At 47.1% G+C, this 132,165-nt stretch overlaps 4 protein-coding genes across 8 annotated transcripts; 3 read left to right on the top strand and 1 right to left on the bottom strand.

Moving 5' to 3' along the window:
• Window positions 1–13,600: 13,600 nt before the first annotated feature.
• On the top strand, window positions 13,601–25,750 carry TNFRSF6B (TNF receptor superfamily member 6b). Of its 2 annotated transcripts, none has more exons than XM_066625874.1 (5): window positions 13,601–13,756; window positions 18,935–19,100; window positions 21,391–21,769; window positions 24,183–24,389; window positions 25,330–25,750. In XM_066625874.1, exons 2-5 carry the CDS (start codon window positions 19,062–19,064, stop codon window positions 25,611–25,613), a joined length of 909 nt encoding a protein of 302 aa, XP_066481971.1. In that variant the 5' UTR covers window positions 13,601–13,756; window positions 18,935–19,061; the 3' UTR covers window positions 25,614–25,750. The 2 variants fall into 2 exon arrangements, with proteins under 2 accessions (XP_066481971.1, XP_066481972.1); XM_066625875.1 differs by lacking the exon at window positions 13,601–13,756 and adding an exon at window positions 13,927–14,000.
• Window positions 25,751–43,632: 17,882 nt separating this feature from the next.
• On the bottom strand, window positions 43,633–78,375 carry ARFRP1 (ADP ribosylation factor related protein 1). 2 transcript variants are annotated; one of them, XM_066625045.1, is made up of 8 exons: window positions 78,266–78,375; window positions 73,518–73,617; window positions 72,622–72,709; window positions 72,006–72,088; window positions 70,675–70,756; window positions 69,655–69,725; window positions 56,794–56,894; window positions 54,998–55,931 (listed from the first exon to the last, which is right to left on the bottom strand). In XM_066625045.1, the coding sequence occupies exons 2-8, from the start codon at window positions 73,608–73,610 to the stop codon at window positions 55,844–55,846; spliced, it is 606 nt and encodes a 201-aa protein (XP_066481142.1). In that variant the 5' UTR covers window positions 73,611–73,617; window positions 78,266–78,375; the 3' UTR covers window positions 54,998–55,843. The 2 variants fall into 2 exon arrangements, with proteins under 2 accessions (XP_066481143.1, XP_066481142.1); XM_066625046.1 differs by lacking the exons at window positions 54,998–55,931; window positions 56,794–56,894 and adding an exon at window positions 43,633–43,699.
• A 115-nt stretch (window positions 78,376–78,490) lies between these two features.
• ZGPAT (zinc finger CCCH-type and G-patch domain containing) lies at window positions 78,491–91,324 on the top strand. 3 transcript variants are annotated; one of them, XM_066624018.1, is made up of 9 exons: window positions 78,507–78,560; window positions 79,843–79,896; window positions 80,669–80,846; window positions 81,972–82,733; window positions 84,005–84,138; window positions 85,533–85,691; window positions 87,136–87,267; window positions 88,248–88,665; window positions 89,880–91,324. In XM_066624018.1, the coding sequence occupies exons 4-9, from the start codon at window positions 82,111–82,113 to the stop codon at window positions 90,016–90,018; spliced, it is 1,605 nt and encodes a 534-aa protein (XP_066480115.1). In that variant the 5' UTR covers window positions 78,507–78,560; window positions 79,843–79,896; window positions 80,669–80,846; window positions 81,972–82,110; the 3' UTR covers window positions 90,019–91,324. The 3 variants fall into 3 exon arrangements, with proteins under 3 accessions (XP_066480114.1, XP_066480115.1, XP_066480116.1); XM_066624019.1 differs by lacking the exon at window positions 78,507–78,560 and adding an exon at window positions 78,880–78,895; XM_066624017.1 differs by lacking the exon at window positions 79,843–79,896 and having other exon boundaries at window positions 78,491–78,560.
• An 18,681-nt stretch (window positions 91,325–110,005) lies between these two features.
• Window positions 110,006–119,148, top strand: LIME1 (Lck interacting transmembrane adaptor 1). Its single transcript, XM_066624735.1, has 6 exons — window positions 110,006–110,062; window positions 113,023–113,174; window positions 114,629–114,680; window positions 115,828–115,915; window positions 116,181–116,593; window positions 118,712–119,148. The coding sequence occupies exons 1-6, from the start codon at window positions 110,006–110,008 to the stop codon at window positions 119,120–119,122; spliced, it is 1,173 nt and encodes a 390-aa protein (XP_066480832.1). The 3' UTR covers window positions 119,123–119,148.
• The last annotated feature ends 13,017 nt before the right edge of the window (window positions 119,149–132,165 follow it).

The raw sequence follows: 132,165 nt of genomic DNA, 5'->3' as shown, positions 1-132,165 counted from the left end.
AGACCCTTTTGACATCCGAAGCGGAGTGAAGCAGGGCTGTGTTCTTGCACCAACCTTGTTTGGGATTTTCTTCGCTGTCCTGCTGAAGCAGGCCTTTGGAACTGCAACAGAAGGCATCTATCTCCAGACCAGATCAGACGGAAAGCTCTTCAACCTCTCCAGACTGAGAGCAAAATCCAAAGTCCAGCTGAAATGTCTGCGTGACTTCCTCTTTGCCGACGATGCAGCTGTCACTACCCACTCTGCCAAAGATCTCCAGCAGCTCATGGATCGTTTTAGCAAGGCCTGCCAAGATTTTGGACTGACAATCAGCCTGAAGAAAACACAGGTCATGGTTCAGGATGTGGACTCACCTCCCTGCATTACAATCTCTGAGCATGAACTGGAGGTTGTCCATGACTTTGTGTACCTTGGCTCAACGATCTCCGACACTCATTCTCTCGATACCGAGCTAAACAAGCGCATCGGTAAAGCAGCTACCACGTTTTCCAGACTCACAAAGAGAGTCTGGTCCAACAAGAAGCTGACGGAACATACCAAGATCCAGGTCTACAGAGCTTGCGTCCTGAGTACACTTCTGTACTGCAGCGAGTCATGGACTCTTCGCTCACAACAGGAGAGGAAACTGAGCGCTTTCCACATGCGCTGCCTCCGACGCATCCTCGGCATCACCTGGCAGGACAAAGTTCCAAACAACACAGTCCTGGAACGTGCTGGAATCCCTAGCATGTATTCACTGCTGAAACAGAGACGCCTGCGTTGGCTCGGTCATGTCGTGAGAATGGATGATGGCCGGATCCCAAAGGATCTCCTCTATGGAGAACTCGTGCAAGGAAAGCGCCCTACAGGCAGACCACAGCTGCGATACAAGGACATCTGCAAGAGGGATCTGAAGGCCTTAGGGATGGACCTCAACAAGTGGGAAACCCTGGCCTCTGAGCGGCCCGCTTGGAGGCAGGCTGTGCAGCATGGCCTTTCCCAGTTTGAAGAGACACTTTGCCAACAGTCTGAGGCTAAGAGGCAAAGAAGGAAGGCCCATAGCCAGGGAGACAGACCAGGGACAGACTGCACTTGCTCCTGGTGTGGAAGGGATTGTCACTCCCGGATTGGCCTTTTCAGCCACACTAGACGCTGTGCCAGAACCACCTTTCAGAGCGCGATACCATAGTCTTTCGAGACTGAAGGTTGCCAATACATACACGCTCACTTCTACAGACAGAAGCAGGGCAAAACATTGTCCATAGAGGGACTCTATTATTATTAGTATCCCATCCAAAAAGAGATTCCACTTCAAACTTCTCCTCAAGTACACTTCACAACATAATCCTGAAGCTCAAAAGCATCACTGCTGATGAACCATTTCAGCTTGCATAGATGGGTTGGGTCAAATGCTGTTTGTCTGGAGAAACAACAGGGTCTTCACAGTAGTACTAGCCAATTCATTCCCTTTAAAAATTTGTTTCCCTTAATCAAGAGATCTAGAAACTTGCACAGCTCAAGAATGTTGGGCACAGCCTTGGGCAGCAACTGTCTCATTTCAGCTCCAGGTCATTTCAGGTCCATCTTGATGGACCAAGGGCCAGGTTCTGGTAGAGACAGCTTCTTATATCATCTATAAGCCTGCAGCCACCAGTGAGATGAAGCCCTGGAGAGGCCCCCTATTGGTAACCTTCAGTCTCGAAAGACTCTGGTATCGCGCTCTGAATGGTGGTTCTGGCACAGCGTCTAGTGTGGCTGAAAAGGCCAATCCGGGAGTGACAATCCCTTCCACACTGGGAGGAATTGCAGTCTGTCCCTGGTCTGTCTCCCTGGCTATGGGCCTTCCTTCTTTAAATAACTCATCTCTTCTTCCCCCAGTCAGAGCTAGGGAGAGCTCAGCAACATGCTCCCAAAGGCAATTAGCCACTTCCCCTGGTGCTTTAGAGAGCCAGTCCCTTTGAGCAGGCTCCCAGCATTTTGCACAGCTTTCTTCAAACAGAACAGAGGAAACTCTGCCTGCTGCCTCCCCAGTGATTGCTGTTGCAGGCACCCTGCCTGTTTTTCACTGGAAGCCAGCCATGATTGCAGCAAATCACCTGCTAACTGCTTCCCTGTGTATTGTGAGTGCGTGCCGCTGAACTCACTGGCTCAGCTGGAGGAAAAAAAGATCAGTGTGGAAAGGCAAGGTATTTTGTCTTTTCTTGGGTCCCTGGGCTTTTTTTTTCTACTGGGTTGGGTGAGGATCTGCCTCCCCTGACTGCATGTCCCTGCCACCCATAGTCTGAAGTGGTACCAGTGATAGCTAGTGGTAGCTAGAGGGTGTGCAAAGCACTAAGTTTTGCAAGGAGCCTCACCACAGTTTGCAAGCAGTCTCTCCACCTCCCCTTTGGAGCCATTTTCCGTGGTGGGAGCAAAATGGAGGTGTACACTCCCATTGCCCAGAATGGCTGGGGGGGAGGGGCCACTTGCATGCTGCGGTGAGGCTCCCTACAAAACTTAATGCAGGGAGCATAACACAATGCAACGAATTAGTCCACAAAAGCTGTGCTACAATAAAACCACCCCAAGACTCTTTGTTCAGTGGCCTAGCTAGCTAGAGGGGGTGCAAAGAACTAAGTTTTGCAGGGAGCTTCACCGTGGTGTGCAAGGGGCCCTTCCCCTTCGGAGTACGCCTCCGTTTTGCTCCCACTGCCCAAAATGGCTCTGAACAAGATGGGGAAGGGCTGCTTGCATGCTATAGTGAGGCTTCCTGCAAAACCTAGTGCTTTGCACCCCCTCTAGCTACGCCACTGAGTAGCACAACTCAGACACAACTAGACAGATGAAGGGACTGTATTCCCAATATCCTATTGGAATCCTTGGATATCACTGACTCGAGCGTGGGAGAAAATAATGGAGCTGCAATGCTATAATGGAGCTGCAATGGAGCCTGGAGGGGGCACTAATCTGCCTCAACACTCACCCCCATAACTGCTGATTCCAGCAAGGAGGGGGCAGTTGTATCTGATGTCAAAGTGTACAGCTTTCTTCCTGGTCATCAGCGATTTCCATCGACAGCTATGGGATAAAAGTCGGATACATTTTTGAAGAGTCTGTTGGACCCATTGCTCCCCACCTTGACTCCCTGTCATGCTGGGCTTCCAATGTACCTGCCCACTGCAGCAGTGTGATGTGGCTGGCTTTTCCGTGTGTGACCTTTTGCCTCCCTGACCCAGGGCACCATGCAAGAGCCTTAAGCTATAGGACACTTTGATTCCCATCATGAAGGCAAAGATCAGTGGCTGAAGAAAAAGAGAGTGATGTTGTATTCCTAGCTGAAGTTGGAGCCCAGGGCACCACAGTTCAATATTATCCACAGATATCTTGACTTGTAAAAGTGAGACATGATGATTCTACAAGTTTTCAGGGGCCAATGTGAGGCAGAATTTTGGTCAGGACTACAGCAATGAGGCCAGAACAGTCTGAACAGGCCTGACTTGGCACCAACAATACAAGACGCAACAAGATGCGACAGACCTGTGACTTCTATCTCCAGCCATTTCCGTTTTTCATCTTAAACAATGTTTATTCAAACTAAGCAGTGGCTTTCAGGGCTGAAATTCCCTTATTTGCTCTGCTGTTTTCAGTATGTTTGTATTTGTTGTTGTCTTAATTATTTTTAACCTGTATGCTACTTTGGAAATTTGTAAAACTAATGACTGAGTTAGAAAGTCAGGATATAAATACTGTAAATGAATAAATTAAATAAAAGCAACCGGGAAGGGGGGGAAACACGACACATTACATTTGGCAATGGTAACTGGGGAGGGGTTAGCCCTGTCGCCTCATGCTGTTTATCAACCTCAAGCCCCACTCACCCCCCTACCCCAACAATATAATTTGCCCTGCTGGGGAAATAAACTTGTGTGTTTTCCTTAATGGGGTAATACTGGCTGGGGGGGGGGGCAGTTTAGAATGGGAAAGTGACCCAGGTAGAGGGGTCAGGAACTCCCCTCCAGTGTTGCTGCCAGGATTTAATTCAACTAGAAATAGCAGCTCCAGTCCCAAATCCCCCATGTCTGTGAACCTTGGCCTTGGGGTGTTCTCCAGATCTCTGGCCAACAGGGTTGTGCGATGGGTGGGGAGGCAGGTGAGGCAGAGCCTCCCCACCAGAGTCCTTCGAAAAGCACTGCCACCATGTGAGGCACCCAAGCACCCACAACCCAGGCGCTCACATGTTGTGGGTGCTTGGACATAGTCTATAATGTATATGCACACAGCCTTATTGCATTCACTCTGGAGGGATGCTGTACAATACAGTTAAAAACCAAAAAACAGTTCAGGGCTGAGCCAGCAGAGGGGCCCCAAAGCTTATGCAAAGCTATACAGATCCAATTGAATTGGCCGAAGAGGCAAGCTTTGTTTCCAGCAAGCCATATAATCTGTCTCCTACTACTGGTTGAGAAACGGTGAGCTAGAGCAGGGGTCTCTAAACTTTTCAGCCGAAGGGTCACATCAAATTATCTGGCTCAGTGTCGGGGGCTGGAAAAAAAATTAAATATAAAATTTAAATCAATACATTAGAGATGGAACTTGAATGAATGAATGGGCTCAAATATCGAGGATTTCTCCAAGCACCAAGAAATAAGGCAAACACTTAAATGTCCCCCCATTCCCCCCACCCCACAAGTACAACTCTGGTTGTGTTTGGTCAACTGGGCCAAAGGGGATCACAGACAGGCCTCAGGTCACATAGAGGCTCACCGCAGGCCGCAACTGGCTCCCGTGCCAGGGTTTGGAGACCCTCTGAGCAAGAGGAATATGCATGCATTCTACTAATTTGCATAGTCATGCAGCATTCTGATTTAGTTGAAATGCTGGCCTTTAGTTTAGATCTGATGCAGTTCTCTTTGTACACGAAGTAATCATGGGAAAATGTCTAGGAGGTGCTTTGTGAAGCATTTGTGTGAGGTTTTAATAGGAAATGGTCATAAACAGGGTCTGGGACAGTTCTGCTTTGTAGTAGCAAAGGAAGCAGGATTTTCCCAGCTGCTCTGTCAAGTTGAACCTCTACAGTCATCCTTGGGTCTTTTGCATTGCCCGTACTCAAAATCACACAGTGGAAAGCCCTCATTTAACAACTGTGATTAAGAGAATCCAGGAAGTCTTCCTTAATTCTTGTTGACCACATCGCTCTTAACTGGAAGAAGGGGAGAAATCTTTGGCAAGTTTTGCTAAAAATATGTAATAATGTCAATGAGTGGCATTCAAAAGTAGCAAAGGAGACTGTGCCTTTGACTTGGGCAACTACCTTCATTCTTGGATGATGCAATAGGCCCCATAGCTTCAGTGCTAGAGCGCACATTTCTCGTATTTCTGGTTAAAAGGGACAGGCAGCCAGGTTGCAGAAGATCCTTCACGGGTCCTTGGACAGTTCTGTGTAAGGCAGCTTCAGCCATGTCATTTCTCATTGTAACATCCGAAGACTACAAAGAGACCTTTGCAGCCCCATGAGTGAGATCAGCAGCGCACAAGAAAGTGAGAGATGAACCCCAGACATTGCTCTGGAGTTCTTGCTAAGTTCAATGAATTTCTGGTACAGGTGAACATCACTTAGCAATGTTCCAATCAGAGATGGACTGTTTATACGATGGTCTGTCGCTGATCCCTGTTTCCAAAACAGGAGGCTTCACCAGGTTTCAGAATGCCTTATGGAAACCAGATGTAACATTTATTTTGGCCAAATTGGCGGGCGGCCTCTGCAGGGCTCCAAAAAGTCTCTGGAGGCAAGGGAAGCACAGCTCCTCTTAACTGCAGAAGCTTTAAGAAGGTGATGTCGTTTAACGAGTGTGTCATTTAATGGGGACTGGGGAACACATCCCTGTTGTTAAGTGACGCTCACCGGTATAGTGTCAAAGGCTTCAAAATCAAATGTGAAGTCTATTTCAATAGATATGCATTGGTCAATATAACTTAAAAATATACTGAATGTATAAAATTATAACCTTGAAATGACAACACAGGAAAGTCAAATGTAATATAAGACTGATTTACAAACTTTACAGAGAAATGCTATTTAAAATCCCTTCCCTTCCCTTCCCTTCTGCTTTTGTTGCTTTCTAGTTTGCAAGAAACTCTGCCAGGGCAGAGACCGGTCCTTTTGTTCTTTGTGAAGCACCGACTTAGTGAATGGTCTTATTTAATGATGATGCTATATAATATGGCCAGTGCTTTAATTTATAACCTAACTCAAAATCTTTCTCTTTTCTCTTAGCCGCCTTGAGTGCCCGGGGGGGGGGGGGGTATACATTCTATAAATAAATAAACATTTTCTTTCAGATGATTTTTTTAGCCATTCTGTAACTACCTTGTCATAATTTTTCCAGGCTACACAATCAAAGCTTGCCATTTTTGCACAGAGGCAGAATTAAGGTTGTTGCAGTTGCTCCTTTCCCTGGCTTCCTTCTCTGAACAATCAAACTGCATACCTTTCATGAAACCATCTCCCTCCCCCCCTTCTCCAGTATACTCTGTTAGACGTCAGAAGTCCTGCGTCAAGGCTACTTGCCACTGCAAGTATGACAGATGATTGCTGGGGGCTGGGCCTTTTCAGTCCTGTGCTAGAAGCCTGCCCAGTCCCATCCCTGAGCATACTTAAAGTCCAGTCCTAAACTGTGCTGGCACATGGCCTGCGCTGTATCCAGAGCAGGTTAGGAGGAGGCTCGAGGTCTCCGTGTGGTAAGGGCATATTTTCCCCCTTATTCTGAGTAATGCCCCAGCCTGCCCTATGGGATTACTCAGATCTCCACCAGCTATATAACTACCTGCAATAAATGCCTGCTGGGCTAGGAGAGATGCTAGGATACTGTGGAGGTACAATATCTGGTGTGCCGCTGTGAGATACAGGAAGCTGGACTAGATGGGCCTATGGCCTGATCCAGTGGGGCTGTTCTTATGTTCTTAACTACAATTCCCAGGAGGCCTTGCAGGTCTTCTTGTTATCTGGTGTGCTCCCTGGGGCATTTGGTGGGCCGCTGTGAGATACAGGAAGCTGGACGATGGACCATGGCCTGATCCAGTGGGGCTATTCTTATGTTCTTAAACTACAATTCCCAGGAGGCCTTGCAGGTCTTCTTGTTATCTGGTGTGCTCCCTGGGGCATTTGGTGGGCCGCTGTGAGATACAGGAAGCTGGACGATGGACCATGGCCTGATCCAGTGGGGCTATTCTTATGTTCTTAAACTACAATTCCCAGGAGGCCTTGCAGGTCTTCTTGTTATCTGGTGTGCTCCCTGGGGCATTTGGTGGGCCGCTGTGAGATACAGGAAGCTGGACTAGATGGGCCTATGGCCTAATCCAGTGGGGCTGTTCTTATGTTCTTAAGCTGCACTATCATTGTCTCGCCCATCCCATCCACAAATGGAGGTTTTTCTCCAGATGCCCCTATAATGTGGGGCCTCCCTGGTGAGATATTCTCCTTTGTAGATATGGGGGGGGGGGATGAGCAACTGAGCACAACTTATTTTGGCACTCCTTTGAGCTCCATAGATGTCAGAAAAACACACACTGACAAGGCAAGGAAAGGTCAACCCCTCCCTGAAGATGGAGGAGCCCACAGAGGATGTTTGTAGAGGGCCCCCTTTGAAACTTGGTCCCTTGGTTGGCAACCTTCAGTCTCGAAAGACTATGGTATAAGCCTACAGCACCCAGTAGTCCCAGGCAGTCTTCTATCCAAGTACTAACCAGGCCTGACCCTGCTTAGTAAGAGGCAAATTCATATTAAGAGCAACTTACTTTAGATGTTTGGACTCAAAATCTTGCATGTTAATCGTTGGCGGCAGTAGATTTAGTGAAACACAATTGTCTTCCCTGTTGATTCCTAACTTGGGGTTGGGGGAAAGACATGGGAAATTTCCCCTTCTGCTCCCCAGCCTCGGCTTCCTTGTGCGTACATGTTCAAATTACTTCCCTCTCAGGAATATAGTTGAATGCACCCTGTATTATCAAACTGACAAAATACCATGCGTGACATTTGGGGCTTTTCCCTAAAATACCTTTTAATTTTTTAAGCATTTGTAATATTCAAAATAACTAGGCCTCCAGGCTTCAAAACCCATAGGTTATTCCTTTAAAGTTTTATTTGGTTAAGATTTGCCAGCTGAAATTGGTTGGTCAGTCTGCCACCAAACTGAGGACTCATCATGTTGTAGACCCAGTTTCTGTGTTTGTCTCACTCTGTTTTGGTTTGGGTATTTCAACTACAGAACTATAGAACTTCAGAACTTGAACTATAACTTCAGAAAAACCAATGATTTTTTGCTTGCTTGGCAATAGAGGGTCATGGGCAAGAAGAGTTAAGTTCTGAATGGAAATGGGCATCTGCATATAGAGATGTATCCAGCCAACTTGTGGGACCCAGAGGAGCATCTTAATGTAGAAGGAGCACAGAGTTTACTTCCATGCATGGTTCTAGCTTGCTGATTCATGGTAAGTGGCCACAAAAAGGCACTTGTGATGTCATATGTTTATATAACACTGACATAGGGGCTGGGGAGTAGGAGTATCTTCCATGTTTCTCCCAACCCAACTTATGGAATCAATACACTCTGTGTTGGAATCAACACACTCAAGTTCCTCTTAGTGACAGACTTTTCCCCCACGAAGCAGAAGTGTTGGTTTGGGGCATTTCTAAATAGTTCACAAGACTGTCCCAAGACATGATGGCATCAAATGGCCTCTTTGCTTACGAGAATGGGAACACACCCATTGGAAAATAATTGGAAAATAATTTATATATAATCTCCCACTTTGCTTTAAGGAATTCACAGTGGCTAACAATGAAGACTCTCAAAAGCATGAATAATGCTGTGCACAAGAGAAATAAGAAAAGTGTGATTAATCACAGCAAATATGTACCCCTTGCCAAGGGCAGTGTACCCCACAGCAGCACAGAAAAAACAGCAGCAGCTGGTGGCCAACCCCCCTCGAAAGGCCTCCCAGAAGAGCCGTGTCTTAGCCAGCTGATGAAGAGCAAAATCCTATCTTGACCCAGGGCCTAGGAGAGGGGGGTAAAGGGGGTAATTTGTACCAGGACCCAGGGTCAGAAAGGGGGCCCGGGAGCCAAAGGAGGGGGCCCAGAAAGCTCCTGGGTCTTGACATTTTCCTGTCTCACCTGAACTCACTGCCAGTGCATAATGCTGGGGCACAACCATGTGCATGCAGTGTTAACTGCTGCTGCAAGCCATGCACACCAGGCCCAGGAAAGCATCCATGACCTTCCTGAACACAGTGTCAGATCTGGGAGGAAACTGGCCTGCCACAGTAGCTCTTTGGCTTGTGGATCCCATAACCATGAAGGAGTGTATAGAAGCTCAAGGACCCAGCTGTGGGGCTGCAGCTGCAGCGGAAGCTCATTTTGATCCATTCTAGTGTGAGCCTAAATACAACCATGCTAATTTTCTGCAATTTCTATATTTCAGAAATTTTAGAGAGACTAAGGAGTGTGTTTTCCATATTACTTTATCTAGCTGCCAATGCCGAATGGTTGGGTAGACCTGGGCTCTGCATCAAGACGCCTAGTAGACCTGAGCTCCAAAGGCTATTGTGGCTGTCAGCACCCTCCCCCACCCTATTTTGTCCCCCATTCTGCCTGCCCCTATTGCCCCCCTTCCCCTTTGGGAAGGGGCCCAGAAGAAACTTTGTACCCCCTGCTAAAATTCCTCTCATCGGCCCTGTCTTGACCTAGTGCTGGTGGGACAGTTTGCAGCTTTACAAAGAATAAGCTCCTGGCCGATGGCAGTAGTAAATTTCATGCCAAGCTGTGCAGGGGCAGGGAGAGGGTGGTGGGAGGGTGTTTTGGAGGTGGGGGTGTGTTTCTGGGCATGGGAGGGCAGAACAGGGTGTGGATTGGGTCCAGGAGGGGGCAGGATCGGTGGATCCACACCAGGAGCACACCAGGGAGCACACCAGAGAAAAAGAGACCTCATTCTGGTGCCGTCCCTTGCATCTGGCATTCTGACATAACCCATTTCTAAAATCAGGTTGCCCATTCACATCATGGCTTGTAACCCGTAATGGATTTTTCCTCCAGAAACTTGTCCAATCCCCTTTTAAAGGCATCCAGGCCATATGCTGTCACCACATCCTGCGGCAAGGAGTTCCACAGACCAACCACACGCTGAGTAAAGAAATATTTTCTTTTGTCTGTCTTAACCCTCCCAACACTCAGTTTGAGCGGATGTCCCCTGGTTCTGGTGTTATGTGAGAGTGTAAAGAGCATCCCTCTATCCACTTTATCCTTCCCCTGCAAAATTTTGTGTATCTCAATCATGTCCCCTCTCAGGCGTCTCTTTTCTAGGCTGAAGAGACCCAATCGCGGTATTCTTTCCTCATAAGGAAGGTGCCCCAGCCCCGTAATCATCTTAGTCGCTCTCTTTTGCACCTTTTCCATTTCCACTATGTCTTTTTTGAGATGTGGCAACCAGAACTGGACACAATACTCCAGGTGTGGCCTTACCATTGTTTTGTACAACGGCATTATAATATGAGCCATTTTGTTCTCTATAACTTTTCTAATGATCCCAAGCATAGAATTGGCCTTCTTCACTGCCGCCGCACACTGGGTTGACACTTTCATCGACCTGTCCACCACCACCCCAAGATCTCTCTCCTGATCTGTCACAGACAGCTCAGAACCCATTAGCCTATATGTGAAGTTTTGATTTTTTGCTCCAATGTGCATGATTATACACTTACTGACATTGAAACGCATCTGCCATTTTGCTGCCTATTCTGCCAGTTTGGAGAGATCCTTCTGGAGCTCCTCACAATCACTTCTGGTCTTCACCACTTGGAAAAGTTTGGTGTTGTCTGCAAACTTTGCCACCTCACTGCTCACCCGTCTTTCTCCACTGAGAGTTGTTTCATCACTGCTGAAGGGCACGAGTCTCTGGCCAGCTGCCCACACCCCTGGAGCCAGCTCTACCTCTTACATGAAAGGAGGCATTTTCATGGTGCAGTCATGCACAAGGGCTGCAGCACATGCCTACTTAGAAGTAAGTCCCCTGGTGTTCAGTGGGGCTTACTACCAAAAAACGTGTGTCTAGGACTGCAGCCCTGGTCATCTCTAAACCCAGATGATATCCTAAGTTATTTATTTACACATACTTGGAAGTAAGTTTTTGACTCAGGTATTTTAATCCTGTTTTAATGCTCATAGCATTACTCAGAAACATCTTACATCTACTCAGAAAAGGGCTCACAATCTAAAAAGATGCAAAAGAATACCAGCAGACTGCCACTAGAACAGACACTGCCAGTTACTCTCCCCCTGCTAAAAAAAGAGGAACACCCACTTGAAAAAGTGCCTCTTACCCAATTAGCAGGGGTTAATAAATAAATAAATAAATATAGGGTGATAAATGTTGGAGGCCCACCTCACCCCAGCACTGTCTGTTCTAGTGGCTGTCTGCTGGTATTCATTTGCAAATTTTTAGATTGTGAGCCCTTTTGGGACAGGGAGCCATTTAGATATTTGATTGCCATGGTGCCAGAAGATTGGAGGATAGCAAATGTCACGCCTATTTTTAAAAAGGGAAAGAGGGGGGACCCGGGAAACTATAGGCCGGTCAGCCTAACATCCATACTGGGTAAGATGGTGGAATGCCTCATCAAAGATAGGATGTCAAAACACATAGACGAACAGGCCTTGCTGAGGGAGAGTCAGCATGGCTTCTGTAAGGGTAAGTCTTGCCTCACGAACCTTATAGAATTCTTTGAAAAGGTCAACAGGCATGTGGATGCGGGAGAACCCATGGACATTATATATCTGGACTTTCAGAAGGCATTTGACACGATCCCTCACCAAAGGCTACTGAAAAAACTCCACAGTCAGGGAATTAGAGGACAGGTCCTCTCGTGGATTGAGAACTGGTTGGAAGCCAGGAAGAAGAGAGTGGGTGTCAATGGGCAATTTTCACAATGGAGAGACGTGAAAAGCGGTGTGCCCCAAGGATCTGTCCTGGGACCAGTGCTTTTCAACCTCTTCATAAATGACCTAGAGACAGGGTTGAGCAGTGAAGTGGCTAAGTTTACAGACGACACCAAACTTTTCCGAGTGGTAAAGACCAGAAGTGATTGTGAGGAGCTCCAGAAGGATCTCTCCAGACTGGCAGAATGGGCAGCAAAATGGCAGATGTGCTTCAACGTCAGTAAGTGTAAAGTCATGCACATTGGGGCAAAAAATCAAAACTTTAGATATAGGCTGATGGGTTCTGAGCTGTCTGTGACAGATCAGGAGAGAGATCTTGGGGTGGTGGTGGACAGGTCGATGAAAGTGTCGACCCAATGTGCGGCAGCAGTGAAGAAGGCCAATTCTATGCTTGGGATCATTAGGAAGGGTATTGAGAACAAAATGGCTAGTATTATAATGCCATTGTACAAATCTATGGTAAGGCCACACCTGGAGTATTGTGTCCAGTTTGGGTCGCTGCATCTCAAAAAAGACATAGTGGAAATGGAAACGTGCAAAAGAGAGCAACTAAGATGATTACGGGGCTGGGGCACCTTCCTTATGAGGAAAGACTACCGCGTTTGGGCCTCTTCAGCCTAGAAAAGAGACGCCTGAGAGGGGACATGATTGAGACATACAAAATTATGCAGGGGATGGACAGAGTGGATAGGGAGATGCTCTTTGCACTCTCACATAATACCAGAACCAGGGGACATCAACTAAAATTGAGTGTTGGGCGGGTTAGGACAGACAAAATAAAATATTTCTTTACTCAGCGTGTGGTCGGTCTGTGGAACTCCTTGCCACAGGATGTGGTGCTGGCGTCTGGCCTGGACACCTTTAAGGGCGGATTGGACAAGTTTCTGGAGGAAAAATCCATTATGGGGTATAAGCCATGATGTGTATGCGCAACCTCCTGATTTTAGAAGTGGGTTATGTCAGAATGCCAGATGCAAGGGAGGGCACCAGGATGAGGTCTCTTGCTATCTGGTGTGCTCCCTGGGGCATTTGGTGGGCCGCTGTGAGATACAGGAAGCTGGACTAGATGGGCCTATGGCCTGATCCAGTGGGGCTGTTCTTATGATTTTTCTCTGTAAACCGCTTTGTGAACTTTTAGTTGAAAAGTGGTATATAAATACTGTTAATAATAATAATATTATGACATGCAAATAAGTAAAAATATTACTTCTTTCCATATTATTTTTTAAGCCTTATAAAGCTAAATGGGTCCCCACAGAGTGTTTTTTTACAAAGTGGGTCCCGGTGTGAAAAGGTTTGGGAACCACGAGTGCACGGGGTTGCAGATTTGCAGCGCAATCCTAGGTACATCCAGTCCAGGGGTGTGCGGTGGGTGGGGAGGCAGGTGAGGCAGAGCCTCCCCACCGGAGTCCTCCGAAAAGCGCCGCCGCTGTGGGAGACCCGCAAGCCTCGCGGGAAAGCCTGCGAAAGCGCACAGGTCGTGAGTGCTGCGTGTCTCCCACAGCAGCGGCGCTTTTCCGGTGGGGAGGCTCCGCCTCACCTGCGTCCCCACCCACCCCGCGCCCCCGATCCCCTGGGGCTGACTCCCAGGCAAGCGTGCCTCGGGCTGCAGCCTCAGGATGCTCCGAGCAGCACCTCGCCCGAAGGCCTGTCCCCGGCGGGGATGTGCCTGAAAAGCCGTGTCCTCCCCACGCGCGCCGCGAGCGTCCGAGGGAAGGTCCCCACCCCCGCACTGGGCGGGGCGCTCCCGCATTACAAAAAAGCCCGCTCCGCCAGGCGGCCGCAGCGGCGGCGAGGACGGCGGACGAGGTGAGCGGGGCGGGGAGAGGAGCCGCCAATCGGAGCGCGCCGCCCCGGGCAGGGCAAGGCCTCTCCCCTCCAGCCTGCCCGGGGCGCCGGGACCAGCCAGGGCAGTCCGACTCCTGCCAGCCCCCCTGAGGCTCCGGCGGGGCTTTTCCCCTGGTGGGCGCTGACTGCAGGGACGCGGGAGTGCTGGGAGGGGAGGCAGTGCCTCCGGGCCTCAGTCCTCCGGAAAGCGCCGCCGCCACGACAGGTGCTCAAAGCGTTGCAGTGGCTGGGCAGGCAGCGCCTTTGGAACACTGCCACCCTGCGGAGTGCTCAAGCACTCACAACCCACGTGCATTGCAGTGGCTGCGGAGGCAGGGCAGGCAGTGCCTCTGAGTCCTTTGGAAAGCACTGCCACCCTGCGGAGTGCTCAAGCACTCACAACCCACGTGCGTTGCGGTGGCTGGGGAGGCAGGGCAGGCAGTGAGTCCTTTGGAAAGCGCTGCCACCCTGGGGAGTGCTCAAGCACTCACAACCCACGTGCGTTGCAGTGGCTGGGGAGGCAGGGCAGGCAGTGAGTCCTTTGGAAAGCACTGCCACCCTGCGGAGTGCTCAAGCACTCACAACCCATGCGCGTTGCAGTGGCTGGGGAGGCAGGGCAGGCAGTGCCTCTGAGTCCTTTGGAAAGCACTGCCACCCTGCGGAGTGCTCAAGCACTCACAACCCACGTGCGTTGCGGTGGCTGGGGAGGCAGGGCAGGCAGTGAGTCCTTTGGAAAGCGCTGCCACCCTGTGGAGTGCTCAAGCACTCACAACCCATGCGCGTTGCAGTGGCTGGGGAGGCAGGGCAGGCAGTGCCTCTGAGTCCTTTGGAAAGCACTGCCACCCTGGGGAGTGCTCAAGCACTCACAACCCACGTGCGTTGCGGTGGCTGGGGAGGCAGGGCAGGCAGTGAGTCCTTTGGAAAGCGCTGCCTCCCTGGGGAGTGCTCAAGCACTCACAACCCACGTGCGTTGCAGTGGCTGGGGAGGCAGGGCAGGCAGTGAGTCCTTTGGAAAGCACTGCCACCCTGCGGAGTGCTCAAGCACTCACAACCCATGCGCGTTGCAGTGGCTGGGGAGGCAGGGCAGGCAGTGCCTCTGAGTCCTTTGGAAAGCACTGCCACCCTGCGGAGTGCTCAAGCACTCACAACCCACGTGCGTTGCGGTGGCTGGGGAGGCAGGGCAGGCAGTGAGTCCTTTGGAAAGCGCTGCCACCCTGTGGAGTGCTCAAGCACTCACAACCCATGCGCGTTGCAGTGGCTGGGGAGGCAGGGCAGGCAGTGCCTCTGAGTCCTTTGGAAAGCACTGCCACCCTGCGGAGTGCTCAAGCACTCACAACCCACGTGCGTTGCGGTGGCTGGGGAGGCAGGGCAGGCAGTGAGTCCTTTGGAAAGCGCTGCCTCCCTGGGGAGTGCTCAAGCACTCACAACCCACGTGCGTTGCAGTGGCTGGGGAGGCAGGGCAGGCAGTGAGTCCTTTGGAAAGCGCTGCCTCCCTGGGGAGTGCTCAAGCACTCACAACCCACGTGTGTTGCGGTGGCTGGGGAGGCAGGGCAGGCAGTGAGTCCTTTGGAAAGCGCTGCCTCCCTGGGGAGTGCTCAAGCACTCACAACCCACGTGCGTTGCAGTGGCTGGGGAGGCAGGGCAGGCAGTGAGTCCTTTGGAAAGCGCTGCCTCCCTGGGGAGTGCTCAAGCACTCACAACCCACGTGCGTTGCGGTGGCTGGGGAGGCAGGGCAGGCAGTGAGTCCTTTGGAAAGCGCTGCCTCCCTGGGGAGTGCTCAAGCACTCACAACCCACGTGCGTTGCGGTGGCTGGGGAGGCAGGGCAGGCAGTGAGTCCTTTGGAAAGCACTGCCACCCTGCGGAGTGCTCAAGCACTCACAACCCATGCGTGTTGCAGTGGCTGGGGAGGCAGGGCAGGCAGTGAGTCCTTTGGAAAGCACTGCCACCCTGCGGAGTGCTCAAGCACTCACAACCCATGCGTGTTGCAGTGGCTGGGGAGGCAGGGCAGTGCCTCTGAGTCCTTTGGAAAGCACTGCCACCCTGCGGAGTGCTCAAGCACTCACAACCCACGTGCGTTGCGGTGGCTGGGGAGGCAGGGCAGGCAGTGAGTCCTTTGGAAAGCGCTGCCACCCTGGGGAGTGCTCAAGCACTCACAACCCACGTGCGTTGCAGTGGCTGGGGAGGCAGGGCAGGCAGTGAGTCCTTTGGAAAGCGCTGCCACCCTGGGGAGTGCTCAAGCACTCACAACCCACGTGCGTTGCAGTGGTTGGGGAAGCAGGGCAGGCAGTGCCTCTGAGTCCTTTGAAAAGCACTGCCACCCTGGGAAGTGCTCAAGCACTCACAACCCACCTGCTTTGCGGTGGGTGTGGAGGTAGGGGTGGCAGTGTCTCTCCACTGGAGTCCTTCAAAAAGCACCGCCCGCCATGAGGTCCTCACCTAGGAAGCAGGGACATGCAGTGGGTGGGGAGGCAGGTGAGGCAGTGCCTCCCCACTGGAGTCCTTTGAAAAGCACTGTCACCACAGGAGGTGCTCAAGCACTCACAACCACAACCCACATACTTTGCAGTGGGTGGGGAGGCAGGGGAGCAGAGCCTCCTTACTGGAGTCCTTCAGAAAGCGCCTCTGCCGTGTGAGGTGTGCAAGCACTCACACCCCACACGCTGTGTGCATGGGTTGCATGTGCTTGCATACCTCCCGCTGTGGCGGCACTTTTTAAAGGACTCCGGCAGGAGGCACTTCATGTCCCTGCCTCCCAGGTGAGAGGAGGATGAGCAAGGATCTGTGCCTGCCGGGTAGACTCTCAGTGCATTTCAGAGGGGAGCTCATGGCTGGAGTCAAGGATTGTGAGAGGCAGTGCTTCCCAGATTGTGGGTTAGGACCCATCAGTGGGTCACATGCTGATTTTTGGCGGGTTGCGAAAAGTCTCTGAATTTTTTTTTTTTAAACAACTTTGCAAGCACCCTTGCCTGGTTTGCAGAAAACTGCCACAACAGGCAATCTGGATGGCGAGACGGCTCTCATGGCCAGAATGCTCACCTGTGGTATGAGGTCATTTTCATACCTCCAAATTAAAATGTTACATTTTCCAAGTTTTTCTAGTAATTGACATGCCAGAGATCCTATGTGAAGCCCGTTTCAGCCTTTTGTCTGGCCTGGAAGTCCCTGTCTGCAAATCTTGCTCTCCAAGTCAGACTTCTCTGGGTATCGTGGAATGACTAAAAAGGTTTGGTGGAACAGGAACTCAATTTCTAGGAAGAGTCTACACACATACTATATGTGTGTATATATGTCTCTAGCAGCATTGGGAGCATAGGGTCCTGATTATTGATATTAATTATTATTAATAGATACTTCTTTCTATATCTCTTTTTTGTCTAGTAAAGTTAAATGGGTTGTGATGGATTGTCATTTTAAAAAGTGGATCGTAGTGCTAAAAAGCTTGGGAAACACTGACCTAGGAGATGCTTAAAGAGACATTTTCCTCCATGGATTTGACAGATTCTCTTCTAAAATTATCTAAGACGGGGACTTGCGGCGGGTGGGGAGGCAGGTGAGGCAGCGCCTCCCCACTGGAGTCCTTTGAAAAGTGTCGTCACCATGTGAGGTGTGCAAGCACACACAACTCATGCACTCAGTGCACACCTCACACAGAGGTGGTGCTTTCTGAAGGACTCCAGTGGGGAGGCTGTGCCTCACCTGTCTCTCCACCCAGTGCACGTCCATGATCTAAGAGGCTATTACCACATCTTTCGGGAGGGGAATTCAGAGATTAATGATAGATTGTGGGATGGAGGGCTTCCTTTTGCCCCTCCCGAATTATGTTAAAATGTTGACAACAACAAAGGCTTGTTGATTGTTCCCATCCCAAGTGGACAGAATTTGGAGTGTAGGGACTAGTGTACTGACCAATGGAAGCAGGCACTAGGATGACTTAGGGAAAACACTAGAGATGTTTATTTCACTTAAGTGAAGAAGTAAGAATTTAGGGAAGAAACCTAGAGACCGTGCCCACAACAGGCCCCCCTCCCTCATCATTCTGCACTGTCCCCCCATCTGCCTGGAAGAATAATCACACTTTCTACCCAAGTTGCACTTTTGAGAAATTGCTGCTTTTCAGTCATGGAGAGAAAGCACCAGCTGGTTTCTTAATAACCAGCAAGTAGTTACTGCGAAGTCACCCACCAGTGCCCACCTCCTGCTTGGAAGTCCCAAGTCTGTTCTCGGACATTCAGCAGACAGACAACTGCCTTGGCTATAGAGTCAGCACAAACCCTGGTTTTTCCAGTCCTCCTTGTAATAGGTTTACCAGCTGACTATAGTATTGTTGCGGGGGGGGGGGGAGAGAAAGGAATTTGAATTCTCAGTTTGAGTGGTTGAAAATTGGCAGCAAAAGACCAAAAGAGCTGCAGCCCAACAGAAGGAGCCTCTGGTGAGTTTGTGCTGTAAGCCCATGGCAACTTGTAGCTTTTTGGGGGGTGCTAGATCCATAAACAGGTAAGCTCCTGCTGGGTGACGCTGGGGCTGGGGGAAGGTGGGGAGGGGTTGTAATGGGGTGGGGGAGGGCAGAGATGGGGCAGATCAGGCCCAGGAGGTGGTGGGACTGGTGTTGCTGAAGCAGGCCAAATCCTATCACTCTTCCCTGGCATGAAAGCCTGACATGAGCCTTCTCAGACTTGCACGGACCATTTGGCAGACACAAAGCTTTACCACAGCATGCAAGCGGCCCCTCCCCTTCGGAGCCATTTTGGCAGAGGGGAAGCAAAACAGAGGTGAATGCAGGGAGGCAGGGGGCCTATTGCCTCCATTTTGCTCCCCTGCCAGAATGGCTCCAAAAGGGAGGGGGAGGGGCAGCTTGCACAGTGCATTCAGGCGCCTGAAAAAGCTTAGTGCTTTGCACCCCCTCTAGCTATGCCACTGTTTCCTCTTGCTGATGATGATGCCTGTGAATTTAATGGTGCATGACAGTATGCTGGACTGAAACCTTGTTTATGGGCTTTTAATTTTTTTTAATGCACAAAGGCTTTTAGTAAGCAAACAAATTTTTATAGAAGCAGAAAAATTCACAGCAATGTATGTGCTGCACATGCTTTCAGCACATTATTGAGATGTAATTCATCAATAGAAATAATCTTCTACTCTTTCTTATTTTCATGTCTCAGAACTGCACCATCAGTGGACACAGACTTTGCAGCCCCCAAAAGAGAAAAGAGTTAAAGCTGACTTCACACAGCTAAGTCCCTCCCTGAATTCCTGAGGATCTAATAAGAATCTTAAACCCTCAGTACTATGCCATCTGACCGGGCTAAATCCAGGAATCTGTCAAAGGTAATGCTCTTGGCCAGCTGTTGATGTCCTTGAGGCTCTGTGGCCTCAACCAACTACCTCTCCTCCCCCCCCTTTTGCTTAACGTCCAGCCTGAAGAAGGTGTTTTGAAGAACTCAGATGCTCACAACTTTGTGACATTATAGTTAGCCCCATAGGAAGGGCCCCACTGGATCAGACCAAATGCCCATCTAGTCCAGCTTCTTGTAGCTTACAGTGGCCCACCAGATGCCTCAGGGAGCACACAAGACCACTAGAGACCTGCATCCTGATGCCCTCCCTCGCATCTGGCATTCTGAGGTGGCCTCCTTCTGAAACCAGGAGGTTCGCATACACTGTGATGGACTTTTCTTCTATAAATCTGTCCAATCCCCTCTTAAAGACATCCAGGCCAGGTGCCATCACCACAGCCTGTGGCAAGGGGTTCCACAGATTAATTACACACTGGGTAGAGTTCTGAATTTCCATGGCATTGCCCTATTGTGGCTCAAAAAAATATTTTTTGTGGATGGCCTCACATGACTACCTGCAACTGCTTTAGTAGATTTGTGAATGTGAAGAGACTGGATAGAAGTTCTTCTCTCTCCCTCACCATACTAGAGTTCATGTCGTGAAGGGCTACAGATCTATCAATGGCTCTTTGCTGCGACAAGTAGGGCTTTCATCTTGTGGAGCCTGACCTCATCCTGATGCCATGTGACAGGATGGTGATCTTTATGTCTTTCTCAGTATTTCTAAAATTAGATGAAAAGCAGCTAATCAGATCAAGCTAATGAATCAAATAAATAAAATCTGTATTCAGTCAATAGTTGCAGGAGTTGGTATTCACTGCTCTGGTGGTGCAAGAAAAGTAGGCAGGCTTGTCTACAGTATTGATGCCAGGCCCGCCACAGCCTGAGGTAGCACAACTTCCAAACATTTTTTGTTTGTTTACCTTATACTCTAATTTTTGGCCCTCGAGAGATTTATGTTTAACAGCAAACATAAGAATATTTAATCTCCCGCAGGATCTAGTTGTAGCATGTAGAGCAGGCACCACAGCCACAACAAGAGGGAAAACAGCCTCCGGTGCACTTAACATCTGGGATGTAGATCAGCATACAATTTACATCAGACACATTCTTTGTCCCTGTGCAGTTGGTTTTCTCAAGTTAAATAGCAACTGTGGGGACCCTTACCAGGATCAGGGTATTTAACTTTTTCCCCTCACACTGTGGTTCCACTGAAACCCCCCCCTCAAAAAGCTGCTGTTAGCTCTGGGAGGGGAACTTCTTTCCAACGCCAAGCATTTGAAGGAGAAACTAGCGTGTAAGTATGGACACTCACAGTACTTAAAGGTTCCCCCAAAAGGAGAAATGAGGATAGTGATTCACCGGGGCAGGTATCAGAAAATAGGGGCTCTCTCTGGAAATTGGGGACTGTTGGGAGTATAGGTGTCCCCCCAATGGCATAGCTAGAAGGGGTGCAGATAACCAGTGGCGTAGCTGGAGGGGGCAGAGCGCTCAGGCTGGCAGTGGGGCGGGCAAGCATCCCCTCCCTTTGGAGCCATTCCCAGTGGGGGGGAGCAAAATGGAGCTGAATGGCTCCATTTTGCTCCCCCTGCCGGGAATGGATCCGAAGGGAGGGGCCGCTTGCCTGCCCCGCTGCCAGCCTGAGCACTCCGCCCCCTCTAGCTATGCCACTGCAAAGCACTAAGTTTTGCAAGCACCTGAATGCGCTGTGCATGCGGCCCCTCCCCTTTGGAGCCATTCCAGGTGGGGGGAGCAAAACGGAAGTGGAACTCCTAGCTCTGAAGGGGAGGGTTTGGGACCCCTTGCACGGCACATTTAGGCGCCTGCAAAACTTAGTGCTTTACACCCTCTCTAGCTATGCCACTGATCCCCCCATATCTGCAGGGGATATGTTCCCAACCCTCCCCTGTGTTTACCAAAACTGCGGATCCAAGGGAACCCTATATTACTGCGGCACCAAGCACTCGTGTCTCTTTGCAGCCTGTTATAGAATGCCAGAGCATGCAGGCAGGAAGCGTCCTGCTTTCTATTAGCATTCTGGCTGTCTCCTTGCTCTAGGGTTCAGGCTGACAGCTTCCTGAGTTCCTCTTCTAGTGTCCTATAGCAGGCTGCAAAGAGACAGGAGTGACTGGTGCCACAGTAAAGGAAGACAAGTAAGTACTGGGTGCGTGTGGAGGATTGTGCATATGGGGGAATGCCTCTATATGGCTCGATTCCTGAGAGTCCCTGAAGAACAGAGAAGGCACCGAAGGGCTAACTTGCATTCTTTCCTCGCCTTTCAGTGGCTGGCTTCTAGCATCCTGCTCTTCCTGAACATCCCCAGTTCCATCTCTCAGCCGACCTATGAATGGCGAGATGTCCAGACAAACGAGAAACTCATATGCCAACAGTGCCCACCAGGGACTTCTGTAGCACAACACTGCACCAAGGATAGCCCGACTCTTTGCCAGGCATGCCCCAGCCTCTACTATACACAGTACTGGAATTACCTGGAGAGCTGTCTGTACTGCAACGTCTTCTGCGACCGCCTGGAGGTTGAGGTGCAACAGTGCAATGGCACACATAATCGTGCATGCCAGTGCAAGCCAGGCTATTACTCTGACTCAGATTTCTGCCTACGACACTCCAAGTGCCCCGTGGGGACTGGAGTTGTTCAACAAGGTACGTATGACACATGAAACACTGGAATTCCGTTCTTGGGCTAACCTACACTCCAATGGTTCCTAATTATCAGGGGCAGGCCCTATTCTTTGGTGCATGTCCCTGCTAAAGTGACTATCCTGGTGTTTTTCTTAGTTAGTGTGAATTCCTTTTTTTCCCCAGAGTTCAGCTCCTCCCCTCAAGTCTCTAGAAGTGAAAACAAAGTAGTGGTGTAGCTAGAGGGGGTGCAAAGCACTAAGTTTTGCAGGGAGCCTCAGAGTAGCATGCAAGGGGCCCCTCCCCTTTGGAGCCATTCCAGGTGGGGGGGGGAGCAAAACAGAGGTATGCGCCAAAGGAGAGGGGCCCTGCAAAACTTAGTCTTTGCACCCCCTCTAGCTACGCCACTAAAACATCATCTCAGGATATTTATTGAAATGTTTTATTGTAGCACAACTTTTGTGGACTCCAGTCCACTCATTAGGTGCATTGTGCTATCCTCTGCTGGCAGGGGTGTGTGTGTAGTATGCCCATACTGTTCATGGGTACAGAGAAACAGAATTGCAAACAGAGAGGTCAGATGGCCATGAGATGTAATTGTCACTAGAATGTTTGCAGAGGGTGACAATCTCAAGATTCAAGGTTTTGAGATTTGACTATCCTCAGCCTGTCCTGGCAGGTGGAAATCTTATCCTGCTGGTTTCTGAATCCATTTTCTGTGTCAGATTTGTGTCCAGTTAGGCTTCTGTGCTGAGATTGATTTGTTTGCTAGTCAATGGAGACAGCAAGAGGACACTGTTGGTAGGTGAGAGCATGTATCGCGTTGGAGGATGAGCAGGTCAACAGAGCCTCTGCATCATAAGAAAAGCCTTCCAGTTCCAGGCCCTGGGGAGGGGGGGGTTGCACAAGCAGAAGAGAAAGGCAGACTTCTCTCTTGCCTTTGCTTCCCTGCAGCTGGTATTCAGAGGTAGATTGCTGCTGAATCTGGAGTGAGTGCATAGCCATCATGGCGGACATGGTAGCCATTTGTAGATATCTTCCATGAATCAGTGATATGGGGTAAAGTGAATGGCTCGTGAGGCACTTGCTGTGGTGACCAACTTTCCAGGCCTGATGCAGCAGCAACGCAAGCCCAAGGTAAGGGAACAAACATTGCCTTACCTTGAGAAGGCCTCAGGGACTGCCCCCCATCACAGGTTGCGGCAAACATCCCCTTAGCACAGCTTCATCAGCTCTGGAAAGTCTGATAGGATTGGACCCAGAATCTCAGCCCCTTTCTATAATTATCTTAATTATCACTAGGGTGGAATTTACTTTCTTCACTGCTGCCACACACTGGATCAACGTTTCCATTGAACTATATGCCATGACCCCAAGATCTGCATTGCCAGTGATAGAGTCAGAGTATTTGTGAAGTTGGGATTTATTTTATTTTTGCTCCAAGGTGCCTCACTTTACACTTGACATTGAACTGCATTTGCCATTTGGCTCCCCATTTGCCCAGTTAGGAGAGGCCTTTTGGAGCTCTCTGAATCCATTCCAGGTTTTTACCACCTGAAGAGTTTGGTGTTATCTGCAGACTTGGCCACCTTGCTGTTTACCCCCAACCTCAAATCATTTATGAACAAGTTAAAGAGCATCAGTCCCATAGCAGATCCTTGACAGATCCTACTTCCTATGGGGCTATTATTCGCATTCTCTGCTTCCTATAACCAGCCACCACTCCATCAAGGACCTGTACTCGGCAGCAGTGCTGGAAATGAGCAGTCTCAAGAGTTTACTTGTGGTGAGAGAACTATTTATTTACAGTGCCAGCTGGATTGCTTCTGTCCACAGGCCTGTTGACATCCATACTTACCAGTAGCATTGTTGATATTCTCTAATTTATCTGTCAACGGACAGCAGTTTGCTCAGGAAGCCAGTATTGTCCAGGCCTGCGAACAGATGAATGTACTCATGGCATCAGGTCTGACAATTGAATCCATGTATCTAGACACCCCTATTGCGCTCACCCCAATGTCCAAAATAGCAGGGCGTCCTGGGCTTCCTGGTTTGTGAATTTGGGGTATAGAGAGGCTCCTGAGATGAGCCTTGGGTGCGTGTGTGTATCAGTTCAAATGTGTGTCTCTGTAGCAAATTCCTTAATAATCTTGGATAGTCTCTTCTGGTATTCCTCGGTGGTGGCAACCTGTTGAATATGATGTTGGAAAGCTGCTTCCTGAATGTAGTCTCCCCCCCCCTTCATGATAGCCCCTCTTTTGTCAGCCTCTAACTGTGACCTCTAAGTAGCTTCTGGTAGAATCATCTTCTGCACAGCTGAGATTATCTGCTTGCTAAGCAATGCTCATCACTGATGAGCTCAGCCTCTGCATGGCTCCAGAGTGGATGTGAGAGCACTCACTTGCAGATGTTCTTTCCCCGTGGTTGTGTCTTGCAGGCAACCTGCATGAGGACACCCAGTGTGCACCGTGCGTTCCAGGGACCTTCTCCAGTAATAGCTCGCATCCATGCCAGCCACATCGCAACTGTCCTAAGGAAGGCTTAGAGGTCAACGTTCCTGGAAACCAGTACCATGACACCCTCTGCACTTCTTGCAACACCAACAGGACCAACACCATTGAGGAGACGACGGCAGAGCTGGCAGGTGCAGAGCTGCGTCCAGTCATGCTGGGACGCAAACATCCTGCATGTTCCACCCCACATCTTGAACTACCTGCCTGGCACTCATGCTTGCAGGCTTTGTTGCTGTCTTGGGTTCAGCATGTCCCAAACTGAACTGCTTGTCTTTCCTCCAGTTCCTCCTCTCTCTCCTTATCCATGGACAACGTTGCCATCTTTGCCTGTATGTTTGGCTCAGCTGTATGTTTGGCTCTTCTCTCTCTGTCTCCCTCCTTTATTCCCCATACGTTGCCAGACCCTGTTGCAGCCCCTCCTTTCCACTCCCTTCACAAAAACTCTCTAGTTCATGCCCTGCTTATCTCAGCTACTACTGTTGCCTTCTTGCTAGTCTACAATTGGCTCATCTTCGTCTCCTCACTTCCATCCAGCATTCCTGGGAGAAGTGTTCCTCTTAGCCCTCTCCCTGACATGCTGGTTTTCTGTGTGGAGAGAATTTTTCTCTGGGGAGGAGCATGCAAACATGTGAGCCTCTGTTTGCAATGCTAGAACACAGGTATAGTTTTACCAGTTCAGTGGTAACTAGACCCAAAACTGCAACTGGTTTAAATGTGGTGCAAGCAAAAGCTTTCCTGGGGAGCTGCAGAGAGTTGCCAGAGGCAGCACAAGCCTCCCCAAGCTCTCCCTTGGCATGCACCCCATTTCTTGTAATGCTATTGTATGTTGGGGACCAATGGGCAGCCACTTGTATCTGAGCCAGATTTTGCGGGAAAGGGGGTACAAGGCAGCTCAGGGAGGCAGTGGAAGTTCCTGGAGTCAGTGCTTAAAACTAGTTCTTGGTTGATGAGGCTCTCCTCCAGGATCACTGATTTGTATGGCTAATGGGCAGGTTGTACATCAGCCATGAGGAGCCGTGGTGCATCTTGAGCATACTAGGTTTTGATTGTTTCCTATCCTGTATTCTCCAGGAAACCGGGACTGCCAAGAGGCGATGATCGACTTTGTGCCTTACCAAGTCAGGTCACAGAACAAGCTGTTACACATGATGCGGGTCTTTGGAATGGATTGCTCCCTGCATCCCAAGAAGTGTGCACCAGTACTCCAGGTGGAGCTTCACACCTACCTCATCCAGCTCAAGAACACTCTTGGAGCAGAGCAGGTGGTCCAGAAGCTCTTGAGTATGCTCCGGAACAAGAGGCTCACACATGTACTACATGAATTCCAGAAGCGGTTTCATCTCTCAAGGTTATAAGAGTAAATGGATGGCCTGTTAACTATTCAAATGGTTAATTTATAGCCCACCTTCCTGCATACAATGTCTTCGGCAACATAGAGCAAATACTGTATTTTTATAGCTTTTATACAATAAAATGACATTGAGTACAATTACCAGCAGACTGAAATTGTTTTAAAGAGGCGACATTTCTAAAGTGCTGCAGTGAGGTCAGGCATAACTCTGGTTTAATTTGTACACTTTTTGCTTTCATAATTCTGATTATGCTAATCATGAGCTGTCAAAGACTTAAAAAAAAATCCCTCTCCCCCCCCCCCATCACAGCTTTTCTTTGAAGTCATAAAGGGCAAGCAGCTCATTGATTTTTGTTCAAACAGCTGGGCATCTCAGGAAGTTAAATGCTAACTTAACCCACACTGTTTTTTTCTGGGCTTCTATGAAATGGGGGAATGTGCACCACTACTTTCGAGTCCATAGAAAGCTACCTTCTACTGAGTCAACAAAGATAAACATAGTGCACATGGAGAAATGATAAGTGTATGTTTCTTGGTCCTAGTACTTGAATCCAGTGTACCTAGCTTTCATGGTGGTTGCGTGTGAAAAGTATTTGGTGCATCCGAGGAAATTAGAAAAAGGAAAGGTTGTAGGGAAGGATTTTAGGGGTCCCTGATCTGCCAAACCCCAGCTACTAACTAAAGATGGGGAGAGAAGGGGAGAAAAGGGTGGGGAGAAGGGAAAGAGTTCCAGGTGCAAGATAGTTACCTGTCCTGTAGAGCAGTTGGAGGGGTGGGGGAGAGTCCTGTGAAGAGGACCCTCTGACACAACACAGATGTGTTGGTCCTTGGAGAGAGAGAGAGTGTAGCATTTTGGTGCTACTTGGGAAGCAGCTTGAGATGCTGCTTGGTGTGGCAGAGAAGCCATGGCAAGAATTAGACAACAGAGACAGGTTTCAGAGAGGTTGAAAGTGCTGGAAACAGGAGCAAGAATGAAATCAAGGGAGAAGTGAAGTCTCCCAGCTCCTGACCCAGCTTTTTATTAAGTCTCAAAACACATGATATAAGGTTACGTAGTAGGGAAATTTCCACAAGGATGCTACCTTGCTTCATACTAGCTACCTACTAGCTAGTTCTAGCTTAACCACAAACACATTCCTAGATATGACTTCTTCACAACATCTTCAAGGCTAGCTCTTTCTATAACTTTCTGCTGCTCACAGGCACAGAGTTCAATGACCCAACATATTTTCAAGGTTGGTTGAGTGTGCTCAACTGCGCAGGCGTGCCTGACTGTCCTTGATGCCAAATATGCTAAGACACCTTAGTGCCTGTGCATGTAAATACTACAAGAGAGAGCGTGTGAGAGGAAGCCCTCACTGAAAAGGGGTTCTGACAGTGCTGAGCTGGATGGTAACTTCTTTACTATCACCCAGTAGGGTGCTTGGAGTGTGTAAAACATTGAAAGAATCAGGATGTCCCTTATCAGCAAAATTCAAATGGAGTCTATGGCTGGTTTCCTAGCTGGGGCAACTTAAACAATACAATGAATCAGCAACCCAAGAAGGCAGTTCAAGTTTGCATACAGGACTTAAACAGTGATTGGATTAGGAGACGCTTTTGCATACAGTTCTTAAACAGTGATTGGGTTAAAACAATACAATGAATACAGTAATGTAGGAGACACTTAAACAATGATTTAAGATACCAACTTCCTCCCATAATGTGTGACCATAGGGAGGTGGTGGTTGTGTAACCATGAGCTTGTGACTTGACCATACATACATATTGGCAACCTTCAGTCTCGAAAGACTATGGTATTGCGCTCTGAAAGGTGGTTCTGGCACAGTGTCTAGTGTGGCTGAAAAGGCCAATCCGGGAGTGACAATCCCTTCCACACCGGGAGCAAGTGCAGTCTGTCCCTGGTCTGTCTCCCTGGCTATGGGCCTTCCTTCTTTGCCTCTTAGCCTCAGACTGTTGGCAAAGCGTCTCTTCAAACTGGGAAAGGCCATGCTGCACAGCCTGCCTCCAAGCGGGCCGCTCAGAGGCCAGGGTTTCCCACTTGTTGAGGTCCATCGCTAAGGCCTTCAGATCCCTCTTGCAGATGTCCTTGTATCGCAGCTGTGGTCTACCTGTAGGGCGCTTTCCTTGCACGAGTTCTCCATAGAGGAGATCCTTTGGGATCCGGCCATCATCCATTCTCACGACATGACCAAGCCAACGCAGGCGTCTCTGTTTCAGCAGTGAATACATGCTAGGGATTCCAGCACGTTCCAGGACTGTGTTGTTTGGAACTTTGTCCTGCCAGGTGATGCCGAGGATGCGTCGGAGGCAGCGCATGTGGAAAGCGCTCAGTTTCCTCTCCTGTTGTGAGCGAAGAGTCCATGACTCGCTGCAGTACAGAAGTGTATTCAGGACGCAAGCTCTGTAGACCTGGATCTTGGTATGTTCCGTCAGCTTCTTGTTGGACCAGACTCTCTTTGTGAGTCTGGAAAACGTGGTAGCTGCTTTACCAATGCGCTTGTTTAGCTCGGTATCGAGAGAAAGAGTGTCGGAGATCGTTGAGCCAAGGTACACAAAGTCATGGACAACCTCCAGTTCATGCTCAGAGATTGTAATGCAGGGAGGTGAGTCCACATCCTGAACCATGACCTGTGTTTTCTTCAGGCTGATTGTCAGTCCAAAATCTTGGCAGGCCTTGCTAAAACGATCCATGAGCTGCTGGAGATCTTTGGCAGAGTGGGTAGTGACAGCTGCATCGTCGGCAAAGAGGAAGTCACGCAGACATTTCAGCTGGACTTTGGATTTTGCTCTCAGTCTGGAGAGCTTGAAGAGCTTTCCGTCTGATCTGGTCCGGAGATAGATGCCTTCTGTTGCAGTTCCAAAGGCCTGCTTCAGCAGGACAGCGAAGAAAATCCCAAACAAGGTTGGTGCAAGAACACAGCCCTGCTTCAGTCCAGAAGCAGGGCTCTGGCTTGACCAGAGTTTTGGAAATGTGACCTGTGTGAGAAGTTTGGCCTGCGTGATATTTTAGTCCATAGTAACATAACCAGATATAGAGAGAAAATCACAACTAAAAGGAAAAAGGGGATTTTCACATAACACAGGTGGATCCTGACAGTGATCTGGTTTGAACAGGAGTTGTTAAATTGAACTGGGCACTGGGTAGGGCTGAAAACCTTACTGGTTTTGGAGGGGGGGTATTGCAGGCAGGCTACAGAGAAAATTCACTTGGTGGAACAGGGTTGGTTTCTGCTTATTTAATTATTTGTTTTAATTTAATTTTTTACTTATTTATTTTAATTTGCCTGATGTCACTTCCACCAGGACATCATTTCTGGTGGGTCTTGAACAGCTTGTCATTCTAAAAAGTGGGTCCCAGTGCTAAAAGTTTGAGAACTGCTGCAATAAGGTGCTAGTAAGTTGACACTCTGGGCAGGTGGGGGTGACAGCACTAGTGACCAAAACTACTAAAATCACAGGTTGGAGGAATAATACCATCATGTTATATATCAATCAATGCGTAATTTCATGCAAAATGTGTTCTATCTTTGTTCTATCAAAAGGTACAGCCCAAAAACCAGTGGGGGCAGAGTGATGGTACATCACCACACCCACCACCTGGGGTGTTGCTCCACCTACTGCATGGGGGGGGTGACGCACTGGCATCCCGCACCGGGTGACGCAAACCCTAGTGACGCCACTTGTTCATACACACACAACTAGACCCAGAGAGACAGCAGTTTCAAGGTAGTTTCACAAGGAGAAGGGGACATGTGATAGCAGAAAAGGAAGGGGGCAGGAAAGGCGAGGGAAGGAGGGAGATCTCCCAGGTGGACTAGGAGTGAAGAAGCAGGGGTTGTGGAGGAGAAGGGTGGAAGAATGGTGGATGGAGAGAGAAAAGTCAGGAAAGCACTGAAGGCCTGAGCCATGGCGCAAGCCTGTGGCTTCTGTCTGCATTCCAGCACTGCAGGCAAGGTGTGAGCTGTAACACCTTCACTCTGTTTTTGTTTTTCCCACTGCCTAATTGCTTTTAACTGACATCCCAAGAGAAGGCGGGGATCTCCCTTGGTTTGGTTTGGAGTTCTTGACTGGTTAAGGAGAGCCATGTATTGGAGGCTTGGAGCTAAGCTCTAGGCCTCCTCCTTAAAGGATAAAGATTGACAGAGTCCCAGACCCCAAAACATGCAACACTCACATCACACAAAGGAGGAAGGGCTGGAAGCACTAAACACAATGCTAGTTTGACCGCCTGCGAGACCCCGAAGATGGGGGTGGGCCTGGTGATCAGGGCACCAAAACTAAGGTTACCTTAATTAAGGTTAATACTAACCTTAATACTAAGGTTAGTATTATAATGTCGTTGTACAAATCTATGGTAAGGCCACACCCGGAGTATTGTGTCCAGTTCTGGTCGCCACATCTCAAAAAAGACATAGTGGAAATGGAAAAGGTGCAAAAGAGAGCGACTAAGATGATTACGGGGCTGGGGCACCTTCCTTATGAGGAAAGGCTACGGCGTTTGGGCCTCTTCAGCCTAGAAAAGACGCCTGAGGGGGGACATGATTGAGACATACAAAATTATGCAGGGGAAGGATAAAGTGGATAGAGAGATGCTCTTTACACTCTCACATAATACCAGAACCAGGGGACAGCCACTCAAATTGAGTGTTGGGAGAGTTAGGACAGACAAAATATTTCTTTACACAGCATGTGGTTGGTCTGTGGAACTCCTTGCCACAGGATATGGTGACGGCATCTGTCCTGGATGCCTTTAAAAGGGGATTGGACAAGTTTCTGGAGGAAAAATCCATTATGAGGTACAAGCCATGATGTGTATGTGCAACCTCCTGATTCTAGAATCGGGCTATGTCAGAATGCCAGATGCAAGGGAGGGCACCAGGATGAGGTCTCTTGTTATCTGGTGTTTTCCCTGGGGCATTTGGTGGGCCGCTGTGAGATACAGGAAGCTGGACTAGATGGGCCTATGGCCTGATCCAGTGGGGCTGTTCTTATGTACCTGTCTATATCTTGGGATTATCACTCCCGGATTGGCCTTTTCAGCCACACTAGACGCTGTGCCAGAACCACCTTTCGGAGCGCGATACCATAGTCTTTCGAGACTGAAGGTTGCCAATACATTATTTCTATTTCTGCTGAGGTGTGCATGGTTGTAAAGATGAGGTGGAGGGATAGACTGCCAAGGCACAGCAGCCTCCTGGTACAAAATGGAGGAGGAAGAATTGATCAGCAAACCCAGGGAGGCAAACTGAAGCTGTGGAAGAAAGTCAGTGGCACCAAGTTGGCTGTCCTGGGAAAGGTTTCTTGACGGGAAGCTCAGCACAGACTCGAGTGGCAGTTTGTGGTAACTATGAAAGGAAGGGTGCAGAAGAAGAGAGAAAGGCTGGGCCCAAAGAAGAGGATGGCCCAAAGCCTGGCCTGGGTACCAGCTTGACACAACAGTTCTTGGGTAGCAGAGGAGAAGGGGGGTGTTTGATGCAGAACTAGCAGGTCTGCAAGAGCAGCCTAGGGGACAGGATGCAAGAAGGGAGAATGCGAGGGATTTGTGACCCAGTTTTTTATAGCCAGCATTTCCAGAGGACAACGTTGACTATTGACTTCTTGCCCCAATGTGCATCACTAAACACTTACTGACAATTGAAGCACATCTGCAATTTTGCTGCCCAATCCCCAGTTTGGAGAGCTCCTTCCATAGCTCTTCACAACCTCTTCTGAACTTCACCACCCAGAAAAGTTGAGTTTTGGCCACAAACATGGCCACCTTGCTGCTTAGCTTCAACTCCGGGTTTTTAGTTCCAACTCCAGCTTGATTTACGAAATGATTCATCAGCCATCCAACCAGCAACCACACCCTCAACTGACTGGTGGGATAAAGGCAGAATAATAATAATAATAATAATTAATAAATAAACTTTATTTATATCCCGCCCTTCTCCCTAAAGGGACCCAGAACCGGTCAAGGTTCCCAGACTCACAGTAGAGGACCTTCTGATCAAGTCACCCCACCTAAGAATCCCATAGGATTCAATAGGGCAAGAAGTTTTAAAACCCTTACCTTTAGAACCTCATTTTGTTGGGTCCATTGTTCAGTTTGTTCTTCATCCTTTAGATCGGACTCCAGCATGAGTTAGGAAATGAGCCAATAGCCATCCAACCAGTATTTCACATGGGGAGCCTTCCTCCTGGGCTGGCCTCCAGTTAGATATTAACCTCCCCAGTGAACTTGCTCAGGTGTTTTTTTTCCCTGGGTTAACCCCACCCCCTTTGCACATCTGTTCCTGCTGCTCCACTCAAAGAGAGAGGAGGTGACTTCACCAGCTGACTCCCTTATGGCTTTGGTCCCCTGATCATAATGATGTCATTGCTGAGCAACATGGTACCCACTGAGGGTAAAGGACTCCAGCTGGTGTCCTTGTTAGGAGGTAGACTGTGGTTAGCTGGTGGTGAGATTGAAAAATGGGGAGGAAAACAGTTGGGGAAGGAAGGAGGAGATGGAAATGGAGGCAGTGTTGGAGAAAGAAAGACAAGCCATACGTGATACACTGGGGGAGGCAAGGATCAGATAGGGATGACAAAAGGGATGAGGGAAGAAAGCATTGAAGAGAGAAAGCCTGGAGAGGTGCTGGAAGGAATCAAGGGCTGGTTACCAAAAAAAACTGAAGGAATTCCCTGATGCAAATAGAATGGGCCATTTTAGAGCTTTATGTCACTTCTAAGCTTGGCGGTTTCTCCAGCAAAAATTAAGACCAAATCCATTGAGGGGAAAAAATCTGTTTTGAATATAAAATTCTTTTACAGAAGAATTAGCCTGACTAGAAAATATGAGAGGCTGTTAGACATGAAGGCAGAGCAGGTGACATATTGTGCCCTGTGGGAAAAGGGATTGGGACCCTCACAGCCCAACCCAACCCTCACAGCCCAACCCAACCCTCACTCAATTCCACCTATGGATGCAGCTGCACCACTGGACTGTGCACTGCATCCTGGGCAATATTGCCAATGTTGCTCTTTAAACATGCATGCACACACACACACACACACACACACACACACACACACACACACTCTTTGGCTCTTGGTCTTCCCAAACGTCACCCCAAGTGGTCTGTGTGTCCATCTGCCCACTAGCTGCACCTCAAGACCATGATCTTGTGTCCATGGGCTTGTGTCACGAGGTGCACTGATGCAAGCAGCAGTATCAGGCAGGATCCCCTTGGCACAGAGCAGCTGACCATACAAACACGGTTCCTACTTCTGGAATAATGTGGGTCAAGTGGAAGGAAGTGAGGCGCTATAGTTAGAAAACCTGCACCTGAATTGCAAGGGTCAAGCCAGCCTTAGGAGCTGTGGGACCCAATTGGAAACATTTTTTGCAGGGCCCCAGGATCACAGCTTGCAGCTTAATGATATTATGTGCATGTGTGTGTAAGAGTCTTAGGGTGCAATCCTAACCTGCGCTGGAGCAGGCAAGCGAGGAGGCTTGCGCTGCATCCAATGCGGGATTGCAGCGAGCAGCGGCTCAGCCACAGGCAAGAGGAAGCTCTTCCCCTTACCCGTGGGTAAGGGATGCACGCACCTATGGGTCTCCTCGGATCTGTGCCACCTCTGGAGGTGGCACAAGTCCAAGGAGAGTGGCGCAGCTTTAAGCCGCGCCACTCACCCCAGGGACAGGGGTTGGGATCCGGCATAACTGCCGGGTCCCAGCCCCGCTCCAGTTCCCCACGCACCCGCCCCCTTACTTAATTTAAGTAAGTAAATAAATAAAATGTTTGCCCCTTATTGGTTAGAGACACTGTGCTGGGATGAAGCGGGACTGTTATTCTCTCCCTGCTAAATATAAGAGGAGCACCACTTGTGAAAGTGCCTCTTTACAAGTTAGCAGGAGTAGCTGTACATGGAAATGACTCAACATCTTATTGGTTCCATGCTGTATCATGATAACATCTCATTGGTTCTCAGAACAATCAGTCTTATAGGTTGGTTTTGAGTTAAGAAAGTTCACTTTTTGTTCCTTAACAAAGGCAGTTGTGTTTTCGTTTGCTGGTTAATTGGCCATAACTTTTGACAGAAAACAGATATCCTAATGCGGTTTGTTTCATTGCACTCTGCATTAAATTACCTTTCCAATGATATATAACATGATGGTATTATTCATACATACCAAGATTTTCACAGTTTTGGCCACTAGGGTCAAGCTCAGCTTGTTGCCCCCCTAAAGCTTGTTGTCTGGTATGACTGCTACCCCCTGCACCCCCTTAGCTATGCCACTGACTGCAATTATGTTGTATATCAACTGTGGGCTCAGTAGAGTGGGGAAAATGTCAGTGAAAGTTGATTTGAAGGTGGGAGAATCACTCTCAAAACATTTCCTGTTTCCTTACAATGAGCTGTAGAAGTTTATTCCCCAGGCATAAATCCTTTGGGTGGTTTATCTGTTGTTTGCCAACAGCATTTGCAGAATCAGAAGGTGTCTTGCTGACTCATAACGGGCAAGACAAAGACTCACAACATATTTCTGCTGCATGTGCCACTGTCAGCTGCCAGAACTCATTGCCACTGGTCTTGGAACCATGCTGAAGGTCCGCTGACTCATAAGCATTTGCCTTCATGTAGATTAATGCACAGACTACATTAATCTGCTCAATCCAGTGTCAACAACTCCAATTCCCTGGGGGGCCATTTTTTACTTTCCATTAATTCAGAAGATCCATGTACATGTGGAAACATCATGCATGATCCCTTCCGTCTCTGTGTGCACTGGAATGAGTGAATAAGGTTTAATCTCGATGGTTCCCAAATGTTTTAGCACCAGGACCCACTTTTAAAATGGCGCTCTATCTGGACCCACCTAACTTCATGACACTAAAAAACCACACACAGTTTTACCTTACTGGCTGCTCAAGCCTCTGCTTTCATCCTTTTTACTATGTGGGGAGGGGGACTGCCTTCTGGAGCATTTATTGATCTCCATGTGTATTGGATTGGGACCATTCTGGTGGCCTTGCATTCCTCTTTGCCTGGCCTTTGACATGAGATGGGGCGAGTTTGCCTGCTTGTGAGTAAGCACACACATGCCGCTCCGTTTCACTTTCCGGAGGGCGCAGTACATTTTCCTTGTCAGCTGGGGGGGCGTGGACCTCCTTCTCAAGAGATTTTTGGGGCCTGCGTTCATCGGTTTGGGACCATTCTGGTGGAACTGCACTCCTCTCAGCCTGCCCTTCAATGGGAACTGAGGCATGGTTGCCTACCTGTGAGTAAATGCACATGTGCAGCTCATTTTCACTTTCCATAGGGCTGGATACATTTTCCTAGTCAGCTATGAGCTTGTCAGTTTCATGAGAACATTCAGTCTTGACCCACAGTTTGGGAAACACTGTTTTATCCACTTCACTGCAGTTCCCTCTGCACCCTCTTCCTCTTGCGTTGCTGCGGCACCTTCTTGTCCACCCAACAAGAAGGCCAGGTGGGTAAGAAAGAGAAAGAAACTGAGCCCCAGGGCTTCCTTCCTCTTCCCAGTGCTGGTGCCACCACCCATGGCCTAGGAGAGGGGGGTAAAGGGGGTAATTTGTACCTAGGCCCAGAGCAAAATGGGGGGCCCAGGAGCCAAAGGAACAACCTTCCCTTGCTCATCTGACTGCTCCCCTGAGCAGCTGGATGGGTGAGGAAGAGGCCATGACAGCCACAGAGCCACCCCCTCTCCTAAGGCTTTTTTTTTTTTTTAAATAAACTGAGCTTGGGTCACTTTTGGTTTAACTCAAATGTCAGTAGAAAAATCAGTTTTGATTATTTGTGAGAGATTTGCAAGGGAGAGTCACCAGATGTGGAATGCTTACTCACCTCTTCTCACCTGCAAATGACCCCCCAGCCCACACAGCAGTGTTACAAGAGAAAGAGCGGGTGGGTTTTCCCCACATTTCCTCTGGCTCCAGCTTGCCTGGGAGAGGCACAGCTGCCTTTGGCTTCTATATATGATTCATTAGGACCTGGGGGGTTATACTCTAGGGGGAAATTATTTTTGCCACTCCCCATGACTCGCAGAAGTTACAAAAGACAAGGAAAACGATCAACATTTGCTTGATTAAATCTGAAATAAATTAAATACCATCCCAGTGATGCAAATTATCAGGTCATTAATGCCCTTCGTGGAGATTAGGAGGGGTATAAATTTAGTAAATAAACAAAAATCAATGAATTCCTTCTAGAGCAGTGTTCTTCAACCTTGGTTTGGGTGCCCCAATGGGTCACAAAGCTTCAGTTGTGGGGTCGTGGCAACTTACAGGAATGAGAACGGTTGAAGACCACTGGACTAGAGCACCATCAGGCAAAGGGGGGGGCACCTGGTATACCTCTTCAGGTACCAGGAGATGGTACACCAGTCTTGCTCAGGTTCTTGGCAATTGTGCTGAAATTGCGTTCACTGGTGCCAGGCTTCATGCTGAGTTTTTCTGCTCTCTCTAATAAGAATATTTGGTTTCAGTGAATAGTGGTGGGAGGGCATAACAGAGGCAGAGAGTAGGCAGTGATGGTGTCAGGGAGTGGGCAGATAGGATCCCAGCAGTTTCTGGAGGAAAAATCCATTACAGGGTACAAGCCATGAAGTGCATGTGCAACCTCCTGATTTTAGAAATGGGTTGTGTCAGAATGCCAGATGCAAGGGAGGGCACCAGGATGCAGGTCTCTTGTTATCTGGTGTGCTCCCTGGGCCATTTGGTGGGCCGCTGTGAGATACAGGAAGCTGGATTAGATGGGCCTATGGCCTGATCCAGTGGGGCTGTTCTTAAACTACAATTCCCAGGAGGCCTTGCAAGTCTCTTGTTACCTGGTGTGCTCCCTGGGGCATTTGGTGGGCCGCTGTGAGATACAGGAAGCTGGACTAGATGGGCCTATGGCCTGATCCAGTGGGGCTGTTCTTATGTTCCTATGTTCTTATGTTCCCAGTTTCATTATTTATTTATTGGGCCATGGTACAAAAAAGTTGGAGAACACTGTACCAGAGCACCTACATTTTTGCCACCTACCTTTTTGTACCCCTGGCTGTGCCATTTTCAGAGCAACAACCTACCATAGTTGCTTCAGATGGGTGAAAAGCGATGCTAGATTTCCATGGGTGCTGGAGGCATTACTGGGACAACCTGTGCCAGTGTGACTTGTTCCATCTTGTTCATTCATTGGATTCATCAGGTGACTCACTTCCACTCTTGCGAAGTGGGAAAGCAAAGGCAGTGTGAGCTGGCAGATTCTGGGAGAGGCCAAGGGATTTGGGACGTGCTCTGGGCGAGACCGCAATGGACCACCTAGCAGCCACAGACAAGCTTAGGGGAGACATAAATCTGATGTGGCTTGCCGGAGCAGGTGCTACCTAACTCCAGCTAAACATTCAAATAAGGCAAATAAACCCTATAAGCCTCAAGTGATCACTCCTCCAACCTACATCCATACAGTGCTACATCCCTGGGCCGTCTCATGGCTCTGAAAAATGAGGCACAAGCACATAAAAATATGCTTATTATTTTTAGTAAGCACATTTCTGACTGCTCAGTTCCTGAGAAAACTCTTTACCCAGGGCGTTTGCTCTGGAACTTCAAATCATTTCGCACCAGTGAAAAGCAAACCATATGGAAAGCCTGTCCACACAATGCCTTCAAGATATTATCTGAGTCACTCATAAGACAAGCTTCATAGTTCAGCATCCAGGGTTGAAAAGCAGTTGACATTCTGAACAGGCCCACCCCTTGGAGATGCCCAATCCAGGCTAGAAATCCTTTGGTGAGAGGGCTTAAAGTACCCCAGAAAGGAACAGGAAATCCATGCAGATCCTTGAATCCAGATGATAGCATCACAGTTCACTACCTCTGGCTTCCAGTTGTGGGTGGGGGTAGAAGGGTGGGCAGTGGTGCAGCTAGAGGGGGTGCAAAGCATCAAGTTTTGCAGGGAATCTCACTGCAGGGTACAAGCAGCCTCTCCCCTCCCCTTCGGAGTCAGGCATTCGCCTCTGTTTTGCTGTCTCTGCTGGGAATGGCTCTGAAAGGGAGGGGCCACTTGCACGCTGCAGTGAGACTCCCTGCAAAACTTAGTGCTTTGCACCCCCCTCTAGCTACTCCACTGGGGGTGGCTAAGCAAAATGGGAAGGTTGTTGCCTTCATCTCTGTTTTCTGGAAACATCAGAAAGGCCATTTTTGGAAACAGGATGCTGGACTAGTAAAATAGTGATAAACAGAACGTCTCACTTTGTGACAATTAACAGCAATGAACATACGACAGAGCAAGACAATGTGCTGCCTGCCTGTGGAGGATAAAAACTTTTGTTTTTATCTCCCAGTGGAGGTCTTTTGTTTTAATGGGCCGTTTCGCACAAGAAACTGCATGAATGGTACTCGGTGACTGAACCTAAAGGCAGCCAAATCAAAGCAGGTGCGTTTCTCTGTCTTCTGTGCAAAGTGCCCACCTGCTTTTTCATAGAAGTTGCTGAGCCTGCCGGGGCATGTGCCGTGTGGTTTGGCAGCCAAAACTGCTGTTGAGGCTATCTTGGTTGACCTTTGCTTCATTTATTGCCCAAAGACCTTTTGTTGCTTCCCTTGCAAAGCACATCACTGAAATACTTGTGGCTCTAATTCAGCATGAAGGAGAGTCACAAGCTAATAAGTTTCCACTGAATTAAGTGGAATACTTAGGACCACTGAGTTCCCTGACCGATAGTAATACTTCACACAAGTAACACAAAGGTCCTGCTTGTGAGATCAGTCCACACCATTTCCCCAGTGGGCAGATCACATGATATAGGAGAAACCCTCGAGTCAGAGCCAAAGGCAGAGTTCAAGTGTCTAGGGGTTACTGGGCAGGAGGTCTGGTCTAGAGGGTAGAGCCTCCATTTGCCTGAAGATTAACATCCACAAGGTCGCCAGTTCGAGGCCACCCGCACCGTGCGACCTTGAAGCAGCTGGCAAGCTGCAGCTGAGCTGTTCCATCTGCTCGGAGCGTGGGAGGATGGAGGCCAGAATGTTAAACCAGATCGGAGTGTAACATCTTGAATGTGGTGGTTCTTGAAAGAGAGAACCTTCTTTCAATTTGTAAAAATCCCTGCGTGGATTTAATAAGCCTGCCTGTGTAAACCGCCTTGAATAAAGTCTTGAATAAAGACCAAGAAAGGCGGTATATAAATACTGTATATTATTATTTTTATTATTATATTACTTTCCTATTGTTACTCCATTCTGGTTTGAACCCCCCTTCCGCCCCCAACTGGGTGAAGGAATGGTAATGTGACCCTCATTCCATGTTGCTGGTGGCAGCAGTACCTAGTCTCATGTACAGAAGTAGCATGACTGTATGCACATGACCTACATGCCCATGTATGGCAGTGGTATGTTATACATGTGGTTTTGACATCATTTCAGGGTGGGGAGAAGCCCTGATCCATCAAGATGGATGTGGTCCTTCTCAGTGCTACCCTGGAGATAGCCATGGGGCAAACTACTACATTAGTTAACAATGAGGAACAACAGTGAAGTAGGCTTAATTAATTAATTAATTCCAAAAAGCCTTGCTGGATCAGGTCCAAAGGGGCCATCTAGTCCAGCACTCTGCTTCCCACAGTGGCCCATCAGCTACCTTGGAGAAACCCACAAGCAGAAGAGAAGGGCACACTTCTCTCCCCCCCCCCCAATTGCTCCTCAGGAATTGGTCTTTAAAAGCTGAACAAGGAAGTAGCACAGGGTCATCAGAAATGATTCCCATTGAGAGACCTGTCCTGTAATCCCAATTAAAGCTATCCAAGTGAGTGGCTGTCACCAGTGGCATTGCTAGAAGGGGTGCAAGGCACTAAGTTTTTCAGGGAGCATCATCCCAGCGTTTAAGGGGACATCCACTAAAATTGAGTGTTGGGAGAGTTAGGACAGACAAAAGAAAATATTTCTGTACTCAGCATGTGTTTGGTCTGTGGAACTCCTTGCCACAGGATGTGGTGACGGCAACTGGCCTGGACACCTTTAAAAGGGGATTGGACAAGTTTCTGGAGGAAAAATCCATTACGGGTTACAAGCCATGATGTGTATGTGCAACCTCCTGGTTTTAGAAATGGGTTATGTCAGAATGCCAGATGCAAGGGAGGGCACCAGGATGCAGGTCTCTTGTTATCTGGTGTGCTCCCTGGAGCATTTGGTGGGAGATACATTTCCTGTGAGATACAGGAAGTTAGACTAGATGGACCTATGGCCTGATCCAGTGGGGCTGTTCTTCCGCCTCCAGTTTGTTCCCCCCTGCCTGGAATGGCTCCAAAGGGGAGGGCGAGGGGCCACACATGCTGCAGTGAGGCTCCCTACAAAACTTAGTGCTTTGCACCCCCTCTAGCTACACCACTGGCCATCACCACATCTTGGGGCAACACATTCCACACACCAGTTATGTGTTGTGTGAAGCATCTTCTTTTGACCATCCTAAATCTCCTGCCAATTTCTGGACTTAGAGATACATTCATGGTCCATCAGTACTTTAGCCTCTAAAAAATAACTTTTAAAACATACAATTTAAGAGCCCATTGATGATGAGTCCATATGAGGAAGATGATGAGCCCATATGATGAGAAATGTGTCACTCATCACCACTGTACCACAGGTGCTCGTGAACATGTGTGTGACAGTTGTGTAATCGCATTCAACGAAGCACATGCTACACTACACAACTAGAGCTGGCACTGGGAATCATATTTTCCCTTCAACAAAGAATTCTGCTTTGAGCGCTGACCTCATCTGTCTGAAGTGCTGGAGCACTAATGCCATTTGATTCGCATCACAGCACTTCAGCACTTGCTGTAATAGCAGAAGTTGCATTCCTGGAATCTTCTTCCAAGAGACAATGATGAGCTGATGATGCCCTCTTTACACTCACAAAGCCAGATACCTCATTTCCAGCTCATAGGAAGATTTTTCTAGTACATGGGCAGGGTAGTTGGACAGAAAGGTCATATCTACTAATGGAATATCAGTGAGCAGCTGGCCTGAGCTTAGATGAAGCACCAGGTGAGGCAGGAAATGGCCATGGTTGAGTAGCTGACCCCAGGTTTCCCATCTTCTAATTAAATCAGATACTCCCCAAGCGCATTAAAAGGAGCCAGCTAGTTTGAAACTGCACTGTCCTGCAAGGTGGGCTATGGCCATCCCATCAGGTCACCACAAGAATATTGGCTAATTCTGAAGTATTGGAGGATCTGGATACAAACTGAAAAGGTAAGAAGCAAGAGAAGGCAGCAGGCCATGGGGAGTAGTGCCTAGTGCATTCACACACCCATTCCTGCTCTCTGGGTTCCCCTTTTTACTGGGTCAGTGGAATGGGAGGGACTGGTAGATTTATCTGCTACCACCATCCCAAAATAGCAGCAGGAAGGAGACCAGGAAGGGGGTGAACCTCGGGAAAAATCACTCCTCCCAGGAGAGTAAAAAAAGCCAGCAGTTCTTATTTAATATCAAATAATAGCAGTGCCAACAAATGATCAGACATTGAAACCCACTAAATTTTCTGTGAACACAGACTAGGCAGGCAAAGAGTAAAGATATGTTTACTAGAACCTCAAAGAAAAAAAAATTATATCAATGGGTGGTTGAGAATGGTACTAGTAGGCTGATGGGGAAAAATGCCTCACTCAGCCACATGGTCACAAAGTAAAAGCTTGACCAAAGTGGATGCAGTAACTAGCAATAGCCAGCAGAGGGAGTCAGGATACTACCCAGAGCAAAGCACACAAAACCCCAACAAACCAGATAACTTTGCAGATTGTCTTGGAGTGAGATTAGCAAACAAAAGAAAATTAACTCCCTAAGGCTGCAGTCCTAACCACACTTTCCTAAGAACATAAGAACAGCCCCACTGGATCAGGCCATAGGCCCGTCTAGTCCAGCTTCCTGTATCTCACAGCGGCCCACCAAATGCCCCAGGGAGCACACCAGATAACAAGAAGACTTGCAAGGCCTCCTGGGAATTGTAGTTTAAGAACATAAGAACAGCCCCACCAGATCAGGCCATAGGCCCATCTAGTCCAGCTTCCTGTATCTCACAGCGGCCCACCAAATGCCCCAGGGCATTCCTGAGAGTAAGCCCCACTGAACAAAACAGGACTTACTTCTGAGTAGACCTGGTTAGGCTTGTGCCCTAAATGTGTCCTTAGAAATGCAGTCCCTGTTGCTAGCTACTAACATTGATCCTAACAATCTCAACTGCTGCACTTAGCAGAGAGTAAGCTAGTGTGCCTTCCATGGACCAGCAGCGGATTCCAACAGCAGACCTGGCAAAACCCTCCCAAACATCTTAAGATACCTAGAGTTGTTGAAAACCAGTTGGATGAGTGGAACCCACCTGGTCACTCCATCTCAGTTGTTCAGCTATGCCCAGCACACACCTGAACTCAAGTCTCTGAGATCACAATGAGAAGCATCAGAAGAGATTGCTGTGAGGCCCTGCCAAGTCTACGGATGGTTGGTTGGATAAACTTCTCCCATTTGATGTCTTTTGGCGGGGGAGGATGGATGCTGTTTTAATCCCTTTCTCTTGCACACGCTAACTTTATTTTTCCTGGAAAGTTTTTCTGTCTCTCATCAGACAGTTGCAGATCCTTTATACGAGAAAACTCACAAATTCTCAGACGCAGACCCAGTGAGCGCCTGGCCACTATTAAAAGTGGTTTTGCGGAGATTATTAATGCTGAGGGAGGAATGCTCGTAAAACCGAGGGTAGATGTGGTTCTGATGCCATTGGCATTTCCCAGACAGGAAGTTGTGCCTATTTCAAAAGGCTACAATTTCAGGCTAATTATGACTTTGGACAAATGACTGAGGAGGATGTCCCGAAATGATACAATTTCATGATGCAACATTGTTCTAAGGGGAATTCTGGAAGAAAACATAAGGGGGTAAGGGTTGCCAATTAAAAGGAGCCGGGAGGAAGGGCAACAAGGTTTACCCTCCTACATCACAACCCATTCTGAAAATCACCCCAAATGACCCATCAATTTTGTGACCAGTGACTGAGGGCCCAATCCTATCCAATTTTCCAGTGCCGGTGTAGCTGTGCCAATGGGGTGTGCACTGCATCCTGTGGTGGGGCAGTAGTCACAGAGACCTCTTCAAGGTATGGGAACATTTGTTCCCTTACTTCGGGGCTGCATTGCAGCTGCACCGGTGCTTGAAAGTTGGATAGGATTGGGCCCTGAGCCTGCAGAATGAGGGGACAGCATTTTGCCCCATCCTAAAATAAGTAAATCATGATAAATCAGGGATGTTAAACTCATTTCAAACAGAATGCTGAAGTTAGCATTTGTGATGCCTGCTGAGGGCCAGAAGTGACATCATTAAGCAGGAAGTGACATCATTAAGCAGATGATGGCCAGAAATAAGCACTTTATGCTCACATAGAAACTCATGAGCTACAAATGGTAGAAGAGAAAATGTGCAAATTTTGTCCCTATTTTCAAGGTATGAGAGGGCCCAATTATCACACTGGGAGAGCCCAAATATAATGGGGGGAGAATAAATTGCTTCCAGCGGCCACATTCGGCCCATGGGCCTGATGTTTGACACCTCCGTGCTAAACTAATTCAAAACCATTCTAACAAGGTACTATCAAGTCATTACATACAATTGTGCTGTTGTTTTAATGTTAGTACAACAAAGCAGCAAAAGTCACCAACACAAGTAAAAATACCGACAGGTATCACCAGCAGTTGCAGGTAAGCAAAACTTCCCTGAATTTGGTGAGAATTCAGGAGCTCTGCCGGCTTGGATCCTGGCCAAACCCTTATACCATGGATGCCCTAGAGACACATGTACCCAAGTTTACATGTGAGCCCCCAACATGCATGCTAACTTTGGCTATTGGCAATAGGGCAGGCACAGTAAAGAAAGGGGATAGCGAGAGAATGGACACTTGGAAATCCTAAGCAAGAAAGTGTTTATTGAGGGGGATTGATTTAATTTGCCTTTTGATTCTAAAGTCCATTGGGTTTTCTTGGCAAGGATACTGGAGTGGGTTGCCATTTTCTTCAGCAGACAGAAGTGGCACGGCAGAGGATGAGATGGTTAGAGGATAAGAGGATTAGATGATTAGCTGTAAATGGGACAGCATAGGATGAGATGGTTAGATAGCGTCACAGAGGCAATGAATATGACTTTGGACACACTCCGGAAGTTAGTGGTAGACGGGGGGCCTGGTGTGCTGTGGTCCGTAGGATCATGAAGAGTCGGACACGACTTAACGACTGAACAACAACAACAAAATTTAATTTTCAAGAGCTGGGAAAATAGCAAAAGAACTTTAACAACTGATAACTATATATAGTAGTGTAGCTGGAGGGGGTGCAAAGCATTAGGTTTTGCAGGGAGCCTCACTACAGCATGCAAGCGGCCTCTCCCCTTTGGAGCCAGGCATTCGCCTCCATTTTGCTCCCTCCAACCGGAATGCTCTGAAGGGGAGGGGCCACTTGCACACCCTGGCCCTGCAAAACTTAGTGCTTTGCACCCCCGTCAAGCGACACCACCGACTATACACAGTCATGGGATTGGCGCCACATACAGGCAGTCCTTATAGTGGAAGAGTTAACTGGGCCAGCCAGTTGGATGACTAATGGGAAAAGAGAAATTGAGCCAGGGGAATTGTGAGCAAAACTGGGAGGGACCGGAGAGGGCAAGGAAAAGATATCAAAGTGCTTTGGAGCCATCAAGGTGCGCTACTTCAGGTTTTGCAGTTTAGGGGGCACAACAGTACATTTACCAAAGTTAACTTCTGGCCTGCACAACCAGGGCTGCTAATCCATGGGCTGACTCAGGTTGTAAGGGGGAAATCATTTCCGTCAGCCCACTTGCCTCCTGTGCTGTTCCTCCTTCTCCCATTCTCTGGATTAAAAAAGGAATGGAGGGGCAGAGCAAAAGAGGAAGGACAGTGCCCACACTCTTCTTCCACTCCATCTCCTTCTTCATTTTTCTATCCAGAGAGTGAGAAGAGCAGAGGCTGGCGTGTCACCAGGAAGGGGCATGTCACCATTTGTCACCCCGCCTTAGGTGCCGGGAGGTCTGCACACAGCAGTGGTAGCAAATGGCTCTCCAAGCCAGCTTTGGGGTCACACGCTGATCCAGTCCACCCAGGGTTGCTTTCAGACTGCCTGTGCAATGGGGATGTGTTGCTGGGTTTGCCAAGTCATTTCCCCATAGCCGGTTCCCGCCCTGCATTGTCCACTCCTCATCATGCTGAGCTTGTCTTTTGGACCTCAACCTTCTTTTCCACCTGTCCAATCAACATGGTCTGCGAATAGCTTTGATGGGAACTCCAGGTGGGGCACCACAGGGAAATTCCTGGCTCCCATAACCCATTCCTGGGATGTTAATCTGGCTTTGAAAGGAAAACAGAAAATGTCTATGAAATAAGGGGATTTCTGCCTGGCTTTTATCTGGACTCCTGTTTGTTTGGGAAGTCTCTTTCCTGTTCCTCCACAAACTTTGCTTTTCCTTTTGATTCTGCTGTTTCTGCCTGCAGGGATCTCAATGAGATAACAGCGTGACTTTCAGTTTCGTCAGCTGCTAAAGTTCCACGACTGCTCCTTCTAACAGCCTATTGCCACCTGCTCATGTGTGCTGTGTTTGGTAATACGGAAGTACAAGGATCCAAGGTCTTGATGACAACTGTTCTTTTCACCATCAGAACACGGCGCAAACTGAAACTCCATTGCTCAGCCGCTACAGACAAAAGCTATATGAGCAGAACAATGTTAAACTCCTCTGGTTCTCCATTTAAACTGCGGATTTAGGGGCTATATAATATCATGTCCACCTTCAAATAGTGCAGACAAGTCCACTGGTCATTCTGCTAAGTGGTGGCGTAGCTGGAGGGGGGCAGTTTTGCAGCCATACAGCTCCGTTTTGCACCCCCTGCCGGGAATGGCTTGGAAGGGATGGGCCGCTTGCCCGCCATGGGTGTACCGCCCCCTCTCAGCTACGCCACCACTACTAAGTAAATGCCCCAAAGTGATTGTGAGGTTGTTATAATTGATATATAATTAATTGATATATAAGTCCATGTATTATATGCCATGTGCTAAATAAAATAGATAAATAAAAGCATGAGGAGGGAAAATAAATCTGCTGTACCCTCAGTCATCTCAGTTTTGGTGTGTCGCTCATAGCATGATTTTAGTTTCCTTTTGGGATTGCTCAGTAGGTTTAAAGAAAAAAATTTCAATATACAAAGAAATATACTTCTCCATCGCTAGGGAGTCCCTGCCTTTTTTGGGGGTGACTATTTTTGCACCCAAACCGCTAGGTGTGGGACCATGAAAGTTCAATTTTAGAGGACATAAGAACAGCCCCACTGAATGGCTACATGCAAATGTTTTTAATTGACCTACATTCCAAGCCTCTGCATGTCTACTCAGAAGTCACAGTGTGTTCAGTGGGTCTTACTTATAGGAAACTGGGGATAAAATTGCGTCCTAAGCCAGGTTTGGCTGAAACATCAAACTCTCAAAGGTGAAAAAGGAACTTCCAGGAAGAGGGAGTGAGCTCTACTGAAAGGATGAGAATGTTCTGTTCTGGGCATTTACGGGACTGTAAACTTAATAAAACAGACGCTGCCCTTCCTTTAATCCTATTGGCACTTTGATGAATGAGCAGAGATATTTGGTTTTGACCACACATCATGAAAGACTAGCCAATGATTAAAATGATTAGTTCTACTTCAAATAGTTTAAAACATATATATTTGAATAGATTTGTCTCCATTTTTCTGCTGCAAATGAAGCCCCTTTCTTCATTGTTGATTGCTCCCTATTTGCACGCAGATATTTAATTAGTTGATAATTAAACACTCCTGCTAACCTGCAAAGAGGTACTTTTTCCAAGAGGAGATCCCTCATATTTACCAGGGGTAGATGTCCCTCTTCACCCCAGCACAGTGTCTTTTCTAGTGGCTGTTTGCTGGTGTGACTTCTGCATCTTTTAGACTGGGAGCCCTTTTGGGGTAGGGAACAACTTTTTTGGAAGTATTATTATTATTAACAATTGCTTTTCAATAAAAGTTCACAAAGTGGTTTACAGAGACAAATCAAATAACTAATGGGTTCCTATCCCCAAAAGGTTCACAATCGAAAAGGATGCAAAATAACACTAGCAGATAACCTGAAGTATAGATTTATAGTGGCACCAGCAAACCAGCAGCTGTCATTGCGCATAATATGTGAAAAGGTATTTTCTAATGAGGCAATGAAGCCTTCCGAACTGATTGAACTTTTGGAGACGGCATATCCTGACAAGGCAGGCAAGAACTTGATTTTTTTCAATCACTTCATGAGGAATTTCAAAAACAGCCAAGCTGTCAAACATGTTTTGCAAAGCTGCACCGCAAAACACTGATGTTTACCTGCATCATACAAAATTTTGCTGTTAATTGCTAAGCCTGGAATGCCACATACAGTAGGGGAAGAACTCATCCTACCAGCATTTAGAGAGATTCTGAGTACTGTTTTGCACAACTCACCACACTTTAAGTAAGATGATTCCCCGCAACAATTCAGTGCAAAAATGCAGAGATAAAATGGCTGGAGATGTGGAAGACATTGTGCAGCGTACTAAGGTCAACTGAATTTGCATTTCAGCGGGATGATTCAACTCAGCGAAACTGCCAGACTGAGACTTCTCATGCACACTTTGTAAAACATGAAAGCTTGGTTCAAGAGTTGTTCTTAACTGCCTTGCAAATAACAGGTACTAAACAGGAGTCAATATTTCATGTTGTTGAACAGTTCTTCAAAGTCAAGAAAATTCTGCTTACTAACGTACTTCCTTGTGCAGCTGATGGAGCACCGCATGCTGTAAGTGTGTTGATTACTGGGGAAAAAAGTGCCAAATGTCTTTATCATTTACTGTTTCACTTGTTGCCAACATCTGGTTGTAAAAAAACCTCAGTGATGACCTGCACCAGCATTACACACTGTCATTACTGCAGTGAATAAAAATAAGGTCTCCATGATAAACTATTCCGGGAGCTCTGTGTTGAGAATTATGAAGATTTTGAAAGTTGGCTGCTTCATACTGAAGTTTATTGGCTATCAAAAAGCAGTCGTGTGAGATGCTTTTATGACTTTTCTGACACTGACATGGAGAGCTTTGAAAACATGGATGCTTTGCTCAGAGATGAGCTTAGAGAGATCAGCCATGACATTGCTTATTTGTAAGAACAATTTGCAAAGTTCAAGACATGAATTTGCAGTTGCAGTAAAATGAGGCCAGTCTTATTAAGGCAAAAGCTGTCTTTTTTATGTTTCTTTCAGAATAAACTCGTATTCAAGTGCAGTTTAGGCTGTTCTGAGCTTCACCACTTTCTGAGCCCATCTGAGCTATATGAGAAAGGTGGGATGAATGATGATGATCTTTTTTTTGATGTCTCCCCCCCCCCCCCCGGGTTGGATATGCTACACAAAGATACATCTGAGCAGTTTGAGAATCTCCAACCAATGGAAATATCAGATTGGGTGATAAATCCATTTTCAGACATTGAGGACACTGGGGTAGTGTAGAAAAAACTGAGCTGCAAAATGACATTGAACTGAGGCCAAAGTTTAAGAAATCGTATCAAGAGTTCTGGTTTCAGAAGAAAATTTCTGATCGCTTTCTTGCACTATGGACAGTAACATTTCCATAGCCATATTTGGTGAAATATAGTTTCAGTGAAGGGATTGTCACTCCCGAATTGGCCTTTTCAGTCACACTAGACGCTGTTCCAGAACCACCTTTCAGAGCGCGATACCAGAGTCTTTCGAGACTGAAGATTGCCAACAACGGAGTTATCCGATTTCTCTCCACACAAAGAAATCAACACCAGATTAATAAACGTGGTGATTTAAGACTCCTAAACTGGACACTGGGGAACTGGTAGCACTTCATCAAGCCCATTCATTGCATCAAGAATTTCTTGAAGTACTAACTAAATGTGATATCTAAGATTCTTGCTTTTTGCGTGGAAAAACACACACACACACCAGCAGCATAAAAGAGAACTTCCAGCTCCAATTACCACAAAAGGAAACATTTCCTACTGTTCAGTTCCCCCCTCAGCACTTCAGGTCTGTTATTAGACAGGATACCGAAAGGAGCAGAGAATCTGACGTCACCCTAAAGCTGTTGTATCTTCAAGTTGGAATGTGCTCATTTCTGAACGATGCTTCAGTTCAGCCCTGCTGATTTTTATCCTGTTATCTACTGCAACAATAGCACAATCCCCCCTCCAGTTTTCCGTTTCCTCCATTCCTTGACGTGCAAAGGAATCTTCAGAACATTCCGTGCCACTTTTCACATTGCAGACTCACTGCCAAAGCAGAGACGGTAACTCTTCTGAGTAGGATGACGTCTCCAAGGCCTGTGAATGGGCCCCCTACATAACCAGGGACGCTTAAGAACATAAGAACAGCCCCACTGGATCAGGCCATAGGCCCACCTAGTCCAGCTTCCTGTATCTCACAGCGGCCCACCAAAAGCCCCAGGGAGCACACCAGATAACAAGAGACCTGCAAGGCTTCCTGGGAATTGTAGTTAAGAACATAAGAACAGCCCCACTGGATCAGGCCATAGGCCCATCTAGTCCAGCTTCCTGTATCTCACAGCGGCCCACCCAATGCCTCAGGGAGCACACCAGACAACAAGAGACCTGCATCCTGGTGCCCTCCCTTGCATCTGACATAGCCCATTTCTAAAATCAGGAGGTTGCACATACACATTATGGCTTGTAACCCATAATGGATTTTTCCTCCAGAAACTTGTCCAGTCGCACATTCAAAGTGCTGAGGATATTGCTCAGCCTCTTAAAACTTTTAAAAATGGCATTCTGTTTTTGGAAGTTGAGAATGTGGGCACCATGGGTGGCATCCTGACAAGCACTTCTGCTGTCAGAAGCTCTCTATGCCAAGAGACACTTCCTCCATAAGCATAAGGACTGCTAAGCTTCAGCCCACCATTGAGAACCTCTTCTTTTTCCTGTAATGCCAACCTACTCCCCAGGCCCAGGCAAGTAACCATCCCTTTGAGAACTGAAAAAGGAAAAGAACCCAGCTGCTGCCACCACCCCTTGAACTGCCTATGCCCTCCCCTCATCTTGCTCCCGGGGCATGCAAAATCAGGCAGGTGGGCACGTAAGGCACTGGGCAGGTGGCAGGGCACCTCCTGCCTTTCCCTTGTCTGAACTGGATGCTTCATCCCACTGCACACATGGACTGGCCTTGGGCTGGGTACCAGTGATAAGTTGGGGGTGACCCCCAAGGACAGCTAATCCTGTGTTGCTCGAGACCTGCGATCTCAGCAATAATCCCGGAGTCAGTTTTATGGAGAGAGAAGTGGTGGGAATGAATGTAGTCTGGAAACTCCACTCATTTGTGTGTGGGATGTGTGCACTGATTTTTGATATCTTGCAGGAAAGGCTGCAATGCATCGTTTTCAAAACACCAAGTGAGTATGCATGGAACAAGGCACTGAGAACCAAGGAAGACCGCCAAGAAGCAGCTATGCAGCTGTATTGTATGCCTGTAACTAGAATCCAAGAAAATCCCACAGGCGGTATTGATTTTTCTTCCTTGTTTACAGAACATGTTCCATGCCCACTTCCTCCTGCCTCCAGTCCCCAGGGGGAATGCAAAGATTTTCTGCCCTTGCCCTGGTACAATGAGAGATGCCCAGAAGAAGGGCTGAGTAGGCAAAGGAGATTATATAGTTGTGCGCATGTGTGAGTAGCACACACAAGGACGTAACAGAGGAGAAGAGGAAAAATGAAGGTGTGGCATAAGAGCAAACATTGCAGTTGTATGTTCTTAAATTTGGTTACAGCAGGATATGGGGATTAAGGGGTTGTACCAAAGGCCTCCTTGGAAAGAATGCTCTTCTCTCTCCAGAGGAATGTTAAAGGCAGGACAGTGGAAACTGTGCAGCAGGCTGTGTCTTGAGACTTGGGAACCACAACTTCTCCCCTGACCCCCACATTCCTCTTCTATGTCCTCTTCCCACATTCATTCCACCTGCTCACAGTGCACTGGGTGACTGAGCCAACCTCCTGCCTGCCAAGCCAATCGAGTCCAGTGTCCTTTTCCCCAACTCGCTTGGGACTCCCATCAGAATTGGTTGCTCACTGTCTCTTGATGAAGGTTCCAGGTATTCTCTTTTTCCCCTGTCACACAGAGCACTAGCTGTATCCATCAGTGTCCACCAGCTCCTAGGATTACTAGAACCATTCACATAAGTTCTTTGCTTCTGCTGAAGTCTGATGGTCGTTGTGTTTTTGAGACTGAAGTGTTCACATTTTTCCTCCTATGGGCGAGTGGCTCCTGTCAAAGATGCAACTTGGCAAGCCTCAGAGGCTGGAACTTGCATTACGATTTGGTTTAGTTCAGAAAGGAAACAGCTGACAGTTACGTAAAGCCCAGCTGATAAACCAATCCCAACTTTCCCCCCCCCCCCCAAAGGGTAACATCAATCAGAACATCTGATGAAATGCTGCAGAGAGACCGGGGGTGTTACAGAACAACAGTAACCGAAACAGCAAGTACTGCTTACAATGTCTGCATTGTAGCTGCCTGAGGGATACTAACGTCAGTCCTTCCTGCCAACACAAGTCCTTAAGAGCATCTAAATAGGGAAAGACGTATACTAAAAACGTCATCCTCTGTAATAAAGCACAAAAGCTATGCACAGGACTGTTAGGGCAGTGGTATTCAAACTGGGGCGTTGTGACGCCCTGGCCTGAAAGCCCTGGCCTCTTTTCCCTTAAGGGGTGGGGGCAGGGGGGAGGCTGCGATGCGATCCCCAGGATTGCACCGCTCAGGAGGGCTGCAGTCCCTGCAGCAGCCTGTTGGGTGCTCCCTAGCTCGTTAGATGTGAAAGTGGAGCCATTGTGCTCCACCTCCGCAAAACCGGAGGTGGAGTGTGATCACTCCACTTTCACTTTTGACGAGCTGGGGAGCACTGCAGACTCTCTCTTGCACAGGGCTCCCCGCACCCCAGGACGGCTGTGCAGGGACTGGTGAGTGCATCCCAGTCCCTGCAGCCCTCCTAAGCAGCACGATCCTGGGGATTGTGTACATAAGAACAGCCCCACTGGATCAGGCCACAGGCCCATCTAGTCCAGCTTCCTGTATCTCACAGCGGCCCACCAAATGCCCCAGGGAGCACACCAGATAACAAGAGACCTCATCCTGGTGCCCTCCCTTGCATCTGGCATTCTGACATAACCCATTTCTAAAATCAGGAGGTTGCGCATACACATCATGGCTTGTAACCCGAAATGGATTTTTCCTCCAGAAACTTGTCCAATCCCCTTTTAAAGGAATCTAAGCTAGATGCCAGCACCACATCCTATGGCAAGGAGTTCCACAGACCGACCACACGCTGCATAAAGAAATATTTTATTTTGTCTGTCCTAACCCTCCCAACACTCAATTTTAGCGGATGTCCCCTGGTTCTGGTGTTATGTGAGAGTGTAAAGAGCATCTCTCTACCTGCCTTCCCACCGCCCCCCTGCCTTCCCCCGTCCCCCGCAAGGACTTACAGCAGTGCAAACTCTCCTAGAGAGTTTGAAAACCACTATGTTCGGCTATAACGAGACCTGGGTTCATTCTGTAATTTTGTATAAACCTTTTGGGAATACATGCCTGACTGAGATCTTTGCTCCAACAGGTCAGCCAAAGATTTCCTGCTTCCTCAGAGGACTCTACCCTTCTCTTACTGCCCTTTATTGAAACTGCCTCCTCAAACACCATTGATACCACCTCTCCTACTTCCTTCAACCCCTCCAACCCGTTTTTCCCATAATGCTCCAGAGTCCCCACACTCTGCTATGTAACGAAGCATATTTATGTGTAACTGGAACAAATGCACATTCTTCCCTTGCCTCCATCACCCTCCCCTTCCTCCTTCAAATCTTAGATGTAAGCACCTCTGGGGGAGGGACGTTTCCTTCTGTACTTTATGGGGCACCAAACACATGGGTGGCACTAGAAACAATTGGTGCCCAGTATGGACAGGGACAGATTGCAGTTCAATGCCCAGTCTGGCCATGAAGCACCCAAGATGAACCAGAACAAGATAAGAATTGGAAAGCAGTTCTTGAGTCAAGCAAAACAGTTATGTAGTTTAGCGCAAGGGATGCCAGGATCTACTCTGGTTTTTAACAAAACTCCAAGGTCCACCAGTTGGGTGTGCTCAGCCCAGGAATCCATTTGAAGAACTAGAATGCACTCGGTCCTTTCACTCCAAAATCCTCTCCTTACTTCCCAAGGTGTCTTCACTTCGGTAGCCAAACTTACCATAGATGGGGAAAGACGTTTTACTGTTGCTGTTAATAAACCATTGGAACTCTTGCCAATCCACAACCAATCATCCAGGGATCTATCAGAAGACCCCACTCCAGTGGCCTCCCCGGTTAACACTCCGATTTCCTTAGTCATTGAAGAAAGTTTCTCACATGTCTGCCAAGCAGTTCCAAGATCACTAAGCAACCTCTTCTTTACAGGACCCCCTTTACACCTTCTTCTGCAGGAACCTCCTACAGAGTCCTGGGTAGACTTCAGGCAGTTTTAGGGCACCAACAGGTTCAGATGATCAGCTGAACAGGAGGACATAGCACGTAACTTTAAGGCTTGGAGAATCAAGAGGCCGTAGCTCAGTGGCAGAACAGATGCTTGCGATTTGGAAGTTCCCAGGTTCACATCCTAGTGCCCCCAGTCGCAACAAGGATTGTAGGCAGTAGACACACCGAATAAAGAAACTGTATGGTGTGTGTGAAGACAACATACCACACATGAAGAACATATCAAAATAAGAGAACTAGGGGTCATTTAATGAAATACTTGGTAGGTAAGAACGCTCCCAACAATGTAAAGGCTTCCTTCCTTTCCCAACCTAGACCTGACTTAAATGCTTTTCTTGCCTATATTTTGCCTCTGCCCTGTTCTCCTTACTAAGAATAATTTCTTCCAAAACCTATAATTTGACCAAAAAATGATCCTGTTTACACACTAATAGGCAGCTGTGGAGAAGAGGTCTGCATATTCTGGCATGCACACAACTATAAAACTCCCCTCATTTGTTAACTGCAAAGGAAAACCTTGCCTCTGCATCTTCTCTTACTCTCATTGTTCAGGTCTTCCATCAGCCAACATGGGGCTCATACACAGCTAATGTGCTCTTCCCATGTTAGGAAATACACTCTCATTTCCTGCACGAAGAGCTGCTTTACAGAACCCAGCCAGGACACAAATGTCCTCAGAGTTTTAAACACAAATACGCAAATATGAACCAAAACCAAGCACCATCTTTCTGGGAGGAGTTTGCAGCGGCAGATGGATGTCTGTGCAGATTCTGGCCTTTCAAAAAACATATTTAAAAGGTTGTCTGTTTGGCTATGACTATGCAGGGGAAAAAGATATTTTCAACAGTTTGTATGCTAAGTTTAGTTAATGATAACCAGAAGCCTGTTTGAAATTGATGGGTTGGTCATGACAAACTAATAGCTACAACTCAATTTTATGATCTTGTCCCAGTGGCTCACATCCAAACCACCATTACTACGTATTCATACATCCCCAAGTTGGCAGTTGATCTGGGAACTGTAACCACATGCCACAAAAAATCAAGAGAACAAAGAACAAACTATACTGCTCTGGGTCAGGTTATCTTAGAGATTGCCTACTCCCGTACAATCCGGCTCGTCCTCTCAGGTCATCAGAGAAGGCCTTTTTACAAGTGCTGCCGCCTAAGGAGGTATGTGGGGCGGCGGCAAGAAATAGGGCCTTCTCAGTAGTGGCACCAACGTTGTGGAACTCCCTTCCCCTTGACTTGAGAATGGCTCCCTCCCTCGAGACCTTTCGGCGAGGCCTGAAGACCTTGTTGTTTAACCTAGCCTTCAGACGTTATGGCCTTTTTAACATCTTTTATATATCTTTTAGTTGCTTTTTTACAGGCACAATTCCTCTAAGAACTGCTGTTTTATGTTCTTTTATTCTGACTCTTCTGACTACTGTTTTTATGGGTTCTGCTAATGTGTTTTTTAATATGTTTTTATCTGTTTGTGAAATTATGTTTTAATCTGTTTTATATGTTAGCCGCCCTGGGTCCCTTTTTGGGAGAAGGGCGGGATAAAAATAAAGTTTTATTATTATTATTATTATTATTATTATTATTATTATTATTACAATGCAGCTGTAACTTGCTGGCCAGAGTAATTACAGCTAGCAGCTTTCTAATGCAGGGCCCAAGGGCCACGTGAAAACCCACCTGCACATGACAGGTGGGGTGCAGACATCTTGCAATGACAGGAAGCCCCATGGAAGTGTGTGAAGTACCCACACATTCTGCCAAAACCGCATTCAAACCAAAATGGTACAGAGGGATATGAAACTTTATTGGATAACAATCCCTGTACAGTGTGTCTGGATCTTGGAAATGTCTAGAACATCTCAGTTCTACCCAGTTATAGAATAGCTTCCAGTTACATTCTCCATTTAGCTAAGACCACCAGAGGAATCTTCTCATCTAGCACAGCCCATTGTGGGAGTGCCTTTCATGCCACAGCCTCTGGCTTTCACCTCTGTTGTATAGCAGGTAGAAGTCATACAATGGGAAACAAAACCCATGAGTCAACTCTGACCCTGTATTTTAACACAAATAAGAGAATAAACAGCGCCACCAGCCCTAATGGAGCCCCTTATTCTCACCAGAGGACTGGTGAGATACCTTCTTTGCTACAAAGGAACAATTCATCTCCCACCTTGCCACAGAGATACACTTTGGCCACTGCTGTGGATACAATTCAGGCTTACAAACAACTTCCAACAGCAACTGGAATGTGAGATTTCCAACTAATTTCAAGCACCCACCTCCATCCAATTAACCAACCCAAAGAAACTTCAGTTCCATTGGTAAAGCAACACAGAAGGAATCTGAACCCTGTGCACTTATGGGGCACCAATGTCCAAGCAGAAATCATCACTTCTCTCTGTGCTAAGGGCTTAGGAGAGATTGCTAGATAAAGGTTTCAATGAGAATACCTTCACTTTTAAGGAGTTCTTTTGCAAGACAGCAAAAGATGGCATGGGTGCTTTCAGCACACACAAACTATGAAGGAGCCAGAAGTTCTAAGGACCTCCGAAAGAGAGCAAGAAAGAGACAAAGAGCAGGGAGTCTGTGCAGGACAGTGGAGTCCAGAGATCAGTTCCCTGGTGCTTCTCTACGTGATGTCCTTTTGCCTGGGAGGCCGATGAATGTTCCTCACAACGCACTTCACCATCCATTCGATTCCCTCGTTCACACCTTTGCTGAAGAAACACACAAAGACAGACTGTCATCCTCAGAGAGTTCTCTTGGTCCTCAACCTCTTTCAATACCCTCCAGGCACACCCCACAGTCCATTTTCCCCAGCCATCAGTACCCACAGTGCAGGAGTGTGCATTTCCCAAATGCACATGCAAACATGCATATATGCAGCTTGTGCCAGGCATAAGCAACTGAAAGGACGCAGATAAAGTAATTTTCATTCCAGTTTAATAATCCCTTTGCTTATCGCTAGCAGGTCCTTCCCAGGTGTGGCTCAAGGATGCTAGACTGCCACACTGTGCCATGCTAGCTCAGATGAAGCTTCAGGTAGGCTCAACTAAGGAAGCCTAAGGCCCACCCAGGGCGTCCATGGGCAATATCTGATCTGGTTTTAGTCACCACACTGCAGAAAGTATTCACCCTCTAACAGGCGGAGGGTAACATAGCAGAGCAATTGCTTTGCATGCAGGAGGTTCAGTCTCTGGAATCTCCAGATAGGACTGGGGAAAATCCCTGCCTGGAACCCTGAAGAGTCACTGCCAGCCAGCGTGGGCCATGCTGAGCTGACTCAGTAGAAGGCAGCTTTTCATGTTCAACAGAAACAATTACTTTTGGTCAAGCTGATCTGGAGCTGTCAACCAGTCAGGGAGCATCAGTAACACTTTCCAGGTGGCCTCCAGACCACTCTGCCCTCCTTCTAACTTTGGAAATGCAAAACTGAAGTGTGCCACTGCAGGAACCAGCTTCCTCCCACCAGGCCACGATGCCAGGATCTACCAGTGACAAGAAGCTTCTAGTCTCTGGCTTTCTTGTACCAGAACCAGCGGTGGGGAAAGAGGGGGAATTGCTGCTCCCTGTGCATACCCAGTGAGAGCAGAGCAGGCTTGGGTCAGGCAGTCTCTCTTCCCAATTTTGTTAATGCAGTCACTAAATGCTGTCTTGATGTCGGGAATCGACAGGCAGTTCTGCAGAAAGGAGAAAAGTCATTAGAGAGACTTGGCTGATAACACCCAGATTGACCTGCTGTGAGCAACCCGCATGCCAGGTTCAGGGCTGCAACTAGAGTGCTTCATTATCTGGAACCAGCTTAGGCACAGTGCAGAAAAGAAAGCCTGAAGGACCTGGAGAGCAGACTCCACTGTGTCACAATAGTGAGGAGTAGGCACACTTCGGCTGCGCTCAGTGAAGGCATCCTGGAAAGTCTCCCCTGAACACAGCCCAGTCATAGATTTTTTACTCCTGCACCAGAGGGAAGCTCCGAGTGTGGCGGTTCTAACAGCCACACCCTGGAGAGTCAATAGTCTCCTTCTCCCCACATGCTGTCCTCTCTTGCACCAGATCATGTGATGGAAGCAGTGTGAGGGGGGAAGAGAGGAGCTCCCTCAGAGGTGGCCCACAATTGTGGGTTGCTGGCAAAGCCAGCCAACAATTGTAGACCTTCAAAGACTACCTATCTCCTTGTCTGAAGAAGTGGGCAGGACAAACACCGCAGGTACTCAAAGTCCAACCTGACGGCTCCTCCACAACTGTGGGACTTCTGCCAAAGCAAAACTTGCTCACATTCCGAAAGGAAAACAAGCAGACAAGGCAATGATGTAGTGCGTTCAACACCAGCACGGCTGTCTCCTTAATCATATTCTTGCCACATAAACCCTTTGAGAACCATTCTGTATAAGTACATGTCAGTTCGGAATGCTCCAAAGCTCTGTGAACTTTTGAGCAATTTTTAAAAACCACTTTTCAAATGGTTTACACAGTGGGAGGTGACTCACAAGCATGCGAGACCGAATGCAGCCAGGGCCAACTCGGACATGCCGAAATCTCTCTCTGGAAATGAAATACATCATCTCAACAATCTGTACAAGCCTGGAAGGTGGCCCAAAACTTTTTATCAAGGCAGCCAAATAAGGGCTGAAAGATACTTTCCAGCTATAGACTTGTGAGCACAGAGTGTCTGGTGTGTCTGACCTGACTGTAATCTCCCTGTTCTGAATAGCAAAGGAAGAAAAATGTCAAAACAGCAGCAATGGCAGCAAATGCAACACCACAGGCTTCAGTGATGTCTGAAGGTGTGATACTTCCACCCCTGACCAGGGAGAACAAACACCTGAAGGACTTCTAGCCAACTAGCTGCAAGTATTCCCCTGGTCAAAGGCAGGAGCCATATTTGTCCACTAGCTCAAGAGCCACAAGGATGATAGCTCACCATCCTTGTTAACGCAATGCCCCCAATGAGCTGTGTGCACTTCAGGACTGGACAGAATGATTATCCCAGCTGGAACACTTCGTAAAGACAGATTTTTAGGAGTGGGCAAGAGACCAGTTTAGTTAGCTGTTGTTGTTTTTTTCGCCCCAGAGGGAGATTCTCTTATCCGCTTGCCTTTACACATTCATTTGTTTGCAAGAAAGACTTCCACCACCACTTTAAGACTAAACCCAGCTCCATGCCTTCTCCTAGGGATGCATTTTTCCTTCTTTAAATATCCAACCAGATTTAAGAATTTGGTGTAACCTGAAGCTTCACAATACACGCAGAACTTTGAATGGCCCTAACAACACAAGTCATTTATTATCGCTGCAAAGTGGTCTCATCGTTTCCTAGGAAGTAATGGAGAGCCAAGAGAAACTCACTGGCAACAGGTAATAAGCAGAGACAAATTCCTATCTAACTGCACATTTCAAGATTAAGTCATGGGTGGTGTCAAGCCATGAGTGGGAACACGTAACCAAATTATTTTAGTGTAGCATCTGATCAAGGTTTCGAGAGACTCCAGAATTCCAAGAAACAGCAATAGGAAACAAGAGGAACACAACCGGATGCCATGTTTACACAAAAGTACGTGAACTGGAGAACTTCCAAGCAAGCTGGCAGGAATTTCCTCAAGTAACAAGTAGTGAACCCCCACAAGTCCCCTCGCAAAGTTAAACCTGTTCTCCTAACACATGCCAATGCTATGGTGAATTCATCTGGGAAGTGATGCAAGAAGTAATTGCTCAAGAAACCTCTTCAGATGGCTTTGTTGTTTGTCTCGACAATCTTGGGTGTTGCTTTGCTCCATGGAAAGATTTTTTTTTGCCTTGCAGTAGTGAGAGTCTGTCTTGTTCTGGTGGCTGGGTTTTTTTGGGAGGGGGGTCAGGTTTTTTAAATTGCTGGTCAAGGTCCCTGCCAGGAAAAAGGAGAATGTATTGGGGGGTTTTTTTGGGGGGGGGAGGATGGATGCTGCAATGGGTTAGAGGTGAGACTGGCAGTGAGGGCTGGGCAAGTTGCTCCAGGAGAAGGGAAGATTAGTCATAATCAGGCTGTTACTTTTTCTGGTCTGTCCCCTCCTTCAGACCACTGGTGTTTCTAGCAGTGTTCCCTCTGCTCTGAGGCTGCTGCTGTTGAATAGATAATGGATAACAGTCAGTGGTGTAGCTAATGATTGTGTAGCCCAATGCCAAGCTCAAAATGATGTCCCGGAAGTGATGCCACAACCAGAAGTGAACACCCGGGTTTTTAAAAAAGTGAAAATTGAGGGAAAACCTGCCTCCTCCCCCCCCAGAAGCTTGCCACCTACTTGCTCTGCCACCACCACCACCCAGTCAGTGGCATAATACATCTACCTGCCATGCAGGGGTCAAAGAAGAGTTTGTAGCTCCCTCCACAACAAAATAAAATGTAATTAAGTAAATTAAAAGTGTACCCTTTATTGGTTACAGACACTGTGCTGGGCTGAAGAGGGACAGTTATTCTCCCCCTACTAAATATAAGATGAGCACCCCAGGAAAAAAGTGCCTCTTTATCCAGGGTAACAGTATTATGATATATGGAAATGAGAGCGGACTCATATTAGCACCTTATTCATTCCATGCTGTTTCATAATAATGACTCATTGGCTCTCAGAACAATCAGTCTCATAGATCAGTTTTAAGTTAAGAAAATCCACTTTCTGTTCCATAAGGCAATTGTGTTTTCATTTTCTGGTTAATTGGCTATAACTTTTGATAGAATACAGATATTCCAATGAGGTTTGTTTCACTGCATTCTGCATTAAATTACCTTTCCAATGATATATAACATGATGATATTTATACATACCGATTTTTTCACAATTTTGGACACTTGTGTCAAGCTCAGCTTGTTGCCCCCCTAAACCTTGTTGCCCAGTGCAACTGCTACCTCCTGCACCCCCTTAGCTACACCACTGATAACAGCAGATAATAAGGGCACTCTGACCTATGAGCCAGTCCTGCTGAGGGTGCTGATATGGGATGTATACTAGAGACCTGGCTGGACTTTCCCAGCTATATCCCTCAGGCTTCTGGGGGATGCAGCAGCCAAGGCTTCAGGAGCAAGGAGGCAGACTCTTGATGGTCTTTCATGATTCGACCCACCCCCATCCAGGTGCCCTATGTAGCAGCTTCCTCAGTCTGAATGTCTTTGTCTATTGTGGAACAGGCGAGGTAGGACTGGTGTTCTGCCTGCCCTGCTGGCCAACAGTTTCCCTGCCTGAAATGGCTGGAGTCATCCCTAATCACAGGCTGGCAGGAAGCTAACCTGCTTCTGGCTAGCAATCACAGCCTCTTCAAGCACCAGGCTGCCTGCAGCCTGCCTTCCCATCATGCTATAAGCTTGGAGGCTTATAACGACCTGTAAAAGGAAGAAAGCGTAGCGCCAGTGGTAAGCCTCTCTAAACTATGCTAATGGGTGCAGGGGGATGTGTGTATAGATCTGTGGATAAGTGAAACCATGGATACCAGATTCATGGTTATTGGGATATTGTATCAGAATATTAAAGCTGGATGTTAAGCAAAACAACAAGGCAAGGAGAGAGAAGAAAAAAATTTGGGCTGGATGACAAAGGCCCAGAAACCACAAGAGACTAGGATCAGTGATGGGGCTTTGGCAGTGAAGTCACATACGGCTCCTCCTGTTGGAGGTCTTAACTGTCCTTAAACATCACATTCAACTGAAGCTGATTCACATTCAGCCTGATGAGAAATGCATGAGAACAGCTTTCGGATAATTCTAGCTGGATCATCTTTCCTTGTTAATAGAAACACACAATAAACTGTAACACTCATGGAATGCCAGAAGAAACCAGGAATTCTGAATCCACGCCAACCTACTACTCATCCTCCTCTACACTTTCCAGATTACATAGCGCTGCCTTGCTTGGGCAGGCATCCCTTGCCTTCCTGTCACACTATTGGTTGCTTGGAGACACAACACAAGGGGAAGTTTATCCAATTGGAGGGCAGAGGCGCAAAGAGCAGCAAGCGCAGTGTTTCACGTACATCAATGACTCAACACCTTTGCTAAAACAACACCAGAGGGATAACACACATTCTGTGGCCAACATCTTGTTGACATTCAACAAACTTACTGCACTACAAAAATCTATAAATCTCTGGGGTTTATTTTGGCACAATTTTTTTGCACTAGTCCAGTGTTTCTCAACCAATGGTATGGGTACCACCAGTGGTACTTTAGGTGGTATGCGGTGGTACTCTTAGGACCCCTGGACACCTGCTGCCCAGCAGCGAGACCAGGAATGTGACACAACAAACAGCGGTAGGAGGTTCAGCTTGGCGAGCAGAGCTCCAAAGTATGCTTTTCTGTGCCTGAAAGGGTCCTCCCATCCACCATGAGCCTCTCCTGGTGTGTGTCATGTCACATCTGGCCTTCTAACTCAGAAATAACTGGCGATGATGTCACTTTAAATAGGTGGCACTTTAAATAGGTGGCACTTTAAATAGGTGAACCAGACTGTTCTGTTCTGAGAGAGACTGTGAGAGGCCACTGGCATATCTGCAGAGGAGCATGAAGGAATCAACTGGCAAAAAATGGACAACATATTGAGAACTGGCATGAAGCTTGGTTTGCAGCTGCCTACAAGAGCTTGGAGGGCGCAAACTGGCATCTGGCAGCCAGGATGGTGACTGCATTAAAAAGAGAAACAGAGGTTCTATGCAATTTCTCATGGAACAATACTTGTGAAAACCTCATCAAAACACGGGGTTTATGTTTAGCCTGCCTATGTAAACCACCTAAGTCTATGAGAAAGGCAGTAAATAAATCTTGTAATAAATAATAAAATAAAATACACAACAGTTTGTTAAAACTGCTGAGACTCTTAGAACTTGGGCCCAGAACAAACATGCAAAAACCTACATAGAAATCAGCATTTCTCACAGATGCAGGGCACATTTGGGTGCAAAACCCACATGTGTTTTCTAACCCATTATTCTTTTCTAGTTCTTAATCTACGCATTCAGAATTGTCCATGTGGTTTTGACCATCTGGTTGGAAAATTTCCACGGCTGTCTGATATCCATGGATTTTGAGTCCTCTCAGGAGGGGTACACAAACTGCAAACAATGCAGGTCTTGCGGACCTGGAGACTGTTGAGGACACCGTCTCACCAACTGACATACATACAGACCATAACATGCAGGAGGTGAAGCAAAGCATAAATGCCACTCATTACTCCCTACCTTCCATGGCATACTACCCCACTCTTCTTTATATTTTTTTCCTGTATGTGCACATACATGTTCATCACAAGCACATGTACCATTTGTGTATGCATGCATGTTTGTCAACCCAAGGATAATCTCTCATGCTCCTGAAGTGGGCTGAACTTCACAAAGCTCATGCCTCTACAAATCTGCTAGTCTTTAAGGAGCCATGAATAGACTTCCTCGGTAAAACAAATACATACACACCATGAGAGCTGAGAAAGATTCAAGGGCAGAATGAAAAAATGGAGAGAAGCAATTCTAGGACAGAAGAAAATACTAAATTTGCTGGACCACCTTTATTTTCAACAGGGGGCTGGTGCCACCTAGAGGAAAATGAGCAGCACTGATTGAGTTGGGAATTAATAGAAAGTTGATATGGGAAAAAGATACACCAGAAAGTTACAATTCTGAGGAAATTGGTTAGAGGGTACTAGAGACAGGACATCAGGAAGGATGAGGGATTCAGCCTCTTTTCCCTGTACAGGGTGCCCATGTACCTGCAGATCCCATATCTGCAGATTCACATACCTGCGGATCAGGTCTGGAGGCCCACTGTGCGCCCTCCCGTGCAGCCCCCTCCAGAGACAAGAGGAGCTCCACTCCCCTCACCTTTGGAGAGTCCTCTGAGCCCAGTAGAGGCCACGGACATCCATCCACAGTTTCTGCTGGGCTAAGACTGAGCTCAACAGTTAAAAAAAAAGCTTCTGGTTTGTCCGTGAGAACTGCGCCAGAGGCTTCTCAATGACTTTTTTAAAAAATTAATTTTTTAATTATTTTCCAAAATAAAAATGAACAACAAACAAAAACAAACACATAACAAACACAAACTCAGTACACAACACACAGACAAAAAACACAAAAACATACCGTTGAAGGGTGCAGGCAATCATATATCAATATATCTAATTAATCAATACATATCTTCTAATCTTGTTCTTCTTCTAGTTTAACCTCTTAATATCATTTATCTATCACATCATATCCTGTATAATATATCATGTATACAATATACTCATCTAAATGCCCTGTCTTATACATCTACAACTTCATTTTCCACCAAGCATCAAATGGTCTCCATTGCTCTATCTGTGTCGGTTTACGCTGTTGATCCAAAATCTCTGTAAGCCGATCCGTTTCCGCCACATTCATTATTTTCTCTATTAATTCATCTTTCGTTGGAATTTTAATATCTTTCCAGTATCTAGCATATAAAATCCTTGCAGCAGTTAATATCATAACTAAATAGACATCATTTTCCTTATCTATAATATCTAAGGTGATATTAAGCAAAAATAACTCTGGTTTCAGGGCCTCCCAATGACTTAAGGTATTTAAAACATTACTTCCAGTTTCACAGACAAACTTTTTGCTTTTTGGGGGCGGGCTGAAAAGCAGGCTTTATACCTTACAAACAGGATCCACAAGTTCTCACTATAGTGAGCATTCCATCACCCTCTGAGAATGATGACAGGTGTTCCAGTCCCTCCAGCCTGGAGCTGGAGAGAGGGCAGGGATCATCCTCCCAGGTGTATAACAACCAGAAATGTACCATAAGTTGCTGGGGGAAGGAGAGGTGGAGACTGTCCTCATAACAACTAGCTTTGTTCCAGCTTGAACCCGGGAGCTGGGAAAGGAAGCAGGAGTCTGTCCCTGGCCTCACATGGCAGCCCAGCACAACGTCTGGGGCAAGGTCCCGGCAGCTGCAATTTTTGGTTTAGCTACCCAGCCAAACATTTTGAACCCTGCTTATGGGGCTGCAAACCCACATCTGCCACCAGCACACACTTGCCAGGGAAACAATCCCAGTACTCCAATGAGTTGCACATGCATCACATGTGGGTTTGAAAATTTCTTGGTCTCACACAGGTGTGCACCTCTAATCATTTTATGGGTATATCTCAAAGCCATAACGTGATGCCGCAGGACTCCCGGGTCCAAAAGCACCACTCTATCTGCTGGACCTCTCTGGCTCTAGGAAACAAACTGTACTCGCACAGTGATTTTAAACAATGGATTCTCTCTAGAGAGGTTGCTGAAATTTTCCAGCTGCCAGGTGACAAAGGTGGGAGAGCAAGAACACACTACCATTCTACTATCACCAGAACATGTAGCAAGGTAAGGAGGGTTGAAAGAAGGGAGGTGGGTGGGAGGCTGGGGGAGACTGGATCCTGTCATGCTCCCAGTGATATCAGTAGCGCAACAGAGTTCAACCTAAGCTCCAAATAAACCAGGCTATTCTCTGAGCGTCTGAAACACAGTTCAGGTTTTTTGTAACCCAATTCCAACCTCCCCATTGCTAGTCATTTCTGAATATTTAGTCTAAAAATATTAGACTAAAATAATAAATGTATTAAAAATACCCTGGGGGCTGGGGGCTAAGAATAGGCCCTCAGTTTGGCTGTACTTGTCGTAAGAGGCGACTAAACAGCCACCGGGTAGATGGGACTCGTCAGCCTAGGAAGGCAGCTCATCTAAGAGAAGGAAACTCTGACCTCAAACCTCCACTGCCTTGTGGCTACATCCAGTTCTGGAAAAGGCTTCAGGAGTCAACCTCGAGGCAAAATCAGGAGCCGGAGTCCCTGAGGCAGTTCATGGCTGAACACAGTCACGTTCTGGCAACTCCTGTGACGCCGCTGGAACCAACCGTATTGGCTTCTGCCTTTCCATTGGACCATTCCAGCGACGTGGAGAGGGGGGATTTGCTGCATGGGTAACAGCCTATCCTCCATACCTTCTTTACCCAGGCTTCGCGCACTGGAGAGGACACTCCAACTTCGCCATACGGCGTCGGCACAACACGGGAAGCAGCAGTTTACCGGTTATAAGTCTTTGCTCGATTGGCGTAGAGCATGACGCCAGGGGCTGCTTCCGACGGTGGGAGAGATCATTGCATCTCATTGGGCAGCTACCGCCCGCCTTAAGCTGGGCAGTCCCCAGCCAGTAAGGTGTTGCCTCGCCACGGTCCGTTAACCTCATGGGGTGCGTGGGGTTTAGGGTGAAAACCGACAAGCGGATCGACAACTCTGCACCATGCAACAGAAAACAGAAAACTACTGCCCTAAAGCTGGGCACCTGGAACGTTAGGACAATGACACCTGGCTTCTCTGATGACCTGCAAGAAATAGACGACGCACGCAAAACAGCTGTCATCGACATGGAGCTGAGCAGACTGCAGATGGACATCGTCGCCCTTCAAGAGACTAGGCTGCCAGATTCCAGATCTGTCAAGGAGATAAATTTCTCATTTTTATGGCAGGGAAAACCACCAAACGAAACCAGGGAACATGGCGTTGGCTTTGCGGTCAGAAATACCCTGCTGAAATCCATCATCCCACCTACTGTGGGAAGTGAAAGAATTTTGTCCCTGCAGCTCCAGTCATCAGCAGGACCTATCACTCTCATCAGTGCTTATGCACCGACTCTGTCGTCTCCAGCAGAAGCCAAAGACAAATTCTATGATGACCTGGCCACCACTGTCAAGAAAATCCCTGTAAAAGAGCCATTGTTCATCCTCGGCGATTTCAATGCTAGAGTTGGTGCTGATAACAGTTCATGGCCCACTTGCTTAGGTCAGTTTGGCACTGGGAGGATGAACGAAAATGGCCAACGCCTGCTAGAGTTTTGCTGTCATCACGGTCTCTGTGTCAGCAACACGTTCTTCAACACAAAGCCCCAACATAGAGTCTCTTGGAGACATCCAAGATCAAAGCACTGGCACCAGCTCGACCGGATCCTCACCAGACGCTCCAGCCTTCCCAGCATCAAGATCACACGCAGTTATCATGGTGCTGCCTGCGACACTGACCACTCCCTGGTGTGCAGCAGAGTGAAACTGCAAACAAAGCGACTGTATCACACGAAAAAGGAAGGAAGACCTCGCATTGATACCAGCAAGACCCGGGATCAGAGAAAAGTGGAGGAATTTGCACAAGCGCTTGAGGAATCTCTTCCAGGCCCGGCCGACGCAAACGCATCCAACAGATGGGAACATTTCAAGAATACCGTTTACAACACCGCCTTGTCCATATTCGGCAAAAAGACCAACAAGGCGGCAGACTGGTTTGAAGCCCACTCTGAGGAGTTGACACCAGTCATTGAGGAAAAGAGGAGAGCTCAAGCAGCATACAAGGCCTGTCCCAGTGAGCGCAACCTGCAGGTCCTCCGAACTGCTCGCATCAAAGTCCAACAGACTGCCAGGAGATGTGCTAACGACTACTGGCTCCAGCTCTGTTCCGAGATACAGATAGCAGTTGACACGGGCAACATCAAGGGGATGTATGATGGTATCAAGCAGGCCCTAGGTCCAACACAGAAGAAAATTGCCCCTCTGAAGTCTGCCACAGGCGAGGTCATCCAGGATCGGACGCAGCAGGTGGAACGCTGGGTGCAGCACTACTCTGAGCTATATTCCAGAGAAAATGTAGTCACCGAAGAAGCACTGAACAACATTGAGTGCCTGCCTGTGCTGGAAGAGCTTGACAGTGAACCAACCCTAGAAGAACTTCACGTGGCCCTGGACTCCCTTGCCTTTGGCAAGGCACCTGGAAAAGACAGCATCTCTGCTGAAGTCCTAAAATGCTGCAAAGAGATCATCGTCACTGAGCTGCATGAAATCCTCTGTCTCTGCTGGAGAGAAGGTGGAGTACCTCAAGACATGAGGGATGCAAACATCATCACGCTGTACAAGAACAAAGGTGACAGGGGTGACTGCAACAACTACCGCGGCATCTCTCTCCTTAGCGTTGTAGGAAAGCTGTTTGCCCGAGTTGTACTAAAGAGGCTCCAGGTACTTGCAGAGAGCGTCTATCCAGAATCGCAGTGTGGATTCCGAGCCAACAGGTCCACCACTGATATGGTATTCTCCCTTAGACAACTGCAGGAGAAATGCAGGGAACAACGACAGCCACTCTTTATAGCCTTCATAGATCTCACAAAGGCTTTCGACCTGGTCAGCAGAGACGGCCTCTTCAAGATTGTCCCCAAGATTGGATGTCCACCCAGGCTCCTCAGCATCATCAGATCTTTCCACAAGGACATGAAGGGCACTGTTGTCTTCGATGGCTCCACATCAGACCCTTTTGACATCCGAAGCGGAGTGAAGCAGGGCTGTGTTCTTGCACCAACCTTGTTTGGGATTTTCTTCGCTGTCCTGCTGAAGCAGGCCTTTGGAACTGCAACAGAAGGCATCTATCTCCGGACCAGATCAGACGGAAAGCTCTTCAACCTCTCCAGACTGAGAGCAAAGTCCAAAGTCCAGCTGAAATGTCTGCGTGACTTCCTCTTTGCCGACAATGCAGCTGTCACTACCCACTCTGCCAAAGATCTCCAGCAGCTCATGGATCGTTTTAGCAAGGCCTGCCAAGATTTTGGACTGACAATCAGCCTGAAGAAAACACAGGTCATGGTTCAGGATGTGGACTCACCTCCCTGCATTACAATCTCTGAGCATGAACTGGAGGTTGTCCATGACTTTGTGTACCTTGGCTCAACGATCTCCGACACTCATTCTCTCGATACCGAGCTAAACAAGCGCATCGGTAAAGCAGCTACCACGTTTTCCAGACTCACAAAGAGAGTCTGGTCCAACAAGAAGCTGACGGAACATACCAAGATCCAGGTCTACAGAGCTTGCGTCCTGAGTACACTTCTGTACTGCAGCGAGTCATGGACTCTTCGCTCACAACAGGAGAGGAAACTGAGCGCTTTCCACATGCGCTGCCTCCGACGCATCCTCGGCATCACCTGGCAGGACAAAGTTCCAAACAACACAGTCCTGGAACGTGCTGGAATCCCTAGCATGTATTCACTGCTGAAACAGAGACGCCTGCGTTGGCTTGGTCATGTCGTGAGAATGGATGATGGCCGGATCCCAAAGGATCTCCTCTATGGAGAACTCGTGCAAGGAAAGCGCCCTACAGGTAGACCACAGCTGCGATACAAGGACATCTGCAAGAGGGATCTGAAGGCCTTAGGGATGGACCTCAACAAGTGGGAAACCCTGGCCTCTGAGCGGCCCGCTTGGAGGCAGGCTGTGCAGCATGGCCTTTCCCAGTTTGAAGAGACACTTGGCCAACAGTCTGAGGCTAAGAGGCAAAGAAGGAAGGCCCATAGCCAGGGAGACAGACCAGGGACAGACTGCACTTGCTCCCGGTGTGGAAGGGATTGTCACTCCCGGATTGGCCTTTTCAGCCACACTAGACGCTGTGCCAGAACCACCTTTCAGAGCGCGATACCATAGTCTTTCGAGACTGAAGGTTGCCAATACAAAGTCTAAAAACAGTTGAGATTTGCAGGGATGAGGCAAAAGCAGACAGAAAACAGGACTGCTCCAGAGTTAGTAATGGCCTTGTTTGGACCAGACATATTTATAAGGGCAGGAGGTCTGGCTCAGTTGCTAGAGCTGCCGCCTTGTATGCCTGAAGATCTGAGGCTGCCAGTTCAAAACAACCGGAAGTACCCGAGAACTGAGGACACGCTGATATACTGAAGAGCTGACCCTTGGTGGCAGAGAGGAGTCGCCCTCAAGTGGAGCGTGGGAGGCGAAGGGCCAGAGAGAGGCCAGACTGGGAGGGAATCCAGCTGAAACAGGGAGTTCTATGAAAGACTAGAACTAGTCAATTGTAAAAATCCCTACGGGGGTTTAGAACAGCCTGCCTATGTAAAACACCTTGGATTAAAGTCTGAAGAGAAATCTGATGACCAAAGAAAGGCGGTATATAAATACCTGTATAAATAAATATAAATATAAGGTAAGACTAATCACTGGATCCAGGATAATGAGCTTTCCAGGGAATTAAAGGCAGAAATAGCTACTTCCAGATCATTTTCAGAAATACATGCTTCACCTTGCCCTTGGGTTTCTGTGTAGGAGAGTGGGTGAGCTGATAGCACTCTTTACACTCCCCTCCTGGTCTGAGGTCACTGGCTACCACTAGGCTAATGTGAACCTGCGACTGTCAAGTATTCTCTCATGTGTTATAAACACACATGATATCTCCAACAGCAAGTGCAGTATTTCAGACGTTTCTTGGAATTCAGTGAAGCCTGAAGCTCACAGCAACTGTTTCTAGTAAGAGGAATACCACAGGAGCAGCTTCCATGTCAGAAACGGGCAAAGTGAGAACACTGATTATGAAGGTAAAATCAAAAGCTCCCTCTTGCTTTGGAAAAATCGGAAAACAACCAATTATCCAACTGGCTTTAAGCAGGTTATAAGCTCACCTCTACATCTTGCTTGTTAGCGAGAACCAAGAGTGGAACACCTTCCAGGACTTCACTCATTATCATCTTCTCTGTGAGAAAAATGAAAGGGAGAAGAGAAGCTGAGAGACTGGAAGAGAGATACAGCCTAAGTGTAACACTTCTCAGAGCCAAAACATTTTAGGGCACAATCCTAACCCCTTATGTCAGTGCTTTCCAGCACTGGCATAGCTGTGCCAATGGGACATGTGCTGCATCCTGCAGTTGGGTGTCACTCACGGAGGCCTCCTGAAAGGAAGGGAATATTTGTTCCCTTACCTCAGAGCTACATGGCCCTTATGTCAGTGCTGGAAAGCATTGACATAAGGGGTTAGGATTGTGCCCTTAGTTAGGTGGCGGCACATGTATCACTCTTTTGATCAGTTTATTCTCAAAATGACAGAGCTGTGTTCAAGATAAACAGCTGCTCCTAGGTTAGATTTCCTTTGCTCATACTATTTTGGGGAAATCTCCCCTTGAATAATTTGTGCATATATTTTCACCCTCAAGAGTATTCTCAGGCTTTATACCATCAGCCTCATAGGTCCTGCCACTGACATGGGTTGATGAGTACTAGTGACAAGACATTTTCTACAGTGGCACTGCACCTCTGGAACTCTCCCCCTGAAGACACCCCCCACACATACACATGATCTCCCTGGCACCAAAACATATTTCACATGTGGTTAATGCAGCTGTTTCCCCTGATTTTTAACAGATGATTTTATCACTGACTGTCTTGCTCTTTTAATTATTTTTTATCTATTATATTTTATGTTTTAATCATCACTTCTATTGTTTAATGCTTTTATTGTTTGCCACTTTCAGTGTAACTAGAGAAGCAGGGTATAAATATTTATACGACATACATGCATGTTTTTATTATTTATTATGATCATTTAGGGATCACATTTCACATTGCCAAGCTGAGAAAAGTCACCTTTTAAGTATTACCTTATTAAACATCTAACAAACTTACAGCACAATCTCCTGCACACTCACCAAAAGCTTGTTTAGATTCAGAAAGCCTCTCTTCATCAGTGGAGTCAATAACATAGATGACACCATGGGACTCTGCATAATACTGAAATGACAACCAGCAATTAGCCCACAAGGGAGAAGTGTGGTTTGCTTTTCTTGAAAGGAATTGTGATCAGCTCCCTCTCATAGGTATGAGTCATTGTTTGTGCTTTTACTCACTTGTGCTTTACAAGCAGAGCAAGAATGAACAAGGTGCCCTACTACATGAGCAGTGGCTGCAGATAATTCAATAGAAGTAGCTTAACAAAACAGAAGACTCGCACAAAGGAAACAAACTGTACTGTAAGAGGAGGAAATAACATTCCCAGTTTGACAGCTGATTCTATCTACTGAGGCTTGAATCAAGGCTTTCCTCTCCCACTAGTGTGCTAATTCACAGAGCAAAGTTAGGAAGAAACACACTGCTCTAAACTCCTTGGGGGAAGAGATGTGTAAAAATATATTAAACAAAATTTTTATATGGTTTTTTATCCTAACAAAATGTAAAATATCCAGCAATTTGAGATCCAAAAATTCTGAAAAGCAATATGGCTATCAAATCTTTTTTCTAGGTCAAACCTATCTTGAGTCATTTGAACAAAAGACACAGTGGCAGTAAACACACCCCTTAGTAGGAAAAAAATATGTAATTTGAGCATCACCTGGTCCAATAATACCTGGTCCAATTAATACCAATAAAGGTATTAATTTCATTATCTCTGTGGAATTATTTTGTTTTTGGGCAAATACTTAACTAGTTGCTCACTTATGCCACACTTTTCCATTCTTAATAATACCACAATGTTGATGTCCATGTGAATGCTTTGATAGAAGACTTTTGCTCCACTAGAGACCTATGTCATCCCAAGGAAACTGGTGGGACTCTTGGAAGATAGCATTTCAATCACCTGGCATAATCCCTTACAAGCATTTGATTCTTGCCTGGCTGATGCAAGACACTTTGCAAGTAACCCTTCATATACTCTCTACGAGGGGAGGACAAAAGCATTGAGCTCTATCATTGATCTTACAAGCAGAAGGTTTAATCCCTGAAATCTGTAGGTAGGGCTGGGAAAGCCTGAAAACCCTGCAGGGTCATTGTTAGTCAAGACAAGCAATACTGGGCTTGATGGATCAATGCTCTGATTCTGTACAAGGCACCTTCAGATGTTCATATAGATATATAATTAATTCAGGTCAGCTACACTGATTGGACAGGCCTGGGACTTTCCTTGTTCGTTTCAGCGGAAACTCTTACCCTCCAAAATTAAATGGCATTAGATGTTTTCGAAAGCACAGCTATTACCACCTACCTTATCCCAGAGAGACTGAAGCTCCTCTTGTCCTCCAAGATCCCAGAACATTAGCCTGGCTTTGCCCACATCTATAGTGCCAACTGCAAGACAGACAACAGGATGCAGACCTATTTGTACTCAGATTAGAAACCTGGTGCTAGCGCTAGGGCAAGACCAGAAGCTGAACAGCCCTTGGTGCATAGGCACAGGGTGCTACCCCACTTGGGTCACCTTTGAGTGACAAAAAGCACTGCCTATTGGAGAGGGTGGAACAAGAAGCTGTTGCACAAGCTGCATACACAGACAAGAAAATATGCAGTTGCAATGTGGCTCTATACTGTCTTATGCTTCTAAATGTGACTTGCATGTTGGCTCACACGGTCAAGTCCATCCCAGGTGGGCACTACCCTTGTTCAACAAGGACCCATCTTTATAGCACTGGTCCTAACTAAGATCATCCCACATACACGTGTGCAGCTACATGTAAAGTATTTAGAAGAAGTGTAAAATGCAGTTTTGGGTACTGTTTAGAGCTCTTTGGTCTATCTTTTTAATTAATTTGATCCCCCCCCCCCACAGCAACTCATGCTACCTTGTACTGTTTCATCCCCTTAAGCAAACCAGATTCACTTACTGTTCAAACCTACAGTGGTTGTGATTTTGGAGAAGTTCATTCCTTTGTAGTTCCTGTTAAATCTTGTTTTTGTCTGTTCAAGGAAGGTCTGAAAATAGGGACAGGAAGTGCAAGGGGATGAAGATAAAAAAAACAGATAAAGAACTAGATAAAATGGGGAAAAAAATCTTATCCTATATCTTGGTATCCAGGAGTTCTAAATCTGCAAAACAGAATCTAAGTGCTGTATGCCAACATCCCCAAAACCTGTGCCCAAATTAGCAATTTACACAATTCTTGTTGGAAAACTACTTTCCTTTGCAGTGGAACTTTGATATCTTAAGGCAGAGACTGGGGTAGGAGGAGGGCCAAGGAAAGGAAGTTAAAATCCAGGACTGTGGAGCATTCAGACAAAACAGTTTGAGATAGTGCGTCACAATATCTAAACCAACACCATCTTACAAACCATGGTTTGTAAGCTGAAGCTGGCTTGGTGTGATTTGGCATTGTTTCCAGTTCAATGAACTACATTTCATCCACTGGGATGCCGATGATGGATAGGGAGAAGGGGCAAACTGCACTATCTATGGTTTGCCTGTCGAACCAGGAATTCTACACAAAACTCTACCCAACAGAAACCTCAATCCTATACACTCTTGAAGTAGAAAGATACTGGGTAGCAGAATGCCAGAAATTTCCAGGAACTCAAGCTAGAAGGGAGCCTAGGTAAAGTGGACAAATGACTAGCTGACCTACTGATGCTACCGTATGCTGTTTGAAGGATTTAGCCTGCTAGAATTAAATTAGGATGAACTTACATTTGAGATTATTACAATGCATTTGGTAAGAAACCAGGCAAGGGAGAGAAAAGAGGAGCCTCCGATTTGCCTTTCCCCCAAACAAGTCCTAGTACACACCGTTTTCCCAGCATTGTCCAGTCCAAGGATCAAGATGCAGTATTCATCCCGCCGGAACATGTATTTGTAAAGTCCAGACAAAAGAGTATACATCCTGCTCCTACAAACAAAACATTAAACACTAAATTGCCAAAAAGGAGTTCCTTTTCCAATACGGCGTTAGCCCAGCTGTGCAGAGGCCGCTTGTTCGTGAGTAGGCCCCACACAATCAGAATAACATTTAAGCATATCAGGTGGCTATGCTGTATCCCCAAAACTAGAACCAATCAGGCAAAAGCGATGCCATTTTTGGATTCAGCACCCCAGATATACTCAAGAATAGTCCAACTTTTACAACAACAAAATGTGTGTAGACCTGTGTTATATTCGTGAACATTTCAAAAAAAATTGTTCCAATTGTAAAAACGAACCAAAACACCCCACAAGAAACAAATGGGGGGGGGGGAGAATAAACTCCCTTCTCAGATTCCTTGTTCTTCAGAATTTTTCCTAGTTGTTTTGGGGCAAGGCTATAGTCCTGAATGCTGTAGCAGAGAAGAGGACATGGCAGGCAAATGGATTACAGCAGTGTTTCTCAAACTGTGGGTGAGGACCCACTAGGAGGGCTGTGAGCCAATTTCAGGTGGGTCCCCATTCATTTCAATGTGTATTTTTTATTTAATAATTTAGACTTGCTGCTACCATGGCATGTGACTGCATTTGGGGAAATGTTACAGATCTGTACTTCAACAGGCTACTATGTATGTGCTTTTAACAATTACAGTCAATGGGTGAGTGTGGGTAGGATTATAGCCTTTGGGATGTTTGGGCGATTTTTTTTTTAAACAGACCAGCAACTACTTGGAAGGATTCTTCTTTATTTTAAATACATTTTTAACTTACACTTATTGTAAACTCTTAATTAATTGATTTGATTTTGTCATATGGGGGTGTGGAAAATTTTCCTGCCTGATGATGTCACTTTCAGCCATGACATCACTTCCAGTGGGTTCCAGCAAATTGTCATTCTAAAAACAAATGAATGAATGATGCCAGAGACTAAGTCTGGGACCTTCTGTAAGCAAAGCATATGTTCTACCACTGAACCTCCCATGGGATGGGACAGCAGGATGTAGGTGCTTTTAAATAAAAACAAAAAGAAAATAGACAATTTATTAAGACAACAGAGCAGGGGTGTCACACTAATTTCATACAGTGGGCCAAAGAGCATTCATGGTGACTGATGAAGGCCAGACGTGATGTTATTATGTAGGGCAATGGCCAGAAATAAGTACTTAGGAACTAATTAGCTGCAAATGACAGAAGAGAAAATGTGCAAATCTTGATGAAATTTTCAAGTTACAGGAGAGCCCAATTATCATGTAGGCCACTCTTTCAGCAGCAGTACTTCTGCTGAGGCATCACTTTGCAGCTCAGCAGCTGCTGGTAGTACTGAGAGCACCCAATTGTAACAGAGGCCAGATAAAAAGCTTCTGTGGGCCATATCCAGCCCACTGACCTTATGTTTGACACCCCTGCAATAGAGAGAAGAAACCAGAATAGCAAAGGGCAATGTGATCAAATGCAGTTGCAAATATTTAAGGTACTCCATGATTACAACTATTCTACCATTTTAACCCCCACCTATATTGGTATCAAATTAGTACATCACCAACACTCACAGTTTAGAGAGGATATTTTTAGAACCACACAGAGACAACTACAGAACAATGAGAAGAGCAGCAGGTAGTTGCAGCTGGTGTGGTTTTCCTGTGCATTATATATAACCTGTTTAAAGAAGATAGCATCTAAACCAGAACAGAAGGGCATTGTAGGTATACGTCTCCCACACATTACCATACTAGGCATGTGGTGACAAAACTATCAAGATATCTACATTTGCTTTTATAAGAATGTTTTGTTTAACTGCATGAATAGGCAGAGAACAGCACTAAAACCTTTATTTTAGAAAGTGGAGGATATTTTAATAAATGCAGACAACATTATTGAACAACTGAAATTTTTTTTTTTTTACTTATACACACTGAACTGCAAATTAAAGGTTAGAACAAATCCATAAGGAAATCAGTATTTCCCATGGAGGCAGCACACGTCTGGATGCCAAACCCAAATCTTGTTGTTGGCATCCTTCAGTCTCAGAAGACTATGGTGTCACGCTCTGAATGGTGGTTCTGCAACAGAGTGTCCTCTCCAATGCGCGAAGTCTGGGTAAAGTAGGTATGGAGGATAGGCTGTTACCCATGCAGCAAATCCCCCCTCTCCACGTCGCTGAAATGGTCCAATGGAAAGGCAGAGGCCAGTACGGTTGGTTCCAGCGGCGTCGCAGGAGTTGCCAGAACGTGACTGTGTTCAGCCACGAACTACCTCAGGGGCTCCGGCTCCAGATTTTGCCTCGAGGTTGACTCCTGAAGCTTTTCCACAACTGGATGTAGCCACAAGGCAGTGGAGGTTTGGGATCAGAGTTTTCCTTCACTCAGATAAGCTGCCTTCCCAAGCTGACGAGTCCCATCTACCCGGTGGCTGTTTAGTCGCCTCTTACGACAAGTACAGCCAAACTGAGGGCCTATTCTTATCCCCAGCCCCCAGGGTTTCCGTATTCATGGGTAGAGCTGTTTGGAAATGGTGTTATTTACCTTACTCAGACCACTAAGTTCAGCAAGATGGGCAGCCCAATTCTATGCTGACCTGGCACAGCATGGTACAATGGCATTGAAATGGTTGCAGCTGTGAAGACAGAACAGCCGTTGGAGGACTCCTTGGGGGAAGGGAATATTGGTTCTCTTACCCTGTGTAGAACTAGGCCCCCAATGGATCTCCTCAGATCTCTGCCACCTCCTACTACTGCTGATCTACCTCAGATGGGTGTTGTATGTATTGTATTGGCAACCTTCAGTCTCGAAAGACTATGGTATCGCGCTCTGAAAGGTGGTTCTGGCACAGCGTCTAGTGTGGCTGAAAAGGCCAATCCGGGAGTGACAATCCCTTCCACACCGGGAGCAAGTGCAGTCTGTCCCTGGTCTGTCTCCCTGGCTATGGGCCTTCCTTCTTTGCCTCTTAGCCTCAGACTGTGTGTTGTATGTATGATGTTCATATACAAGAAGCCCTGGAAACACTTTAAAAATGAGGTAGAGGGAAGGCAAGCAGTACTTTTTCTTGAGATGGTCATGTAGGTGGGGGAGAGAGAGAAGCCCCAATAAGAAGAGACTCCTTGCTGGATCAGGCCAAGGGCCCATCTAGTCCAGCTTCCTGTATCTCACAGCGGCCCACCAAATGCCCCAGGGAGCACAAAAGACAAAAGACACAATCTGTGTCCCAGTGACTTCCCCTGCATCTGGCAATCAGAGGCAGCCTACCTCTAAAACCAAGAGTTTACACATACCTACTGTGACTTGTAATCCTTAATGAACTTTTCCTCCAGAAATTTGTCCAATCCCCTCTTAAAGGCATCCAGGCAAGATGCCATTACTTCCTGTGGCAAGAAGTTCCACAAACTAATTACACTCTGGGTAAAGAAATATTTTCTTCTGTCTGTCCTAACTTTCCCAACACTCAACTTTTGTGGATGTCCCCTGGTTCTGGTGTTGTGTGAGAGGGAAAAGAGCATCTCTCTATCTACTGTGTCCATCCCCTGCATGATTTTGTATGTCTCAATCATGTCTCACCCCCCCTCAGGCGCCTCTTTTCCAGACTGAAGAGGCCCAAAAGCTGTAGCCTTTCCTCATAGGGAATGTGCCCCAGCCCAGTAATCATTTTGGTTGCTCTCTTTTGCACTTTTTCCATCTCTACTATATCCTTTCTGAGATGTGGCGACCAGAACTGGATGCAATACTCCAGGTATGGCCTTACCATCGATTTGTACAACATTACAGTATTAGCTGTCTTATTCTCAATGCCTTTCCTAATGATCCCAAGCAAGAAATTAGTCCTCTTCACTGCTTCTGCACATTGGGTCAACACTTTCATCGAGCTGTCCACAAGGACCCCAAGATCTCTCTCCTGATCTGTCTCAGACAGCTCAGAACCCATTAGAACCCATTAACTATCACTGATAAAAGAATATACATAGTAGCTTGTTAAAAGTACAGGTCTGTACTGTTTCCCCAAATGCAGTCACAAACCAGGGTAGCATCAAGTTTAATATGTTAAAAATAAAATATTGAAATGAATGAGGACGCACCTGAAACTGGCTCAAGACCCACCTAGTGGGTCCCAATCTGCAGTTTGAAGAACACTGCTAGCCTATATGTCAAGCTTTGCTTCTTTGCCCTCTACACTTCACAGCAGATGCAATGGCAGGGAGTTCCACAGACTAATCTGAGGCTGTGCAGACAGCCCCACCAGGGCTTGCTGTCTGGGATGGACTACTCCCCCCTCAACCTGTCCAGCCCCCTCTCAAGGCCTCCAGGTGCCCCCCACGCCCTGTGGCAGGGAGTTCCGCAGATTAAGCTCAGGCTGTGCAGACCCACCAGGGCTTGCAACCTGGGATGGACTCCTCCTGCCTCAGCCTGTCCAGGCCCCTCTTAAAGGCCTCCAGGTGCCCCCCACGCACTGTGGCAGGGAGTTCCGCAGACTAAGCTCAGGCTGTGCAGACCCCTCAGGGCCTCCTGCCCGTCCCAGGGGCCCAGCAGACGCCCCCACCAGGGAGCGCGCGACCCCCGGCCGCTGAGCCCCCCGGCCGAACAGCCCCTGAGGGCCGGGCACCTGCGCCGCCTCCCACCCCCAGAGCCCCCAACGGCCACCAGCCCTACCCGAGGCTCCGCGGCGGCGCTTCCTCAGGACTCCCCCTCCTGCGCGCGCCGCTGTGGGAAGCACAGTCCGTCTTTCCGGGACACCGGCTTGCGAGGGCCGCGAGCGGACTACAACTCCCAGGAAGCGGCGCGCTGAGGCCGCGGCCCCGCCCCTAAGAGCACCCAACACTGCCGCGCGCGAAGGGTTCGGCCTCCTCTAGGAAGGCGGAGGAAGTGTCTGTGTCCGCGGGGGCGGGGCCGGAAGTGGGAGCCCTGCGGCGAGGAACGCTGAGGGGAGTGGGCACTCGGCGGGCAGGTGGGTGGAGGCGCCTGGAGGAGAGTGCAGGCCCCCGAGACAGCCCGCAGGCAGCAGCAGGGGAGGCGGCTTCAGCCCAGCGGTGGCATAGCCGGAGGGGGGGCGGAAGCCCCAGCCCGGGGGCAAGCGCTCCCCCCGCAGGGAATGGACCGCTTGGCCCCCGGACTGAGGCTCCCCGCCAGACTGGGGGCTCTGCCCCCCTCTCCGGCTACGCCACCGAGCCCACCCCCAGTCCCTGGGCTGGAGCGAGGAGGAAGACTCAGAAGGAAGCGTTCATTGGTCTGTGGAACTCCCTGCCACAGGATGTGGGGTGGCACCTGAAGGCCTGGACGCAGGTCTCTCGTTGCCTTGAGTGCTCCCTGGTGGAGGCGGCTGATGGGCCGCTGTGAGGGGCAGGAAGGGGACGAGACAGGCTTGGCCGAGCCAGCAAGGAGGCTCTCCTGGTGTTCTTGTCTCCAGCAGGGAGGCTTGTTCTGGCTCTTTCCCCCCAGCAGTGGCCCCCTCCCCGCACGCACACCACACTCTCTAAGGATGCAAGCAGTGGTGTAGCTGGAGGGGGGTGGGGCACTCCGGCTGGCAGGGAGTCTCAGTAAGGTGGGCAAGCGGCCCCCTCCCTTCGGAGCCATTCCCCCGTACGGCTCCGTTTTGCTCCCCCCACCAGGAATGGCTCTGAAGGGAGGGGCCGCTTCCCCCCCCCCCCGGACTGAGGCTCCCCACCAGACTGGGTGCGCCCCCCTCCTGCTACGTCACTGGACACAAGAAGAGCCTCTTTGCTGGATCGGGTTAAGGAATCCCTTAAAATTCCACTAGAATTGGGTGTTGGGAAAGTCAGGATAGACAAAATGAATTTTTCTGCCTCCAGCATGTAGTTAGTCTGTGGAACTCCCTGTCACAGGATGTGCAGGTGGCATCTGGGCTGGACGCCTTTAAAAGGGAATTGGACACATTTCTGGAGGAAAAGTCCATTGCAGGTTACAAGCCCTGATGGGTCTGTGCAACCTCCCGGTTTTAGAAGTAGGCTACCTCACAATGCCAGATGCAGGGAGAGCACCAGGGTGAAGGTCTCTTGTGGTCTTGTGTGCTCCCAGAAGCATCTGGTGGGCCACTAAGATACAGGAAGCTGGATTAGACGGGCCTTTGGCCTGATCCAGCAATGGTGGTTTTTATGTTCTTGTAGAGATAGTAGGCAAATTGTAGTATGGAGATATACCTCCCTATAGATGACATAATTGTTGCAATTTATTGTGTTTGTGTTGCCTTAATTGTCACTAAATTACTCTAGGAGAGCAATCGTAGACTGGAGATCACTGTAAGCACCATAAGCAAACCTCTCAAGGCAAGTAGTAGAAATACTCCCATGTTGAGATTTTGCTCTTTTCCCTTAAGAAGAAAGTTGTCCTCATACGGAAGCTGCAAGACAACTAGGAAGCCTAAAGCTTAAGTCCAAGAGATTTGGAGGTCCATCCTCCTATATCAACCTGCCCACACTCTGTGCCCAGCATTGAAAACTCTGTTTTGTGTTCCAACATGTAGTTGGTTGAATGTGTGAGGCAGTGCCTTCTCGGTGGTGCTTCCTAACTGTGGAAAGCCTGGTCAGCCCCCACACTAACTATTTTTAAAAGTGTGGTTAAGACATTTCTGCTGTCATTGTTAAAAATATGTATTAATTGTTTTCAAAAGACATTCATAAAGCAGTTTACACAGTGAAATAAATCAGTAAATAGTTCCTGTCCTCAGAAGGCTCATAGTCAAAAAAGAGGTGCAAAAAACACACCAGTGATCGCCACTGGAAAAGATGTCATGCTGGGTGAAGCTGAACAGTTGCTCTTTCCCATTAAATATAAGAGGACACCACTTTAAAAGATACCTCTTTGCCTTTTAAAACTTTTCTAGTTACCTTCCCTTTGAGTTTTTCTGAGTTTTTTTTCTTCTGTTTGGATTTTGTGCTTTCTTTGTTCCCCTGTTTTGTTTCATAGTTGTGTTAATTGTTTTAAGATTGTTTTCAATTACTGTGAGCTGCCTTGATGCCCCATTGAGTAGAACAGAAAAACAGTGTAGAATTTTTTAAATAAAAAAATTAAGCCAATTATATATTTTTCTTATTGTAGACAAGATGCTGATGCTGAGAGATGATGACTTGCTTAAGACTACCCAGCGAATTTGTAATGGAGGTGAAGTTTGAACTGAGGATGCTCTGATCATACTCTGTGACTTAACCACTGTGCTACAGTAGCTCTCAGTACCTTCTCTCCGTGTTCACTCTCATGGAACGGAGTGTTAGAATGGGTAAGCAGATCTGCTGGCATTTTCCCTTTGGAGAGGCTTGCTATGTGTCCCAAAGCTCAGGATGAATGTGGAAGTGAAAAGAGTTCCAATTTGTTTCATATTTTTTATGAGTTAATGTCGCTATCTTTTCACCTCTTGGGGCTGTGTGCCTCACAACAATTGTACGGTAGGTGAAAAATCTAATGGGTGCTGCTTTTATGAAGTCTTTTTATAGAAAAGCCAGAAGGAATAAAGGCAATTCTAACACAATATGTCCCCACTTTGTGTGTCATGTTGCCAGCTGTTACTGGTTTTGCTCCTGTGTCATTAACAGGAACTTGATAGTTGAAATTAAGCAAAGCTTTTCCTATCACCTTATGCCAGAAAAAGCTTCACTACTTTAGTTTTGCATGTTGGGCTGTGATTAATGGCATAGACCAGGGGTGTCTACAGTTTTTGGCAGGAGGGCCACATCATCTCTCTGACACTGTGTCGGGGGCCGGGGAAAAAAACTTATATGAATGAATGGAGGTTTTGCAATAGCTCAAGGCCTATAAAAGGACTTGCACACAGCAAGGCTGGCCTTTCCTTTGCTGCCGCTGCTGCATCACAGACCTGAAATAGCAAGCAGAGGAGGAAGCCCTCATCCCACAGCTCACACGAGAGGTCAAACAGTTGCACTCACGCTGGGAGCAGTTGCGTCATTCCAGTTCGGGCTCCAACAAATCTCCAGAGGGCCAGAGGCTCATTGGAGACTGGGGGTTCCCTGTGGGCCACATTGAGAGGCATCGAGGGCTGCATGTGGCCCCAAGGCTGGGGTTTGGGCACCCTTGGCATAGACATAAGACTGGTGGAAAAAAGATTGGTAGCTTTATTTGTGCTTTGCAGTGAAGCTTTAGCAATGTAGTACAGAAACACTATCTGCCTTTTCTGACTCAACTCTTTGAATTTTTTTGCTGAAAGGTGTTATATAAATAAAGGGCATATTTTACTCCAAGTGTGCACCTATTTAGTAGGCAGAATAATAGTCAACTTGCTTTGGGGTTCAAATTGAACTTTGCCAAGCTATATAGTTTTAGATGTTGTGGTCTTATGTTTCATTCTCCAATACTTCTTTATAACTTAACCTCTATCTTTTTTGCTTAGCTGCTAAAAAAGTTGTTTCTGGACTACTGAGAAGACTCCTATTTGGCTTTTGACAAGGATTTGCTGTCATACATCTGCACTTCCTGTTATGCTGAAAATGTACTGAACTCCACAGAAGGTGGCACTTGATCTGAGAGCCATGGATGAAGAGAGTCTGGAAACAGCCATTCAGACCTACAATGCCCAATTGCAGCAGGTGGAGCTGGCTTTGGGGGCTGGGCTGGACCCATCAGAACAGTCCGATCTGATCCAGCTGCAGACAGATCTGAAGCAATTAATAGAACTTACAGAATCCAGCCTTGTATCTGTGAAAAAGAGCAAGCTTTTTGCCACTTTGGACCCAGGAACACTGTCAGCATCTCCATCTGCTCATCTACAGCAAGACAGTTGTGAATCTAGCAAGCAAAGTGTTGATGAAGAATATACAGCTTTTAAAGAAGCTATTGCTGAAATTGGTGGAGAGGACGAGTCTTCAAGCGCTCAGGCTGAGACCTGTCTTAGGAGAGACAAAGAGGCTGATGGAGAGAAACTGGATGAGGATTGTGAGGAGGAGGAGGAGGAAGCCAGTGGGATGAAAGTGAAAGCCCCTTACTACAGTTCCTGGGGCACCCTTGAGTACCATAATGCCATGATTGTGGGTAGTGAATGTTTGGAAGATGGAAGTCCGGGGGTCAGAGTACTGTACCTCTACCCCACACACAAGTCCTTGAAACCATGCCCCTTCTTCCTGGATGACAAATGCCGATTTAAAGAGAATTGCCGGTAATTAGGCTTAACTGTTCAAAGCAAGTGGGGTGAGCATTGGACTCGTGCAGCACAAGGGTGGTCTACATATGGAAGGATGAACTCTTACTAATCTGTTTTCCCAACTCCACATTTGATATTTGTGCAAGACTTGACAGACATTTAACACTATACCTAGCATATCTTCTCCCTCCTGTTTTCAGTTAGGGTCAGACATGAACCTTTGGGGGAACTCTGGAAACTGTCATTCAGTGTGTGTGTGGGGGGGGACAGAGAATTTTGAGCATGCTGACAAAACTATTGTTCTGTAACAGTGACACCAGTTTGTGATCATGTTGTTTCCAGTGTGGATATAGTGGAAGTAAAGATAATCAGTGGTGACAAAAAGAGCAAGCGAGGTGACCAGTGTTGTTGGACCAGTGGGTAAAATATTACAAATATTCAAACCACACACTTGTGAAGGAAAAGTATTTCAGAGCAAACACACCACTTTTTAAAACTTGTTTTATTTTTGTTAACTGCCTTTCTGATAAGGCATTGACAAAAATTATTTGTATAGCGTAACCCATGTACATGACTCTATGCAAAATGGACAGGACCTTAGCCCAGGGCTTTTTAAAATGTGGCGTTGTGACGCCCCAGCCTGTGGGCCCTGGCCTCTGCCTCCTTGAGGGGTGGGGGCAGCCTGGCAGCAGGGAGGAGGCAGCGATCCTGGGGATCGCTCTGCTCAGGGAGGCTGCAGGGGCTTGGATGCACTTACCCAAGCCTCCTGCAAACTCCCAGGGGTGCGGGGAACCCTCCGCGACCTTCTGCAGGGCTCCCTGCAGCAGTGAAAGTAAAAGCGGAGTGATCATGCCCTGCCTCCTCTAAAGCCTCCTGGGTATTGCACAGCTGCCTCCCCCCTGCCCCCACAAGCACTTAGTGGCTCTCAAAGTCTCCCAAAGAGTTTGAGAACCACTGTCTTAGCCTGAGAAGCTAACAGTCTAGACTGGCACAAGGGAAACCACAGAGGAAGGAACAGGAGGCAGAGGAAAAAACAGGCAATTATCTCAGTTACAGTGATTTAGGATTAACTATATTAGGGAATGGGGACTGAGACATGGTGCCAAAGTCTTTGAGGAAAAGGTTTTTAAGAAGAGAGCTGGTGGTGGAAGTGAGCACTGAAGACTCTATAGGTGTTGCAAGAGGTAGTTTTAAGCATATGAAAAGATTTAAGTATCTTTTAAAGTTTTAGGCATCTTTACCTAGATCAGGGCACTGGTGATTAATTTCCTCTCTTTCCCTGGCAGGTTCTCACATGGTCAAGTAGTATCTGTGGAGGAGCTGCGACCCTTTGAGGAACCTGACCTCAGCTGCCTGGCTGTGGACTCAGCCTGCCTGGCAAGACATCAGGATGGAATCTGGTACACTGCTAAGATCACAGGTGAGGGTCGCTTCCTTGGACACATTTTACTTCGTGATGCTGAAAGATTCTGAAGTAACTTCATGGCTATTGTCAACTGTGTGGTCCTAGGAAGGGTGGGCTTGTGGTTCAGCTCAGGGGCTACATCATGTTATTGTGCAAGATGGCAGGAGCCTCTTTGATTAAGTTTTGTGCCTAATTCAGCCTTGCAGAGGAGTTCCCAAAAGTAATATGCCATATCCTTTTTTGCTTGTTATTGAGCCATAGGAGACCCTTGATCCACAGTTTGTCTGCTCTGACTGTAAAGTAAAGCAGGAGGTTTGGGAGTGAAGGAAAAGGTTTTGGCTCGCTGAGCCCTTGTAGTGGATTTCTTTTCTGTTAAAGACTCAGACTTGTCTCTGCCAAGGAGAGACTCTGGAGCAACCCTGGTCACCTGTGGGCAATTAATATGCAAATGGTAATTTGCAAGCCTTGCAAACTAGGAGTAGGGCCTTTTGAGTAGTAATCCCTAGGGATCTCTGGCTGGCCCCCTTCTTAGGGCTCAATTCTATCCAATTTTCCATTGGTGGTGCAATTGTACCAATGGGGAATGCGCTACATCTTGTGGTGGAGGGGCAGTCACTGAGGCCTCCTCAAGGTATGGGAACATGTGTTCCTTTACCTTGGGGCTGCATTGTGGCTGCACCAGTGCTGGAAAGTTGGGTAGGATTGGGCCCTTAAACATCTTCAAGCAGAAACGGAAAACCTTTTCTTTTCTAAAGGGCGTTAACACCATAGTATGATTTCATTTTATGCTGCAATTTCAGTTTTTAAATATTGTTCTTTTGATACTTTCATTACTTGATGGTTTTTATTATTTATTATTTATTTGATTTGTATTCCACCTTTCTCCCTGAAGGGCACCCATTGGTTCTCTATTTTATTATTGTTTCTATGGTGGCCACTTTGGTATGTTTTGCACTGAAAGACAGAATATAAATACTGAAAAATAAACAGGCAAGCAAGCACTGCATAATTAGCCAGGCTGGAACAACATGTATTGCTGATATGTGGGAAGGTGGAACACTTACCCAACCTATTGTAGAAGACTGGTGTCTATCCTTTCTCATTCCTAATAATGAACACGCAATACTGCATAACTTCATGGACACTGAGGTTTGTTGCGACTTATATGAGGATACAGGGAAATGGTCCCATCTCTGATTCATGTCTATGTGGGCGTTCATATATCAGTGCAACTCTCCTGGTTGAAACCCTAAGGTATTCCATGGAAAGGATTTATTGAACTGGCCTCTTCCAAAGGAGTTATCAGGAACGTGCTTCCACTATTCATGATAAAGCTTCATAAATGCTTTTTGTACCACATAGTATGTGCTTTGAATTATAGATTAACTATTTGGTGTTTCCTTTCTCAGACATTGATAGCGGTTATTATACAGTGAAATTTGATTCACTGCTGCTGAAAGAAGCTGTCGTGGAGGGAGACGGCATCATGCCCCCACTGCGTGGTGAGGAGGACTCTTCCTCATCAGAGTCTGATGATGATGAAGTGGATGACTCTGGGTATGCAAAAGGTAAGAGGCCACCAAGTAATGAGAACTTCTCAAGATTTTTCCTTTAATTCAACATTTCTGCTCTCACTTGGTAGAAGTGGATATTTTAGGATAATGGGCCACCTCCATCATCTTTACACTTCTACTTTTGGAAGTGTTGGAGTGCCAAAAAGCTTTGTGTGGTTTTCACCTGGAAATACTTAATGTGGCTGAACCTTGAGTAGAACTTTGCCACATTCTACAATGGAAATGTAACACAATAAGCAAAGCAAAAGAAATTGGTTCCTCCAGTGCTGTAGCTTTGAGACGGAGTTGTGCAGACAAAACAAATCTGCCAAAGAAGCTCTGGAATACTTGGATCTTATAAAAATATATAGTGCATTTAATATAAATTCACATCACTTTTAATCTGCTGTTCCTGAGAGACGCCTGAGAATTGTAGTTTTATGAAGATGCTGAGAATTCTAACTGGAGATCCTCAGCACATACACACATTCAGTGTTGGTTGGCAACCTTCAGTCTCGAAAGACTATGGTATAAGCCTAGTCTCCTAGTATAAGTATTCCCAGGTGGTCTCCCATCCAAGTACTAACCAGGCCTGACCCTGCTTAGCTTCCAAGATCAGACGAGATTGGGCATGTGCAGGGTAACAGTCAGTGTTATATCAGAACTTTAGGAAGAAATTGGGGACATCCACTAAAATTGAGTGCCAGGAGAGTGAGAACAGACAAAAGAAACTATTTTTTTACCCTCTGTGTAATTTGTCTGTGGAATGCCTTGCCACGGGATGCGATGGTGTCTGCCCTAGATCCCTTTAAAAGGGGATTGGTCATATTTCTAGAAGAAAAGTCTAGCACAGGTTACAAGCTGTGATGGGCATGTGCAATCTCCTGGTTTTAGAAATAGGCTGGCTGGTTTTAGAAATGCTAGATGCAAGGGAGTGGCAACAGGATTTAGATATCTTGTTGTCTTGTGTGTTCTCTGAGACATCTGGTGGGCCACTGTGAGAATTAAGACCTGGACAAGAAGGGCCTTTGGCCTGATCCAGCAAGGCTCATGTTGTTAAATTATTATTAAAACAGGTTCAGTTATTATTAAAACAGGCAGTGATAGGTAGAAGACCAAGTCTTGTTTCTCTTTTCTCCCACTCCGTTAGCGTGGTTTGCCCACAAAGCTAAGGCCGTGCCTCTCTGCCTTCTCTGCTTCTCCTTAAGGTGCCACTGGGGGGAAAGGGAGAAAGATGAAGTGAGACTGGGGAGAGGGCTATGCGCAACAGCTGGAGGGGGCAGGTAATAGCTCCTCACAGACTAGAATGAGCTGCCAATTGCCAGCAGCTATTTTAAAAACCTAACCCAGGTACTGAAGTGGGTTCTTGGTTGTCAAGGCATTGGAATGCTGAGAGGGAGGACCTGGAGGGTGACCCAGTTATTTTCTGTTCTCCTCTAAACCTCTCTTCTGTTGTCAGTCATTGATTCAGGTGCTCCAGAGAATGGGGAAGGGTCCTCTGCCTGCAGCTCCTCCTTCGGCAGCTGGGAGGCGCATACTCGAGGCATTGGCTCTAAACTGCTTGCTCAGATGGGATACGAGTTGGGGAAAGGTAAGCACGCATGCACACGCCGAAGCTGCAATATACATGGGATCCCTGCAATATACATGGGAGCAATGCTTGAGATTGTGTCCATAAATACTGTGAATGGGCTGGCTTCACATCTCAAATCAAATGCATAGTTTTTGTCATTGGAATAAAAGGCAGTGAGCTCGGTCTGGGCAGGAATAGATGCTTGGAAAGGCAGAAGCTCCATCCTAATCCCAGCCCCGTCTACTTGGTCTCCCCAGTCTTCTGTTATAATTTGTAGGGGACCCAAAGGGTACCAGATGAACCTGTGTGCTTTGCCAGCTATATCGGTGGTTAGTGCTATGAACCAGAATCACAGCAGTGTTGTGTATTTCCTGTTGGGTATTTCAGAAAAGAAGTGATCATATTTGGGGCCTGTTCGTATTGCTTCCTTTGGGGCTGCTACAGCACATCACTCTTCTCTTAGCTGGCTCCCTATTTACTTGTTATAGAAAAGGAAGGAAGGAATACTTATCTTTGAAGTATGTTACCTCTGTCAGTGTGACTTTTAATTGGTCTTGTTTCCTTGCCTTTTGATCTCCTGGCTTGGTCTCTAATTGCCATTAAGACCTGCTTTTATTTACACATAGGCAGAGAAGAAATGGGTGCTATCTCTCCTATGCATTTTTTTCAATTTTTAAACTTTATTTTAATAAATTCTCTTTACCTTTACAAGCTTGAAACAGTTCATTAGTTTTTCTTCATCAAACCCCACATCATCATACTTAACCCCCTCTGACAGTAAAAGGTTGTTTATTACACTAGTAAGTTATTACTTACTAGTTATTTAACTAGTAAGTTAAAGTAAGTTTAACTTATTTGTTTCTTGAAAAGATTGTCTGTGGCTGAGCTTTAAGCAAAAAGCACAAGAGGGTTTTTTCACATGCTGGGGTACTGCTACGGTTGCATTTTTAGTGGGAGGGTCTTGTCACTGCTATTGTGGCTCTTTGCCCCTGTTTCAGGTTTGGGGAAGAATTCCGAGGGCCGAGTGGAGCCAGTGCTGGCTGTTGTGCTGCCAAAAGGCAAATCTTTGGACCAGTGTGCTGAAATCCTCCAGAAGAACAGGGAGGGGAAGCTCAATCCAGCTAAGCCCAAAAAACATCGAGCAAAAGGCAGCAGTGCTGCTCGATCCTCTGCGCGGAGTCCAAAGGCCTCACGCAACGTGTTTGACTTTCTGAATGAGAAACTTCAGGACAAAGACTTCAGTGAGCAGGAGGGAGGTCTGGCTCCATTGGAGAGAACCAGCAAGGAAATTTACCACGCCAGCAAAAGCACCAAGAGGGCACTGAGTGTGCGTCTCTTCCAGACAATGGAGAAGATTGACCAGACGCAGAAGGACATCCGAGGGATCCAAGAGGCCCTGGCGCGCAATGTTGGACGGTAATGATTGCTCTTTGCTGGCAATTGGGTGAAGTGTTCTGAGTGGGGGTTAATTAGTAGCAAAGCTCATTGTCGCCTTGGATTCTGCACCTGTGAGATTCCAGCAGGTATAGCTGAGCCATTATTTGCAGACATTGCTGACCCAACTCTTCCTTGAGTTCTCCAGCACAGGCAGAGGATTTAAGGGATGGGTAGTGATCGTGATACCTATCTCTGAGCTTCAGAGCAGGTACACAGGAGACTGCACAAGAGACTTGCATGGCTTCTGTCTGCACGTGTCTGGCACAGAGTTTACTGCTGGGGGTTGCTGATGCTGGCAGGCACATCTGCTTCCTGTGGTCCCCGCCAAGAATGATGTCACATGGTGCTGGCTCTGGGGGCAGCATCCCACATGGGTCACAGCAGAAGCTGTGCTGTCTCTTTGCCACAGCCTTATACCTTGATATATTTAACTGATAGTAGGTCATGGTTTTATCATTGTTGTTTTATTATAATTTTAATGCTGGCAGCTGCCTTGTGAAGATGACACAACTTGAAGCATGGGACATAAATGTCTGAAATAGTCATTTCAGAGGAGTGGCAGTCCACTAGTGGGGGAGTGGCATGAAGGTATTCAGAGGTTAGGAAAACCTACAATTGGGGATAAGCAGCTGTCTCTAGGAAAGAAGCTCCTCACTATCACAAGCCTCAGCTGCTAGCCAGCATTGAAGAGGGCCAGGCAAGTACCAAAGGACAGACCTATGGGGAGGTGTAATGGCCAGGGGGTTCTCCCCAGTGACCTAGATTTGTGGAGGCCTGATTTTAAGGGAGCTGACCTTTTCAGGTTTTTCTTAAGTCCCTCCAGATTCTCGTTCTCAAGATCATTTGAAAATGTGTTTGCAAGCCTCGCACAGGGTCCATTTTGTCATCATGATCTCCATTCCTTGCTTCCTGTTTCTGTTAAGGAGAAAAAGCTGCAGCCGAATATATAAGAATACTTTTCAGCCACTCAGAATGATACACATTTGTGGAAAAGATGAATATCTGTGTAAACATCAATTACCTGTTCAATGCACTTTGCATACGGGCTTCAGATTATTCTTGGTTCTGAATTTGGTTTTTCTTGGTGTAGGTTTTGGATGGGAGTGGAAGATAGTCTGAGCTTCCCTGATTTGTTGATGTGCCTTTGTTTTTTGCCAGACATCCTCCTCTAACTCCCTGAATTTGACTTTCAGGCACACCATTGCTACAGCTCAGCTGGAAGAGAAGCTGGCCAAGGCCCACAAAAAACTGGGGGAGCTGCGGGCTCAGGAGTCCAGTCTGCAGCGGGAGCAGAAGAAAGCTGACACACACAAGAAAATGACCGAGTTCTAGTCTATGTCACCCTTCCCTCAACTGGGTATACATTGGCTGGGTTGTGGTCCTGGCTGCACTGGATCATTGACTCTGGACCAGCTGCAAAGCTGGGCCATTGCCAAATCTGAACTCACTTGGCCAGGTACAAAATGGGTAGTCCAGTGGTCTGGATGGTTAGCCTTTTGCATTTCCATTCTTGTTCGTTGTCACCATTATATGGAACCACTTGAAAAATGCCATTGCCTGCCCCGGATAGAGCTGCAGCAAAAAGCACTGTTCTGCTAGTATCCTGGCTGGTTCGTTGCCATTTCCACTACCAGGAGTCCTTTAAGGGGTGGTATTTTTCTTCCCTTCTTTGACATATCAGAGCTCCAATACAACCCTGATATAGAGGATGAGCGAAGACTAAATGGTGGCAGTCCTAGGGCCTCCAGGCCTCCTGGCCTGGCACAAGGGGCTGCTATGGCCTTGTGTGCAACTTCTGGGCCACATCGGTTTGTGTGCTGGCGGAATTCGCATGAAGCACTGGACCTCTCTAGGCTGCACCGTGTGCAGTTCTCAACACTGCCCCTCCCTCGAATCAGCTGGAAAATCCATGGATCCACCATGTTCTTGCTGGCTTGGTTCTGTGAGTTTTGGAGTCACACCCCTTGTTACTTTTAAATGTGCTTTGATCCTGCTTGTCTTGGCTTTCTTGTGCATGTTTTATGCCCTGGTAAATATGGGTTAGAACCACAGGTAGGTGTTTGCACATTTTTTCCCATTAGGGTCCCAGTCCAGATTGGGGCCCTCCTTATGTGCTGTGTACACATGAAAACCAAGGCACACAGGGGCAAGCCACATGCAGTCTGATGTTCGATTTGCCTGTCCCCAAGACTCTCCTATTGAATTCTTGAAACCCTGGAAGTGGGGTCACTTGTCTTTCATTTACTTGGAATGCCCGTCGTGTAGCCTTCAGTCACTTGGGGAGACAGAGTTACCACACTCTGAAACTACCCTGAAATCTGAAGTGTGCACCTGTGTAGACAAGGGATCTCCATGTAGTGAGAACCAGCAAGCAATGAGGGTTGAAGCACTGAGATTCCCCACCCTGTAGCTTCTTCAACCAGCACTGAAGTTGCATCCTAGAAAAGCCACCACTGTTGAGCGGCTCCTACCTACAGCGCCAGGCTGAGATGGATAAACTATCTGATCTCAGGAAGAATGTTCTGTTGCAGTGCAGGGAGGAGAAGGTCAGTGGGTTCTGTACTCCAGGGCAGGCTTGGGCATTGGGGACGCTTCCTGTACGCTTTTCCTTCAGAGTAATTAAGATTATTTTAAGTTAAAAAGCAATTAATTGTTGTGCCGTGTTTTTTTTTCTTGGAGTCTTTGGAGCTGTTATGTAGCTTGAGCTTTGCCAACTGCTGTCAGAAGCCCAGTTGAGTGTGCAGACAGGCTACATCAGATGGCCCTTCCCCTGCTGCTAGGTTGGCAAAATACCGCCCAACCACCTTTTGACATGAGGTCCTCATTTCTGTTGATTCATGCTAGCTACCAAAAGCATTTTCTCATCATCTAGACACCCTCCCAAGTGTAGGTGGCTAGAACCCTTAACTAATTATCCAGAATTATATGCTCTTAACCTGGTAGCTGTCCCATAAGTTGAACTGAGATATATTCTCCAACTGCACTTTCACACCCCCAGAACAAAGGGAGTGCCCAGTTTGATCGGAAAATCTTCAGGCAGAATTTATAGCTTACCAATTTCAATTTCCCAGACCAGACAATATACCATTGATGCAAAAATAAACCGCCCACAAGGAATGCCAGACTATGGCACCAAATGGTTCCCTAAAGAGCCTGGCATTTCATAAGACGAGCTCCACTGGAGCAGGCCATAGGCCCATCTAGTCCAGCTTCTTATATTTCACAAAGGCCCACAAAATGCCCCAGGGAGCACACCAGATAACAAGAGACCTGCATCCTGGTGCCCTCCCTTGCATCTGGCATTCTGACATACCCCATTTTCAAAATCAGGAGGTTGCACATACACATCCTGGTTTGTAACCTGTAATAGATTTTTCCTCCAGAAATGTGTCCGATCCCCTTTTAAAGGCATCTAGGCCAGATGAGATCACCACATCCTGTGGCAGTGAGTTTCACAGACCAACCACATGCTGTGTAAAGAAATATTTTCTTTTCTCTGTCCTAACTCTCCCAACCCTCAATTTTAGTGGATGTCCCCTGGTTCTGGTGTTATGTGAGAGTGTAAAGAGCACCTCTCTATCTACTTTATCCTTCCCATGCATAATTTTGTATATCTCAATCATGTCCCCCCTCAGGCGCCTCTTTTCTAGGCTGAAGAGGCCCAAATGCCGTAGCCTTTCCTCGTAAGGAAGGTGTCCTAGCCCAGTAATCATTTTCGTCGCTCTCTTTTGCACCTTTTCCATTTCCACTATGTCCTTTTTGAGATGTGGCGACCAGAACTGGACGCATTATTCCAGGTGTGGCCTTACCATCAATTTGTACAACGACATTATAATATTAGCCATTTTGTTCTCAATACCTTTTCTAATGATCCCAAGCATAGAATTGACTTCTTCACTGCTGCCGCACATTGGGTCGACGCACATTGGGTCGACCTGTCCACCACCACCCCAAGATCTCTCTCCTGATCTGTCGCAGACAGCTCAGAACCCATTAGCCTATATGTGAAGTTTTGATTTTTTGCCCCAATGTGCATGACTTTACACTTACTTACATTGAAATGCATCTGCCATTTTGCTGCCCATTCTGCCAGTTTGGAGAGATCCTTCTGGAGCTCCTCACAATCCCTTCTGGTCTTCACCACTCAGAAAAGTTTGGTGTTGTCTGCAAACTTGCAATCTCACTGCTCAACCCTGTCTCCAGGTCATTTATGAAGAGTCATTTCATATAGAGTCATTTATAAGATCATTTCAAAGATATAACAGTTCAAAGAAATAACAATATTGATCTAACCACTAAGGTTAAGTAAAGGTCAACCTATATCTCTATATCTTATTAATTTCACATCTTTCTACAATCTCTGGTTTCTTTGGGACCAGTAAACCAGGATCTGAATCTGGTTTGCAAACTTCAGTTAAGGCCATTGGTTTGCTCGAGCAACTGCTACAACATGGAGGTGAGTCTGAGCTGATAAAATGGAGTCCTGAGCAGATGGGAAATGAAAGCAGACAAAAGAAAGCAGTCTTTTAATAAAACTTTATTTCTATCCTGCCCTTCTCCCCAAAGGGACCCAAGTCTTTTAAGACTCGGCTAGCCTGCTGTACAACTGGAAACTCTTGGCTGAAGGGGCATTCTTAACTAAGACCAGCAGAAACCATGATTTCCAGTTAGGTACAGCCAACCTTATTATCCTGAAAATGCTTTGCCATCTGTCACTTGTTCCTTTAAAAGGAAAATCAAGATCTGAAAAGAAACCCCACATTTTGCAACCAAAATTAAGTACAATATCCACATTAAGCTTAACTTTGAAAAGTATGGTGCTATTTTGATAATACGCAATGAATTTTTTTTCAGAGCAGATGTTTATCTTCTCATTAACTAATTGTATGGAGACTTAGACTGGGACATCTTTTGCTGCATTTCAACAATTTGAAATTGCCCGGCTTGATTAGGTCAAATGTCTGTGATATTCTTTCCCATAATTGCCAACCAGATCCTAACAGGAAGTTCATAAGCAGGGCAGAAGGCACAGCACTTTCCTGTTTACTCACAAGCAACTGGAATGTAGAGTTCTGCTGTATGTGGAGGTTCCATTCAGCTAGCATGTGTCTGAAGGGACACAAAGGGCTGGCCCTGCTGAAGAGTTCCGCAAGGGGGAGCGGAGAACATTTCTGCACCCATTCACCTGCCAGGATCTTTTGTTTTTCAAGTTTTGGTTTTGCAAAGTAGCATGCAGTTGGGTGGTGTGGGCAGGAAATAGGCTATGGTATGAGACTTCATGTTGCCTGGAGGTACACACACACTTAAGCAACCAAGCAAAAGAGCTACAGGCAAATACAACTGCCAGAGGAAGCAGATGGGACCCGTCCTTTTCCCCTGAGGAAAAAGGAATTGAAGGCCAACCAAATTCTCAACAGATACCTTTCATCAGGACAGGTTGTCGAGATGCATTGCTCTTCTCGCTGTTCTTCCAAGCTCCTGAAATACTGATGTGAGTGTTTCCGTTTTACTTACAAAGCCTGCTTTAAACTTCATGAGCAACCAATTGAACCATGAATCTTGCAGTTCTAAAACTGTGGCTGCAGTTTAATGCATGCTTACTTTGGAGTAAATCCTATTGAACTCCTGTGGCATGGGAGAATCATCAGCCCTATGCAGACGTTCATAGAATGGTTCTTTGGCAAAACCCGAACACTGCTTTAGTTGTGAAATGGAGACAAGGTAGCAACCTGTTCTGGGAACTGGAGTGGGGCAGCGGTTTGGGGTGGGAATATATGTCCTTAGACTGGAGTATTGTGGAGAATAAATGAACAGTTGGAACCTGATATAATTGGAAAGCAACTCCCAAAGGAGAAAAAAGACATTTCCTTCTATTAATTTGTCTGGAAGGTACTTTGGTTTCTGTTAACGGTTCCACTAATTTACATAAACTTACTGATTACAGACATTTATTAGTGATTTTTGTTTAATTTAGCTTATGACTGAAACCATGAACAGAAAACAAAATTATTGCTACAGTGAAAGGAATAAAACGAAATCTCTCTCTCTGTGAATTGTATGCAAGTTGGCCTGTTTCACCGTTGTTGTCCAACTGCATGGGGTAGCTTGAGCCTCTGCATGTTTACTGAAAAGTAACTCCTATGTATGTATGTATAGATTTCCGTTTAATTTTAACTTCTGCGAAGTCCAGAAGGAGGTGCTTCTGTGTTGACCATGTGGTGACACATTCCAGATTTTCTGCTCACTTTTAAGCCCTACTGCTTGATTGATTGAGGGCGGTTGGCTGTTAGTTCACTAAAGCTGTAATTATAAATTAATGGCACAGAGCAGCAAGTAGGCCAGCAATGGACACATTCTGGTAGCTGGGGTGCTAAACAGTAGTACAGAACGTAACCCTAAACTTGTGCAGCAGCTTGGCTGCTTCATACAGAGAACTATTGTAATCGAATATACAGCCAAATTGAAATAACCTTCCTTTATGGTGAGAGACTCACCCTTACTGACACAATCAAAAACTGTTGACTTTGGGAATATATTCCAACTCTGATGGCTTTTTATTTCAGCCAGCCTGTTGATATTTTTTTAAGTATAGCAACCCAGTGACCAGAGATCACCCGCAGAGGTTAAAGTGCTCTTCCATTGGTGCCTGCCCACCCCTAATACCTGATGGATCTCCATTCTTGTTTGGTGGGGTGATCTGCTGAAAGACACATAGAATGCCTTTCAGGATAGTGGTCAATAAGGTTCTGCTAGTGCAGCTGATATTAGGAGTAACTGCCTTGTCCTGCATAGATGAAGAGGGAGCTGAACTTCTCCAAAGAAGGAGAATGAATGAATGAGGTTGAATTGCCCAATCATTTTGATAACAGGTTTTGCTGGGGCAGCAGCTGCCTAAAACTGTAGATTGCCTTAAAAAGTATTTCATGAAGCTTAAAAGAGAAAATTATTCTTAAGATATTTGGGGGGTGGGGGGAGTCAGCAGAAAAAATTGAGGTGGCCTCCTCAATCTTTCCCAGTTCTTTTCTCCAGGTCTCTATTCCTGTTCTGCTTTTCTACAGGAAAATAGTGTGGAGTTTGCTTGTCAATGACCACCGTGTGACTGTTCCACTGTGTATACATTTTCCACGGAGTGTAAACGTCTACATGCAGCAAAACTTACATGTGTGGCAGCCACCCTGATGTATATGAGGGTTGCTTTGCTTTTTTCCCCCCAAGAGTGGGCTCTCTGTGTAATGGGTAAATGGGTCCCTGGACACTGCCTGAAGGGCACTGCAAGAGAAGGTATATTGGACATGCTCAGGATGAATGGGGTGAGGCTGGAAGGAAGCCAGTCCATCTCTGCTCTACAACTTGTATTCATAGGCAGACAGCTGCTGAACCTGGCAGTAGCTCATCGCCATCATGAATAGTAGCCATTGGTAGCTCTGACGTCTATGAATGAGTCCAATCCCCTTTTAATTAAAGCCACTCAAGAGAATAGGTATCACCACTTCTTGTGGCAAGGAACTTCACAGACTATATACATGCCGGGCGAAGAACCACATCCTTTTATCTGTCATAAATTTCCCACCAATCAGTTTCCATGAACGACCCCTGGTTCTAGTAGTTTGAGAGCGCAAGAAAAGCTTCTCTCTTTGATTGACTTGGGCCAATATAATATTGGCAGTCTTATTCTTGGTCCCCTCCTAATGGGATTTGCTTTCCATGCTCTCCAGCTGCCACCAACAGGGTCTGTGTTTTCTCTGAGCTATCTATCCGCCACACCTTCAAGCTCTTTTGCTTGATGAGTCATTCTGCCTGACAACTTAAGGCCCATCAAGGCATATGAAAAGTTGGGGTGTTTTGCTCCATTGTGCATTATTTTTCTACCAGTAATTATGCTTTCTATCCATTTGCCCAGAACCAATGTTAAGCTGAGTGACATTTCCTGGATCCCTTCTGGAGCCTCTTTTAAATATCTGTGATTCATTGGGGACCCTCCAGTCCTCTGGCATAAAAGCCGATTTGTCGGGCATTATCTTTTGTCACTTCTGTTTGAGCCAGTTCAGTAGATTCCTCCCTAAGAAGGTCAGTCCAAGTACACGTATGTGTCTTCCGTGGTGAAGACAGATGCGATGAATTCACTCAGCTTCTCTGCAGTCTTGATGCCCACTTCAAGCTTCTTTCATCATCTAAAGGTCCAACAGCTTCCCTGGCAGGTTTCCTTCTTCTGATATATTTAAAGACGTTTTTGTTGTTTGCCTTGATGTCTTCAGCCATGTGTTCCTCATTCTTCTTTCACACCCCTTGTTGTGAGCATAGGTTTCTTTTGCCAAAGCTTCTGTTTCTTTTTCTCTCTCTGTGTTCTGAAGGAGGCCCTCTTGCCAGGCACAGCTTCCGTGACTCCACTCTTGAGCCATGCTGGCCCCCTCCTGGGTCAGGGGGTGACTTTCCTACTTGTTGCTATCAATTTGAGCGGAGCTGTTTTGGTGCGTTTAAACCTCCTTCATGCAGCCTCTGGAGAGATTGTCTTTAATGGGTCATGGGACTCTTGCTCAATAGGCAAAGTGTATATTCTGTTCATTTCAGACACAATGTGAGTCCCTGAAAACCCAGTTTTGTAATCTGAACTCAGTTCTAGGGTTCAGAGGCTGGTAAAGCAGCAAAGAGTAGTGGTTGCCTTGTGTGGAGGGAACACGGTTCCCCAGCAGTTGTTATGTGCACGCCCTTGAGTTTTCACAACTTAGCAACACAAAACCCTTTGCTTGCTTCACCTGGTACTGCAAAGGCTGCCAAGTGATGGCAAGTCACTGGCAGGAATGTGTAGCAGCCCGCTCAAGTTTCCCAACATGATCAAGGGTGAGTCACTTTTCATTTCAGCTTGTCCCTTACCACTGAGCACAGTGAGATCAGAGAGGCCTAAGTCCAGAGGTAGACACTTTTTTCTTTTTTTTAGACAGAGAAACTCTATTAAAGGAGTTAATAGGGGACCCTGACACAAGGGAGGGAGAAGCACATAGTTGACTTGAAAGGAGAGCAGTAGGAGAATTCTGTCCAGATTTGGATTACTTCTCGTCTCCCATTTCACCGATGATAACAAGGACATGCTTGGAACCGGCTGATTCTCCCACCAGGGGCTGCTGCTGGAGCCCTATTAGACATTGTTGAAGCTATTCAGTAATCAAAAATACAATTGCCAGTGATCCAAAATTAAAAATCCAACCCAACCAGCAACAACAGTAATAGAAAGGCCCTTCTGGGGAAAAAATTGCCTGCTGAGCTACAACAGTCCTAGGAATCCATTTAAAAGCCAGCGGCGACAGGCCAGAACACCTCTCTTTTGCAAAAGGTGATTCCTTCTTTTGGGTGACCCAAGCAAAAAGGCCTCACTGCCACCCCACCAATCATGCCGCTGCTGCCACGGGGGACAGAAGAGTGTTATTCATGTTGCAATGACAGCGATAAAATGCGAACCCATGCCAGCCTAACAAAATCCAAACAGCCGGCAGTAAGATTTAGATAGCAGCAGAGGGGCAGCTCTCATGATCTGCACACCTCTTACGTGAGAACATAAGAACAGCACCACTGGATCAGGCCATAGGCCCATCTAGTCCAGCTTCCTGTATCTCACAGCAGCCCACCAAATGCCCCAAGGAGCACACCAGATAGCAAGAGACCTCATCCGGGTGCCCTCCCTTGCATCTGGCATTCTGACATAGCCCATTTCTAAAATCAGGAGGTTGCGCATACACATCATGGCTTGTAACCCATAATGGATTATTCTGCCAGAAACTTGTCCAATCCCCTTTTAAAGGCGTCCAGGCCAGACGCCATCACCACATCCTGCGGCAAGGAGTTCCACAGACTGACCACACACTGAGTAAAGAAATATTTTCTTTTGCCTGTCCTAACTCTCCCAACCCTCAATTTTAGTGGCTGCCCCCTGGTTCTGGTGTTATGTGACAGTGTAAAGAGCATCTCTGTATCCACTTTATCCTTCCCATGCATAATTTTGTATGTCTCAATCATGTCCCCCCTCAGGCGCCTCTTTTCTAGGCTGAAGAGGCCCAAACACCTTCGCCTTTCCTCATAAGGAAGGTGCCCCAGCCCAGTAATCATTTTCGTCGCTCTCTTTTGCACCTTTTCCATTTCCACTATTTCCTTTTTGAGATGTGGCGACCAGAACTGGTTACAATACTCCAGGTGTGGCCTTACCATCGATTTGTACAACGGCATTATAATATTAGCCATTTTGTTCTCTGTAACTTTTCTAATGATCCCAAGCATAGAATTGGCCTTCTTTACTGCCGCCGCACATTGAGTTGACACTTTCATTGACCTGTCCACCATCACCCCAAGATCTCTCTCCTGATCTGTCACAGACAGCTCAGAACCCATTAGCCTATACATGAAGTTTTGATTTTTTGCCCCAATGTGCATGACTTTACACTTACTTACATTGAAATGCATCTGCCATTTTGCTGCCCATTCTGCCAGTTTGGAGAGATCCTTCTGGAGCTCCTCACAATCACTTCTGGTCTTCACCACTCGGAAAAGATGCAAAGAACGTGTTTAATTTCTCTGCCATCTCTAAGTCTCCTTTTATCTCCCCTTTCCCTCCCTCACCATCCAGAGGGCCAACTGCTTCTCTGGCAGGTTTCCTGCTTCTAACATATTTGAAGAAGCTTTTATTATTCCCCTTAATGTTGCTGGCCATGCGTTCCTCATAGTCTCGCTTGGCCTCCCGTATCACCTTTTTACATTTCTTTTGCCAAAGTTTATGTTCCTTTTTATTCTCCTCATTAGGGCAAGACTTCCATTTACGGAAGGAAGCTTCCTTGCCCTTTACGGCCTCTCTAACTTGGCTAGTTAGCCATGCGGGTATCCTCCTGGATTTAGTTGAGCCCTTCTTCCTTTGTGGTATACACTTCTGCTGGGCCTCTATAACTGTTGTTTTAAGCAGCCTCCATGCACTCTGGAGAGATTGGACTCTTTTTACCCTCCCTTTCAACCTCCTTCTAACCAGCCTCCTCATTTGAGGGAAGTCTGCTTGTTGGACATCAAGGGTTTTTGTGAGAGATTTGCCCAGTATTCTTCCCCCGACGTGCATGTCGAAACAGATCGCAGCATGATTACTGTTCCCCAATGGCTCAGTAACATTTACATCTCTAACCAGGTCCTGAGTACCGCACAATATTAAATAATAATAATAATAAATAATAAACTTTATTTGTATCCCGCCCTTCTCCCTGAAAGGGACCCAGGGCGGCTAGATCCAGAGCCACCTGTCCTCTGGTGGGCTCCATGACTAGCTACTCTAAGGCACAGTTATTTAGCATGTCAAGGAATCTGGTCTCCTTTTCGTGACCAGAACACAAATTGACCCAGTCTATATGAGGATAATTGAAGTCCACCATGATTACAACCCTGTCCCTCCTTGACACCTCCCTGATCTGTATCCTCATTTCAAGGTCCCCTTCCAGTTTCTGGTCTGGAGGACGATAGTACACCCCCAGTATTACATTGCTGCTTAGGCCTGGTAATTTAACCACATATATTTTATGGTGGAGTCAGACCTGCCTTCAATCTCTACTTTGCTGGATTCTATCCCTTCCTTAACATAAACAGCCACCCCCATCTCCAACACACCCCTGCCTGTCCCTCCTGTAGAGTTTATAGCCCGGGATTGCAGTATTCCGCTGATTTTCCGCATTCCACCAGGTTTCCGTTATGCCCACTATGTCAATGTTTTCCCTGGTCACCAGACATTCCAGTTCTCCCATCTTTGCTCGGAGACATAAAAGCATTTGTACATGGAATGCCCCAGGATGGGCTGCTTATTAGCTCCTTTGTCCCCGCATCCTCTCACTGTGCCAAACTGTCTATCACATCCCATCACGCTACCATTCCCAATTTCTTGTCCTACTCTGCCTTTACCTTGTTGTTCTCTAACCTCCCTGTCCTCGTCCCATAGGGATGAGGAGTCCCGAACCGGATGCCCCTTGGCTCCTGTCGGCCTTCCCCCAGGGATCAGTTTAAAAGCTGCTCTGCCACCTTTTTAATGTTATGCGCCATCAGTCTGGTTCCATTCTGGTTTAAGTGAAGCCTGTCCCTCTTGTACAGGCCCCGCTTCTCCCAAAACGTTCCCCAGTGCCTAACAAATCTAAACCCCTCCTCCCTATGCCACTGTCTCATCCACGCATTGAGACCCCTGATCTCCACCTGCCTAGCTTTCCCTGCATGTGGAACAGGTAGCACTTCCAAGAACGCTACCCTTGAGGTCCTGGCTTTCAGCTTCCTATCTAAATTTGGCCTCCAGGTCCTCCCGGCTACACTTGCCCACATCGTTGGTGCCGACATGCACCACAACCATTACCTCCTCCCCAGGCTTTTTACCAGCCTGTCTAGACAAGAAGTGATGTCCGCAACCTTCTCACCAGGCAGGCAAGTCACCATGCGGTCCTCACATCTGTCGCAAACCCCCCTCTCTATGTTTCTAATAATCGAATCCCCCACTACAAGAAGCCCCCGACCCCCTCCTGCCGAGGAGTATCCTGAGTGTGTGCAGATACGGGCCCATCCCCTGGAGAAGGGGTCCCCTCTAGGGGATTGTTTACCTCCTCTCCAGGATGTTGTCCTCCAGCCCCGAGACTTCCCACCCTGGCAGCTGAGGAGCTGCATGCCTGAGGTTGGGATGGAGCTTGATTGTCCCCAGAAGTCTCCCCAGCAGGCTCTGAGCCTGAGAATATGCAGCCTTGACCAGACCGCAGCTTCAGAAGTTCCACACTCTGAAGTCTGGCATGCTGCTGGTGCATGAGGCACACTTGGAAGGCCTCAAGGTGAAAGAGGCCATGTGAGAGAACTAGTGAGACGGTTTCCATTTTGCAGTAGAAGACTGTGTGAACGGTTGGGTCTGTATTGTCTTCTCCAGGGCCTGAACGGACTTGGGCTCAGATGATCAAGTGTTAGCCATTTCATCTTTAAAATAAAAAGTCTATCACACTGGGCTTTTTCCAGTGGCTCATAAGCAGGGAAGAATTGAATTGTGAGAAGAGGCGTGCTGTGCCCTCCTGTTCTCCCATATCCAGCAGCGTGGCAGTGAGGATTACCTACTGCAATGCAGGGTCCTGCTGCGGCTCGTTCCCTGGTTCCTTCATACGTACTGCTTTTCTCACCCTGAGGCCTTCTGGGTCTGGCAGCACACAACAGGGGCCCTGACACAAGGCTATCTATATCCTGATTCAAACTTCTTTCTGCCAACAACGATGTCTCCTTAGTCTGAAAGGGGTGGCACTCGCCAACCAAATAGACTTTCCTCCTGCCTCCCGTTGTCCTGGGTGCCAGGCAAAATGAGAAGAGTGTCTTTGGTGGGGTGATCAATCTTTTGCCAGTCTGGGAGTTCCAACAGATGCATGAATCCTCTGGAGCTGGCCTTGTGCACATTCATCCCATGAACCCTACAACAAACTGTGGTAGGAGGTTTGGCTTGGCGAGCAGAGCTCCAAAGCATGCTTTTCCACGCTCAGAAAAGCCCTCCTGTCTACCCTGAGGCTCTTACTGGTGTTTATTGCACCACATTTGGCCTCCCCAGAAACAGGTAGATATGTAGACGATCCTACACTTAAGGTGCCAGGTTTCGACTTACCTCGCCAGCACTGGAAAACTTTGAATAGGATCCGTACCCTACATTATTATTATTATTATTATTATTTATTATTATTATTAACAGTATTTATATACCGCTTTTCAACTAAAAGTTCACAAAGCGGTTTACAGAGAAAAATCAAATAACTAAATGGCTCCCTGTCCCAAAAGAGCTCACAATCTAAAAAGATGCAAATGAATACCAGCAGACAGCCACCAGAACAGCCACTGCTGGGGTGAGGTGGGCCAGTTACTCTCCCCCTGCTAAAAAAAGGAGCACCCACTTGAAAAAGTGCCTCTTACCCAATTAGCAGGGGTTAATGGTGTTACATGGTGTTTGTCAGGACTCAATGTTTAAATGGGGGCTAGTATCTACCCCTCAGTGTGATTGCAGGTGGAACCATGTACCATATTGTGTCTGGCTGCAAAATGAGGGCGTATACTGGCCCATGGTCTGACTTTTTCTATGAAGGTAACTCTGTCCTTGAATGGCTGCATGAACTGGACGTTGACATTTGATCTCGTCTAACTGATATATGTCCATGTATTATATGCCATACGCTAAATAAATAAATGGCCTCCCAACCCAGATGTAACTGGCAATGATCATATCAACAGTTATTTCCAGTGGTACTTCAAATAGGTGAACCATGTGAAGTGGTGTAGCAGAGGACAAACCTTGAGAAGAACTGGTATGTCCCAAATCAGGTGGAGGAAGAGGAACAGTCAATTCAATACTGCAGATGGTTGTCCTAGAAACAGAGCCACAGAACCCAGAAGCGTTTCTCAGCTATTTTCAACTGCTGTGCTCCAACCTTCTGCGGACCTTTCATGGCACACCAGTTGAAAATCACTGGACTAGAGAATACCAGGAGCAAAGAAATGCTTGTCTACAGCAAAGGCCAGAAAACTTTTGCCACGCACTTGGTCATGCTTCTGGAAGGCTCAAAGGCAAGGCTCAAAGGCACTAACCCTCTCACGACCACCTTCCCAGAATATGGTATTCAACAGTGCATAAGAACATAAGAACAGCCCCACTGGATCAGGCCATAGGCCCATCTAGTCCAGCTTCCTGTATCTCACAGCGGCCCACCATTAAACAGTAAACTGCCTTTCCCAGAAGGTGCAATTGAGCCACCAAGACTCACAGCCAGTGGTGGACTCCCCACCTCCTCCGTCTAATTCCCTTTTAAACCAGAGAGCATCACATTGTCCTGTGGCTGTGAATACCACACATTGCTTGTGCGCTGTGTGTAGAAGTCCTTTGTTTTGTGTCCCTGGAATCTACTTTCTGTCTGTTTTGTTAGAAATGGTCTGGCGCACATGACGAGCAAAAAGTTAACCCAATAAAAAGAGAAGCCAGGAAGTGGAACCATAATCGCTGCTTGTTCCACAGGATGTAACGTGCGTCGCATCACATCTGTGTCTTGTTATCAGTAGATGGTTGCATGAAAAAGACCAAGTCTAGAAAGCCGAACAAAGGATTAGTTAAGCTTCATCATCTGAGCTCTGCCTCAAAGGTAAATTTAACAGGCAGCCCCATCCTATCCAAAGTCTCTTCTCCCCCCCCCCCCCCGCACTGATGCAGTGGTACCAGGGCACCTTGTGCTGCATCCTGCAGGGGAATTTTGAGTGCTGGAGGTCGCTGCGAGATAAGGGGACATTTGACCCTTTGCCCCAGGGAAAGTTCCAGTAGCCACAATGGGGCAACTCAAATCTGTGCCTGCTAAATTGCTGGTGCAAGTTCACATCGCCCTGTGTTGGTGGATTAGGCCTCGGAAGGGGGATAGGATAGGTGTGTGCCACTGCTATCGATCCTGCCCCCTCCTGGGCTCAATCTGCCAGGCCCCATTGTTGCTCTCCTTTTGCCCCATTACACCCCCTTCCCCCATCTTTCCCCCTTTTTCACTTACCTCGTCTGGGCTGATGCCGATGGTACAATGCAGGCCTTCCCACCAGTGCTCCTAACTGGCAAGCTGTTGCAATGTGCTTTGTGGCACATTTGCAACAGCCTGTGCAGGTGGAGCACATGCTCCATGAGTGCAAAAGGAGGGATAGGATTGGGCCTTTATTCTGAAATCCTAAATAAGCTGACTAGTATAAGCCTCATTGAACACAACGGGACTTTCTCCCAAATAAACATGCATATTGCAGAGGCAACAATCCATGTCATGCCTGCTTATGATATCAATTTATTATTTTATTTATAATTTAAAATATTTTTAAATGGTCAAGACAGCTCATAATGTAAAAACACACAATTTAAAAAAACACATAAGAACATAAGAGCAGCCCCACTGGATCAGGCCAGAGGCCCATCTAGTCCAGCTTCCTGTATCTCACAGCCGCCCACCAAATGTCCCAGGGAGCACACCAGATAACAAGAGACCTGCATCCTGGTGCCCTCCCTTGCATCTAACATTCTGACATAGCCCGTTTCTAAAATCAGGAGGTTGCGCATACACATCATGGCTTGTACCCTGTAATGGATTTTTCCTCCAGAAACTTGTCCAATCCCCTTTTAAAGGCATCCAGGCCAGATGCCGTCACCACATCCTGTGGCAAGGAGTTCCACAGACCAACCACACGCTGTGTAAAGAAATATTTTCTTTTGTCTGTCCTAACTTTCCCAACACTCAATTTGAGTGGATGTCCCCTGGTTCTGGTGTTATGTGAGAGTGTAAAGAGCATCTCTCTATCCACTTTATCCTTGCCGTGCATAATTTTGTATGTCTCAATCATGTCCCCCCTCAGACATCTCTTTTCTAGGCTGGAGAGGCCCAAACGCCGTAGCCTTTCCTCATAAGGAAGGTGCCCCAGCCCAGTAATCATCTTACTCGCTCTCTTTCACATCTATGCATCCATCCATCCATCCATCTACCAGTGGTTCCCAAACTGTGGGTCATGACCCAATTTTTGGTGGGTCCCATAGCAGAGTATTCAAAAATCATATAGCTGTTAATTGCCCTGCAAAGAGCTCAGCTCCTTGCAAACTGAGCTTCTGCAGTTTGCAAGCATCTGAAAATATAAGGAGATCAATGTTGAGCTGCTTTTGGGGGGTTATTATTACTTGTAAATAAATAAATGATGTCTTTCTAGATCTTTTTTTTAAAACCTCATAAACCTAGGTGGGTCCTGATAGAATATCACTTTATAAAGTGGGTCTCCGTGCTAAAAAGTTTGGGAACCACTGACCTAGACAGGCAAACATAGAAAGAGGAACAAGGAAGGAGTTAACCTATCAACAGCTTAGCAATGTGGAGTTAAAATTTTCTAAGTGGGCTGATTAAAAGCCTTCCTGAAAAGAAACAAGATAGCAGAAGGTTAGCAGAGAGGGCGTGTGGCAAATGTCCCTCAAAGAGAGGGATCAGTGACCTGTGCTGTTGGAGAAGATGATCTCCACTGAGCCAAGTAAGTCCAACTCAGATCAATGTGGGGCATGGAGGAGAACCTTGGCACCATATCGTGGCGAATGGGCAGGCTTGCATGGGACAAGGTGGCAGTGACTCCTCAGGTTTCCCTTTCCCAAGCCATTTAGGGTTTTGGAGATGATAGGCAGCACTCTGAACTGGGTCTGGAATTGGACTGGAGAATGCTAATGAGGCTGTTGTCACAAGGGACTCTCCTGCTCACAGCCACTGGCTCCTGTCCACATTCTGGTTGCAACATTCGAATCTAGAGCAGCTACAGTGTCCAGGCACTTGAGAGGAATCCTGGTATGGACTTCAATGTGGGTTGCATAAGGAAATTTGGGTTAAAGGTGCCCCCTAAGTCTGAAAAGATTGAAGACAGCCATCATGATGCAAATTGCAGTGATTTCTGTGCTGGGGTTGTGTCTCTGCTGTGTTCTGTACCACACTCAACATGCTCTGGACCAAATAACCACAGTGGGGAGGAGGGAAGGTGGCCAGTAGGGCAGGGACCTCTGTGGTGTCAGGCATCGCCTGTTCTTTTCAAGGGTGAACTGAGCCCCACCCGCCTCACAAAAAACCACCAATTGGTTTTGTGGGGAGGAAGCAACAGAAAGGTGCCTTGAGCCTCAAAGGCCTCTTAGGAGATGGAGGGGGGACTCTTAGGAGGGGGAACATGATTGAGACATACAAATCATGCAGGGGATGGAGATGCTCTTTTCCCTCTCACATAACATCAGAACTAAGGGACATCCACAAAAGTTGAGTGTTGGGAGAGTTGGGACAGACAGAAGAAAATATTTCTTTACTCAGCGTGTGATTAGTTTGTGGAACTCCTTGCCACAGGATGTAGTGATGGCATCTTGCCTGAATGCCTTTAAGAGGGGATTGGACAAGTTTCTGGAGAAGTTTATTACGGGTTACAAGTCATAGTAGGTATGTGCAAGCTCTTGGTTGTAGAGGCAGGCTGCCTCTGATTGTCAGATGCAGGGGAGGGCACCAGGATGCAGATTGTGTCTGTTGTCTTGTGTACTCCCTCAGCCATTTGGTGGGTCACTGAGATACAGGAAGCTGGACTAGATGGGTCCTTGGCCTGATCCAGCGGGACTCTTCTCATGTTCTTATGAGGTGGAAAGCCAGCACACAAATGCCAAGATAAATGAAAAAATAAAATCGCACATTACTTTTTAAGCCCATCTTTAACAGAGAGTTTCAAAGTAGGTAATGGAAGAAATAGCCCTCTTAAGCTCCCAAATAGCTAAGCAGGACATAAGAACATAAGAACAGCCCCACTGGATCAGGCCAGAGGCCCATCTAGTCCAGCTTCCTGTATCTCACAGCGGCCCACCAAATGCCCCAGGGAGCACACCAGATAACAAGAGACCTCATTCTGGTGCCCTCCCTTGCACTGGTATTCTGACATAGCCCATTTCTAAAATCAGGAGGTTGCACATACACATCATGGCTTGTAACCCGTAATGGATTTTTCCTCCAGAAACTTGTCCAATCCCCTTTTAAAGGCATCCAGGCCAGATGCCATCACCACATCCTGTGGCAAGGAGTTCCACACAGACTGACCACACGATGAGTAAAGAAATATTTTCTTTAGAAGTGAGATGGGTGGTGACTGGCGAAGGGATCTTATTGGTTGTGGCTCCCTGACTTTGAAATGTTCTTTTCTTCCCAGGGCACCCGATGGCACTTAAGTTTGATTTCTTTCAGTGCCAGATGAAGGCCTGGTTGTTTGTCAGAGTCTTGCAGAAGTTGGGTTTTATATGACTCTGTAATCTTTGAGCTTCCAACTTTACTTCTGTTTTAACACTGAGATATTTTAGCCACTCCACAGCTCTCCCTGATTGTAGTGTTTTATTGCTGTTTTGAATTGTTTGGTAAGCTGCTTTGGGGATTCTTTCAACTGAAGACCAGGATAGTAATAGTGCTGCATATAAATAATGGAAGAAAAAGGGAAGGGGTTTGTTTGGCAATTGTAAGGTCAATGAGGCACCCCTATAAGACCCAATTTTGGCTGACCTATGCTTTAAAGTATGGCTGGACATTATTCACTAGAGTGGGGAAAACTGACTGAGAGAATGGCAGCTTTTGGTGGGCTTTTTTTGGGAGGGGGCATATCTTAAAGGCAGGTGACTGGCTATATAGCTTATCCCAGGATAATAGTTTAAAAAAGCACATGATCTTGAGTACAAGACAGGGGGCTTATTATTAACACATCGCCTTTGACCCTCTAAGTCTCAAGAGAAATAGAAATGCCCTCCATAGGCAAACACACCTGGCATTATCACGCCTACATTTTAGACAGGTCACGTTAAGTCTGTCTTCAGTGTTCAAACCTTAGCAGTCATTGGCATTTATCAGCTTTATTGGTTGTTGCTTTCATGTACTCCAGCCGCCCCTTTTTGCCAGGGAAAGTCCTGCTTGTCTGGTCCACATCCCTGGAAGAAAATGTTGGGGAAATAAAAAAGATCTTTGTCCCATTCCTAAAAGCCAATCTACATGTTACACCTGGTCTGCTTGTTGTCTGTTGCCTAAACAGTAACAGGGAAGGAGCAATGTACATTGGTGGGGAGAGGGAAGCTTTACCCTTGTCATAGTCCTGATCCAGATTCCCTCCCTAACATAACTACTATTTTTGTTTGCCCTTTTTCTTTTGAAGTTCAACCATGTCGTGAGTCTTATGGACAAAAAGCAATCCTATAAGTTCAACCAAATCTTATAAATCCAACCAAAGTGTGAGAATTAAATTATTATTATTATTATTATTATTATTATTATTATTATTATTATTATTATTATTATTATTATTATTATTATTAATTTGTACCCCGCCTTTTTGCCCAACAGGCACACAAGGCATCTTACATCATTTTTTAAAAAGTACAACATTAAAAACAATTAACAGCAATTTACATAATTAAAAAATCTAAAAACAAACAAACCCGTGGATTTTCATATAAAAACAAGAACGCCAGCCAGCCTGTCAACAATTAAAAGCTTTTTGAAATAAAAAGGTCTTCAGTCCACGCCGAAACGTTAGCAACGAGGGAGCAGTTCTCAGTTCTAAGGGGAGGGTATTCCACAGTTCGGGGGCCACCACCGAGAAGGCCCTCTTCCTGGCCGCCACCCCTCTCACATCTTTTAGTGGCGGCACAGTCAAAAGGGCCCCCCCAGATGATCTAAGAGCACGGGCAGGATTGTAGGGAAGGAGGCGGTCCCTCAAATACCCCAGACCCGAGCCGTAGAGGGCTTTAAAAGTCAAAACTAGCACCTTGAATTGGGCCCGGAACAGAACCAGCAGCCAGTGTAGCCGCCGGAGCAATGGCTTGACAGAGTCAAACCAACGTGCCCCAGCAACCACACGAGCAGCCGCGTTCTGTACTAGTTGTAAATTATTGACCAAATCTAGAATCTTATGAGTCCAACGATCTTATGAGTCCCATGCCTGCTATTTTTCCCTGGAGAGAAACTCTCCCCAGTGCCAATGGCAGAGTTAGAGACATCTTCCCTCATGCTGTGGTCTCAATCTGCATCAGAACCCCCTCCCCATGCCTGCTGGTTAGAGAGAAGGATGGCAGCACCAGACAGGGCTTAACACGATGTAGAGTTTGGCCCTAAAAGTGCCAGCTAAGCCTCTCTGTGCAGAGCATTCCTGAAGTCGGCTGTGGTTACTTTGAAGGTTCTCTACAAGGAGGCACCCAAAGGAGACTCTCCCAAAATGGCAGGCTCATGTCAGAGTACCTGGTCTTTCAGGAATCAAGTTTCTGGAGCCATGTGGGCTCTACAAGTTCACACAGTGCTTTGAATTGTGCTTAGAAAGAACCAGGGAACAGTGTGGCTGTTTAAATTCTGTCAGAATATACTATTTTCAGTGCCTGGTGCAAGTTAGCAGCCTGGCATCTGAGTTTTTAACGAGGTTCCAAGCAACCTGAAAAGTCGCCCAGTGACAACCCATGGCAGCCCTACACCCCGAAGTTTCCTTTTTAAGCCACCGGCTAAGTTCTGTATTGGCAGAGGCCGTCAGACAAGTAGGCAGATACTTTTTCAGACAAGAGGCTCATATTGCCATTGCAACACTTGCTTTCCATGATCTCTTAATCTAGACTAGGCATTTATGAACCCGTTGCTATCCTGGTAGGACACCTTGTGCCTGGTGCTGCGGCTCAGCAAAGACTCATTTTATGTTTGTCAGTGCAGGCAAAGTCTGCCACTTTGTTTCGTAAAAACTGCTGGAGTGACAAAACCGAATTGTGCATTCCTTACAAGCCAATCTGATGAGTGCCTACCCAGAAGAACTCAATCCTATTGAGTTGAATGGGACCTACTTGCAGGTGAGCATGTAGGATTTTAGTTTTAAAGTATCAGCAGTTCACACTGCCTGCATGAATCTGAAAACAAAAGCAGGCCTGTGCAGAAGGTGTTGCAGCCGTGCCCTTTGAGCAGGAGGATTCTATCTCAGGTCCCCCAAACCAGCTTCGGAAGTTTAGCAAGAGTTTGCACACACACTTTCAGGCCTAACTCTGGGGACCCAAGAACTACAAGCTTGATTTCAATAAAAAAGACAACAGCGCATGAAGCTGACCATTTGCATTACAACCCAGTGGCGTAGCCAGAGGGGGTGCAAAGCACTAAGCGCCCCCCTTTGCCTCTGTTTTGCACCCACCACCCAGAATGGCTCTGAAGGGAGCCATTTGCATGCTGCGGTGAGGCTCCCTGCAAAACTTAGTGCTTTGCACCCCCTCTAGTTTTGCCATTGTTGCAACCAGCATGACTTCCTCTGCTGTTGGGTTCAATCACAGCAAGTACAGAGTCCTGCCTGCAACTGGGTAGACCTCATTACTATGAGTGAGCATATATTTTTTTTAAGAGGTGTGTTTATTCCAGGCTAATGTCTGGATAAAACAAACTATGGAAGGATGATCCAGGTAGATTCTCAGCCTATTATCCATGCTCACAACTGATGTGGACCTCTCACTGTAGCTTCACATATCTAGTAGATTGTGATTCCTAAATTGGTCCTCCAGATTGCGATGCAGTGTATCCCTGCATACCAGATGCTAGGATAAGCCATAATGGAGGACTGTTGCCTCCGAGCCGTGCTTGTGGGGTTCCTGGAAGCTCCTGGCTGGTCACTATAGGAAAGAGAATGCTGGCTAGGACAATCTCATCCAGCAGAGCTCTTGTTATGTGTTTACTCTCTTGCTGTTGCTAGGACTGGTTGGAATTGATGCTGAGAAAGATGCACATGGCGCTGGGTGCTCTACTCAGCTCTACATGTGGTTTGGCCTTTAAGCACGTCTCATGCCACAGAACCCTTGATTCTGAGTTAAGATGTGAGCAGGAGCAGAGACCACAGCGGTTGGCAGACAGCGCACAGAGCATCAACTTTCTTGGTATTGCAGCCTCTGGGTCTCAGAGGCACAGGAAACCCATCTCAGCAACAGAAGCTCCTGCAAGTGGTTGCATAGATGAGTGGCACTCGCTCAGTTTCTCAGGCACTGGCAGGAAGGAGCACGTTCAGCCCCTGGGGTGCTGGTGATCCCCACTTGATTGGGGCTGAAGAAATACCGATTTTGATGCATGATTGTGAGGGCTGTCTTTAAAAATGCCTCTCATGTAAGCTTTCTTGACAAATTTCAAGGCCACAAAACAAAGGTTAAGCTGCCAGTTCCACTGCTTTGCACCCTGAATTTCTCAGTGTCCTTTCTTGGGGTCCCTCCCTACCCCCAATATCTGGTTTGGCATCCTTACAGAAAAGGGGTGATGGGAAGTCAAGAATCAGCTCCGGGAACTATTTCATTGATTAAATTGTTTCTGGCCTGTTTTTGCTTCCAGGGACTTGAATGGACCTAGGACCCAAGAATGGGTCCAGAGAGGTATTTCTCAGTGAGCTAGAATGGAAGTCTGGGTGCCTGGTCACACAGACCAACAGACATTTTGCTTCCTTAAACATTACACCAATTCCTGGGTATATTTGGGGTGCCGATTCCAAAAATGGCATCCGTTTTGCCCTATCACTTCTAGTTTTGGAGATATAGTATAGCCTCATTAGTGAATGGTTCAAGCAGCTTCCTCATGAGGAAGCCATGGTGTAGGCTTCCTCATGAGGAAGCTGCTTGAACCATTCACTAATGAGGCTATACTATATCTCCAAAACTAGACGTGATAGGGCAAAACGGATGCCATTTTTGGAATCGGCACCCCAAATTCATATCAAACCACCACGAAGTTTGGGAAAAACTTTTCTGACGCTCAATTTTGTAGGCCTCTGTAATCAGGTCCCCAGATTTCAACAGAATGATTAATTTTTCCCCTGTTGGCTGTTTGTAAAAACCAATTCAAAGTGCAACAATAAATTGTTTTGTTTTTTTAAAAAGTGCTCTAGTTAAATAGTTATTACTGTATTCATTTGATAAGGTTATACTGCAAGCTGACATGGTTTGATATTACTTGCATGAAATGTATCTGATGTTACACCATGTCCCCAACATACATACTGGTTCCTTACTGGACATCTGCCCATAAGTCAGAACATACGTAAGTATCTCAAAGTAGATGGCTCTTGCTAGCTCAGTGTTATCAAACCTGCACAAAAGGACATATTGCCCCTGCACTGAAGCACTGATGCAGCCATCCGTAATTCAGACATCTGTCAGCCAGACATCCATAAGTCAGGGTGCCAGGGTACTTGCATAAAATGTACCTAAGCAAGTTCGAAACCAGTTCAGAGTGTCTATACCAGTTACCAAGCCTCTCTTTAAGGTCAGTGTTCAAACCAGAACTGGATAGGAGAAATAAAAATATACAGGTAACCCAGAATCGGAACCGAACTCAGATTTTTCATGGTTTGATTCCCTTCCTGCAAGGTAACTGAGAACTCTGATGACATCTGCTCCAGCTGCCCTGCTTTACCAGAGACAGGCCCCCTTTCCTGTTCCCTCTACCCAGCAACTCACAGTCTGTATTTTTGCCTTGTTAAAAATGTAGATAGTGCAAGTTGCGAGAGTCCTCATTCTTCAGGATTTAGCTCATTCTGGGCGGGTCAATCGCCAAATAAGAAATGGATGCAGCTGGTGTCTAGTGGATTCCGGATTGTATTGTTGTTGAAAAATAGCCTAAACAAGCAAGCAAATAACATGGTTTTCAGCTGGTCCCTGGTGGCCTACAAAGAAAGGATGCACTACATTTCCTGTGGCAAGAAGTTCCACATCACGATCACAGAACAAGCACATCCATGTTCTTCTGGGCTGTGTTCCTGTCGTTTTTCAACCTCTGGGCTTTCTCTCCACAGCACCCTGAGCAACGCCTGCTTGGTGGGGAAGATCCTTGCATGGCCCCCGGCCTCAAGGAAGGGATGGTTGGTGGCCTGTTCTATGCCTTCAGTGTCACGACCCTGGTTGCGGTCACAGCATGTCTCTTGGCCTTGTGTACACTCTGCAGAAGGTATGTGCCCGAGAACCTCACCTTGCCATCAGCCATTATCCAGACTTGGGTCTTCTGTGGGAAAAGAGAGCAATGAATAGGTGAAGGTGCCGGGAAGATTCCATTGTGTTGGAAAGGTTTATTTTTCAAGCACCTGGACACAAAGGTAGTTGAATAGTAACTAAGCTTAAAGCTGCCTCCCAGAATAGCCTCCCAGATCAGCTGCAGGGTGCACCCTCAGTTCCTTGGCCTCTTTCCTCAGCCCCTGGAGCCTTTGACTCAAGCCCCCATATCCCAGTGCAACTAAGCTTAAGCATGCCTACTTTAAATGTTCTTAAATATGCCTACTGCATATTCTTCCAATCCCCCTTTCCTCCCCATCCTCATTTATCTCCTTTGTGTTTATTTTTAGACTGTGAGTGTCTTGGGGCAGAGACCTGTCTTTCTTTGTATAGTACCATACACGTGCATGGCATGAGAATAACCAGTAATACCTCAGAGCAGGGCCAGCCCATCCATGAGGCCGACTTAAGCAGGCAGCAGATTGGAGCGTGTGTGTGGGCGGGAGGTGCCCATCTCTGTCTGCCTCCACTGCTCTTCCTTCTTCTGTTCCCTGGAACGGAAAAGGAGGAGGGAGCAGAGAGGAAGAGGAAATGTGGAGGACGGGAAGGGACAGCTGAGCTAGAACACTGGAGAGTGGGAGAAGCAAAGGCTGGCACATCATCGGGTGAGGGGGTCAGCACTGAGCATGCCTCAGGCATCAAGTGGTCTTGGGCCAGCCCTGCCACAGAGGGGAATAAGCTCTTCAGTTTGTAGTAGGGACATGAGACCAACCCCCCTCCACTCTTAGTTGCCTGGTGCATTCGAGTACTTGGGAGGGTCCAGAGTCTGGCCTCTCACTTAGCACCAGCTTTGGAGAAAGTCATGGAAGCTTCTCTTGCTTCCTTCTGTCCATGCCTAGTTCAAAGCAAGAGATTATCATGTTCTACTAGAAACTGCAGGGGGAGTGATGCGGTAAGTATCGTAGGCACCTCAGTGCGCCATGTAAGCAGCCCCTTCCACTCGCCCTCGGAGCATTCTGGGCAGCAGTAGCAACGTGCAAGCACTTGGTATGGCTCCAATGGTGAGTGGGAGGGGCTACTTACACAACACATTGTGGTGCCTGCAGTACTTACTGCACCACTCCCCCCCCTTGTGGCTCCGCTACTGCACTGGAGGCAGGTCTGAAGTAGCAAGACTCGGTCTGCCTCTGATCTTTGCCCCTGGTGGTACTAAGCGAGAGATGAAGCACTGCCCAACTCCTGATACCTCTGGTTGTGTCAGAACCAGAGGGGAGTGGAGAACAAGGAAGCAAGAGCAAAGAAGGGTATGCCACTGAATCCAGCAATAATGTGTGGGTTCCTGCCCATCGAGCAGCTGGCAATGATATAGTAAAACCGTCCTGGAACTCATTTCATCTCTTCGCTGCCTTTCAGGAAAAGCAACCAAAGGGCAGCTGCTCAGGATGGCGTGATGCTGGTTGAAGCAGTAAGTGGACCCACGTGCCTTTTCAGATCTTCCTGGTTTTCCCAGTGATGAGAGAAGGGGCCAGCACTTGGTAGGGGAGCACCTGGGTTGCAAGCAGAATTCAAGTTTGGTCCTCAGGTCCAGTCCTCAGCATCTCCAGCAGAAAGGGCCTCAAACAGCAGGACAGGGCTGCCAGGCGGAGCAGATACTACTGGGGTCAGATGGACTGATGTGCTCAGGATTTCATGTGTTTGCTTTTGGATAAGTCAGAGAGCCAAAGTCATGTGATGTCTGAGAAAAGCCTGGTGCTGTTAGCCAGGACGTGATGAAAGATAGTTACAAAAGGCCAAGGGCAACCTTAGAAACTGTGGACTGAAGGGAAGAAGGCAGGCTGGTCACCTCTTTCTTCTGGAGAGGCTTCTGTGTCTTAAAAAACAGGAATGTCAACATTTTTCCACCCCCTGCTTCCAGGCCTTTAACAGCAGTCTGACGTGCAGATGTTTGCAGAGGATTCTGTATGGTGACTATATGCAATCATTGAGTTTTAGAGGTAGCCTTCCTCCGAATGCCAGGTGCAAGGGAGGGCACCAGGATGCAGGTCTCTTGTTGTCTTGTGTGATTTCTGAGGCATCTGGTAAGCCATTGTGGGTGCAATCCTAACCAACTTTCCAGTGCTGGCATAGCTGTGCTAGTGGGGCATGTGCTGCATCCTGCAGTTGGGCAGCAGTCATGGAGGCCTCCTCAAAGTAAGGCAGTATTTGTTCCCTTACCTCAGAGTTGCATTTCCCTTACCTTTGTGCTGGAAAGTTGGTTAGGATTGCACCCTATGATGTACAGGAAGCTGGACTAGATGAGCCTTTGACCTGATCCAGTGGGGCTCTTCTTATGCTCTTATGATAATTCCTACTACCATGAGAAGCTTCACCTGCTGATCTCTGCAGGTCAATTCAAGGTACAAGCCCAGGCCAGCTGGGCTCTGTTTTTGGCTGTTCCCCTCTCGAATTCCTATCGAAGGCTTTTGTGCTCTGTCACTTCCACGGCTGAAGGCAAACATCCCATGGAAACAGCTCTCCTGCCAGGCATCTGCCAGGCTATGCCTTGTCATGCTTTTTCCCAGGCCAGTGACATGAAAGCTACCACCCCTTGGGTTTCTCTTCTTGTTTTGCAGCCCCTTTTGAGACAGACGGAGCTCTCGTTGCTTGGGGGATCGGCCACCAACCTGCCCAAGATCAGCAGGGCAAATTCCAAGGAAAAGAGTAAGTGGCTTCAGGCTTTCCAAAGACACTGACGTCCCGAGCACTTTCTTAAAACTCAGGATCCCATTTAGAGGCTACAATGATGGTTTTGGGTAGGCTGGGCTACGGGGAGCATTAGTGGAGCACAGTGGTGTAACCAGAAGGGGTACAAAGCACTAAGTTTTGCAGGAAGCCTCACCACGGCATCCAAGCTGCCCCTCCCCTTCAGAGACATTCCAGGCTGTAAGAGCAAAACACCTCTGTCTTCTGCACTCTTTCCCTCCAGCTCAAAGACCTGCCAGCATCCATATCCCATTCACATTGAGTGAAGACGACGGGACCGCCTCCAGCTGCAGTTTCATTATCCTCCATCAGAGAGACCTGCCTCAGATCCCATCAGCCAGTCTTCTGCCCCCAGATCAAACTTACTCCAACCTGACCTTCCTAAACCCAGCCCAGGAGATGCTGTATGAATCTGTGTCTATGCTGGGAGATAAAAAGGAGCAGCCCAGCCCGAGAGCAGAGGAGGTTGCCCTGAAAGACAGAGGGGACATGGCCTTGGGGGCCGAGTATGCCAGTGTCCTGAAGGTGAAGAAAAAGAGGAACCAGACTGGGCTGGAGGCTGGGACTGCCCAAGAAACAGAGACGCAAGAACAACCCCTGGCAGGAATGCTTTCGACTGTTCCTCAAGTACTGCAGGTATAAGAGCCTCCATCTCTCTAGAACAGGGGTCTCCAAACCTTTTGGCCAGAGGGCCGCATGAAATATCTGGCGCAGTGCTGAGGGCCGGAAATTAAATATAAAATTTAAATAGAGATGGAACTTAGATGAATGAATAAATGAATGCCATGATGTGTATGCTCAACCTCCTGATTTTAGAAATGGGTTATGTCAGAATGCCAGATGCAAGGAGGGCACCAGGATGAGGTCTCTTGTTATCTGGTGTGCTCCCTGGGGCATTTGGTGGGCCGCAGTGAGATACAGGAAGCTGGACTAGATGGGCCTCTGGCCTGATCCAGTGGGGCTGTTCTTATGTTCTTAACTACAATTCCCAGGAAGCCTTGCAGGTCCCTTGTTATCTGGTGTGCTCCCTGGGGCATTTGGTGGGCTGCTGTGAGATACAGGAAGCTGGACTAGGTGGGCCTATGGCCTGATCCAGTGGGGCTGTTCTTATGTTCTTAATGAATGGGCTCATTCACTCAGCCTCTCCGGCCCTCAGAACACACTCCAGATACAATCAGAGCGCAGCTCTGGTCATGTTCAGTTGAGCGGGCCAGAGGCTTTCAGGGGACAAGAGGCTGGCCGCAGGCTGGATAGAGGCTCGCTGTGGGCTGCATCTGGCCCCCGGGCCAGGTTTTGGAGACCCCTGCTCTAGAACAGCAACATTCTTCGGACTTCTTTTTGCTGATCACTTCAGCCCAGTGGTAGCAGCACAGTAAGTACTGCAGGTGCCGCAATGTGCCCTGTAAGTGGCCCCTCCCACTTGGCATGTGCGTTGCCATCACTGACAGGGAGTGGGAGTGTTGCAGCACCTTCAGTACTTACTGCTCTGCACCCCATTACTATGCCACTGTTTCATCCCCAGACTATTGTTTTATTTAAGATTTTTTTTTCTCCCACAGTCCATTCACCTGTAGGCTCAGGGCATATTCAGTGTCTAAAACCAGTCCTCATCCCACAAGTAAAACAACCTGTGAATCTGATGTCCCCATTCAGGTTCTGCACAGGTGCTTGAAATGCCACAGGTTTGTTAAGCAGGGTTATGAACAGCTTCCTGGCTGAGTTCTTGACCCAGGCTTGTAGCAAGGTTTTTCCTAGGCCAAGGCAAGGAAGGGAGGGAAGGCCTAATTAACTCTGCCAGGATACTTCACATTATTATGCACCCTTCAGCCTTTTCCTCACCATCACCACAGAAACTCAAGAAGATTTTGTGATGATAACAGCAATTCACAATCCCTTTCTCATCAGGTTTGCTCTTTCTCTGGATTAGTGTGTAGTCGTGGCTGAGCTGCAAAGCTGCACTAGTTCAGATCTCATCCCTGCCACAAATTCTCACTAGGCAAGCAAGCCACTCCCTCTCTGAAGCTCTCTAGCCCACTACTCCGCTTGCCTCCACACTTCCTCCTCATCTCCACCCCCCTCTGGGCTTTCCAGTCCAGGAAAGGAGCAGAGGTTGGCTCACCACCTGCGGCAACATCTGGCACCCCAATGCAGGAACCAGAAAGCCCTGGGCCAGCTTCAATGGTGGGTATACCATGCATTTCATTTCAGGCAGGATCTCTCTGCATACCTTCCATAACAAATGAAAAAAGAACTGAATGAGCCAATTCAGTTCATTATTTTCCCCAGTGATTTCAAAACAGGTAGACGTTCTCTTGAGCTTTATCAAAGTGTCATCAGCATCTTTTTGTACGGTACATTTTACACAATGTCAAGTGTAAACAGAGTACCTGTCACAGAGTGCAGACTGACTGCTGTGGCCTGTTACGTCCCTTCCTGTCATTGGCCCATCAGGGTTTGTTGCTGCATAATCTGGAATAACTTAGTAGGGATGTATGGTAAGGAACATGACCCTCCCTGAGACTCCATGTGGGAGGGGTGCTTAGGCATGCAGGGCCAGCTTTCTCTCTTGAACCTTGGAGGTAGTCAGTTTTTCTATCACATCAGGTATAGGTTTCCTATCCAAATTCTATATGAAATAGCAGCTTCTGTGTGTATTCTCAGTGTGCAGAATAACAGAGGGCAAACTGCCATGCTTTGCACTCTTAATGGTCACTGTTGACTCTCTCTCTCTCTCTCTCTCTCTCTCTCTGGTAGGTGGAAGAAATGTACTCAGTGGTGTGCAAGGCCAAGAAGAAAAAAGCAAGTGACTCCAAAGAACAGAGCGAAGAGAGAACATCCCAAGTGGAGATGAAGCAAGGAAATGGCCAGGTGATAGCTGTCCAGCAGGAATCACAGGGCATAGCAGATCATCAGTCCTTATTGCTCCCATCTCCTGTCATCGAGCCCTGCTATGAATCTGTCAACTGTGGACCCTGGGTGGACGTGAGCAGGAATGGGGAGCAAACCCCAGAACCAGCTTATGAGACAGTCGATTCTCAGTGGGATAGGTCAAGGAGGAAAAAAAAGCCAAGCAGGAACATCCCACCGGAGAATCTCTATGAAAGCATTGAAAACTTGGCTTTTCAGTTTCAGAATCAGCACCTGAGATCAGGTTTTGACATTTGACACTTTCAGTTTGTTCACTTCTCAAGGAAATGGCTTTTGAATGCTTACATGATGAAATGAGTACAGAATTTAATAAATGCTCCTTCGTGTCAGCTGTCAGAAATGATCAAATACTGACTGCCACTGCAGGTTTGATTTCAGGCACCATTAAATGTTGACTGTGCTTGGCAGATATTGTAATATTGACTGCCATTGTGCTGTTGTTCCATGTCGAACACTGGCATTCAGTGTCTAATGTGAGCATGTTCAGAGAATTTGGGAGGAAAGACTTTTTGAACTCTTGCCCCCTAATACAGGTTGTTCTTAGCATCTGATTCCAGGGATGGAGGTGGAGGGAGGGTGAGGAGGAGGCATGCTGGGGAAGGGAGCAGGGTGGGAGGGAGACAGGACCGGTGGAGCTTTGCTCTTCCGAATTCTGAGCCTCCATGTTGGACCGTCTGCCCGACACAGAGGCTCTTAATACTATGCCGACCCTTGGGTCACTGTAGAATTGAGTAGCCCCATTGCAGGGCTACTCACCTTACCCAGCGGAAGGGAAAGAAAGTCCCCTTCTCTTGAGGTAGCGGCAGTTGTCTGGGGCACACTGGATGCAGTGGCAACCATTTTTGGCGCTGCTGCTTCCCCGTGTGTTGAGCAGCTCAGGATTGGGCCGCCTGGGTTTAAAATAAATGTTCATGCCTTAAGCTTTGGTTCTTCAATTTTCTTTGCCCACAAACCCCCTTGTTTCTTCTCAGTCTCACAATTAGGCGAAACACCTTCTTGCCACCTCCCCCATGCCCCCACCTACCTCTCTACTGCCCAGCGGTCTGCATGACTGCTGAGCAGTGGAGCTCCAGTGCTTCACCGGAACTAGCCCAGCGCTGGGCTAGCACCTAAAAGCTTCTACTTTTAGAAGTAGGTTACCTCAGAATGCCAGATGCAAGGGAGGGCACAAGGTTGTCTTTTAAAAAAAAAAAAAACTCATAGAGCCCAAGCTGCAAATCCTGGGATGCTTCCAAGTGACACCAACACGGGATGAGCCTCCTGAAAAAAGGGCACTGGGCCCAGCTCAGTGCTTGCATTGAGCTTGCACATACCTATCGTGACTTGTAAACTGTGATGTAAACTTCCTCCATAAACTTGTAAACTTCCTCCATCACGGGTTACAAGTCATGATAGAGCATTGATCATCACCCTATTTTGTGCATGACCCCAATAAATAAAAAAAGTATGAGACAGGGGTCCCATTGTCAATCTTGCCCCCCTACTGCCCCCACAGTTCTGCCAATTGAGGGACACTGACATCATCCCAGGAGAGGATATAAGGATGCTTCAGCACCTCCTGGCCTGGCCTGGCCTCTGAGGCAACTGACAGGTTGGGGAGAATCCCAGAAACACCACCTTTGCCCAGAAAGCAGAACCTGTCCCTGACCACCTGCAGGCTGGACAACAGAGAGGCCTGAAGGCAATTGGAACTGCCAGGCTGTATCCCATAGGTGTAAGCAGAATCCCAGACCTCTGCCCTGAGAAGCAAGCAGGGCAAATATATATAAGAGTTTTGAGGGAAACAGTGAAGACTAAAACCAGAAAAGACCAAACTTTTTGCTTTCAGCACCAAAAGTTTCAGAAATGCTGATCCTGAGGAAGACACACAGGCATTTGTTAGCACTTCAGGCAGTTTGCCACTAGAGGGCGTTGTGGAGCTGAGGGCCTTGGACTACAGTACTGAGATTACTCTGTTATCCTTGACTTGTAAATATAATAAAAATAATTAGCAGTTGTGTAATGCTTTCTTTCCTAAGCACTTTGCATACAATATCTTCTTGCAATCCAAGGTTGTTGTTTACCTGTGCGCAGGGACTTGTGTTTTTTTAAATAGTGCCAACCATTTACTAGGCATTTTTATTAGTAATAATAATAAGTACTAATAGAGGGTGACGCCGTTCTTGCAACAACTCTATTAGCGTCAATATTATTATTCCCATCCTGCAGATGGAGGAAGTGCGATGATGTGGCTTGCCTGAGGCCACCAGTGAGTTCACAGCTATGGCAAGATTTGAGCTGGAGTCTTCCCAGTTCATAGTTGGCAACCTTCAGTCTCGAAAGACTCTGGTATCGTGCTCTGAAAGGTGGTTCTGGAACAGCATTTAGTGTGGCTGAAAAGGCCAATTCGGGAGTGACAATCCCTTCCACACTGGGAGCAAGTGCAGTCTGTCCCTGGCCTGTCTCCCTGGCCATGGGCCTTCCTTCTTTGCCTCTTAGCCTCAGACTGTTGGCCAAGTGTCTCTTCAAACTGGGAAAGGCCATGCTGCACAGCCTGCCTCCAAGCGGGCCGCTCAGAGGCCAGGGTTTCCCACTTGTTGAGGTCCACTCCTAAGGCCTTCAGATCCCTCTTGTAGATGTCCTTGTATCGCAGCTGTGGTCTACCATAGTCAGGCTGTAATCCTGTGATCACCACCCTATGTGGAACACCCCCCTCATTGAATGCAATAGAAATTACTTCTGAGTAAACATGTATGGGATTGAATTTCACGTCTCTTAGGCAGGACGCTATGGGCTCCCACCAGAATTTCCTTTTAGGCTGTTGGGGGGAGGGGGTCGCGTATGTCTCTTTCCTTCACATTTGGATCTCTTCCCTTCTAAGAAGTTATTTTAAAATTATCTTTTGACATGTTGCATTTGTTGTACTTTTGTGTTCAAGGAGCTCAGTCACTGATCCCAGGGTAGAATTACACTATATTTTCAAGGCTGTACTTCTCCACAGACACCTGGTGTAAGGGTCTGAACTGCATTGTCAATTGCAGTGGTTATCGCTCATTGGTTACAGCAATGCTCTTGTAAGTTCAGAAAATTATAAATTAAAAAAGTTGTTATAAGAAACAGCAGCCCTGTCTCCCTTTGTCTCCCATCATGCTATTCTGAGGAGAAAAATCACCCCCTCATGGCATCCAGCTTTTTTTCTAGCAGGCCTTAAACAGCTGCTTGGAGGACAGACATTCACCAGGTGATGTATTCATTTAATAAGATATTTTCAGTTGTAGTGCTCCAAAGGTGAAAAGCCAGCATTTGAATCCACACCTTTACCTTTGCCCTTAACAATAGTTTGCTATGCAGACAATTAGCCAGCAATCATGCTTATTTTAGTGCTGTGAAAAGCTTCATCAGTTATTTTCATAAGAACATAAGAACAGCCCCGCTGGATCAGGCTATAGGCCCATCCAGTCCAGCTTCCTGTATCTCATAGCGGCCCACCAAATGCCCCAGATACCAAGCTGCTACATACCATGCATTTCAGCATACCAAACTGCTACAGGTTGGGCATCCCTTATCCAAAGTGCATGGGACCAAAAGTGTTTTGGATTTGGGAGTATTCCATATTTCAGGATACTTGCATATACCTAATGAGACATCTTCAGAATGGGACCCAAGGCTCCACACAAAATTCATTTCTGTTTCATATACACCTCATACACATTGTCTGAAGGTAATTTTATTCAATATTTTAAATTTTGTGAATGAAACAAAGTTTGTGTACCTTGAACCACCAGAAAGCAAAGATTATTTTTTTGCCCTGCTCCTCTACAGTGTCCTGCTGACAAACGGAAATTAAACAGCTGAGATTTTCCATCATTTCTATTACTAGGAAGAGCTTCACCAGCTTCATTTCTTGGGTGTCATCTGCTCTAAAAGACACACAACAGCAGGGCCAGCAAATAAGTGGCTTTTCTCTACTAGTTGCTGGGGTAGATGCAGGTTGCCTTGACTGCTGGGAGAAGTTTGCTCTCCATTGGTAGCATTTCAAAGCGTGCCAAAATATGCATTATTATTATTATTATTATTATCATCATCATCATCATCATCATCATCATCATCATCATCATCATCATCATCATCATCATCAGTATTTATATACCGCTTTTCAACAAAAGTTCACAAAGCGGTTTACAGAGAAAAATCAAATAACTAATGGCTCCCTGTCCCAAAAGGGCTCACAGTCTAAAAGATGCAAAAGAACACCAGCAGACAGCCACTAGAAAAGACACTGCTTGGGTGAGGAGGGCCAGTTACTCTCCCCCTGCTAAATAAAAGAGGAGCAGCACCCACTTGAAAAAGTGCCTCTTACCCAGTTAGCAAGGATTATCTTGCAATAAGATTTCTTAGGCATTTCAGAAAAGACTTTTGCAAGCTGTTACTCATTTTATTTTTGTACATTTCCATAGTGAGAAATACTGTGTGCATTTGTTTCACACACACACACACACACACACACACACACACACACACACACACACAAAATATTTGTACATTTATACAAATGCTATTATGGGGTTTACCTCTGAGTAGACACGCCTAGGATTGGGTATCCCTGCATGCTGATTGGGCTTCGAGAGAAGCCTGGAGGAGGTCTGGAGGGAGCCAGGGACAGGCAAGCAGGTACTAACTGGGAGTAAGCCCCATTGACTATAATAGGACTTACTTCTGAGTAGACATGCCTGAGCTGGGCTGGGCTCTCAGGTTCCTCACCAGCCCCACTTTCCTGGGAGTAAGCTCCATTGACTATAATGGGACTTACTTCTGAGTAGACATGCCTGAGCTGGGCTGGGCTCTCAGGTTCCTCACCAACCCCACTTTCCTGGGAGTAAGCTCCATTGACTATAATGGGACTTACTTCTGAGTAGACATGCCTGAGCTGGGCTGGGCTCTCAGGTTCCTCACCAACCCCACTTTCCTGGGAGTAAGCTCCATTGACTATAATGGGACTTACTTCTGAGTAGACATGCCTGAGCTGGGCTGGGCTCTCAGGTTCCTCACCAACCCCACTTTCCTGGGAGTAAGCTCCATTTTGACTATAATGGGACTTACTTCTGAGTAGACATGCCTAGGATTGGGCTTTTGGTCACACTTTTTTCTGAAATACAGGAGCAGGCAATGGAGGGAGGGAGAATGTGCGGCAAGTGATTCTGGACCTTTGGAAGGGGAGGGGAGAGACAGTAGGAGAGCTGCTAACTGCAATTGTGAGATGGGGGAATGTGCTTGTGGGAGTGGGTCAGGGAGAGGAGGAGAGAGAAGTGCCAATTGCCTGCTCCTGTATTTCAGAAAAAAGAGTGCAACCAAAAGCCCAATCCTAGGCATGTCTACTCAGAAGTAAGTCCCACAGGCACATTCCCCCCATGTCCCACCCAGTCTTTGGCTGCAATCCTAACCACACTTTCCTGAGAGTAAGGACTACTTACTTCTGAGTAGATCTGGTTAGGATTCTGCCCTTTGTCATGTAATGATTTAATTGTAGGGGCCGGCTAGCCCTGCTGTCCTTGCTGCTGCCTTCCTACAATTAATTAATTGTATTAATTAAAAATTAATTGCAATGTAGTAATTTAATGTAAGTAAAAAACTGGGAGTGTGCCTTGACAGTATGCTGTGAGCTGAAAAAGGTTGAAAATGGCTGGCATAGACCGCTACATGTGAAAATATCTGGAGACTGTGGGAAATGGAGGCAACAGACTAGTTTAAGAGCTTCCTATAGCAGGAAAAATGCAGAAGAGAAAACTGCATCCAATAGGAAAAGTTCCCAGTTAGTTTCATCTTATTTCAGCAGCACCTACTGGCTGAAGTAACAGTATTGCATGTGATGGAACAGGGAAGGTACTGGAAAGCTAACCCACCAGGTTAATCGTTTCTTTCCTGGAGCCTAAGAAGGAAATTTCTGGGTCACTGATGAGCAACGCACAGGATGAATGTGATATCTCTACAGCAGAAACACAGGTTGTAAACAATGAACAGCAAACAAGTTTACTTTCACTGTACAAAAATGTAATGCAGGGGGAGGGATTTTTGCTGACCTGCCCCTTCCTTGCAGCTTCCTTTGCCACATGCCATCCTGTTCTGGAAGCTCCTCCAACCCAATGGTGTACTCAAGGGGGCAAATGTTCCAGGCGCCACGCCTATGGGGTTGGCACTGCTACCCTCTCCCCTGCTACTGCCACTCTTGCCCTAGCCGCCTAGCCCCGCTGCCCTTGCTGCTGTCTTCCTACACCCTCTGAAGACCTTCCGGTGGCTGGGACAGCTTCCCTAGCCCTCAAAAGGCCTTCTAAGGGCCTTAAAACATCTGCCTTAAAACATCACTTTTCACTGAAAACTGGAAGTGATATTAAAAGACCTTCCAGAAGCCTCAGAAGGCCTTCAGAGGGCTGGAAGAGGCAGCACACAGTGTCCTCTGGCCCTCTCTGGTGGGGGGCATTCAACGGGGGGGGCATTCTGCGGTCCTGGCCCCAGATCTCTGCTCCAGCCCTCAAGGGGTCAGAAATGGAACACTTCCTTCTGCACATTTCATAGGATAGAATCCATTCTGTAGAAAGATCCTAGCTCAATTCCGTGTCCATCTTACATTGCCCTATTTATATGACATACTGTCAGTGTTCTCATTTATTCTCTTTTTCCAACTGTTTTTTTTAAAACTCTAAGGAGGTTTTTAATTTTTAATGGAAGCTGGAAATTCTTATATTATCATTAAAAATACCTATACCTTTACCTCTCCACTGGAGGAAGTCAAGCCCACATGATCGTATAGCCCCTGGAACTCTGCACCACCTGAGGAGAGGGGAAACACCGTGTAGGGCAGAGGGATGTCGATGGCTGAGGAGAGTGGACTTTGACCATGCCACCAGGAATATTTTTTTGGAACCTTAGGGTGGGGGGGGGGAGTGGCACCCTCTGAAGCCCTGTGCACCTGAGGATCGTCTTGCTGAGATGAAGGAGATCCTCAGTTTGCTTCCTGGACTGGACACTGCTGCAACATTTGGGGAGTGTGTGTGTAGTGAGAGAACATAAGAATCCCAGCAACCTGAGACCACAAACCCATCTAGCCCAGTTCCAGGTCATCACTAGGGGACACAGTGCCACGTGCCTTGTTTTAAAAGAAGCATTTAGTCCTTCTGAGCTGTTTTTTTACTTAAAAAAGAAACCAAACTTATCAGTAGTAGCTACAAGGAGACCCAAAGCAGAGCAGGAGTGCAGCATGGGGGAGGGAGATGGAATTCTACCAAGAGGAGTGATCCCATGGCCACAGATGGTGCGATATGGTGTTGATCTCCCAAAGTTAAGCTGATTTTGCTCAAATGATGCTGGATCCAGCTCTATTTAATACATTAAAATATTGATTTGATGCATATTATACATATTGATCCACTTTTTGTGGTTTTCATTTTTTTCCCATCTTAAGCCAGCCAAGGCAGGTGGTGACATAAAAAATAAATATCAACCAGTTTCTGACCTCCCTTTCTGGGGGAAGGTGATTGAGCAGGTGGTGGCATCCCAACTCCAAGGGTATCTAGAAGAGATGGATTATTTGGACCCCCTTCAATCCAGCTTCAGGTCAGGCTTTGGGACAAAGATAGCCTTGGTTACCCTGAGGGATGATCTTGACCATGACTTAGGTGTGTCTTTGCTGGTCCAACTGGATTTCTCAGCAGCCTTTGATACCAAAGGATGGTATCCTTCTGGGTTGGCTGACTGAGCTGGGGCTTAAGGGCACTGCTTTTCTGTGGTTCTACTCCTTCTTGGCTGCCAGGTCCCAGAGGGTGATGCTGGGGAACACCTGCTCGGTGTCCTGGCCTTTACAGTGTGGGATGACTCAGGGTTCTATTCTATTCCCTGTGCTTTTGAACATCTGTAAGCAGGGCCTAGGAAAGGGGGGAATTTTCCTGTCTCACCTGAACTCACTGCCTGCGCATGATGCTTGGACACAACCTCGTGCATGCAGTGTTAACTGCTGCTACAAGCCATACACACCGGGGTCAGGAATGCATCCGTGACCCTCCTGAACACAGTGTCAAATCTGGGAGGAAACTGGCTTGTTACAGAAGCTCTTTGGCTTGTGGATCCCATAACCATGAAGGAGTGTATAGAAGCTCAAGGACACAGCTGAGGGGCTACAACTGCTGCAGAAGTTCATTTTGATCCATTCTAGTGTGAGCCTAAATATGACAGTGCTAATTTTCGGCAATCGATTTTCTATATTTCAAAGATTTTAGAGAAACTTTGGAAAGTGTTTGGTTTTCCATATTACTTTATCTAGCTGCCAATGCCACATGATCAGGTAGACCTGGGCTCTGCATCAAGAAGCCTAGTAGACCTGGGCTCCAAAGACTATTGTGGCTGTCAGCACCCTTCCCCTGACTTATTTTGCCAACCCCCCTGTTCTGCTTGCACCCGTTGCCGCCCTCCCCCTTTGGGAAGGGGCCCAGAAGAAACTTTGTACCCCATGATAAAATTCCTCTCATAGGCCCTGTCTATAAGAAACTGCTGGGAGAGATCATCCGGGCATTTGGAGTTGGGTGTCACCAATAGAGAGGGCACCAGGATGAGGTCTCTTGTTATCTGGTGTGCTCCCTGGGGCATTTGGTGGGCCGCTGTGAGATACAGGAAGCGGGACTAGATGGGCTTTCAGCCTGATCCAGCTGGGTTTTTCTTATGTTCTAACATGCTGATGACACCCAACTCTATCTCTCCTTGCAATCTCACGCTTGGAAGGCTGTGGAAGTCCTGGAGCGCTGTCCCGGAGGCAGCTTCTCAATAGGTTGAGATTGAATCCCAAAAAGACAAAAGTCCTCCTGGTCAGGAAATCCTTGATGCAGGTACTGAGTCATCTACTCATACTGAACAGGATTGCATACCCCCTGCAAGAATGGGTGCACAGTCCGGAATGGCTTCAAAGAGGAGGGGGAGGGGCCACTTGCACAGCACATTCAGGGGCCTGCAAAACTTAGGCTGCAATCCTAACCACACTTTCCTGAGAGTAAGCCCCACTGAACAAAATAGAACTTACTTCTGAGTAGGATTGGTTAGGATTGTGCCCTTAGAGCTTTGCAACCCCTCTAGCTATGCCACTGGCTGCATTAACATTTAAGGTGCCAGTATATACATCTATCAACCAGTTTGCAAGAGTGTCTTGTTCTAGTGTCTTGGTCACGAGAAGAAAAATTGGTGGCTAATCAGGGTCTAGGAGGGCAAAAGGGAAGAGGCTTGAGACAGGTAGCAATGGCATGCAGAGGGAATGGTGAGACAGGAGGAAGAACCAGTGGGATGGGGGGGCGCAAGCAGGTGCCAACCAAAATGCTTCATTTGTGCAGCCACACTGTAATCTGTTATGTCGCTGGGGGCACAGAAGTTCAGAGGGAGACTGGTGAGCAGGACAAAGGGGGGCTGTTCTGTAGAACAGCTGTGTCTGTGTGCACTGGAGGGCTCCTGGAACAGAGTTTTAGTCAATGCTCATCTTGTGACTCTGAATAGCCGGTTACAGCAGCATCACACACTGTGAAAGGTCAATGGAGCAATGTGCTCCAGCCCATACCTCTTGTCCATATGGGTGTGTTGTGAGAGGCATCTATCTCTGGGATAGGGGGAGACTTCCCAAGCTCAGGCAAGGGGACCAGGTATGTCTGGATGCTGCTGTCAGTATCATGCAATGACTGAGAGGCTAGTCTGAACAAATGAAGTCAAGATAAGAACATAAGAACAGCCCCACTGGATCAGGCCATAGGCCCATCTAGTCCAGCTTCCTGTATCTCACAGCGGCCCACCAAATGCCCCAGGGAGCACACCAGATAACAAGAGACCTCATCCTGGTGCCCTCCCTTGCATCTGGCATTCTGACATAACCCATTTCTAAAATCAGGAGGTTGCACATACACATCATGGCTTGTACCCCATAATGGATTTTTCCTCCAGAAACTTGTCCAATCCCCTTTTAAAGGCGTCTAGGCTAGACGCCAGCACCACATCCTGTGGCAAGGAGTTCCACAGACCGACCACATGCTGAGTAAAGAAATATTTTCTTTTGTCTCTCCTAACCCGCCCAACACTCAATTTTAGTGGATGTCCCCTGGTTCTGGTATTATGTGAGAGTGTAAAGGGCATCTCCCTATCCACTCTGTCCATTCCCTGCATAATTTTGTATGTCTCAATCATGTCCCCCCTCAAGCGTCTCTTTTCTAGGCTGAAGAGGCCCAAACGCCGTAGCCTTTCCTCATAAGGAAGGTGCCCCAGCCCCGTAATCATCTTAGTCGCTCTCTTTTGCACCTTTTCCATTTCCACTATGTCTTTTTTGAGATGCGGCAACCAGGACTGGACACAATACTCCAGGTGTGGCCTTACCATAGATTTGTACAACGGCATTATAATACTAGCCGTTTTGTTCTCAATACCCTTCCTAATGATCCCAAGCATAGAATTGGCCTTCTTCACTGCCGCTGCACATTGGGTCGACACTTTCATCGACCTGTCCACCACCACCCCAAGATTTCTCTCCTGATTGTCACAGACAGCTCAGAACCCATCAGCCTATATCTAAAGTTTTGATTTTTTGCCCCAATGTGCATGACTTTACACTTACTGACATTGAAGCGCATCTGCCATTTTGCTGCCCATTCTGCCAGTCTGGAGAGATCCTTCTGGAGCTCCTCACAATCACTTCTGGTCTTCACCACTCGGAAAAGTTTGGTGTCGTCTGCAAACTTAGCCACTTCACTGCTCAACCCTGTGACTCTCTGGGGCTGGATTTACCTGACCCAGGGAGCAGCATGCCCAGTGCGTACAGGGATGGGTACAGGCCAGGAGAGCCTAGAAAGGCCTCAGTGAGCAGAGTGCCTGCAGGAGCAGAGCAACTGAGGAGCAGCTAGTGTCTGCAGAAGCCTTCCTGTCTCCCAGGCAGTTGAGGATCCAGAAAGTTCAGTGGGTGGAACCAGGAAGGGGGGAGGGACCAGCCAAGGCCAAGGGAATATAAGGAGAGGGCCAGGGATGAGAGAGGTTGGAGATCAGTTGGGGAGGAGGCTCTCAGAGCTGTGTGATACGGGAGAAGGCCCTGAGCTGAGTAAGGTGCAGTAAATGTTCTCCCTGCCTCTGCTGTGAGGCCTGAGGAAGTCAAGCCAGGTAAGTCTGGCCCTGGAGACTCTGCACAGGTGGAGAACTCAGGTGATGGGTGGGAGCATCTCTCCTTTATGGTGTCTTGTCACAAACCATTGGCCCAGGTGTTGTCTGCACTCTGTCAGGGCATCTCCAGCAGACAGTGGAAATGAGCAATCCTTTCCCAGCTTTGCATCCTGAGAGCCTCTTGACTAAAGATACTTGGCATTCAATCTGAGACCTTATGCATGGCACAGCCTGTACTTTGGCCACCATGAAGCTCACTGAACACAGGTGAGCCATGTGTGGCTATGAACACAGGTGGCTATGAGGATGGGCTGGATGAACCTGTGCACCTCTTCTGAATCTGGGCTCTGTACAGAATTGTGTTTGTGAGGCAGCTTGGATCTGTGCATCCTGGGCTCTGGTAGGATTGTTCATTACTTTGATCAGTCCTGATCCTGTTGTTCTCACCATAATGTTACAGCCAGTGAAGCTTTACCTGGCATTGAAGCCCCGTTTGTGCAGAAATCCTTTGCCTATTCTATTTCTGTGCATCAGGCTGCTGCTAAGGGCAGAGAAACCAGTTGACCATCCTACTTCTCCACTGAAGTGCCTGGTGTGGCAGGCTTGGTTGGATGTAGCTCAGCAGGGAGAGTATATGCTTTGCCTGTAGAAGCCCCCCAAATCACTCTCTAGCTCTCTGTTTTTAAAAAGGGATCTTGAGTAGCAGGGCTGAGAAAGGAAGATCTCTTCCACCCCAGATCTCTGGAGAGCTGCTGCTAGCCAGGGTAGATAGTTCTGGGCCAGAGGGATCAATTACCAGTTTGAGGTGCCTTCATGGGATCATCAGTAGCTGCAGTTGGGAGTGCAGTGAAACCCCACTACAGCTGAATATCCTTAAAACTAGAAGCACAGTTATAATGAACAATTGGGGTGAAAATTAATACAATTTCTACTCCTTCTTCCACCATGAGCTCCATCTCCCCTAGCCAAAGAGGCAAGAAAGTGGGGAGAGTGCTGTGGGTGGAGGTAGGGCAATTAAATGGCCTGGGGAGGGCCTGCCTGCCTGCCTGCCAGTGTGCTGACACTCTCTTGTGAAATGCTTGTATCTGTACCTGCAGTTGCATAATATTGAAATGGGTTTTGAAAAGCCAGATCAGCATTTTTTTGTGTTAAAGATTAAACAAGATTAGAAAGAAGAGGGGGGAAGCCAGCCTGGAAGCTGACACCCAAGACTGGCTCAAGAAAAGTTCAGACTTGTTAGCTTGATAATAATTTAAGGGAAAGGGAAGAAAAAAACATAAGAAGAAAGAAAAGAGGTGGTGCTGTGTTTGGCCAATAACAAATTACTGTCTTGTTAACTCTTTCTAGGTCTCCCTGGTTAACTTATAGCCTGTTGAAGACAGTTGGCAGCTGGCAGACACTGAAGGAAGCAGAACTTTATGAAAAATTGTGGGGGGTTGTACAATATTGGGGTGCATGGGAAGAACTGAAATTCAGTGGAAGCCAGAGCTTAATTGCAAGGGGGTTGATCAGATGCACAGGAAGGAAAAGCCCTTTTTTACCTTTAAGAATTATGCAGGGGCTGGGATTAATTTTGCTAGGCTTGCCAGTGGCAAAATTAGAAGGGGGTCAAAGCACTAAGTCTTGCAGGGAGCCTCACTGTGGTGTGCAAGGGGCCCCTCCCCTTCAGAGCCAGGTGTACACCTCTGGTTTGCTCCCACCTCTTGGAATGGCTCTGACGGTGAGGGGGAGGGACCCCTTGCATGCTGCAGTGAGGCTCCCAGCAAGACTTAGTGTTTTGCACCCCCTCTAGCTATGCCACTGAGGCTTGCCTTTCTTTTTTAACTGGCCCTGCTCCTGTACCTTTAACTGCAACCTGACATGTTAATAGGTAGCAGGTAAACTCTTTTTCTTCCAAGGGAAGTAAGTGAAAAACATCCTAATATACTTCAGTATCTCAGGATGCTCTTTAAAAGCCCAGGCATGAAGCCAGTTGAAATGGCAACCCTTCCAAGACCCTTCCCTGCATAAGCAATTATTAGAGTGGCCATGTTTTGGGCTACTTCTGCACCTGTGTTTTTAATAGCAGCTTAACATGCAGAAATTAAGTATGGAATCATTTAAATTAATCATGGGCTGTTTTTCATAAATGACCTGGA

This window comes from Tiliqua scincoides, chromosome 4, assembly GCF_035046505.1.
Source record: "Tiliqua scincoides isolate rTilSci1 chromosome 4, rTilSci1.hap2, whole genome shotgun sequence".
In the NCBI taxonomy this organism is placed as follows: domain Eukaryota; kingdom Metazoa; phylum Chordata; class Lepidosauria; order Squamata; family Scincidae; genus Tiliqua; species Tiliqua scincoides.
The sequence above is the reverse complement of the archived record's forward strand: the minus strand, read 5'-3'. Positions and strand labels throughout refer to the sequence as shown.

Excerpts from the sequence above, each read along its gene's own strand:
- TNFRSF6B (XM_066625874.1), top strand. The coding sequence starts at position 19,062 with ATGCCATCTGACCGGGCTAAATCCAGGAATCTGTCAAAG. Across the intron at positions 19,101-21,390 it reads AATCCAGGAATCTGTCAAAG|TGGCTGGCTTCTAGCATCCT; the intron begins GTAATGCTCTTG and ends CTCGCCTTTCAG. Across the intron at positions 21,770-24,182 it reads GACTGGAGTTGTTCAACAAG|GCAACCTGCATGAGGACACC; the intron begins GTACGTATGACA and ends TGTGTCTTGCAG.
- LIME1 (XM_066624735.1), top strand. The coding sequence starts at position 110,006 with ATGAGTGCCTACCCAGAAGAACTCAATCCTATTGAGTTGAATGGGACC. Across the intron at positions 114,681-115,827 it reads GCGTGATGCTGGTTGAAGCA|CCCCTTTTGAGACAGACGGA; the intron begins GTAAGTGGACCC and ends CTTGTTTTGCAG. Across the intron at positions 116,594-118,711 it reads CTGTTCCTCAAGTACTGCAG|GTGGAAGAAATGTACTCAGT; the intron begins GTATAAGAGCCT and ends TCTCTCTGGTAG.
- ARFRP1 (XM_066625045.1), bottom strand. The coding sequence starts at position 73,610 with ATGTATACTCTTTTGTCTGGACTTTACAAATACATGTTCCGGCGGGAT. Across the intron at positions 69,726-70,674 it reads TGAATCTAAACAAGCTTTTG|AGAAGATGATAATGAGTGAA; the intron begins GTGAGTGTGCAG and ends TTTTTCTCACAG. Across the intron at positions 56,895-69,654 it reads CTAACAAGCAAGATGTAGAG|AACTGCCTGTCGATTCCCGA; the intron begins GTGAGCTTATAA and ends TCCTTTCTGCAG.
- ZGPAT (XM_066624017.1), top strand. The coding sequence starts at position 82,111 with ATGGATGAAGAGAGTCTGGAAACAGCCATTCAGACCTACAATGCCCAA. Across the intron at positions 85,692-87,135 it reads TGACTCTGGGTATGCAAAAG|TCATTGATTCAGGTGCTCCA; the intron begins GTAAGAGGCCAC and ends TTCTGTTGTCAG. Across the intron at positions 88,666-89,879 it reads CTGGCGCGCAATGTTGGACG|GCACACCATTGCTACAGCTC; the intron begins GTAATGATTGCT and ends TTTGACTTTCAG.